Genomic DNA, 143,973 nt, shown 5'->3' with positions numbered 1-143,973 from the left:
CTTTATATTAATACAGCAAATTAAGTGTGAACAGTGGCATGGAGTGTGGTGGCTGCTCCCATGGACAGTTAAAAGGGACACCATGGACCAAAGCTTCTCTCCCTGGGTCATGAGATAGGAGTATCATCGAGGTAGAAGTCTTGGGATTTTATGCCCAATTGGTTTGATGTCCCTGAAAGATATTTTCAGGATTGGCAAGTGAGGAAGCTAGAATATGGAAGTCTTAGCATTTTGACATTCTCTGAAATGGGTTGCATCATTAGACTCTCTAAAAAAGTAAGTTTACCTAAAAAAAAATTGGGGGGGGGGGAGGTTTATGACAACGGAAGCAGCGTGTTAATAACAATGCATGATTTGGTGAATCATTTCAGTGATTACTTACATAACAGGTATTTCCCTCAGGCCAGCTCAGTCATGGGATAGAGCCAGGATGTCCTAGTGTAGCAAATTGATTTTTCTGCTCCTCTTGCCCGTGACCTGTGGGAACTTCTGTCTTGATCCAGTCCTTTCCTCTGCTCAGACACGGGAAGGGAATTCTTGAGGGGTGGGTGCTCCGGAACTGCTGTCTTTCCCACACTCTTCTCTCTGTCTGGCAGTGTTTCCTGACCCCACCTGAGGCTAGAACCATCTGCCAGTCTTGCCTGCTCTCTTTCTCTCTGATGCCTAAATGTTCCACATTCCAAGGCAGAAGGCTTTTTTCTTGCTGATTTCCAGTGGAAGTGGCCATTTATCTACTACAGAAGGCAAGGAGGACAAGCTCTAGACCCAAGTCCCTTTCAGGGTGTTCTCTTCTGGAGCATCCTGTGTCAGCCAGCCCCATCTTGTTCTCCTCTTGAGGGTTGAGGTCCCTGAGTGCTGTTTTGTTTTGTCCTTTTTTTTTTTTTTTCCCTTTATGACACTCTCAGGATTTCCTCCTCCAGCTATTTCTTCCCACTTCCATCACTAGATTCTTCCAATGTAGAACCAGCAAATTTGGGGAGGTGGTAGGGAAAAGGGAGGCAGAAGAGTGAACTCCTGTTAAAATTGCTGGAAAGGGAGGAATCCAGGATACCAGCACCCAAAATAAAGAAGTTACTCAGATCTACCTGTAGCCTTAACTCTGGCTCCCTATGAGACTTTTTGTTGCTGATGTTGTGTTTTGTACTTAGTAGACTTTGTTTTTAGAAGTTTCGTATTTATAGAACATGGGACAGTGCAGAAAGCTCTTTAAACCTTTGCTCCTCCATAGTCCGTGAGGTTTTAAATTACTCAGTGTTAGAATTCAAGACCTCCTGGAAGAATAAATGCAATTTTGTAAATATGTACAACCATTTTAACTTGCTGAACCACGTGCAATGAAATTAATAAAATCAGAATTATAAGTAGATCATTTGTCATATTGGCCCACAGGTTATTTATAAAGGCATATTGCTAAATGTACTAATTGCACAACATTTACAATCATCTCACTAAGAAGCACAAATAGTGAAGAACGCTTATCTTACCGTTCAACATACCTGTTTTTACTATGAAAGAGGTCTAATATAATTGAGTAGCATCCTAACAATAACTAGACTTTTCTAATTGCCGAGCTCCTTTTCCAGTTGCTTGTGTTCTGGGTTCTCATTCCTAGTCCAAACTGTTGGTCCAGAACCACAAATTGATTCTTAAAAGCTGTCCTGTGGTTGAAGTATGGGCACAGAGTGGGAATTCTATTAACTGTGTGTGGTTTCATCTTTTTGCAGCTAAATCCCTAATGCCTTTGAAGAGCCAGAGAGTTTGAGGTCCTAATGATTTAGTAATGGTTGAAATAGCTTGTTGAAAAGGTTGTAAATATTTGTTGATTGATTGTCAACAGAGAAAAAGGCTTTTACTCCTGCATAGTGTCAGGGAGGAACGGAAGGGAGGAAGCTTTTACACACCCATTTCACTTGAGCTTTTTTATTTTTCATGTTTTGGACTCTGGGCATACATTTCAAGCAAAAACCTTTTCTTTCATCTTCAAACAAAGAAAATGAGAATAAAAAGTTTTCTGTTTAAGTTTAATTCTGCAACATAGGAAAATTACAAATAGTCAGTTACCTACTTGGACAAAGCTAAGCACAGCTCTCTATGAATAAGAACTAACTTTTATTTTCAATCCACTGATGGGAGATAGTGTAGGTGGAGCAGGCAGCTGCCGATGTCGTGAGATTTGAACATTACTAAGAGACTTGCCTGCACAAAAATATCTTTTTTCTGGGTCTATCATAGATTCTGAAAGGCAGCCAGCTACTAGAACTGCTCTTCTGTATAAAGACATTATCTCCATTTGGTAACATCTATTCCTTTGGAGAGATAAATGTTAACTTATTAGGCAAGGTTAACGTGTGTGTGTGTGTGTGTGTGTGTGTGTGTGTGTGTGTTATTTTTAGACAACTGTAAATTCACATGCAGTCAGAAGAAATCATAGAGACTCCCTGCACCTTTCACTTAATTTCTCCATCTTGTATAACCATAGTTCAATATCAGACAGCCAGGAAATTGACATTGATACAGTCTGTAGTCCTTATTCAGATTTTCTCAGTTTTACATGTATTTATGGGTGTGTGTGTGTGTGTGTGTGTATTTAGTCATATGTGATTTTATCATATGTACAGGATGATGTGACCACCATCATGGTCAGCATGCATAAGATACAAAATTCAAAACCAATTACAAGACCCCTTACGCTACCTACCCTTTTACAGCTCTTTCTCTGTCTACCCACCACTGTCCCATGGCAACCACTAATTTCTTCTCCATGCGTAAAATTTTGTCATTTTAAGAATATTGTAGATATGGAAGCAATAGAATGTAACGGTTTGAGACTGCCTTTTCTCACTCAGTGTAAACCCTTTGAGATCCATCCAAGTCATCGTGTTTATCAACAGTTTGTTCCTTTTTACTGTTGAGTAATCTTCCATGTTATGGATGCATCGTGTTTAACTATTCACTCACTGAAGGACATTTGGGTGGTTTCTATTTATTACTATTATTGTTTCTTAGTCTTCTGTGTCTCTTTTCTTACCTTCTTGTACATTACTTGAACAATTTTCAGCATTCCAATGTGATTTACTTATAGTCTTATTGAGTACATTGCATAGTATAATGTTCTTAATGTTTGCTTAATGTTACACATATGTATGTTACATGTATGTAACTCATCACAGTCCACCTGTACACCATTTTAGCACTTCTACTGAATCTACTTTGATTCACGATCTTTACCTTCCCATTTAAAAAAATACAATTGTTTTAAGTATTTCCTCCTCATGCATTGCACACTGTATTAGACGATATTATAATTTTTGCTTCAATAATCAAATGGAATTTTAAAAAACTCATGAGAAGGGGTATTTATTATTTTCATCCTCATTTTTACCCATCCTGATGTTTTTCTAGGTAAGATGAATTTAAAATTTACCAATAACAGGGGATTTTTGTTTTTGTTTTTGTATATTGTAAGGATTTGTGACGTTCAAGCAGCAGAATATTTTAAATAAAATTCTTCCTGTAAAATATAGGACAGTAGCTCTTGAGGATGGAGTAATTTGGCCAGAAAGAAGGGAGAAAGTTTGGTTTCACAGAGCGCCTGAAGAATGTAGGTTTTTCCAGTGTTTTGTTGTTGTTGTTGTTGTTGTTTGTTTGTTGTCTTTCAGAGTTAGGGAGCTCTGTTCCCAACCATCTGAAATAATATCTCATCTGTTGTTAAATGGTTGAAAAGAGGCTGTTATCACACATTTTTGTCAGTTTTTCACATTAGTACCACAAATGGGAGGGAAATATAGTAATAGAGATGGTTACAAATAAAGCTACTTTCTTTCAGAAGACAGGAGACCTGGGATTGTTGCAGGGTGGAATTAGAATTCTGGGCCTTGTACCTTGGTTTGTCTAGTGACCTGTAATCCAATGAGTTTTAGGGAGCTCTGACTCAGAATTTCCCACTCAAAAAAGTTTTTAGGAGCCAAAAACATTTTGGTAATCACCCATAGAAATGCTCCAAGAAGTCCTATAGTAAGGAAATTTATTTCACTTACTTATCCCAGTGGGTTAGGGTTAGGGTTAGGGTTAGGGTTAGATAGTAATCTTCTTTCTCTAAACCCTATGTTCCTTTATTTCTTTTAACTTTTCAGTTGGAAATAATTTCCAACACATAGAATAGCACCAACATCTATGTACCCTTTAGCCATGTTCACTGCTGTTAACGTTTTATTCCATTTGCTCTATCTAGACAATATTTTTTTGAAACTATTTGCCATTGAGTTGCATATAACACGGCACTTGAAAACTGGGCGTAACTGTGCTCACTTGTAATCCCAGTTACTGGGAAGGCTGAGGCAGGAGGATTGCAATTTTGAGGTCACCCTCAGCAATTCAGGGAGGTCCTAAGCAATTTAGGACCCAAAATTAATAAAAAATAACAAAAAAATAAATCAATAAATAGGACTGGAGGTGTAGCTCAGTGGTAAAGCACCCATAGGTTCAATCTCCATTACAAAATACAAAACAAAACAAAAAAATGACACTTTCTTCTGGAGTACTTCAGTCTGTTTCCTAAGAATAGGGATCTCTTAGATAACTTTTATCAACTTTTGTCAAAGAAACATTGATGCACTTCTTTGGCATTTAACATTTGTATTTCACCAATTAACTCAGTGATGGTCTTTACAGCTTTTCCTCCCTTCCAGTACAGAGTCAGTCAAATTTTTATGATTCCATGGCCTGCTTTAATCTGAAATATTGCCATAGCGATGTTCATCTGGGTCCTCTGATGCAGATTTCAAGCCAGATTAAAAGCACAAAAATTTATTAGGGGAAAACAAAGGGGAAAGAGAGTACAAGCTCTGAGAGCTCCTCTGACTGTTATGCAGGTCTGACACGAATGAAGGGAGACAAAGAAGGAAGGAAGATTAAATGGGCAGAATGAGTCTGTAGAGCAGTCACAGAATTAATTGTCTCAGCCAGGTCCCTTGGGAGCCTAAAAGCAGATTTCCCATTAGCGAGGTCCTACATTGGCCAGGAGCTGCCCAGCTGCATTTTCCTTTTGTTGTTCAGTCATTGGTTGGGAGCAAATCCTGGGGAATATTATCTCTGTACAAAGGCTGTGGCCAATTTAAAGCTGTGGCAGAGGCTGTTGGCCAACTACATTCCTTGCCGCAGGTTCTTGCTTGACAGGCGATCTGGTGGGCATACTGCCTTTCTTTGTCTTATATGGCACTGACATTTTTGAAGAATATAGTCACCCTTCTCCTTTCTTTTTAATAGATCATCCTTCATTTTGGGTTTGTGTTACATTTAACCTAATGTTTTTCAAACATTTTTTTTACAGGTGTTCTCTCAAAATTCAAATGTTGGAACCGACGATCACTAGCATTGGGAAGTGGGACCTTTTGAGAATGATAGTGGGATTAGTGCCCTTCTAAAAGATGTTGAAAAGAGCTGTCTTTTCTCATATTCCTTCCACCATGGGAGAAGAGGTGCCATTTAGGAGGAACAGGCCCTCACCAGACATGGAATGTTCTGGTGCTTTGATGGACTTCCCATTTCCAGGATTGTGAAAAATAAATTTATGAGTTTATAAATTACTCGGCCTATGTTATTTTTGTTATAGTAGCCTGAATGAATTGAGACACTGATACTTTTCTGTTAGTGTTCCTTTGAATTTGTACTCTATAGCATACATTGGAAAACTACGTACATTGATGTTGCTGCCAGAAATGATATTTGGTTAAACATCCTTTCAACGTTTGTCTGTGAGGGTGTTTCTGGATGAGATTAGCATTAGAATCAGGAGACTAAGGAAAGCAAATTGCCCTCCCCAATGTGGATAGGACTCATCCAATCTGTTAAAACCCTGAATGAAATAAAAGGCTGAGCAAGTGAGAACTCTCTCAGCCTGTTCAGACCTTGATCTTCTCCTGCCTATGGGCTCAGAAGTATTGAACTGGGCCTTAAAGTATTGGCTTTCTTGATTCTCAGGCCTTAGCACTCAGACAGAAACTCTATCATTGGCTCTGGGTTTCCATCTGACTGACTCCAGATCTTAGACTTCTCAGCTTCTGTAATTACAGGAACCAATTGCTTATAGCAAAGTTCTTTCTTTCTCTACAGGTGTAGACATATATACTATTGGTTCTGTTTCTCCGAGAACTCAGAGTAATGCAATCATCAGTAAACTATTGTGCATGACTATGTGCTGAATAAGTTATCCGAGCCAGGAAAGGGTCAGTTCTCAGACAGGAAAATCAGTCAGGGATGTAATTTTGTACTGTCAACAAGGATAACGTCTGAGGGAGAAAAAGAAGCACCAACCAAATGCTGACTATTTACCTATGATTTAAATAGTAATTGGTGATTTGTCTGTCATGGAGATACAACTCTTACTGTTACCCTGGACACCCACTAGAGAGGAGTGCTTGGACTCATGCTCACTATGTCTATGTCTTTTTCATGCCTCCCTTTCTTAATTTGTAAAACAAATGACCTCTAGGTTTCTGGTAATGTATTTAGAAACCTAAGAATAAGAGAACTCCTTACATTTAAAATCCAGAAAAAATTGATGTTATTGCATTAGAACAATAAATCTGCAGCAGATTCTATCTTCCAAAAATGGCCATTGCATTATATCTATTCCTACATGCTTTTTCAGAACCAGGCTACTTTGCATCAAGAAATGGAATTTATTTCCCCTGTCCTTGGTGGGCTCCAATCAGTAGAGAACAGAAGTGAGGCTGTATGACTGCAGTCCAGGTCCCAGAGAGGATGCAGCTTCTGCCTGGCTTTCTTTGGAAATGCAGCCACAATATGTAAAGAAGCCCCAGTCACATGGAGAGGCCACCCACACGGGTTTCAGCTTCTATTAAGTTATGAGCTGCCTGCTGGCATTAACTGTCAGTGAATGAGCCTTCAGGTAATTCCGGCCTCCAGCTCTCAATTCTTTTAGTATCAAATGTCTTGGAGAAGAGACAAGCTATCACCTAAGTGCCCTGTCCAAATTCCTGACCTGCATTATAAGATGGTTTTATACTACTAAATTTTCTGTGCTTTGCTTTATTGAGATGGGGCCTTGCTATATTGCCCAACTGGCCTGGAACTCCTTGGGCTTAAATGGTCCTTATGCCTCAACCTCCCATGTAGCTGTCACCATGCCTGACTTAGTATTCTAGTATTTTCTAACATATGCAGAGTAATAAACAAAAGACTGGTCAAAGTTAATATTAAACTCAATTGATTATTCAGCAGCTAGGTATTGTAAGCCTGCTCTGATCACTTGTGAAATTTGCTTTAAAAACCAACCAAATGCATATTCTTTATCCTTGCTGAGTATAATGATTTAGTAGAAGAAACCAAATATATAAATTTTAAAAATGATGTAAGTGACAAAGGAGGTCGTATACATGTACTGTAAGGGTGTTAGGTGGAGGGAGAGATCACCCTGAAGTGAGCAGAAAGAATGGCTTGATAATGTGGCAATAGAGCTGTTAATTTTACTGGAAAAGGATACAAGATAGGACTTGAAGGTAAGTTGTCAGGTACTTAAAAAGATGAGAGTATTTCAAGCAGATGAGAAAACAAAATGTTGATCTGGAATATGGGGATGTAGTTAATAACAGCACTATGAGTATGTGCTATGTGTACAACAGCCACACTTTACAAAGCACTTTCACAGACACTGTCACCTTTGATCTTCACAATGACCCTTTGAAGTAGGTTATCCTGTCTTCATTTTCTGAATGAGGAAATTTAGACCCAGTGGTTTAAAAATCACTTTGCTTTTAGTATAAGTTTCTGGCAGGGAAGTGATGAAAGCAAAGGGAATGAAAGAGAAATGAGCACAAAAAACTGAGCACTACCAAATGTCAGATATTTTGCTTGGTGATTTTCATAATTTACTTAATAATCTGACATTTAATTTTACAGCAACCCTGGAAGTAACCGCTGTTATTCTGGTTCTGTAGATAGGGAACCTGAGGCTCAGAGACCTCAAGTAACCTGCTTCAGCTCATAGAAATAGTAAGTTTGAACCTGGGAACAGACATTTTCAGATGCCATGGGGAGTTCAGCAAATCTCCCGCATTCCTGTGGGATAGTCTCTCTCTGCTCCCTCCACATAGTTTTAAACAAACCTCCTTTTCACACTTTCACAGAAAGATCTAGATGTTGCAGCCTAAAGGACTGAAAGCATTAATATGGGAATGACCAATGGGTTTAACACTTTCAAAAAAAGTTAGCTGTTAACCGCAAAGAATTTCTAATGGGTAGAATGTGAGAGGGAAATTTTTTTCTCTAATAAGGTGGAGCACTGCTGACATAGTCAATAGTTGAGCAACTAACTAGGACCATGGCCTTCAACTAGCCACTTTGGTCTTTACCTGTAATATGAAGAGAGCGTTAACTGATCATCCAGGTTGCTCTCAGAATGTTTCATGATTCTAGAAACTTAGACCAAGATGCAAAATGGGGAATTCACTTGCAAAAACATTTTGCATCATTCAAACCTTTTCTTTTTCACCTTTGCAAGTGACTGTGTTCCCACTCAATGAGAGTGAAGGGCATTGCTGAGAAGCCTGGAGCTTGATGTGGTGATGTTCTGAAGCACCCACAGGTCCCAGATCCTCTGTCTACCCATGATGCTTTCAGAATTGCCAACAATATTTGGTAGATGATTGTAAGTCTATGGTTCCAAATTACTTAAGTAAAACTGCTCTATGTACTGAGGCAATTTCCCTTATTTTACTATCCTAGGTATTCCTCTGCTAAGCACACACATCCACTTCACTTTTTTAGTTGATGCTTTTGTGATGTTTCTAATAGATGAGATTGCTCTAAGAATAAATTCCAATGCTTTGTTCTCACCAAATGCCAGAAGGTTCTAATTGTATAAAACGAACCACTAAAAAAACCTGTTGCGATTCAGACTTGCATAAAGCAACAGAAATTGTGATGCTAATTGCTTTGTTCCACTTTCTCTCTGTGCTAATTGCCACTGATAATTGTCACTTCCCAGGGAATCACAGAATATGGGGATGTTAGTTAGATTGCCCTCCCTGTCTATATTAAACCATTTGTAGCAACAAATGAACATGCAGGAGTTGGTAGGCAAATAAATTTATGGCCTTAATTTTATTGCTTGGATTGAATTTATGTGTTCCAAAACTGTTCTTTAATTGCTGTGTCCTTGTCTACTGTTGAAAACTTGGGCAGTTATACGTTATTACATAAGATCTATTGATAGGTAAACTCTTATCTCCAGAAGTTGACTTATCATTTATATTCTCTTGCATTTTTACTTAGTAAATATCAAACAACTTGACACCAGTACATTTGTTGGTAATTTTCAATTGCTTATGAAACAGCATGTTAGCACAGAGCTTCAAATAAGCCACGTTGAACAAAAGATTGATAGACAATTCACCAAGATCATGAAACTTACTTTTTGCCTTCTACTTCATGGTTCAGTCTTTGGAAGATGAAAGAGTATTTCAGTTTCTCTGAAGGCTTCAAGGCACAGGCATTGACTGATAGCCTTTGCCCCAAATGAAAGGAAATTTAGCTTCAGATAGAATCATTTCAGAATGATCCTCTAAATAACAGGAATGCCAATTGTTGACCTGCAAAAAGGTAGATTAGTACAAATTTGCCCATCTCACTTTTTCCCCAAATATCCTGAAGATCCTTTTCTAGATCTTTCAGTTTGCTGTGGTTATCTCAACCGTTGACCACATGCTCATTGTGAAAACATTCCAAATGATTGATATCAAGATTAACAAGATTATTATTATTTTATGATGCCCAAATTGGTCCCTTTTCTTCCATGATGATGAGTATTTGACTTCTATTAGTACTTACTTAAAGAAAATCATTTTAAGGTGTAGCAAATGTATTCTAAAAAGCCTAAAGTTGGCCAGTATGTTAATCTTCAACAGGCTTCAGCTCTAGGAGCACACTGGCAAACCACAAATTACAGGGTTAGGGTAATATATTTTCATACTTTTTATTAAAAAATGCAATAATCTATAGGGTATTACTGAGTAGAAATGACGTTTCACAGGTTCCCCAAATTTGGGATTTACTGAACTTCTCCAAGGTATGGTGTCTTTCCAAACTTGCTTTTATTAGTTATCATTACTATTTCTTTTAATGTTTGCTTCTAGCAGTTTAAGTAGAAAAATGCTACACATATTTTCAAAGTGAGAAGCCTTCTTCAGACTTGCATATAAGCACAGGAAGTAGCATTTAAGCTACACAAATGTTTCCCAGTCTTTGCCACTGAGTAGAACCATTGTTCTCTGTTCAGGCTGTATTTCATAATCACCATGGGTTTTAAAAATACTACAGGTTTCAAGGCCCTACCCTGGAGATTCTCATTCCATAGTTCCAAGGTGGGAGGTCCACTCTGGTATATTCAAAAGAGTGCTACACATGGTTCTAATACACAACTGTCACTGAAGTCTTAGGTGTAATAAAGTAATATCAAGAATCTTAATTTCTTACCTGTTAAATAATCTATAAAAGTCAGTGCCTACAAGTTAGGTTTCGGATTAAGGTAGACTTGACTAAAAGTGGAGGCTCTTGGGCAAATCACTCACCTTTTGAGAGTCTTGGTTTTCCACTGAAAAATGGAGGTCAGAGGTTTCTTTATGGAATATTGCAAAGGTCAAATGAGCTTATGTATGTAAAATGCATTGGTAAATGTATATTATGGAAAACTGTGAAGATAAACATACCTATATAGCATAGTTATGATTTTAGTTCTCTTTTGGCAAGTAATCAAGAGACATTTGTACCTGAGAGATTAATTATGAAAGATTGTCTTCTGTGCCAGGAGGACAGGAGAATCTATGAGAACTAAAGATTATAAAATCCGACTCTTGGTACCAAGGCATTTGGAAACCATTGGTCAGTTACTTTTCTGACAGACAGAAATGGAAACATGGAATCAGTCTTCTTCAGTATGAATGGAAAAGCTTGGGAAGAATGGTTCTCTGAAAAACAAGCTGTCCTAGAGAAACTGCTGATCTCTTCTTTCTCTCAGCTCCTACCCTGAGGGATGGGGCAGGTCTCCTGTGTCACCCAATTTTCTGTTACTGTAACAAATACTGAGATAATAAAGGTTCATTTTGGCTCATAGTTTTGGAGGTTTCAGTCCACCATCAAACGTCCCATTGCTTTGGGGCCTGTGGTGAGGTAGTACATCATGGTGACATGATGTGACAGAACTGCTCATCTCATGGCCAAGAAACAAAAAAGGAGAAACAGAAAGAGACTGGAGTCCCTCAATCCCCTTCACTACTGCCCCCAGGGGCCAGAAGTCCTCCCACTAGTCCCTGTCTCTTGAGGTGTCTACCATCTCCAATGGCACCATAGGCTGGGGCCCAGGCCTTTGACACGTGGGACTTTGGGGGACATTCCAGATCTAAACGATAGCATTTCCCTGTTCTCTTTTTCTACCATGGTTATTCCTGTTTCTTTGCCTGAATTTTTCATCTCTTCCCATATCACTTAAGTCCTATATCCTCGTCTCTTTTGATAAGTCCAACCTAAATGAAGTCTTTTCCCCACTCATCTCTTGAATTTCCATGGTCTTATTTAATATTTAAACAATATTTATTTTATTATTTTGTGGGTATTAATTCCTCTTCAAATTTTCTGAGAGAAAAAAAAAGTATTTTCTTAACCTGCATTTGCACCTTTTCCCTCAGCCTAGCGTACAAAGTTCTGGGCATAAAGGACTGCCTCATAAAAGCAGATTGAGGATCAAATAGAGAGTCAGGCAGGCCATGTTTCATAGTTGGTATGCTATCGACTTAAGATTTAATTTTAACAGGTGTTCACTGCTTTCCAACAGAGTCATACAAACCACGCAGATTACTTTAACTTTTCATTGATTTTCCTTGTTGATCCACTTAGGTTCTTTTTTCTCCTTTAAATAGTGGTTCTCAAAAGTTGTTTATATATTAGGATCATCTGGGGAGTTTTAGAAATTCTGCTGGTCCGTACTATAACTTGGTCACTTAAATCAGAATTTTTAGGGATGGGCCATGGTATTGGTATTATTCCTTTTTTTTTTTTTGAACCTCCCCAGTAGATTCCAATGTACAGCCAAGATGGAGAACCACTGTTTCAGAGTAAAGTATGTAAATTCTGATGAAAAGAACCCCAGATTGGAAGCAGACAATAAATAAATAAAGCAAGCCAGGTCTGGAATTTTTAAATAACAATCCAGTCCTGTGGACTCCCTTGTGATTCTGACTGTTCTTTTCTTATCCTGCTTAAGGCACACTGTTCAGGGCACTCAAGAATACAGTTTGAGAAGAAGCAGGTGCAAGAAATGAATCTCCTTGCTGCTGCCCACTCTTCCTAGGGAATCACCTCTAATAGGTACCCATTATTCAATCTCAAATTAAATGTCATCTCTCTGTCATTCCAACTCTCCACTAATATTTAACGAACTAGTTATACCTTCTGAAACACTCTCATTTTCCTTTAGAACACATAGAAATTTGAGTGATTATTTGCTCACCTCACTGCCTCCCCCTCCTCCTACCTCTCAATTTTGAGCTCAGTGATGAAAGAGACCGTGTGTGCTTTATTCACTGTTGCGAAGCTGGCACCCATCACTGCGCATGTGGTAGGAGCTTAGTAAACACCTGGTAAAGGAAGGGAAACCACAGTGCCAGTGCTGGATGGGTGGGATTGGGGTGGGAGAGTGGGAAGAATGCTGGAACTTTTTGTGGAACATTCTGTTAATAGTGAAATCATGTCGAGGTGGTGGGGGGAACCCTCAGTCATCCAGTTTTGATCAGTGATTCCCAAATATGGCCACTCATTAGATCAGTTTTGTTGAAAGTAGGAATGACTGTGTCTGATCTTCAAGAGATCTGACAGCAGAAGCATAGTGTCACCGGCACAATTTTGCTGATTGATTCTCACGCCCTTGGTTAAAGAAGGAAAAAAATAAACTCCATATAGCAAATTGGGCATTGAAAAATGCAAATAGTTAAAAGTAAACTTTTTTTTTTCAAAGGAGGATTTATTTACTCTCAATCTTCTTATTATTACTTTAAACATAGTTTAACTGCTTTGGGGAATCATGACTCACCCATCTATAATAAACGTAAGAACACCTACGTCACAGCTGTGTAACATTTCTTGGGCCCTCCTTTTTAGCGTTTACTTTCTTACACTCATATTCAATGTTAGTTGGTGACATTTACATGTGCTACATAATTTAGTATTTGTTATAAACAAGGAGAGATCTAGAGAAGATAACATTGCCATTTTATAGATGAGGAAACTCTGTGTCAAAAAGGATAAGGAACCTCATGAAGTTTTTCTGATTTCTAATTTAATAATGTCTCTGCTGCCCTATGTCACCTATAAAATACAGAATAATAAAGATAAATACAGAATACAAAATATAAAATACAGAATAATCTTTTATAATCTGAAAGATAATCTACAATCATCAAGCAAAGTTTAAAGTTTGGAACACTTTGTTTTAAAACGTAAAACAATTGATTGCATCTTGCAAACATTTCCATTAAGAATGCTCAGATTAAAATAACAGTGTTAGATTACCTGAATGAGTAAACCTCTGTTAAATGGAAAAAAAAATCACTTAGGTGAAATCTTCAACTAGTAGGAATTCAGATGAAAAGAAGCACACACACACACACACACACACACACACACACACGTTTTAAGAGCTTGTGTGAATGCTATGTGGTGAGGACTATTTATTATTTACATGGTCTACAGACCATTCTTCCGTGCTCAAAAATGGCCCAGGAAAGGAAGGGAAGAAGACAACAGCAATTATAACTAGGTAGGGAATTTTAACAGACAGAGAGCATAGAATCAAACTGGAAGGACGCCAAGACGTTGATATTAACCTCATTAAACACTAAAGGTCTTGTCCTGTGCTAACATTCTCCTTGGCAATATGCATGGTGATACCACTATGAGTGCTTATGTAATTTATGTCTTTTTCAAATTCTTACCTTGTACTTTATCGGATTAATTCTTTAATCCTAGGGTCCGATGTTTGACTGATGTGGATCAGCAGAGAAGAAAATTCCAAATGTTTACCACCCTCACATCTCAATCAATGTGGGGCAGATGGTGACAGCTGAACAGGAAGAAGGTGCTAATATTTTCATCATTTCACTCGTTACCTTATTCACTGATAATATTTTCTGAAGAGCTGTTTCGGACTGTGGGCTTTGATCTTCTAGGATTTGGTATTTTTTTCTAGGATATTCTCTGGTATAAAAATATTTACAGCATTATATCTCTGTATTCATATTGGTATTAAAGAGAAATCTCTCCAGAGATTAACCTATTGTTTGATTCTTTATTATGTTGTTCTTAAACTACTGCAGAGTTATTTTCTTTACCCTACTCTGAAACTAGGAAAATTGATTTTGAGTTACTACATCAAACTCTTCCTCATCTTCTCATTCAGAAACACAGTTTCGTCCTTTGAAGAACTTATGTCCTTACAATAGATCCAAATAGTAAACAAATGATTATATAATTATTTTATTATATTAAGAAGAAGGTAATAGGATTATGAGTTCTTAGGATTCTCAAGCCCAAAAGGTCAGAACAAATTTGCTTGAGGAATTGATGTTTGAGTTAAAACTTTGAATGCATAGGAGTTAGCCAGGTAAAGACGAGGTTGGAAAGGGAAGAACCTTCCAGGCAGAGGGGCAGTATGTGTACAGTGGTCCCAACTAACATTTTTCTGCTAGAAACTATGAGAAGATGGTTTATTCTTTCATTTGACCTTTTCAAATCAGTATTATACGAGTGCCTATTATGTGTCAGGTCCTCATGTAGCTACTTGAACAAAAGATGAGCCTTCTAAAAATGATGTTTTTGTGGTTGAAAAGGACAATAAATAAGAATAATTAATAAAATCTATAAAATGGGCTTCTGATTTTTGGTCCCATAGATAAGCTTGAATGCCATCTCTCTCGTCCATACAATGAGAAAGAATTGAACAAACTGAAAAGCCATAACTCTTTCTGAACCCATCGAAGAACTGAGGTCATGGGGTAAACTTTGCCCCCCAGCTTGGAGAGACAGACAGGTAGATACACTAAATCACAATTGACAGAGCAGAAGCCCAGGGAAACCAACAAACAAACAACAAAAAATGACTCCCTGGGAACTAGTATAGATGGGGTGGGAAAACCTCATCTGTGAGTACAAAATCACTACAGGCTCAATGTGGACAAGTTTGAGAGTTAAAAACCCCAGAGGGGGCCAGTCTTGGGGACATTCCCACACTTTCATGAGCTTTATTACCAAGAGCCCTGTGAGGTTCTCAGAGTGAAGATTGGAGAGAAATCCCTCTGAGCTTCTAGCAATCAGAGCGTTCTTACAAGACCTGACCTCAAGAGAAGCCATTTAGCAGAGACTAACTTACTAGTGCTTTACTAGAGACTGATTGACCTGGGGGAAGTGAAATACTCAACTCCATTCCCCACTAGCCTTCCTGTCTCTTTTAAGGGGGAAACAAAACAAACCAAAGCAAATAGAGAAGGCTTGAGAAGGTCACAGCCCAGGGACAGGCTTGCTGAAGGACTGAGACCTAATCCTAGGACTATAGAATGCTTTCTCCCTGTTCCACGGCCCCCCCCCATTAGTGCCATTACAATGGGGCCCCATATAATAACAACAGAAAGAATGATATTTTAGATGTCCCTAGAGAAACCCAAAGACAAAAGGGAGACAGAAACAAGGACACCAGAATAAAGCTTGACCTCTGTTACTCACAGCTACAGCAAACAGTAAATGCAGACAAACTCCTTAACCAGATAAAGAAAATATATAATATTCCAGAAGGGGATAAGTACTGAGAAGAGAAAGACTTGGGTATTGGGGAAGGGGTGAATTGCAATTTTAAAGAGCATGGTCAGGAAAGGCCTCACTGAGCAGGTGACATCTGTGCAAAGGTCAGAAGGAGGCAAGGTCAGGAGTCATGGAGAAAACCAGGGAGAACAGAGGGGAATTTCAGGTCCTGAGGAAGGAGTGTTTCTGGTGTGTTGGATGAGCCACAGCAAAGTCAGTATGACTGGAGCACAGTGGTGGGCCGGGGGAAAGCTACAGGAAAGGGGAGGGGAGAGATAACTTTGGTGGGGAGGAAGACTGGGCGTGGCCTTGTGGACCATCTTAAAGACTCAGGTCACCCCGGGAATAGTGAGAATAGTCTGTAGGGACCATGGAAGTTCAGGCAGCAGTCTTTGGAATTAATTCAGAAAAGAGATCATGATGACTCTGGCCAGGGAGGAAGCAGTAGAGAAGATGAGAAGTCATCAGATTCTGGATGCATTTTGAAGGTAGAGCTAACAGAGTTTGCTATGAACTAATGTATAAGTCAAAGAGAGGAATCAGGGTTGACTCTAAGCCTTTTGGTCTAAGCAAAATAGGAAGACTAAATGAAAATCAAGTTATTCTTTTGTGGGGGAAGGATCAAGAGTTTAATTAGAGGTGTCTATTAGATATCTAAGAGGAAATACCGAGTAGCAATTGGACATCCGGGACTGGAGTTGGGTGAGAGGTCTGGGCTGGAAACATAAATTTAGGAGTAATCAGTATATAAAATTTTAAGCCATGAGAACAAATTGGATCACCAAGGGAGTGAATATATGTGAAAAAAAAAAAGAAGCAGACCAAGGACTGAATCCTGGGGCACCCAATGTCAAGAGGTTGATGAAATAGGGGAAACGAGCAAAGAATACTGGGAAGCAGAAGAAAAATCAAGAGAGTATGATGTCCTGGAAGATAAGTTAATGTAGTATTTGCAGAAAGAGAGAGTGAACGATGGTGTTCAACATTACTAAGAAGTCCAATGAGGGAACTGACCATTGGCTTTAGCAATGTGACACCATTGGTGGAGAACAGTGTTGGTACAGAGAGGCAAAAATTTGAGTAAAGAGGGCTTTAGAGAGAATGAGGAACAAGGTTTGGGAGATATGAGTGTAGATAACTCCTTAGAGGAATTTCTGTACTGAAGTATGGAAAAATGAACTTTTAGCTGGAGGGCAACATAGATAAGAGAAAGAACATCACATTTGTATGCTGATGGATGATCCAGTCCAGAGGGGGAACATGATGAGGCAGGAGAGGGAAAGGGGAGAAATTTCTGGGGCAGCAATTTTTTTTTTTTTTTCCAGAACTGGAGATTGAACTCAGGGTCGCTGAATCACTGAGTCACATCCCCAGCCCTTTTTACTTTTTATTTTGAGACAGGGTCATGCAAAGTTGCTTAGGGCCTCACTAAGTTGGTGGGGCTGGCTTTGAACTTAGGATCCTCCTGCCTCAGTCTCCTGAGCCACTAGGATTATAGGTGTTCACCACCAGCCCCGGCTTGAAGCACTGTTTTTGAATATTTGAAAGAACTGGATCAAAGGAACAAGTGTGAAGTTTAGACTTAGATGGGAACAGAGGAAGTGCTTTCATGGTGACAGGAGAGAAGGCAGCATAGGTGGGAACTTGTGGAAATTCTCTTCTGATTGTTTCTATTTTCTCAGGGACGTAGCAATCAAGGTCAAGAGCTGAGAGTGAGGATGGGGGAGGAAGTGCTGGAAGTTTTAGGAGGGAGAAGACATGGAATTGTTGTAAAATGGTAAATAGACTAAGGAAATGCACTGTGATTGCTGGGCAGCATGAAGCGAATGCTTGACATTCATTGTCAGAAAGTTATGAATTTGAAGGGAGACCAGTCAGCATGGATGAATGGTTTCTTCTTGTTTCTTTCAGCTGCAGGGGTTTAGGTGAGTAATATTTCTGCAAGGGAGGATAACATAGTTGCATATTCACAGCTAATAACCAGCTACTAAAATAATTAAGACATGATGAATTGGTGTAAAATCTACTTCACTTAGCATTGTTGGAGAATGTGGGAGGGTGTCTTTGGTTAATCCAATATTTTAGATAATTGAGGCCATTATATCACATATGAACTAATTTTTTAAATAGAATTAGAAGATTTAAAACAAAGCTACTCTACATATCAGAGTTCTGAGATAACACTAAGTTTTGAAATATCTCACAGTACTTCAGTGCCATTATTTTGAAAAGTAACTGTTATGGCACATTGTTGGGGGGGAAATCTGTTTATATGAATTTTCTGGTAGTTTGGAATCACATCCAGAATTGTCTAAAAGACATTAAAATGACAAGGGGCATCACTAAATGAAATAAGAATATCCTCATAAAAATCCAGCTATTATGTCTTAGTTGTACCTATGGTAGCATTAAAGTGAGCTTTCCCTGTCTCAATTGTCTTTATCTTGAGTTTTGTGCAGGGTGAGAGATAGGGGTTTAGTTTCATTCTGATGCATATGGATTTCCAGTTTTCCCAGCACCATTTGTTGAAGAGGCTACCTTTTCTCCATTGCATGTTTTTGGCTCCTTTGTGTAGTATGAGAAAACTGTATTTATTTGGGTTTCTGTCTGTGTCCACTATTCTGTATCATTGATCTACCTGTCTATTTTGGTGCCAATATCATGCCATTTTTTGTTACTATTGCTTTGTAGTATACTTGAAGTTGTGATATTGTGATACCCCCTGCTTCACTCTTCTTGCTAAGGATTGCTTTAGCTATTCTGGTTTCTTATTCTTCCAGATTAATTTCATGATTGCTTGCTCTATTTCTGTGAGGTACATCATTGGGATTTTAATTGGGTAGTATGGCCATTTTGACAATATTAATTCTACCTATCCAAGAACATGGGAGATCTTTCCACAAAACTCAATTCAAAACGGATCAAGGACCTTGGAATCAGACCAGAGACCCTACATCTTATAGAAGAAAAAGTAGGTCCAAATCTTCAACATGTCGGCTTAGGATCAGACTTCCTTAACAGGACTCCCATGATACAAGAAATAAATGTAAGAATCAACAACTGGGATAGATTCAAACTAAAAAGCTTTCTCTCAGCAAAGGAAACTATCAGCAATGTGAAGAGAGAGCCTATAGAGTGGGAGAAAATCTTTGCCACTCATACTTCAGATAGAGCACTAATTTCCAGAATATATAAAGAACTCAAAAAACTCTACACGAAGAATACAAATAACCCAATCAACAAATGGGCTAAGGAAATGAACAGACACTTCACAGAAGAAGATCTACAAGCAATCAACAGATATATGAAAAAATGTTCAACATCTCTAGTAATAAGAGAAATGCAAATCAAAACTACCCTAAGATTCCATCTCACCCCAATTAGAATGGCGATTATCAAGAACACAAGCAACAATAGGTGTTGGCGAGGATGTGGGGAAAAAGGTACACTCATACATTGCTGGTGGGGCTGCAAATTAGTGCAGCCACTCTGGAAAGCAGTGTGGAGATTCCTCAGAAAGCTTGGAATGGACCCACGGCTTGACCCAGCTATCCCACTCCTTGGCCTATACCCAAAGGACTTAAAATTAGCATACTACAGAGATACAGCCACATCAATGTTCATAGCTGCTCAATTCACAATAGCCAGACTGTGGAACCAATCTAGATGTCCTTCAATTGATGAATGGATAAAGAAACTGTGGTGTGTATATATATATATATACCATGAAATATTACTCACTCATAAAAAGTAATAAAATTATGGCATTTGCAGGCAAATGGATGAAATTGGAGAATATCACGCTAAGTGAGATAAGCCAATCTCAAAAAAAACAAAGGACGAATGATCTTGCTGATAAGTGGATGAGGATACATAATGGGGGTGTAGGAGGGAGGCAAGAATGGAGGAAGGGGGGACTCTGTAGAGGGAAAAGAGGGGCAGGAGGGGTTGGAGGGAAAGGAAAAATAACAGAATGAATCAAACACCATTACCCTATGTAAATGTATGATTACACAAATGGTATGCCTCTACTTCATGTACAAACAGAGAAACAAGTTGTACCACATTTGTTTACAATAAAAAATTTTTTTAAATATAAAAACTTTTTTTTAAAAACTATCTTTATCTTAGACAGTGAAGCAACAATAGGAACATCCTTAGATTCCACATCTTTGGCCACACTTCACAATGGCAGTGCCAGTGAGGCTGTGACTATCTTGTTTGCTCCATCTTTGATTTCTGGAAGACAGACCTTCCTCTCCTGGATGCTTATGTTTTCTAGGAGTTCAAACTCTTTTTATACTTGCGAATCTGTCTTGCATTATTCACTTATTTTTAAAAATAACTGATTATATAAGCAATACATATTCACTGAATGTAATTTGGAAAATATGGAAGAGTAGAGCAAAGAAAATAAAATTTCCTGTATCTCTCCACTCAGAAATGAACACAATTAACATTTTGGTGAATTTCAATCCAATATTCTAATTCAAGATAACATAGCTTTAGAAAATTTATATCAAACTGTATATCATTTTGTCCTTTTTAGCTTAATATTCTATTGTGAGATTCTTCCATTACGTATCCTTTGAAAACACAATTTTTCATGCCTATTTATTTATTTTTGAGTTGTAGATGGGTACAATACCTCTATTATTTATTTATATATTTATTTATATGTGGTGCTGAGGATTGAACCCAGTGCCTCACACATGCTAGGCAAGCACTCTACCACTGAGCCACAATCCCAGCCCTCATGCCTATTTAGTAGTCTATTGTATAAATGTACTATAGCTTATTTAACAATTTCCCCATTATTGCACATTTAGGATGTTTTTCAATTTTAGAGAACACAATAGTGAGCATCCTTGAACATCAATCTCTCCATAGTACTGATCTTTTTCTCAAGGTAGTTTCCTAGAAATGGAATTCTGGGTTCAAAGGGGGCAAGGTTTTTTGAGCTAATGTGTTCTCCAGCCTCCTTGCATTCTCTCAATCTACTCCACTTTCACTCGTCTGACAAAACTCCTTGCCCTGAGCAGCTAATGGCTTCACCTCCATGTTTCCCCTTTTGTTCTGGCAGTTCCCACAGAACACTACAGCTGTTAGTGTTCGCTGATCCTTTGTACAGGTGGCTGAGAGTTGTCTGAAGAAACACATAAAATTGTGTTGCCTTGATTGCCCTGACTCTGATATGTTTATATATTTTCTATGCTTGTCATTTATTTTTTATTTTATCATTTTTAGATGTGCCCTGTAAGCATCCTGTCCTTGCTGAACCAGGCAGAATGTAAACACACACATAAATCGATGCATTGGTGCATAAACACACGCTGATTTCCATTATCACAGATTGCGAGCTCTGTAGGCCACCCGTTGTTCTTTGCTGCTCACCTTTGAACATACTGGTTTGTCTTTTCAAACAATGCCCAGGGTTGCTGTTCTAACCTTCCCTGCTTTTCTTTCAGTGACTCAGCCTTGAATTTTTCTTTAAAACAAGGGTGATATGAGATTTCCCTTTACTAGCTCTTCTACCTCACCTTCTCTTTCAGGGCCATCCAGTTGGACAGCCTCTAGGTTACTGCTTACAACATGGCTGGTGAGCAGGTTCTTCTGGCTTTGTTCCATGCTTGGTCTCCAGAGCTCCTTCTCCTATGCCTGCAAACCTGCTCCAGGGAATGTTGGATCACAAATTCAGCAAATGACTGCTCTCCCTTCCTTTTTAAAGATGCAATTTAATTTCTGACTTGAAGCCCCATTTTACCAAATGTAGTGAAAAATAATTGATGTCTCTCCTTGTTAGAGTTTACCTTTTCCTCCCAATGGATCTTAACACTGTAGAAAGGCTTGAGAATAAGGAAGGGCAGTAATTGTCTTCCTGATCCAGGTTCTGCCTGGGTCATCCTTGGGAAGTCTGTTTAACCCTCCTTGGCACAGAGGCAGCTCTGCTGTGGGTTCTGCATCCTAGAGGTCACACGGTCCTTGGTCTGCCTTCCTTCTGTGGTGTTGTTCCCTGGTGAGCCTTCCTTCTCTGCTTTTGCAATCCACAGATAGCTTTCTCTCTACTTCCTCTTTCTCACCCGCTGTGGAAATCCCTCTAGAGGGAAATGTCTTCCTTTGATTTTGTTAGTTTTTTGACTAAGTTAGTCAAACCCTAAATTAGAGTTCTTCCTTTAATGTCTCCCAAGGGCTTATGAGTTTGGGAAACAACAAGAAAAATGCCAAAAAGACTTTTTTTAAGTAAGGACAGAGCTGATCGGATGCTTTCAATATTAGAAGGAGAAGACTCAGGATAATATTTTGCATGGTATTCCCATTACGGGAAACACAATAAAACAAGCAAAAACAAAACAAAACAAAAAACAAACAAACAAAACTGTCCCTGGATATTCTGTGCTCACTACAGTCTCTTCACTGTCAACTCTTGGGAAAAAATGTTCTGTCTACACTGTCTTCATTCTCTTAGTCACCACCTTAGCCACTTGGAATCTGGCATTTACTACTATCATGCTATCCAAATACCCTCTCCTGCTAAAAACCCAACTGCTTTTAGTTTTTCTCACTATCCTCCTAATTTCCTTTTTTCCCTTTCAACATCTCTCCTTTCCTCCATGTTATTTGACTATTCTGTGACAGGCTCTGCATTCATTCACAAGATTGAATCAGACTCTTCTAATTTTTAAGGAATTTAGGATCAAGTGAGGCATGAAGGCAAGTTAACAAACAAAGTACTTTACAAAAATTGATGGCTTCTGGATTTGACACTCCAGAGTCTTCTTGTTGATATTCAAGTTTCTAACCTTTCCTACTTACATTCCTGCGATCTTGTCTTCACTGGCTCCTCTTAAATTTTCCGTCCACTAAGCTCCTTGCATGACTTTGCCATGGGATTCTTTTTCCTAAGTTTGCTCCCTCAGAGAAGTCTGCATGTCCATGTGGGTGAACAGCACGCTGCATCTCTGTGCTCCATCTCCAGATCCCTCTGTGACTGATGCTCATTATTATCAGCTGAACAGATTCAGCTAGATGTCCTCTGCCCCCCTTGCCTTGGTCTGTTGACACCACCACTTTTACTACATCATCTTTTCCTCAACCCTCAGCGTCAGCCCTGTCCAAGTGGCTCTTCCTCTCCAGGGTCTGTCTCATTGAGCCTGTCCTTTTCTTGCTCACCCTATTACTTTGGTTTGAGCCTTTATCTCACCAGGAACTTTTTGCTGTTTTCTTCATGCCTGGGACATGAGTGTCCCCCCTAGACAATCCTAACATCCTTGAAACTTGTTTTCCTGTTTCAAACTTCCTACAGTGCAGAATAAGCTTTCAAAAGTACCAGTCCTCTCTTGCCGTTGCTTTGCCTCAAATCCTTCATTGTCTTTTCTTTGTTGACTGGATTGTTTGAATTCTTACTCAGCATTTAGTTTCCCTATGACGCAGACCTACTTCTTGTTTCTGCCTTTCTCTCTCAGTAGACCCTTATGGATATATGATATTCTACAGTGTACATGTTCTGTTTCTCAGATACCAGCTATATCACCTAATTACTTTGCTTGTAGTTTTACAGTCAGAATACACTACAAAATACAGAAAGTGCACATTGTTAATCACTGAAATCTTAGCCATCCTTAAAATTTCTCTAAAGTTTTATTCCAGGAAGCCATTCAGGCCTCTCTAATTAAATGTTGTCCTTTCCTCCTCTGATTTCTCAGAGTACTGTGTTTCAACTTTTCAAGCGGTTATCTTACTTTTTCTTATATAATGATTATTTTATATTTCTCCTTCCCGTTTGTCAAACTTCAGTCTCCTTAGAGATTCTCTTTTTAGATTATAGTGTGGACTTAATAATGCTTGTCATTTTGTCTTTTATACAGAGGGATCCAGTATCTGTTCTCTGTCTTTAATAACCAAACTCCTATTTTCTCTGGGTGATAAAGTGTTCTGCTGAAAATACTTTCTCTCCCAGATCCCTTGCAGTAAGGTGGCCAAATAAGTCAGTTCTACACGTGGGGATGAAAGAGCAGGCTTCTGACCAGCCATAGGCCTCACATTCCTCTCTGCTTTGCTCTTTGTGCCTGGAACGTGGACTTGAGTATAGTCTAGGAGCCACTAGATTCTAACCTTCAGGGTGAAAATCAACACATTGATTCATTCAGCAGATGCTTACTGAACACCTACTGTTGTGCACTGTCATGGACACTTGAAAAAGCAGCAGAGCAGAATGTTAGAAAGAATCTGAATCCCAATGGTATTATTAAATATTGCAACAGTTCAGACTGACTACCCTTAGATTTTATGAACCTCCTTTTCTTCAAGCTACTATTTTTTCAGTTGTTTTAATCATTTTCTATTATTTTTAAGCAGAATGCCTTTTTTATTCATACAACACTGTTTAGTCACTTTTTTTAAAGCCTGAAATTTTAAGTGAGATTGGCTCAGGTTTGTTTTTCTCTTGAAATCATGTCAATTTTCTCCTTTATTTGGCATTCTTATAACAAGCCTTACTTGATTTGGATGTATTTATCATCCTTTTGTGTGTATTAGTGGATTTAATCCACTATTAAGGGCTACACAGATTCATACAGTATTAGTTGTAATGTAAACTGAATACATTATGAAATGATGACATCAAGTAACATATCCATCACTTCACTTACCACTTTTTGTGATGAGAACATGTAAAATCTTCTCTCAATGGTTTTTGAATACATAATATTGTTATTAACTATAGTCACTAGGCTGCAGAACAAATCTCCAGAACTTACTTCTCTTGTCTAACTGAAACTTTGTACTCTTTGACAAGTATCTCCCTATTACCCAACTCACTCCATCTCCTAGTAACCACCATTCTACCATCTGCTTCTATAAGTTCAATTTTTGAAATATTCTTTATAGAAGTGAGATGATATAGTATTTGTTTTTTTGTATTGGTTTATTTCACTAAGCACAAGGTCCTTCAGTTTCATTCATCTGTGCAGTTTCAATGACAGGTTTTCTTCTTTTTTAAGACTGACTAGTATTCCATTGTGAATATGTTCCACATTTTCTTTATCCATTCATCTATTGTCAGACACATATGTTGGCATTGGTTATTGTGAATAGTGCTGCCGTGTGTATGTGAGTGCACTTATTTCTTCAGCATAATTATTTCATTCCTTTGGATATATATCTAAAAATGGGATTGCTGGATCATAATGATAGCTCTATTTTTAGTTTTCTGAGGAAATTTCATGCTGTTATGCACAGTGGCTGTTCTAATTTACATGACAGCTAATAATGGGTAAGGATTCTCTTTTCTCCACATCCTCCACAGCACTTGTTTTTGAGTTTTTTGGGGTGGATACTGAGGATTGAATGCAGGGGCACTCAACCACTGAGCCATATCCCAGCCCTACTTTGTATTTTACTTAGAGACAGGGTCTCACTGAGTTGCTTAGCACTTTGCTTTTGCTGAGGCTAGCTTTGAACTCTCATGATCCTCCTTCCTCAGCCTCCTGAGCCACTGAGATTATAGGCATGCATCACCAAGCTTTTTGATAGTAATCATTCTAGCAGGTATGAGGAGGAATCTCATGGTGGTTTTAATTTACATTTACCTGCTGATTAGTAATGTGGAACATTTTCTCTTATGCCTATTGACCATTTGTGTGTCTTCCTTTGAAAAATGTCTTTTTGGATTTCTTTTCCATTTTAAAATTAGATTATTTACTGTCTTGATATTGAGTTGTCCTGTAAAGGGAGTTGTCCTTATACATTTTGTATATTAAACCCATATCAGATGTATTATTTGCAAATATTCCATAATTCTATAGATTGTCTTATCATTGTGTTGACTGTTTCCTTCAATATGCAGAAGTTTTTTAGTTGGATGCTGTCCATTTGTCTATTTTTGTGTTCATTCTTATGCTTTGGGGGGTCTCAGTTACATGTCATATTTTTGTCATCATTTAATTAAAATATTTTCTAATTTCCATTGTTATTTCTTCTTTGATTTATGAATTATAAAGAAATATGTTGGTTAATTTACAACTATTTGGGGATAGTCTAGTTATTCTTCCGCTACTAATATCCAGGTTAATTTCATTGTGGTCAAAGAATTTATAATTAAAAATTTGAAATTTGTTGAGTCTTTATAACTCAGTATCGAATTTATTTTAGTATGTGTTCCATATGCATTGAAAAGACTGTGTATTTCAAAACTGTGTTGTATGTATTATGTCAAACTTTGAATTACATTAACAGTACAATTTTGTCTCTTATCGGTTTTGTCTCTCTATTCTATTGGGTATTAAAGTTTTAAGTTGTTATTATAAATTTGATGATTTTTGTTTTGTACATTTAGAAGTTATGCTGTTACACGTATAGAAACTTATGATCACTTCCTTTTGAATTGACCTTTCTCCTGTCATAAAATTCACTCCATCTCCAGTTATACCTCTTGCCTTAAAGTCTTCTTAACCTGATGTTGTTATATTTTTACCAATTTTCTTTTAGGTAAAGTTGACATTTTCCCCCATCTTTTTACTTTCAGCTTTTCTGGGGTTTTAAATTAAGGTATGTCTCTTGTCAGAATCAGCCTGAACTTCAGTTCTTCTTCCCTTTGCTAGCTAAAGCCCAGTTGTCTAGACTGTAAAATAGAAACAACTATATCTATATCGATATCTAGATTTATAGATAGATAGATACACATTAGATACACATATTTATTTAAATATATAATATATGAAACTATAGGTATATTTAATTTAGTATTACTAAAAAGTTACTCATACTATTATTTAACCATTATTTAACCAATGCACAACTTATTTTTTTACTTATTCTTTTTAGTTATACATGATAGTAGAATATATTTTGACATATTATAAATATATGGAGTACAACTTCCCTTTCTTCTGGTTGTACATGGTGTGGAATTACGTTGCTCGTGTATTCATATATGAGCATAGGAAAGTAATGTCCATTTCATTCTGCTATCTTTCCTTGTCCCATTCCCTCTCCCTTCCCTTCATATCCTGTTGTCTAATCCAAAGTATTTATATTCCTTGCTACCCTCCCTCCTCTTTTTGTGAGTAGCATCCACATATCAGAGAGAACATTTGGCCTTTGGTTTTTTGGGACTAGTTTGTTTAACTTAGCATGATTGATATTCTTCAGTTCTATTCATTTATCAGCAAATGCCATAATTCCATTTCTTTTTATGGCTGAATAATATTCTGTTTTGTATATGTACCACATTTTCTTTATCCATTCATCTGTTGAAGGGCACCTAGATTGATTCCATAGTTTAGCTATTGCAAATTGAGCTGCTATAAACATTGATGCGGCTGTGTCACTATAGTATGTTGATTTTAAGTCCTTTGGGTATAAACTGAGGAGTGGGATAACTGGGTCAATTGGTGGGTTGATTCCAAGTTTTCTGAGGAATCTCCATACTGCTTTCCACAGTGATTGCACCAGTTTTCATTCCCACCAGCAATGTATGAGTGCACCTCTTTCTCCACCTCCTTGCCAACATTTATTGTTACTTGTATTCTTGATACTTGCCATTCTGACTAGAGTAAGATGAAATCTCAGTATAGTTTTAAGTTGTATTTCTCTAACTGCTAGAGATGCACAAACTATCTTTTTAAGATATAATTTTAGTTTTCTCCTTTTAATTCCAATTAAATACTGTTCCAGTGTAATCTCTATTACATGGTAACACCAATTTATATTATAATTGAGAAACCCTCTCTACCTTTGTTTAAATTTCTGATCCCTCATCATGAAACTAAATCTGGGGAAAATACCTGTGGGATTGGGATGCTTCCCTCTGTGTTACTGCCTCAGGAAGGAAAATTGCCTATGCAGTTATTGGGAAGGCTAGAAGAATGGGCTGGAGCCCTGTGTCCCAGGAATGAGTCACGGAATGCTTTCGGTCATGGGACCTACTATCTGGTCATGTTCAGGAGGTAGAAATCAAGGGATTCACAGGACTTACTAATTCCAAAAAATGTAATTGCTGTGGTTGGGACTCAGGGGTCATAAAACTGCGATTTAGAAAGCTTCTGCAAACTCAACACGTATGAAACTGGAAACTATGCTAGAATGAGTACAGAAATATCCATATCTGCATGATATTCTTTGCTTGCAGGAAAGAAACCGTCGAAAGCAGTTGGAAGACGGCTTCTTCCTCACTTCCACCTTCTGCTTTTTGAGTGATTGTGGCTGACGGATGGAACCTATTTCACACCCAGAATCCTCACTGTCAGGAAGTCTGGGCAGGGTGATTTTTAGCTTTCCAGGCTTTGCTATATATTAGGAAAAGATGGTAATGGATGCAGAATGTAGATTAATCTCCAAACATACCAGGCAAAGATGAAATGGGAGTAGGAGAACCTGATGGAGAGAGGATGGCATTTGAAAGGAGGCAATATAGTAGAGAAATTTTGGGGATGACTGCATAAGGGAAACAAGAGAAAACGAGTATAGGCAGAAATATGTAGATGATGAGCATGGACTGGGGAGAGTGGCAGGGAAGAGGAATATTACACTTAGGCAAAGCAACTAATAGGTTATTACATTAAGGTGAGCGATGGTGGTGCCTTGAACTAAGACAGCAGTGATAGAAATAGAAGAGATAATTTTGAGAGCTGGTTAAAATATCATAAATCATGATAATTTTTATGTCATACCCTTTCTTTCTTTCTTTCTTTCCTTCTTTCTCTCTTTTCTTTTTTTTTTTTTCTTTCTTTCCTTCTTCTTTCTCATGGTGATTCTTCTCTCTGGTATGCCCTTTGTTTTAATTCTTTGTTTTTAATGTGAGTCTTATAGAATGAAATATTCTAGCCAATGGCAATTCTAGAGCATCTGCAGCACTTGTGATCAAGGCTGCTTCTTTCCTTATGTAGTTTTATATCAGTTACTTTCCCAGTCAGAAAGCAAACTTAAAGTGCAGCGATCACGTTTTATACTTATTCAATGTAACATTTGAATTTTTTTTTTGTACTGGGTATTAAACCCAGGGGCACTTACCTTAACTGAGCCACATCCCCACTTCAGTCCTTTTTGTTTTTTATTTTGAGACAGGATCTCATTAAGTTGCTTGGGACCTCATTAAGTTGATGAGGCTGGCTTTGAATTTGCAATCCTTCTGCCTCAGCCTCCCTGGTCTTTGAGATTATAGGCATGCACCACTACACCCAGCTGAAAATTTTCACTTGGGTGTATAGAGTTAATAATACCTTTCCTATAGAGGTTCCAGATCAAAATGTAAGGTTTCAAAGGTTTTGTCCCAAAACCAATAGCATGGCTCTTATAATTCTTTCCTGGAAAGTCTAAGAAAGTGGCTTGGAAGAAGAATTTCAAACTTCGTGGATAGTTGGACTGGGATTTTAACTGTTTAAGAGGGAAAGATGAGGTCCTTGAACCTCATGTCAAGCTTAGTGCAAAGGACTTGCAGGGAGCACTCACTCGATTTGGTATGGAATTAGGACACAGAGTAGAAGAGCTTTTGCCTCACTGACATGAGACAGAATGGCTTGCTCTAGGTGGGTGAACCGGAAGCATGTACATGATTCCCCACATCAAGGGAATCTCAGATGAGAAGTCCTTGGTGATGTAGCTCTTTCTAAGAATCTACAAAGTAGCTCCTTATGGCCAGTGTTACAAGAGTACAGGACTGTTCTGTGGTATTATTAGTTAGGTGAGCATTTTCCCAACACATCCTAACTCTCTTCTCAATATACTTTGATCTTGGAAGTCAGGATCAGAACCAGTTTAGCAAAATGGAGAAGGGGTGGTAAAAGGAAGGATTTTTCACCACCACTTTTTGGTTTTCCTACTGTTAAACTAAATTTGACCCGAGGCTGCTTGTGTACATACATCCTTACATAATGAACTGCAACCTAACTTAGTACCTAAACTAACTGAAAGCCAAATCTAGGAGCATACATTTGTAACAAGTAGCTGAGTCTCAGTCAATTTTAGGAGCTGAGCTCCAGTCAAGCACAGGTGACCAGCTGTTCAAATCATGTTCAGATAAACACGGAGCAATAACCACTCCAGTTGTCTCTGTACCTCATTTCCATCTTCTGTCTATAAATGCTGTCGGACCTTGTGTCAAACTGGAATTCTTTGAACATACTCAGGTTCAGAGGGCTGTCTGATTCTAGAACCATGAGTAAGAGCCAATTAAAATCTTTAAATTTGTTGTAACTTTGTCTTTTGAGATTGCAGAGAGTGGGAAAAGAGAAGGTTTAATTTCCAGTCAGGTTTGAAGTTTTGATTATTGTGTGTAATTGAATACTCTTAATTAGGAATTTGAGACTGTTCTGCAGCTTGCAAAGATGATTGGAGTTTTCATTACCAGAGTGATCAGAAGAATCATGGGACTTTTGAGTTTTCACCTAAGTCAGTAAGAAAAGTTCTTCATTGATTAACTTTTATAAGAAGAGTGGGAAACAATATGAAGTTGGTTGGTGATCATACCCATCGGTCCTGCTTGGTTATGTACTGGTTAAACTTGTGCACTCCCAGAGAGTCAGCTAGTGCACTCCTGGGCAGAGGAGGAAAGGCAACATGGCTTGGGATAAAGAGCCTTCTGTTATATCCCAGCTCTGTGACCTTGTGAAACACACATAATTCCTATAAATCATGGTTTCCTGATCTGCAAATATGGTGAATACATAATGTCTGTGTTTTTTACTTCACACTTTTTGGGAAAGTTCAAATATCAGAGCAAATCTAATGGATACTCAAAATCAATTAAATGCTTTCTTGATTGATATACCTTGACTAGATAGTACTTTGAAAGCTCATACAGTCTCTCCTTCTTGTCCATGGTCTGAGCCATTCTAAACCCATAACCAAATAAGACCAACTAAAGAAAAACACAAAAACAAAAAAAACACCACTCTGAAGGAGAATATTCCACATAATCCCCCAATGGCCCATTTTTGTTCCTAACACTTCCAGGATAATCTGCTCTGCTTATGTATTCTTGTTTTATCACCACTTACAAAAGCCATTGACAACTTAGCACTAATGAAAGTTTTTTTTTTTTTTTTTTCCTCTGCATCATTTTTTCAGTACCTTCTGCAATGTGAGTGTAGAATTACTGACCGGTTACCTGGAAACTGAAGTGAGCCTGAGGGAATCAGTGAATCATTAAGAAAATCATTTATAGAGAGAAGTCATGTGGATGGAAAAGGTTCATTGAAAAAGCATCTTCATTTGTCTCATAAAAGGATTAGGAAATAGTGAGGAGACTGGTGGGCAACTGTTTGGGGGTCAGCAACATGGATAATAATATGACCATCTCACAGATAGCATCTGCCCATGGTTATGGGGTGGGATCTTCATGGCAAAACCTCTAACTGAACGTGATTCTAGCAGTGCTTGATTGAGACAATGTTCCCCTGCATTGTCTAGAAGACCAAAAACCAGAAGCATTTGTGAAGGAAAGTAAACCATGAAATCTAGGGAATGCTTGTATTTCTGCAGGAGGCTATTAACTCTTTCTCCCCAGAGTGTCTCAAATTTAAAATTAAGTTTCTTGAAAGCAATAACAATGGTTTCTAACATCCCTGCCACCACTCCATAGCCATATACTTTTCCCTGTGATTGGTGTGATCTCAAGAATATAAACCACCCTTCTCCATTACCTCAGAGGAACTTATGCACTACAGCAAGCTTTGCAATCACTGACCAGTGAGCGAACAAATACACTAACTACATAACAGAGTAGAGCAAATAAGTGATAGGAAGCCAGGAGTGAGTATCTTGGACTGAGATAGTGCTTGAATCTATCAAATTAATTGCATTAAAAATAACTGTAAAATCCTTACCTAATTTGTACATGACTTTTCCAATGACATTGCTTTAAGGCATAGTGATAAAATGACTTTGTAAGCCAATTGCCGACTGGGTTCTCCTGGTTCTGCAAACTAGATTCTATCTAACTATTCCCAAAGCCCTCAAGGTTCTTGGCAGAAGATGAGTGCAGTAAGAGCAGGCTCCACTCTACTGGGGAGATGCTGTGGACATGCATTTGCTGTCTTCTGAAGGAGTGTCTGTTTTTGCACAGGGTAAGGGATGAGACCACAACTTCTGGTGTGGGTGTTGCTAGGAGCAGTTGCAGTATAAAAAAGGGAATATCGAAATCATAAATACTTTGATTCTTCTCATGTAGGAAAACATATTGCTATACAATGCTGTATACCCCTGACAAGTTTTCTTTTTGCCTCTCTGGACTCTCCTTTATCTATTCATAGGGAAGACATCTGAAGAGTTGGCATCCCATTGTAAAAGGATCCCTGACTGGAGTTCTTAAGATAAGTATCTGCAATGTACCTCTGTTGATCAAATACCAAATATTTACCAGCCCATGAATATATTCCAGAAGATCACTGCCTTTCAAAAAAGGTAAACATAGAGCAAAACAAGATCTTCAATAATTATGGAAAATTACAAACATATACATGTTCCTTTTTTAGTTTTTATTTTAATTTAATTAAAAAATTGTTTTTGGTACCAGGGATTGAACTCAGGGACACTTAACCACTGGACTATATCTTCAGCCCTTTTTATTTTATATTTTCAAGACAGGGTCTTGCTAAATTGCTTGGGGCCTTGCTAAGTTGCTGAGGCTGTCCTTGGACTTGCCATCTCCTGCCTTAGCCTCCCAAATTGCTGAGTGTAAAAGAGTGTACCATCCTGCCTGGCTCCACATTCCTTTTAATTCCTTTAAACCTGATGCTTTTCTAATTTATAGATTTATGAAAGGCTGTAATATTCTGCACTATGATCAATTGTTTAAGCACTATTAAAGAAACATTTTGATTCAACCTTAGAAAAATTTGTTTCCTACTTCTGATTAGGAGAAAGGAAACTCCTTGAATTTCATATTTGTCTGTTATGAGCCAATTTGTACATATTCATTTAAAAGGATTTGCCTCTACCCTACAGGTACATTTTCTTTTTAAATCAATAAGGTCTTCCCCACAACCATTATCATTTTGGCCCAAAAGTGCTGTTGTTCAGCAAAATCTTCAGGAGTATAGATGATGCTGGGGACATGATGCCATTTAATGAATAAGCAATCTGTGAAATTGCAATTTTGAATTATATCACATTTTGTACTTTAATTTCTCACATAGTGCCATCCATGGCTCTTCTCAGAAGGATTTTCATTATTGTCCTTGGGAATAAGAATAGATTAGAATTTGTGGTTATGTAACAATGATCCAGTTATTAGAGAGTGGCTTTCACACACATGAACTTTCTCAGTGGTCTTTCACTGCACAGCTAACAGGAATAATCTGTGACACAGGGTTCTCTCTAGTATTATCCATAGTCAACCTGCCTGAGACTCACCTGGAGTACCTTTTTAAAATGAAGATTTGGGGGTCTACCCTGAATCTACTGAATCACATTCTCACCATTGCGTCTATCTACCACTTTCTCCAGTTTTGGGGGCAGCAGTTTTCTGATTTGATTGTGTACTGAAATCACCTAAGGAGCTTTGAAACATCATGATGTCTGGGTCCATCTCCAGGGATTCTGTATCAATTAGTTTGAATGTGGCTTGCATACGAGGGAATTCAAAAGTTCCCTAAGTGATTGTAAAGCAAGGTTAAGAACCACTGCTCTAGGACTTCTTAGACTGTAGGAGGGAAGTCTGATTATTTCAATACCAACTTCCCCCCTTGCCCTTAGCTATAGGATCTCCTAATAGAATTAGTTCAGGGATATGTTAATGTGCAAACACTATGGGTTGTTCTTCATTTTTAGTGTTAGGAGGAGATCTGTTACCAACTTCTAAAATTTTGTTTTCAGTCTTGAAAATCTTTGCCTATGGCCACTCGACCTCAATTCCCCGAAGTCCTGCAAGTGATGTTAGGAGTAAGTAGTGTAAGTCAATGGCCTATTCATAAGCACACTCCAGGCTTCATGACCTCTGGACTGTAACTGTACCATAAATGATATATTAAGCACAAAGTATAGAGAAATAAGTAGGTGACATTGATATTGTAGACAAAAATTCTCAACTCTTTTGACTCTTGTTGCTTTGACTCCATCTCCCTCAAAAGTTTTAAAAAAATCCCTGGGTTCTGCTCTCAGCTACTTGCCATAGTTTCCTACTTCCTTTCCTTTGCTTTGGCTTTTCGATCTCTGATATGCCTTTCTTCTCATTCCCTCTCCACCTGCAAAGTTTTACTCATTCTGAAAGTTTAGCTCATCTACTATTTCAATGTGTAACTTTCCCAAACCACTTTTGTTCTAAATGGAACCAGTGGATTGTTTTTACATGCCTATATACCATCTTGAACCCATTTTAATGGCAACTCTTAGCCAATTGCTTTATAGCTAGTTGTTTTCACAATTGTGGTCTCTGCTACATCAATTCAACAAACATTTAATGAGTGGCTTTCAGTGCCAGACCCTGGGATAAGCAACACAAAAATGAATCATATTCTCTCTGCCCTCCCTGCCTTCTAGGAGCTCATATTGTAGTGGGGAAGATAAAGAAATCATTACAATATCCCTGGATAGATGTTACAAAATACAGATAGATAATGTGGAGGGAAATTTCAAGTACCTAGGGGTACTGTGTGGGTTTTACAGAACTGAGACTTAAAGGATAAATCACATGAAAACAGTTTTATGTTCACCAGGTAGAGAATTACAGGAAGGGTATTTTAGTCTGAGGAATAGCATGTACAAAAGCTGGATTCTAGAATCATCTTTTGTTCTTAAGGTAAGATGGACCATTTGGGTAAACAGTAACCATTGTCAAAATACTGCCCCCCAAAATCTTACCATGTCAATATAGTTAGAATTGCCTAGGATCAATGACTCATCTCCTGTGGAATAGTTATTGCTATGATGCTATAAGCTGTGTAGAACGCTTTATAATTTGGAAGCTATCTCCAAAAGGCTACATATTTCTATGATTATTTCAGGGTACAAATTTCCAGGTATAGAAGGAAAATATGCTACGTTTGGAATCCATTAGACATGGATTTGAATCTCTACTGTTCATTAATTCAATGGTTAAATAACTTGCTTTCTCTGAGCTTTAATTTCTTTGTGAAATGAGTATAAAAATAGATAACTTGCATAGTTATATGAATGATTAAGACAATGCACGTAAAGATTTTACACAGTGCCTGGGATTTAAAAAGAACTCAGAAAATTTTGGTTTTCTTCCATAGACCTCCAAAAACAAACAAACACCAGAGTAGTTCAGTTAGAAAATGCCAGAAGGAATTCTGGAGCCGATATTAGCGGCTTGCTTCTCTTTTGATTTGGTGAGTATCATTCTTACAGCTTGTCGAGTTTGTCCAAGCAGCTAAAGAACTCATTTTCAACCCCAGTTTCCTCTCTGAGGTTAGCTTCAGGCCACCTCTGTTCAGCATTTCCAATGTTGAAGGTGAACAGATTCAGACACCCCATCCTGCATAACTCCTGGTGTTCGCTGCCAGGAGAGTGCTCACGATTTCTTTCATACAAGGACATTGGGAGAAGAGAAAGAAGATGGTTTCATCTTTATGTCAGTAAATATCTCCAGTGGAGCAGAGAGCAAGGACTTATAAAATGAAAGAGGAAGGGCATTCTGATTCGTGTCTGGCTCTCCTAAACCCTGAGCAATCTGTTCCTGTTTAAAACAAAAAGCAAAACATGTTTCCTCAAACTGGTTTAAGAGGACAGTGATGACTAAGGAAGTATATTTTTTTCAGCTGTCACAGGAGTCATGAATTCCTGGATGAAAAAAAAAAAAAAAAATTCCCCTTCTGTACTTTTGAAAATACTGTGGTTCTCTTCCTAGGGACTCTTGAAAAGAAATTCTTATTTGGACATGAAGATATGAAGGGAACAAGTTCACAATTCTGAAAACTTTTCTTGTTCAAAAAGATTAGAATGTTTTCTTGAGAAGAACAGAGATCTAAAGATGATTGAATGGGGTTAAACCAATCAATAAAGGGACAAATGGAAATTGTGCTCATCCATTTGATAAATAAGCACCTATGTTGTAGCACAGACTATAGATACAATTCTGGGCTAAGAAGGGTGAAGGAGATACGCCTGACATCTTGTGTTTCTTAGCAGTCTCTGATGAGGCTGCAGACAAATAAACACACCATGATAATATAGTTGGTAAAGGCTGTAGTAGTAGAAGTACATGGTGGTATTGGAGAGGACACAGAGATTCCCAGCATGGACAGAATTTAGCTAGATGAAGAGGTTTGTGGGTGGAAAGAGTTTCTAGGTTGAGGGAACAGTACTGTGGATCTCAAGGCTGAGGAATAAGGCTGGAGTGGGTTTGAGCAGCTAGACCCCTTTTCATGTATCTGGATCACAATGTAACAGGAGGAATGGCTGGAGATGAGGCTGGGAAGATACCCATCATCTTCCTTGAGCAGTCTGATGTTGGTGAGGTGTGAGTTTAGGATGGAAGGTGAGGTAAGACTCATGTAGATTTTGGACCCACGCTGTGTAGCTCCAGCAGAAGCTTGCCAGAGAAATGGTTCCTTGTTTTCCTTTTGCTATTGATTCTCATGTAAATAGTTTCCAGAGGAAACTCAAGGGATACCTGATGGAGCTGGATTTAGGTATTTCTCTACCCATTATCTAGATTGCCAGTCTCAGCTCCTAGAATCTTGGCATCCTTGGCAGGTAGAATTCCTATTTGAAGTATCAGATAATAAATGGAAAATGAGAGGGACTATGATGGAATGGGTCCTAGGAATAAGGGCTTCCTGAGCCCTTGTAGATTGATAATTATCAATTATTTTGACTTGTCTTTGTAAAGCAAGAAAATAGCAAAAGAACAGAACTACAGAAGATGAGCTAACTCAAATGCTGATCAGAACCACAGGTGGTGGGGTCATTTTAACAAATGAAGACAAACACATAACTGTATTGTAAAAATAGCTATGTATTTGTCTTCACTAAAAATGTAGTTCTGAACTGAGCATGGTGGTGCATACCTATAATCCCAGCTATTAGGGAAGCTAAGGCAGGAGGATTGCTTGAGCGCAGTGAGATCCCATCTTAAAGATAAATACATTTTAAAAAGTAAAAAATAAAAAAATAAATAAAAATTCACATATTAAGTTTTATATTCTTCCTAGAAGACCCATGAATATTCATAAGTAGGATTGGAAGCAGAGAATTTAAAAGGACTTCAGGGACCATTTGGTCCCAAACCTTTGTTCTCCAGATGAGGCATCTCTTTCAGAAATGTGAAGTGGCATGTCTGGTCTAGCTCCCGCCTCAGGGGTTTTGCACGTTCTGTTCTGTTCCTTCGCTATTTCCTCTGTCAGGAATGTATCACCCACCTCCTCTTTACCTGTCACCTAATCATTCAGGACTCTGCTCACTATCTGTTGAGTTCCCTACTTCACTTCATTTCTTAATACCTTACCTATTTTATTTTCTATATTGCATATACAGTTTTTGGAATATTTTGCTTTCTTGTTTATTATTCTCTTTCACTAGAACTTAAGGAAAGATGTGTCTTAATCTTTGCTCTATCACTAGCATTTACAACAGTATCAGAAACATAATAGGCATTCAATACATTCAATAAACACACACACACACACACACACACACACATATGCTTTTTTTTCTGGTATCGGAAATTGAACCTAGGGGGACTTAACCACTGAGCCACATCCCCAGCCCTTTTTACTTTTTATTTTGAGACAGGATCTCACTAAGTTGCTTAGGGCCTCACTAAAGTTGCCGAGGCTGGCTTTGAACTTGCAATCCTCCTGCTTCAGTCGTCCTAGTTCCTGGGATTACAGGTCTACGTCACTGCACCCCCTGACTCAATAGGTATAGTTTTAAAAATTATGAATGACTGAACAACAGAAAGTGAGTCTGCAGTCCTTGATCCTTATTACCCCAGTGCTATTGTGATTTGAGCTGCTATAAACATTGATGTGGCTGCATTACTGTAGTATGCTGATTTTAAGTCCTTTGGGTATAAACCATGGAGAGGGATAACTGGGTCAAAAGGTGGGTCCATTCCAAGTTTTCTGAATCTCAAATTTTAATGTACAGCCAGGTATGGTGACCCATGCCTGTAATCCCATTGGCTCTGGAGGCTGAAGCAGGAGGATAACAAGTTCAAAGCTAACCTCAGTAACTTAGAGAGGCCTTGTGCAACTCAGCAAGATTCTATCTCTAAATAAAATATAAAAATGTGCTGGGGATGTGGCTCAGTGGTTAAGTGCCCCTGAGTTCAATCTCTAGCACACACAATTTTTTTTTTTTAAATGTGCATATGAATCATTTGGAAATCTCGGTAATAGCAACTTTTGATTGAGAATGTCTTGGCTTCTGAGATTCAGTGTGTCTGATGAGATCTCAGGTGATGGCAATGATTCAGGTCTGTGGACCACATATCTCAACACCATACAGCAACTGTGCTCCTGAAACAACAGGTAACTAAGGTTTACTAGAAACCTTTTTATTGTCTACTTAAATACACATGGTTTAGTTTTGTAATTTTCTTTGTTAAACAAGGAGTGGGGAGTTAGTCTGCATTTTGATCAGTGTTTTACTATAAGACTTTTTGAACATGAAGAAATATTGAGAAATGTTTATAGTGAACCCACTACCTAGACTCCACCATTAACATTGCACTATTCTTACTTTTCACGTTTCCATCCACATATTATTTTATACCCAGCCTCAATCCATATTATATCTTGATGCATTTCAAATTGAGTTGCACATGGCTGTGCACTCCTTCCAAAATACCTTTCTAAGCTTCATTTTTAAAAAGTGACTCTCTCTGGTTGGTGATCACAGTGTAGAGGCTATTTAGGAGGTCTGTCACTTCTACCCACACTCTTGCTCTTGGCCTTTTCCTTCCAAAGTACACTGAAGTTACTGCTCTTGGAAATGTTCGACATATTCTACTGAGGGCATCCCACTGTGATTTTAAGCTCAACCCAAATTTGATTTTTGGAATATCTTGAATTATTCTGCAAAGAATAAGATGAAATAAAACAATAATAATCTTTATGTTTTGGCTTCTGGCATTTTTGATGAACTTTAATGAAGTCGATGAAGTTTGCAATTTTCCTTTTAAACTAAGAGTTTTTTGAGGGCAAGAACCATTTCTTAATCATCATTGTCTCCTCAGTGCCCAATACAGCCTCATGGCCTCTGGTACATAATAAAAGCTCAGTGATTGCTGTAAGGATGAGTGAGTGAATGAAGGAACATCCATAAAATAATAGCAATTATTTTCTCTTGATTATTGGTCCTTGTCTCTTGCAGACCCATTCCTACCTACACAGAATTTTTCAGCCTCCAAATGATTCACATTTGGGGCTGGATCATTCTTCGTTGTGGTAGGCTGGTCTGTGCATTGTAGGCTGTTTAGTGGGATATCTGGTTTCTCTGAGATGTCAGTAGCTCCCCTTATCCAATTCTTAACAATCAAAAATGTCTCTAGACATTGTCAAATATTTCGCAGGAGACAAAAATTGCCTATTTGAGAATCACTGAGCTACAGGTATTGAAGCTCCATAGCTTGAAACCAGATCTTCTTGACTTGAGCTGGTAAGAAAAAAGTCTGGATATATATTAAAGTCAGAAGGAGACTTTCATTCCTTAGGAGTTATTTATTTATTTATTTATTTGGTACCAAGGATTGAACCTAGGGGCACATAACCACTGAGCAACATCCCCACCCCTTTTATGTATTTTATTTTGAGACAGCATCTTGCTGAGTTCTTAGGGCCTCACTAAATTGCCGAGGCTGGCTTTGAACTTGCGATCCTCCTGCCTTGGCTTCCCAAACAACTGGGATTACAGATGTGTGCCACCATGCCTGACTCCTTAGGATTTATGATAGAATTGTGAAAGGGTCTGTGACTCAACATGCCTTGAATGAATCCTGAGTGCCTACCCTCTTGAGCATTTGATCCCAGGCCCCATTGTGGGTACCCTATTTCTGTGGCTGGTTTTCTGATTTGCACTCTATCCTCTTCTGGATTTCAAGCATAGTCCTGATTCATGCACCTCTCCTAGAGGAGTTGATTCCTTATCAGCTTCTTCCCTGTGGGTAGGAACCTGTTCAGCACAACAGGTATTGTTGCCTGCATTGCTACTTAAATCTGGAGGTTCTCACCTCCTTTGGCCTCTGACTATGCTACCTGCTGGGCTATGTGTTCTTGCTGCCTAATGATTCCTGCTGGGGTTCCCTACCTGCAAACAGAGCCTAGATATTGACGCTGCCTTGAATGTGACTCAGTTTTCTAGATCCCTTGGGATAACATAATTGGCAGCACTAGCCACCTTCTGCTTAGTTTCTACTGCTCCAGGACCATCAATTCTGCCCTCTTACCTATTCCTGCCAACCCACTGGAAGTTGTAACTGTCAGTCTTGACAGTTTATTTCCTCTGGCCACATGCATTAGACTCTCTCCTCACCAAGGACTGAATGTTCACTGACTTCAGGGTGATCTTTTCAGTCTGCTTGACTTTTCTGGTCCTATAAATCATATTCTTCAGCCTTCAGCCTTCTTCTTTTGTCTACTGTTCCTAACCACAGAAAGCTGCTAAAGAAAGACTCATAATTAAACCCAAATGACCCACAAAAACTTATATTTCCTCCTTAGTCATTGCACATCAACTCCGTTTCTTGTTCTTCCTTCATTACCTGGTTAATTCCATCCCCTAATGGCTGTTTTAAGAACATTCCTTTCTCTATAAGCCCCAAGCCTTCTTTACCCCAGCAGAGACACTCATCTAATTTTTTTTTTTTTTAAAGCAAGATTAAGGCTGTGTTTCTACTTCACCTTAACACAACCATTTTTGTTTGTTTGTTTGTTTATATTGGATTCATCCTTTCAGGCTCAGTTAAGTGCCCTTTCTCTCCTATTGCTTAGGAAATTTTTTTTTTTTTTTTCCTTTTGGAGCCCTTTAAGCATGTTGAAGATCTGTATTTGTTTGACTTAGAATCACTTCCTTATTTTCTTGTGTGCAAAATCCAGTTACATCCTGCTTTGTCATACCCAGAGGTGACAAAATGGGACCTTCTCCTTTATGCAATCTCTCCTTTTCGTTTTGCTGTACAGGAGGAAAGGAAAAACCATGTACAGTATTTATTAACTCTGCTGATTCTAAAGCTTTTTTGCTGTTTTCCCATGATACCTCTAGTATAGTGGTGTGTATAGCACAAACTGGAATATTGAAATTACCCAACAGTCAATAAAGTAGGACATGACTCTTGCACAGCTCCATTTATCTTTCCTTTCCAAGAATAACTTGTCATGTTCATCTGATCTGATTAATTACTTCCATCCTTCATTTATCTTTTTTTCCTTTTCTTAATCTGTCATCAGTTTCCCCTGGTACTTATGATTAGAAACTCTTTAGCCTATGAAAGGACTCTTCTAATTAAATCAATTTCTACCAATTAGTTCTTAAATATGGTTCTTCAGGAATTGATAGAAACTTCATTTTTGTAACCACCCACAGGTAATTGGTGTGGGTTTGCTATTCAGTTCCTTAACTGAACCTGTCACAGAATTTCGGTTGTTTTTCTTTAATTGCTCTTGTTTGACCTATTGGACCTGGCTCAGTGTTGAAGGACCAATTTATCCTTGTTGCTGGGCGTGTCATAGATCCTTCATTATTCTAGAGGTGTTCAATAGGTCCCCATTGCCCCTGATATTCAAGACCTCCATTGTTGGATGAGAAAATGATCAGAGCACAGATTTTGATGTGCTAGCCAGAATATTTCTAATGGTTTTGGAAGGCAATATGGAAGGGCATTAAGGATACTGTACTGAAATTCAGAAAAGTGTGAGTTTCTTTTGTTGTTGTTTGTTTGTTTTTCAGTTTTAGAATTTTTTTTTTATTACAAGTGCATTATTCCAAAACACCAAAACAAAAAGCTTGAGTAACAGAATTAAATCTAAAGAAATAGGACTGTATATAATCTGCAGTTGACTCTAAATCGAAGGACACAAGTAGACTAAAAGCAAAAAGATATAAGAATGTTACACACAAAAGTCAGCAAAAGAAAGCTGGGGTGGCAAAATTATGGTATGCAAAACATTTTAAAACAAGAAGTTATATGAAATAAAATTTATTTTAAATTAAAAAAAAGACTTTGAATAGAGGAAAAGTAGAATATTACTTTTTTAAGGTAAAAGGGACTTTTCCCTAGGTTACTGCAACAAGAGTATCTTGCAATTCACCTAATACTTACAAAATATAAAAAGATAAGACAGAAAGAATTGAATAAAGAGATAGAAAGCAACACTTTACTACTATAAGAAACCAATCCCCACTTACTATTAAGAAAAATAAAGTCATACTAAATGATAGTCTCAAAACAGAAGACTTTGAAAAAATATTTTATACCAATTAGATTTATATATCAATGATCTGAATTGCAAAGGGAATATTATACTGGATAGACAAACTTGTAGGGAATAAAACAAAGGTTAATAGATATGAAAATTTTAAAATTATTTGATAAACATCATAAAATAAAATTAGAAAGTGAAAGTAGAAGGGAAGTTTGAAAATCCATAAATACATGGCAATTGGTTGGACAGTCTTGAACATGGCCTTTTTCAATAATTGAAACATAAAATTAAAAGATGTTTGGTTTTTTTGTTTCAATTTTATTTATTTCACCTCTGAATTTAATTATTTCCTGTCTTCTACTGCTTTTGGTGTTGGTTTGTTCTTCTTTTTCTAGGTCTTTGAGATATAATATTAGATTATTTATTTGTTGACTTTTTATCCTTTAAATGAATGAACTCAATTTTCCTCTTAGAACTGCCTTCATAGTGTCCCAGAGATATTAATGTGTCATGTCACTATTTTCATTTACCTCCAAGTATTTTTTTTTTAAATTTCATTCCTGATTTCTTCTGCTATCCATTGGTCATTCAGTAGTGTATCATTTTGTCTCCAGATGTGAGAATAGCTTCTAATTTTTATATTATCATTGATTTTTAATGTGATTCCATTTTGATCTCATAGAATGCAAGGTATTATCTCTATTTTTGTATTTGCTTAGAGTTACTTTGTGGCCCAAGATATAGTCTATTTTAGAGAAGGATCCATGTGCTGCTAAGAAAAAAGTGTATTCAGTCATTGATGGATAATTCCCTTAAGCAGTATGAAATGTCCTTCTTTGTTCCTTCTGATTAACTTTGGCTTGAAGTCTACTTTATCTGATAAGAGAATAGAAACACCTGCTTGTTTACAAGATTCATGTAAATGATATGTTTTTTCCTATCCTTTTACTTCAGTCTGTGGATGTCTTTGCCATTGAGATGAGTCTCTTTGAGACAGCATATTGTTGGGTCTTGTTTTTAAATCCAATCTGCAAGTCTGTTTTTTGATTGATGAGTTTTTACATTCAATGTTATTATTGAAAAATTATTTTTATTCTGTCATTTTGGTTTATATCTGGTTTTTAATTTGAATTAGTTTCTCCATTGATTGACTATTCTTCTAATGTATTTATTGAGTATGTTTTTTAGTGCAGGCTTTCTAGTTATCTATTCTTTTAACTGTTGTTTATCATGGAAGGTTTTTATTCCATAGTCAATTCTAAAGTTTAATTTTTCTGGGTATAGTATTCTTGGCTGGCATCCATTTTTTTTCCCCCAAGCTTGATATATACTATTACAAGACCTCCTAGCTTTGAGGGTCTGGATTGAGAAATCTGCTGAGATCCAGATTGGTCTCCCTATAATGTTACCTGTCATTTTTTTCTGACAGCCTTTAAAACTCTATCCTTATTCTATATGTTAAGCATTTTCATAATAATGTGCCTTGGTGTGGATTGTTGTAATTTTGTATATTTAGGGTCCTATATGCCTCCTGTATCTGATTTTTCATTTCATTCTTTAACTTTGGGAAATTTTCTTTTATTATTTCATTAAAAAGATTGTGCATTCCTTTGGTTTGTATCTCTTAGCCTTCATCTATCCAAATATATCTTAAATTTGGTCTTTTCATATTATCCCATCTTTCTTGGAAGTTCAGTTCATGGCTTCTTAACATCTTTTCTCCATGGTCAACTTTATTTTCAAGATCATATATTTTGTCTTCATTGCCTGAAACTTTGTCTTCTAAGTGGACTAGTCTATTGGTGATGCTCTCCATTGGATTTTTAATTTAGTTTATTAATTTATTCATTTCAAGGATTTCTGCTTGATTTTTTTTTCAGAATCTCTATCTCTTTATCGAAGTGATCTTTCACTTCCTGTATTCTCTCTCTGATTTAATTTCTTATACTGTCCTTTACTTTGTACATTAGTTTAACTGTATACATTCTACACTTCTTTTCTGACATTTCTTCCATCTTGGTGTTGATGGATTCTGTTATTAGAGAATCTTGGTTTCTTTGGGATGATTTGTTGCCTTGATTTTTCATGTTGTTTGTGTGTCTATCCACTTAACAGTGTGGATCTGAGGCAGTAGAGTTTCTACCCTGTAGACTTACAGTGTCTCAGAAGGTTTCTAGTACCTCACCATTTTGGGAGAGACAAATAATAACAACCAACAATGCCAGCAATATGCAGCATTAAACCAAATAGTTCCTGCTGTGACACCTACAGTGTTGTCAAAATAAACAGAAATGATATTATCAGTTATTGCCCATGATAAAGACAATAAGTTTGCAATAGGATTTACAATTTTGAATGGTGGACAGGGAGACAACAGAAGTAAGGTAGGATGTGATGAATATGAGGGAAGAGGTGAGAAGATAGATGTAGAAAATTAAAGGGAGAGTTAAAGAAATAACAATAAAGATTAGCTGTTAGCAGAAGAAAAGACAGAAGAATCAAGGGAAACAGATAAGTGAGAGAAAAAATATAGATAAAATAAATTTTTAAAAATAAAAAATAAAAGAATCCAAAACAAAACTGAAATATACTAATCAATCATCCTAGTCCTCAAAAAAAAAAAAAATGATTCATGAAAAATAACTGGTTTCAAAAATTCTAGAAATAAGGGGAAAAATATGAATATGTATAAATGTCCATGAACCATTAAGTTTGCAATTAAACAAAGAAAAGAAAAGAAAAAAAAAAGCTCTCCATGAAAAGTTAAAGAATTGTTTCTGTTGGAGTTCAAAAGATTCTCAGCTTCCCTTCTCAGCAGTGTTAGGTGATGTCATCCACAGAAAGATGCTTGCTCCACTCTCAGGGGACGTTGCTAGAGTGAAGTATCTTTAGATTAAACATTTCATGGTTCTTATGTTTCCAGTATTGCTATGAAAGGGACATTTTAGGAATTTCTCTTTCTCCCCGGTCTTTTCACTATAATGAACCTTGCCATGGATGTTTTGTGAAGTCATTTTTTTTTCTGGGAAATCTACAGGCCTTGTAGACTTGGAGGCACCTGTTAGAAATCTTATGTTATCTGTGTCTTAGAATTTTAAAGGAGTTTAGCCAAAGTTGCACACCCTGAATGAAAGTACAGGGAAGTTAGACTAAGAGAATCCAGTTTGTAGAAACTGAGACTGATTGCAGGCAGTACTGGAGAGGCAATTTTGGAGAGGAAATTGGCCGAGAACCTTCCTGAGTTGAAGAGAGTCCTTAGGTAGAAAGTACATCTCGAGTTTCAAGCCATTTAAATGAAATAAATCTACCTCAAAGGGAAACTGCAGAACATCAAAGATAAAGAGAAAATCTCAATGACTACCTGATGCCACAGCAAAACTGCCTGCAATGAAACTTAGATTGTCACTAGACTTGCCTTCTGTAATTATAGATTTTGGGAGACAATGAAGTAAACATCTTCAAAGTCCAGAGGGAGAGATAACTGACAGCCTACAGTTCTATTCCCAGATAACTAGTTATTTGAAGATGAGGATAAAGACATTTCAGGCTTACATTCCACCCAAGTACCCTTTCTAAAAGAAAAACTATATTATAAAGACAAGTGTACCCAGAGGGGACAGGAGGGATATAATAAATAACAGTTTACACAGAAAAAATGTTGGTAAATTTCAAAGGTTTGGCTATTAAAAATAATAATTCCATCTTGTTTTAAGAAATAAGAAACAGGTCACTTCCTCTCCAGCTCGCCGTTTGTTCGGTGGGTTTTCACGCGCGTTCAACATGCCTATCGAGAAGTGTTATTTCTGTTCCGGGCCCATCTACCCCGGCCACCGCATGATGTTCGTCCGCAACGATTGCAAGGTATTCAGATTTTGTAAATCCAAATGTCATAAGAACTTTAAAAAGAAGCGCAATCCTCGCAAGGGCAGGTGGACTAAAGCATTCCGGAAAGCAGCTGGTAAAGAACTTACAGTGGATAATTCATTTGAATTTGAAAAACATAGAAATGAACCTGTCAAATACCAGCGAGAACTATGGAATAAAACTATTGATGCAATGAAGAGAGTTGAAGAGATCAAACAGAAACGCCAAGCTAAGTTTATAATGAACAGATTGAAGAAAAATAAAGAGCTACAGAAAGTTCAGGATATAAAAGAAGTCAAGCAAAACATCCATCTTATCCGAGCCCCTCTTGCAGGCAAAGGAAAGCAGCTGGAAGAAAAAATGGTACAACAGTTACAAGAGGATGTAGACATGGAGGATGTTTCTTAAAAATCTCAATCTATGTAACCATTTCTATATGTACATTTGAAAATCTCCTTTGGAGACTTAGAACTTAATTCTAAATTATTGATTTTTATATATGGTCACTGAAGTGGAAGGTGAATGACACTAGGCAGCATTTATGTAATAACTAATTACAAAAATTCATGGCCAGTGATATAATAAAATTTTCATTGCCCTAAAATGTTCCCTTTATTATGTTATAGTATACAACAAGGAGCTAAGAATTTGTACGACAATCTCAAAATCACTTATTTTTATTGCAGTATTTTTTGTTTTGATTTATTAGCTTAAAGGAGCATAATGACCTAATATGATGAAGCCTAGTTATGCTGGGCTATTTTGACCTGGGTTACCTGTTGTTGGCAGGTATTTGTGGATATATTCCAGGAGAGCTGAATAATCTTTACTTGAAATGGCACTATATTATTTCTGCTTTAGAGAATACTCAGTTCTAATTTGTGATTCCTGTTAGATCAAGCTCCCTCCCTCTCCCCGCTGCCTAGCAATGATCTAGAAGCAAAGAAATCCCAGTATTTTTTAAATTTTGTTGTGTAGTTTTTCTTTTTTTAAAAAAACAGTTCCTAATTGTTACGGAAAATAGAATTTATGGGTATAACATCTGCCCATTATTTATATATAAAATAAAAACATTTTTCAGTGAGTGCCTACAAAAAAAAAAAAAAAAAGAAATAAGAAACAAAGACTAGTGAGTAACAACTTTATAGGAGTGGAACATATTCAAGTGTATCAGGTTTGTTGTCTTATTTGCTAGAAGGAAACATACAGTAACCAATTAGAACAGATTCATGTGATCCCCATCAAAATGCCAATGACATTCTTCATAGAACTAGAAAACACAGTCCTAAAATTTATTTGGAAGAATAAAAGATCCAAAATAGCTAAAGCAATTCTGAGTCAAAAAAGCAATGCTGGAAGCATCACAATATCTGAACTTTGAATTATACTACAGAGTAACAAAAACTGCATGAAACTGGCATTTAAAACAAATACGCCAATGGAACAGAATAGCAGATACAGAGATAAACTCACACAATCATGGAGAAAAGGCAGCCTATTTAGCAAATGGTGCTGGGGAAAGTGGTTTTACTCATGCGGAAGAATTCAGCTATATTCTTATATCTCACCCTACACAAAAGTCAACTGAAATGGGTCAAAGGCCTAGGAATTAGACTAGAAACTATGCAACTTCTAAAAGAAATGTAAGGTCAACACTCAACATGTTGGCACAGGCAACTTTCTTAATAGGACCTCTAAAGTCCAGGAAATAATTCCAAGGGTTAATAAATGAGATGGACTCAAATTAAAAACCTTCGACAGAGAAAAGGAAACAAGAGAACCCACAGAATGAGAGAAAAATCTTCACAAGCTACTCTCTGACAGAGGATTAATATCCAAAATATATAAAGAACTCAAAAAACTTAATACCAAATAAATAAACAAACTAATCAATAAATGGACAAACTAAATAGACACTTCTCAAAAGAAAAATAGAAATGGCCAACACATATATGAAAAAAATGTTAGCAAATAGGGAAATGCATATTGAAACTATATTGAGGTTTCATTTTTCTCCAGTTAGAATGGCAGCCATCAAGAATACAAGTGATAGACTAGGCAGGATGTCACACACCTGTAATTCCAGCAACTTGGGAGGCAGAGGCAGAAGGATCACAAGGTCAGGACCATGCTCAACAACTTAGTGAGGCCCTAAGCAACTTAGTGAGATCCTATCTCAAGCTAAAATGGACGGGGGTGTAGTTCAGTGGTAAAGCACCTCTGGGTTCAATCCCCAGTAACTCCTAGGCCCTCTCTAATTAAAAACAAAATACAAACAATAATAAATGCTGGAGTGGATGTGGAGAAAAAGAACACTTACGCTGTTAGTGGGACTGTACATTAGTGCAATCACTATGGAAATCAGTGTGGAGTTTCCTCAAAAGACCAGGAATGCAACCACTATCTGACTCAGCTATACCACTTCTTGGTATTTATCCAAAAGAATTAAAGTCATCATTCTATTGCAGCACATGCATACCCATGTTTATAGTAGAACAGTTCACAACAGGCAAGTTATGGAAGCAGCCTGGTTACCCACCAATGGATATATTATATTAAACAAAATAAGCCAAATTCAGAAAGTCAATGGTCATATGTGGAAGTTAGGGAAGAAGAAGAAAAGAAAGGTATAGAGGGGAATTTCATGAAAATTGAAGGGAGATGAGAGGAGTGGTGGAGGGGACTAGGAGGGAGGAGGGAAGGGAAAGGGGAACTACTGGGGAATGATGTTAGTCAAATTATAGTGTTATATCATGTGCATGTAATGATATGTAACAACGAATTCAACCATTGTATATAATTATAATACAACAACATAAATGGGAAAAAAAGACTTGGTGATATTATATTAGACTGAGCATGGTATCTGTATCCCTCATAATCCTATTTTTGATATTTGTGAAACAACAGCTTACATTTTGAATCATTTTAAATATAAATTATTTTGATATAATGCTATGCATTCCTCCACTGTAAAATATCGTTTGAATGATATACCTTTCTTAATACATATCAAACAGAAATTTTCCACCATGAATGACTGCATGTATTCTGCATTTATGAAGCCCTATGTGTTAAAATCTTATTTCCTGGTATACAAAAAAACTTGAAATTTAATGCTTTAACATATTCAAGATCCATGGTTCTTGGTAATGTTAAATAAGTATGCCGCTTTTTTTTTTTTTTTTTTTTTTTTGCAGTGCTGGGGATTGAACCCAGGGTCTTGTGCTTGCAAGGCAAACACTCTACCAACTGAGCTATATCCCCAGCCCTGCTGCTTGTTTTTTAAAAAGAAAAACATTGCCAAATACAGTTGTCCCTCTGTATCAATAGGGGGTTGCTTCTAGGACCTCTCCCAGATACCAAAATGCATGGATGCTCAAGTCCTTTGTATAAAATGGCATAGTATTTGCATATAACCTAGGCACCTCCTCTGAAATACTTGAAATCATCTCTATGTTATTTATGATGCCCAATACAAGGTAAATCCTATGTGAATAGCTATTATACTGCATTATTTAGAGAATGATGATCAAAAAAGTCTGTACATGTTCAGTAAGATACAGATTACTTTGAATATTTTTGATTTTGAATTGGTTGAATCCACAGATGCAGAACTCACAGATTCAGAGGGTAGACTGTGCATATGTTGAATGAAGCCAATAGAAAAATAGAAATATTACCAATGGTTTCCTCAACCACATAGAAAAATTTCATTCTCTTATCCAAATCAGGAAAGAAGACAAAAACAAGAAGAGATGGATGAAATAAGTCTCAATGTAGAAGGAGTAGTGATTGCTGAATAAATAAATATTAAATATTATTTAAATTAATTAAATATTATTTAATATTTAAATATTATTAAATTAAATATTGTATTATATTTAATTATGTGTCCTACATTATAGACTCTTGAATTAGTCTAGATTGTCTTTTCTTCCATGGGATGATGAGGGGGTCTGGAAATCATTCAAGATACCAGAATTTTGAAAGCTGATTTACTCTTATTCAATTGTTAGTTCAACCTTGAAAACTTTCTTCCTTTAATACTAGTTACAATGTAATAGACTGATTTCCAAATTTTTCATATATAAATTAGAAAATGACTCTATTCAAACCATTTTCATTTACTACTGAAAATAAGAAGAGGAAAAGCCTTTCACTCTCTTTCAAACACCTGGAATATTGTGTTTGATTCCACTTCTCAGATGGACTCCTTTAATGTAGCTCTTTATAGACAGCCCATTGGTTGGGAACACCAAAAATTACACTGAAATCATAGCGGAGTCTATGCTGGGTTGGTGCATGCAGGCCTTGGGTACTGGAGCTTTGGAGAATATTAGTCTAGCAAAGCCAAAAAGCCAGGTGGAACATATGGACTGTGAGCTTATAAAAAATAATCTCTACTACTTGCAAACATTAGTAGGAAGGCACATCCACTTAACACAGCAGGATTACCAACCTTCAAAGTTTTGGAGCAAGTAGCTTGGGTTAACTACCCTGTTTGAATCCAAAAACCTATACAGTCACTATTACTTTTCAAGAAAGACTAGTCTAGAGTTAGTTAAGGTAACCTCCATGTGCACATGCACCCAGAAAAATCAACCGTCTTTTCCCGAGATGTTCTCTTTAATTATGAAGTGTATACAAGGAGTAAGGATATTGCAAATCCCTGTTCCAGGTCATCCCTATTTTCCAAAACAAATTAAAACAAAACAAAATGGAAAACAAATTAAAATGAAACAAAGTAAAACAAAAACATACCAAGAACATCCTTGCTACCAAAGCCATTCAATTCTACAAGTGTTTACTGACAGCCTGGTTTGTCAAATGTATTGTGTGTGAACTATCATATGACATAGGAAGATGGATTTCTAAAGACTTTACAATTTAATTATAATGGGGAGCCAATAGAGGCTGGATTTGACATTATTGAAAATGGAGTGCTGTTATTTTAAAGTTCAGTTCAGTTTTGGTTCATAAAGCGAGAGGCAGAAATTAATTCTTAGGGGAAACTTCTTCACCTTGAGAGGTATTATTTTGCTTTCAGTCTTTTTTTTGTTATTATGCATTTTTTAATTATTTTTTTATTTTATTGTAAACAAATGGGATACATGTTGTTTCTCTGTTTGTACATGGCATAAAGGCATACCATTTGTGTAATCATAAATTTACATAGAGTAATGTTGTTTGATTCATTCTGTTATTTTTTCCCTTCCCCCCACCCCTCCCACCCTTCTTTTCCTTCTATACAGAGCTTCCTTCCTTCATACTTGGCCCCTCCCTAACCCTAACTCTAACCCTAACACTAACCCTTCCTTCCCCCCATTATGTGTCATCATCCACTTATTAGCAATATCATTCTTCCTTTGGCTTTTTGAGATTGGCTTATCTCACTTAGTATGATATTCTCCAATTTCATCCATTTGCCTGCAAATGCCATAATTTTATCATTCTTTATGGCTGAGTAATATTCCATTGTATATATATACCACAGTTTCTTTATCCACTCATCAATTGAAGGGCATCTAGGTTGGTTCCACAGTCTGGCTATTGTGAACTGAGCAGCTATGAACATTGATGTGGCTGTATCTCTGTAGTATGCTGATTTTAAGTCCTTTGGGTATAGGCCAAGGAGTGGGATAGCTGGGTCAAATGAAGGGTCCATTCCAAGTTTTCTAAGGAATCTCCACACTGCTTTCCAGAGTGGCTGCACTAATTTGCAGTCCCACCAGCAATGTATGAGTGTACCTTTCTCCCCACATCCTCACCAACACCTATTGTTGCTCGTATTTTTGATAATCGCCATTCTAATTGGGGTGAGATGGAATCTTAGGGTGGTTTTGATTTGCATTTCTCTTATTACTAGAGATGTTGAGCATTTTTCCATATGTTTGTTGATTGCTTGTAGATCTTCTTCTGTGAAGTGTCTATTCATTTCCTTAGCCCATTTGTCGACTGGATTATTTGAATTCTTGGAGTAGAGTTTTTTGAGTTCTTTATAGATTCTGGAGATTAGTGCTCTATCTGAAGTATGATAGGCAAAGATATTCTCCCACTCTGTAGGCTCTTTCTTCGCATTGCTCATAGTTTCCTTTGCTGAGAGAAAGCTTTTTAGTTTGAATCTATCCCAGTTATTGATTGTTGCTTTTATTTCTTGTGCTATGGGAGTCCTGTTAAGGAAGTCTGGTCCTAAGCTGACATGTTGAAGATCTGGACCTACTTTTTCTTCTATAATCTGCAGGGTCTCTGGTCTGATTCCGAGGTCCTTAATCCATTTTGAGTTTAGTTTCGTGCATGGTGAGAGATATGGGTTTAGTTTCATTCTGTTGCATATGGATTTCCAATTCTCCCAGCACCATTTGTTGAAGAGGCTATCTTTTCTCCATTGCATATTTTTGGCCCCTTTGTCTAGTATGAGAAAATTGTATTTATTTGGGTTTGTGTCCGTGTCCTCTATTCTGTACCATTGATCTACCTTTCTATTTTGGTACCAATACCATGCTGTTTTTGTTACTATTGCTTTGTAGTAGACTTGAAGATCTGGTATTGCAACACCCCCTGTTTCACTCTTCCAGCTAAGGATTGCTTTAGCTATTCTGGGTTTCTTATTCTTCCAGATGAATTTCATAATTGCTTGCTCTATTTCTGTAAGGTACGTCATTGGGATTTTAATTGGAATTGCATTGAATTTGTATAGCACTTTAGGTAGTATGGCCATTTTGACAATATTAATTCTTCCTATCCAAGAACATGGAAGATCTTTCCATCTTCTAAGGTGTTCTTTAATTTCTTTCTTTAGTGTTGTATAGTTCTCATTGTAGAGGTCTTTCACCTCTTTTGTGAGATTGATTCCTAAGTATTTTATTTTTTTTGATGCTATTGTGAATGGGATAGTTTTCCTAATTTCTCCTTCTGAAGATTCATCACTTATGTATAAAAATGCATTGGATTTATGAGCATTGATCTTGTAACCTGCTACTTTACTGAATTCACTTATGAGTTCTAAGAGTTTTCTGGTGGAATTTCCAGGTTCCTCTAAATATATAATCATGTCATCAGCGAACAGGAATAGTTTGAGTTCTTCTTTTCCAATTCGTATCCCTTTAATTTCTTTGGTTTGTCTAATTGCTCTGGCTAGAGTCTCAAGAACGATGTTGAATAGAAGTGGTGAAAGAGGGCATCCCTGCCTTGTTCCAGTTTTTAGGGGGAATGCTTTCAGTTTTTCACCATTTAGAATGATACTAGCCATGGGCTTAGCATAAATGGCCTTTACAATGTTAAGGAATGTTCCCACTATCCCTATTTTTTCTAGTGTTTTGAGCATGAAGGGGTGCTGTATTTTATCAAATGCTTTTTCTGCATCTATTGAAATAATCATGTGATTCTTGACTTTAAGTCTATTGATATGGTGAATGACATTTATTGATTTCCTGATGTTGAACCAACCTTGCATCCCTGGGATGAAACCCACTTGATCATGGTGCACTATCTTTTTAATATGTTTTTGTATGCGATTTGCTAAAATTTTGTTGAGAATTTTTGCGTCGATGTTCATTAAGGATATTGGTCTGAAATTTTCTTTCCTTGATGAGTCTCTGTCTGGTTTAGGTATCAGTGTGATTTGGCTTCATAGAATGAGTTTGGGAGGGTTCCCTCCTCTTCTATTTTATGGAATACTTTGAGAAGTATTGGAATGAGCTCTTCTTTAAAGGTTTTGTAGAACTCCGCTGAGAACCCATCTGGTCCCGGACTTTTCTTTGTTGGTAGGCTTTTGATGACTTCTTCTATTTCAGTACTTGAAATTGGTCTATTTAAATTGTGTATGTCCTCCTCGTTCAGTTTAGGCAATTCATATGTCTCTAGAAACCTGTTGATGTCTTCGAGGTTTTCTGTTTTGTTGGAGTATAGATTTTCAAAATAGCTTCTAATTATGTTTTGTATTTCAATCCTGTCTGTTGTGATATTTCCTTGTTCATTCTGAATTTTAGTGATTTGGGTTTTCTCTCGTCTTCTCTTTGTTAGTGTGGCTAAAGGTTTATCAATTTTGTTGATTTTTTCAAAGAACCAGCTATTTATTTTATCAATTTTTTGTATTGTTTCTTTTGTTTCAATTTCATTGATTTCAGCTCTGAGTTTAACTATTTCCTGTCGTCTACTACTTTTGGTGCTGTTCTGTTCTTCTTTTTCTAGGGCTTTGAGCTGTAGTGTTAGGTTGTTTATTTTTTGAGTTTTACTTCTTTTATTAAATGCGCTCCATGAAATAAATTTCTCTCTAAGTACTGCTTTCATAGTGTCCGAGAGATTTTGATATGATGTTTCTTTGTTCTCATTTACCTCTAAGAATTTTTTAATTTCCTTCCTAATATCTTCTGTTATCCATTCATCATATAATAGCATATTGTTTAATCTCCAGATGTTGGAATAGTTTCTGTGTTTTACTCTTTCATTTATTTCTAACTTCAATCCATTATGATCTGATAGAATACATGGTAGTGTCTCTACTTGCATTTGCTAACATTAGCTTTGTGGCATAATATATGGTCTATTTTAGAGAAGGATCCATGTACTGCTGAGAAGAAAGTGTATTCACTCTTGGTTGGATGGTATATTCTATAAATGTCCGTTAAGTCTAAATTATTGATTGTGTTATTGAGATCTATGGTTTCTTTGTTCAATTTTTGTCTGGAAGATCTGTCCAGTGGTGAGAGAGGTGTGTTAAAATCACCTAGTATTATTGTGTTATGGTCTATTTGGTTTCTGAAATTGAGAAGGATTTGTTTGACATACATGGATGAGCCACTGTTTGGGGCATAGATGTTTATGATTGTTATATCTTGCTGATTGATGCTTCCCTTAAGCAGTATAAAATGACTTTCTTTATCCCTTCTGACTAACTTTGGCTTGAAGTCCACATTACTGGAAATGAGGATGGATACTCCAGCTTTTTTGCTGAGTCCACGTGCATGGTATGTTTTTCCCCATCCTTTCACCTTTAGTCTATGGGTATCTTTTTCTATGAGGTGAGTCTCTTGTAGGCAACATATTGTTGGATCTTTCTTTTTAATCCAATCTGCCAGTCTATGTCTTTTGATTGATGAATTCAGGCCATTAACATTCAGGGTTATTATTGAGATATGATTTGGTTTCCCGGTCATTTGGTTCATTTTTTAAATTTTATTTATTTATTTGTTTGACACAACTTGGCTCCTCCTTTATTTGACAATTCCTTTAGGATAATTCCTCCCTTTGCTGATTTGCTTCTTTGTTTTTCATCTCTTCCTCATGGAATATTTTGCTGAGAATGTTCTGTAATGCTGGCTTCCTTTTTGTAAATTCTTTTAGCTTTTGTTTATCATGGAAGGATTTTATTTCATCGTCAAATTTGAAGGTAAGTTTTGCTGGGTATAAGATTCTTGGTTGGCATCCATTTTCTTTCAGGGCTTGAAAAATGTTGTTCCAGGCCCTTCTAGCTTTTAGGGTCTGGATTGAAAAATCTGCTGATATCCGTATTGGTTTCCCCCTGAATGTAATTTGGTTCTTTTCTCTCACAGCCTTTAAAATTCTGTCTTTATTTTGTATGTTAGGCATTTTCATTATAATGTGACTTGGTGTGGGTCTGTTGTAATTTTGTGTATTTGGAGTCCTATAAGCCTCTTGAACTTGATTTTCCATTTCATTCTTCAGATTTGGGAAATTGTCTGATATTATTTCATTGAATCAATTGAATAGATTGTTCATTCCTTTGGTTTGTTTCTCTAAACCTTCCTCAATCCCAATAATTCTTAAATTTGGCCTTTTCATGATATCCCATAGTTCTTGTGGATTGTGTTCATGATTTCTTACCATCTTCTCTGTTTGTTCAACTTTGTTTTCAAGGTTAAATATTTTGTCTTCAATGTCTGAGGTTCTGTCTTCCAGGTGTTCTATCCTACTGGATATGCTTTCTATGGCGTTCTTAATTTGGTTTATTGTTCCCTTCATGTCAAGGATTTCTGTTTTTTTTTTCAATATGTCTAACTCTTTATTGAAATGATCTTTTGCTTCCTGTATTGCTCTTTTAACTGTCGATTGGTGCGATCATTCAATGCCTGCATTTGCTCTTTCATCTCATCGTTTGCTTCCCTGATCATTTTAATTATGTACAATCTGAACTCCTTTTCTGTCATTTCTTCTGCCATGCTGTCATTGGGTTTTATTGATGTAACATCTAGATTTGTTTGCAGCATTTTCTTTCCTTGTTTTCTCATATTGTTCAGGTATCAGTGGACCACTGAGATATTGCAGATTTCCTTTATTGACTTACAGTGCCCCTGAAGATTTCTATATATATCCCCTCTTAGCCTTCAGTAGGCTGAAGTCTTGGAGGAAGTTGATAATGCAGTGCTCCACAAGGAATCTGCCTCTCTAGGAGTGGTGGCCTTCAGGTGGGGTATATTCCCTGCTAGTAGGCAGAGGTGCCTCCACTTGTTGACCAATGGTCGTCCAAAGGGGAACTAGGCTGCGGGCTGAGGCAAGGCCTGTTTGGGTCTGTGTCTCTGGTTTTACCGTCCTTGTGGGGAAACCTCACCCGGCAGGGAAGACTCACCTGGTGGGGAGGTCTCGCTGGTCAGTTCCCTCCTAGAAGTTCCCCTCAATTTATAGCTACTGCGTGGGCTGGGCTGCCTTCCTCTGCAAAGGTCCCAGGGGCCCGGCCCTACCGCCTGAGCCTGGGAGGCTCACCCTTCGCAGATGAATCTCCTTAGGCTGCCCCTCCTCAGAGAATCTGCCCGCAGGCCTGGAACCTTCGCTCCACCCCTAAGCCTGTCTCTGTGCGGCTCTTCCACCAAGAAGCCTCCTAGATCCTGGGACCCTGCTCTGCACCTAATCGCCTGGCTATGTGGCCCCTCCTCTGAGCAGCCACCTGGGGCCCCGCACAATTGCTCTGAGTCCCAGAGACCCACCACACGCCTCTTCCTCCAGACAGCCGCCCAGTATTCCAGTGCAGTCACTAGGAGTCCAAGCAACTCACTGCGTGCCTCCTCCTCCCACCGACCACCCGTAGCCCTGGGCAATCAATCACTCCGAGTCAAAATGACCCTCCCCGTTCCTCCTCCTCCTCCAGGTAACCCCCCGGGTGTTCAGGAGTGGTCGCTCTGAGTGGCTCTGAATCCACGTGACCCGCTGCATGCGTCCTCTGGGCAGCCGCCCGGAACTCTGGTGCGGCCACTGGAGACCAAGCGACCCACTGCGCTTCTCCTCCAGGCAGCCCCCCTGTGTTCAGGAGCGGTCGCTTTAAGTCCAAACAACTCACCACTCGCCTTCTCCTCTGAGCAACCGCCTGGAGCTCTAATGCAGTCACTGCGAGTCCAAACGCCCTGCCGCGCTCCTCCTCCTCCTCCTCCTCCGGGCAGGCCCCGGTGTTCAGAAGTGGTCGCTCTAAGTGCAAACAGCTCGCCGCGCAGCTTCTCCTCTGGCAACTGCCTGTAGCTCTGGTGCAGTCACTCGGAATCCAAGCGGCCACGCTCCTCCTCCTCCTCCTCAGGGCAGGCCCCGGTATTCTGAGTCCACACAGCTCTCCTCGCCATTCCTCCCCTGGGCAGCCAGCAGAGCCCCAGTGGTTGCTCCGAGTCCCAGCTCTGTGCTGAGCGGCCTCCTCTCTGATGCTCCCAGTTGTCCGAGTTCACTGCTCCAACGGGGGGAGGGGCGTCTTGCCGGCAGCTCTACTTCACAAAGTTCCCTGCCTTCCGGGACCACCGTCCCATCCGGGACGCCTCCCCAATGGAAGAGACTCACCCGGCTGCTTTGAGTTGGTCCCAAGTCTCTCAATTTCTCCTCTTTTGAATCCTGAGTCCTGGAGCAACATGAAATCCAGCCACCCTCTAGGCTGCCATCTTGAAAACCTGCTTTCAGTCTTGTATCTACCTACTGTTTAGACACCTCAGAATGCATTGGAAAAAAATGATCCTCCTTCAGACTGTGTTGTAAAACAATTTGTTAAATAAATTCAGCATATTAACACAATTGTGCATTAGCAGAATTAGAAAATTCTTCCCCCAAATTTGAATATATATTACCTTGTTGATAGAAATAGATTTTTCTTTGATTATTTGTATGTGAGGGTATTATGGAAAACTCTTCTAGCTGTTTAAAAATTGTTTCCTTTATTTTTTCTGAGCAGAGTTAGACTTTATTTTCCATCTTTCCTTATGATTGGTTGAGATAATGTGATGGGCTCTTGTCAAACACATTTAGGTGAAAGTCACATGTGTCAGTCACTTCATGCCAAGGATTTTGGGAAGCAGATGCACCTATTCCATGTTGTCCTTCTCTTTTCCTCTCATGGATGCAGCTGACAAAGAGTCCAGAATATACCAGGACCTCAAAGTGAAAGATACATAAGTTTCTGAATTGCCTCACAGAGCAAAATGCTTGCAGATCTGGAACACTACCATTAATCATTAAGTGATAGGAAAAGAAAATTTACTTTTTTGTAGTTGTTTACCTACCCTGACGAAGCACTTTTTCATAACAAACAGGGAAATTGGACTTTAACACAAAAACAGCTTCCCATTTAATATGTGAAAAGAGACAGTGAAAGGAAGTGGAGCAGATTTGATGCAGTAATACACAGAACAAACAATTGTTCTATCAGACAAGGCACTTTGATGATTACGCTATATTCTGACTAAGTTGGTTTTTAGTCTAATACATATTACTTTATAGGTCATTAGACTCCTCCTGTCTCCCCCTGCCCCTGTGCTTTTAAGATTCTTTTTTTGCCTACAGTGTCTTGATAACAGTTTTTTTTTTTTTTTCCTACTTGATATATGCTGGACTTCCTGAGTCTGAGGACTTGTATCTTTCAACAATTCATCAATTCTGGAAAATTCTCAGACTCTCTCTTTCACTTTATTACTCATCCATTCCTTTCTGTATTTCTTTTGCAACTTTAATGAGACATATGTTGGAACTTCCTGTTGTATCTTCAATATCTCTTAACCTTTTCTAATATCTGAGCTGAATTTTGAGTAGTTTCTTTTCCAGATAAGTAAAACTGTCTCTGACAGTACTCAAACCACTGTTTAATTCATCCAGAGATGCTTTGTAAAAGAATTGCTTTTATAACAGTTTTAGATTTACAGAAAAATCAAAAAGGTGTAAGAGAGCTCCCAGGTTCACTGAATGCAGGATGCCACATTAGATATGATTGTCATGCCTTCTTAGGAAACTTTTGACTCACTTATTTGATGATGACCCTGAAAATTTTGAGGAGTTCTTGTCATGTATTTTGTAAAAAATCCCTTCTATTGGAATTTGCTCTATGATTTACTTATGATTAGACTAGGGTTATGGATTTTCAGGAGGAAGATCGTAGAAGTTTCATTTTTATCTTTCTTAGCAAGGGTACATACTACCAACCATGACTTTTCCTTGTTAATGTTTACCTTGATCATGTGGTTGAGGTAATGTCTGTCAGGTTTTTCCACTGTAAAGTTACTCTCCCCACTCCTTTCCATGGTGTGTTCTTTGTAAGGAAGTCACCTTGTGCAGCCCACATGTGGGAGTTGGGAACTACATTTCACCACCTTGATGACTATGTAATGAATTATTAGCAATTTTTCTTCATGGGAGAATTGTATCCTTTCATTTATTTATTCAATCATTTGTCTGTACTAATATAGTCACATGAATATTTATTTTATATCTTGAGTTATAACCCAGTAATTAATTTTTTTTTTGGCTTAAATTCTTTCAGCTTTGGTCATTGAGAAATCTTTTAGGTTTAGTTGTTATAGTAATCCATGTCACCCTGTCTAATACCATTATAATAAATATATTTACATACATAGAACTATATACTTATAATGAAATATCAGAAATTTAGATTGTAGTATATGTATATATGGATTAGTTATTAAGTAAGTTTCACTGTTCTAAGAAATTCACAAAATGAAAAGCAAAGTGCTATTGCCCCTCATGGTATTTTGATATCCAAGTTAATAGCAAACATATTAATCCAATAGTCCAATATTCAAAAATGAAATCAAGAGAACAATTTCAATTATAGTAGCATCTGAAAGAATAAAATACTTGAGAATAAATCTAACAAAAATACTGCAAGACTAACAAAACACTGAAAACTGCAAAACGGTTGAAAGAAATAAAGGATGACCTAATAATTGGAAAGATAGCCCATGTTCACGGATTGGAAGAGTTAATATTGCTAAAATAGCAATACTACTTAAGTGATCTACAGGGTCAATGCAATTCCTTTCAAAACTCAAGAAAGCTTGAATTTCAAACAAACTGATTCTGAAATTCACATAGAAAAGTAAAGAATCTTGAATAGCCAAAATAATGTTGGGAAAGAAGAACACAGCTGCAGGTATTGTACTTTCTGATTTCAAAACTTACAAATCTACACTGATCATAATAGTATGGTACTGGTAGAAAAATAGACATATAGATCAATGGAATTGAATTGACAATTAAGAAATAACTGTCATATTCATGATCAACTAACTTTTGACTGGGTTGTCAAGACATTTTTTGGAGGTAAAGAAAAGTCTTTTCCACAAACGATGCTGGAACAACTGAATATTCATCTGCAAAAGAATATGAACATTCTAACTATATACACAAAAGATAACTCAACTTGGATCAAGGACTAAGTATGAGAAAAAAAAAGAAAGAAAGAAAAGAAAGGCCTAAATGTTAAAAAAACGAGTATAAAATTCTTAGAAGAAAACACAGGCATAAATTGAAATGACTTTGGATTTGGCAAATATTTTTTAGGTCCAAAACCAAAAACACAAACTCCAAGACAGAAAGAATAGACAAATGGGATTTTGGCAAAATTTTTAAAATTTCCATTTTAAAGGATACCATCAGGAAATAAAAATTAAGTTATCCTTTATGTCCCAGTTTTCTCTGTTAGAAAAGGAGTGGAGTGGTTTTCTTCCATTTCTGTTGTTCCACAATTCCAATATTTGTGGTTACCAATAGACTTCAATATTGTCACATGTGGGATTTTTTAATGGTTATTGATTTTTAATAGTTTTAAGATAATTCCATATTATTTTTAGAAGTTTCTAAGATATAAATAACAAATAAGTTATAATTCCCTTTATAAGACAACAGAGTATTGCACATTGCTCTTCTGAACAGATGGAAACGTCACCACTGGACTATGAATTGAACCTTAAAAGCACTAGATTGGTACCCTATCTTGAACAAGGGAAATACTTAATAAACAACTTCCATCAGTTTATATTGTTAAAAGCTGCCTCTTAGTTTCATTGCCTCTACAGGACACCTAATGTCCTGATCAAGCACTAGAGAAGCAAATCAAATCAAGAGTTAATATTCTTGGAGAACAGGCAGACAAAAACTTGACTGATTACCTAAACAAATTGGAGGTCTATGGAACAATGGCAGTGATTCCAACTTAGAGGCTGTGATTTGATCCAGGTATTCATTCTAAGTTCTTGAAAAAATAAAAAGTTTTCTTTTTTACAAACATCTATGACCATTAATTGACAAAACCAGACAATACAAACCAACTTCAAGTTCCAGTTACCAATTTTCAAGGATTGAAATGATGACTTTCATCATGCAGGTTGGTTGTTCTGGCATTTGCTTATGATAACTATAAGATAAACCCAAGTTCCACTGGCTGTTTGGGACTTTAAAAAGGGTCCATGCTACAAACATGGTGGCTGGATGAACTTCCTACAGCACCACTTCAAACAATGTGTCTGCATGTGGACTTTGGGAACCCGTAGATAGACACTGGCTGGTAGGACATAAGCAGGAAGAGTAGCTTTTCAAGCAAAGATAACAAGCTCATAAACCACTGGAACTGGTGACATCAGCACTGAGCAAAGGTCTGCAGAAAGTGTCATCTTTAGCATAAGTGGCCTGAAAGAGCTGATGGTCACCACGGCTATTCAGAAGGGCATCACAAACAGGCAACAACACTAATTGCCATGTTCTCTTTGGATGAAGACACATTCTATGTATTTATCCAGAACTACAGCCATCATTAAAATAAATGGCACTTCTAAAAACAGAGATGGTTGGAAAGGAAAACATAAGCAAATTAGTTCAGAAGGGACTCCTTTGATGTTAAAGGGCCAGAAGAAAGTATATGTTAAACCTGAATAAGAAGAGAAGAGACAAAAGAAGAGAATATAGAATTTTAGAGATAGCTGGAGCCTGCTTATCTCTCTATGCTTAGTAGTAGTCAGGATAAGATAAGCTATACTGCAATAATACTCAGAATCTCTGTGGCTTAGCACAACGAAAGTTTATTTCTTAGTCACGCACGTCCAGTCTGGTTTGGTGGACACTTCCATCCATCCACTTTCATTTCAAGGTCTTTCCACATGATGATAATACCAGAGCTCCTGAAGTTGCTGTGGCAAGAGAATAGAGAGATGGACAATCCACACTAGCTTTTCCCAGGAGTGGCACTTCACTTGTATTCACATTTTTTGGTCAGAGATCAGGTACAGGGTTCTGACTCAACACTGAGGAGGCTGGAAAAATGTAGTATTATTATGAAACACTGGGGTCAAACTTTAAAGATGGTACATAGTGGTGGCCTGGGATCAGCTGCTGTTACGTATCATCTTCCTGGTTTTTGCCATATCCAGTTACTTTCTAAATCTTACTATTTAAATCAAGTCTCTTTAAAATCCAACTAGTTTGTAAAATAATTATATTTCTTCTATTATGCATTAAAATATACAAACTAAATATATGTTATGGACAATTTAAAATCATCTCCCACATCACCAATGGTAGGTCTGTACTTTGGAACTGAATTAATTTAACCGTCTAATTTTAAAATGAAAAAATGGAGGTTCCTAAAAGTGACAGGAGTGCACTGAAGTCACACAGGAGACTGAAATGCGAAGCCAGGCCTGAAGTCTCTGTCTCCTTCCCAGGATACCGGGTTTTCAATCCTCTGAGTTTGTGAGGAAAGGATGTGGGCACTAGAAAAACAAATTGAGTCACTGTAATTAGGGGAATTAAAAAGAACACAGGCACAATGTACAGAAATCTTAGAGGAAAAAGAAACCAGTAGGAAGTTGTTAAGGCTGCAAGGCAGATGGGGTCTCTTGGAAAATATAACTCCCACACAAATCACCAGCTTTGGGAGCACTGCTGTCTCAAGACTGATTTTCTGAATTACTTAGACTCCATGATGGATAATTCTAGGGCCTTGAGAACCACCCTGAGAATGGAAAGAAGCAAATGAAGATGGGGAAGCTGTTGGGACAGCGGCTGAACTCTGTACACAGAAGCATGGGAAGTGCTTTCTGTCTTTCACTGACTGTTCTTTTGTGCATGGGTCGACAAACCCTCAGGAGTGCACTCTTGATAAACACAACATCACTTCAGTTTGGACCAAAATAAAATACCAAAATATTGGGAATAGGAAACTGCTGAGGATAACTGGGAGTTCCTTAATATTCTATAAACCACATTTGCAAACAAATGTTTCCTTATGAAGAATTACAATGGAAACCCAGAAGGCATAATTTCATTACCTATGGTCATAGGATTGGGTAACAGATTTTAGAGGTCATCTACATCAGTAGCAGTAAATTTTCTTTTGAAATCTGTGAAAATCATTTCTTCAAAATAAGTCTTAAAGATAAACTTACCACATAGAATGGATAGAAGCAGAACCACTGTAGTTAGCGGAGTGAAGAAGAGCTTTGGAGTTTTGCCAGCTTGGTTCCTCCTTCTCCCTTTCTCCACCCTCTGAGAACAGTATAGTATGATGCCCCTTCATGAGTCCAATGCTTACATTTTAGGAATGAAGAAACAAGGTTTAAAGGGGAAATGAAGATTTCTGAGGCTACTCAGTTAGGTAACAACAAGTCAGAACTAAAATCAGAGACTTTGTAAGGGCCAAACTTGACCTAAACACAGCCATCTTGAGTTGCAACCACCATGATTGTCCCTGAATCATCCTGAACTGTTTTTCCCCCCATAGTTTCCCCATAGAGTACAGATCAACTAAACCTTTAGTGAGAGCTTTGGGCCAAGCCCTGGTCTGCTCAGTGTTAAGAATATGCCTGATGTCTTTGACATAAGCTTTATGGTAAACCAGGTGCATTCAGCTTGGATGAGAGTCACTTTTGTCCTGATCACTATATAAGCTCCCTTCCTCTGACCCAAATTGCGGGGATACACCAGCCTTGTTTCCACCTTCTACCAGGCCTCTGCTCTATAATTCTGGATCAACCTATGTCATTCTTTTGTCCCAGAGCACCTTCCACCTATGTTGGTCAATTCTTTTGCCTTGGATTTTCCTGGAATAGACTTGACTAATAGTTGGTCTTCCTAGGGAATTATTATGGTAAAAGATCATGATATTGTGATTTACATACTATGTTTGCAATGTAGAAAAATTCTTTACCAGTAGTATCTGGAATTATACACTACTTGAAATGTATCAGAGATTAATGTTCTTTTCTCTCCTGTCCTGGACACTGAAAACACACAAGGTAAGTTCTTTAAGAAAAAAAAAAAATTAAAAAGACAGACATATTGAGCTATAATTGACACAAAATCAACTGGAAAAAAAACAAAATTGATGTAAAATAAACAATAAAACAATTACAACACTTAATGAAATAATTACGACAATAACATTTATTATACCCAAAAGTTTTCTTGTGTCCTCTGTAATTTCCTCTTGACTTTCCCTACATCCTCCCCAATCTAAGATAATGGTTCTGGAGGTTTCAAGATGGCGCCTAGAGGGTGGCTGGATTTCATGTTGCTCCAGGACTCAGGATTCAAAAGAGGAGAAATTGAGAGACTTGGGACCAACTCAAAGCAGCCGGGTGAGTCTCTCCCATTGGGGAGGCGTCCCGGATGGGGCGGTAGTCCCGGAACTCAGGGAACTTTGTGAAGTAGAGCTGCCGGCAAGACGCCCCTCCCCCCGCTGGAGCAGTGAACTCGGACAACTGGGAGCATCGGAGAGGAGGCCGCTCAGCACAGCGCTGGGACTCGGAGCAACCACTGGGGCTCCGGTGGCTGCCCAGGGGAGGAGCGGCGAGGAGAGCTGTTTGGACTCAGACCACTTCTGAACACCGGGGCCTGCCCGGAGGAGTAGGAGGAGGAGGAGGAGTGTGGCAGGGCGTTTGGACTCGCAGTGACTGCATTAGAGCTCCAGGCGGCTGCTCAGAGGAGAAGGCGAGTGGTGAGTTGTTTGGACTTAAAGCGACTGCTCCTGAACACAGGGGGGCTGCCTGGAGGAGAAGCGCAGTGGGTCGCTTGGTCTCCAGTGGCCGCACCAGAGCTCCGGGCGGCTGCCCAGAGGACGCATGCAGCGGGTCACGTGGATTCAGAGCCACTCAGAGCGACCACTCCTGAACACCCGGGGGGTTACCTGGAGGAGGAGGAGGAACGGGGAGGGTCATTTTGACTCGGAGTGATTGATTGCCCAGGGCTACGGGTGGTCGGTGGGAGGAGGAGGCACGCAGTGAGTTGCTTGGACTCCTAGTGACCACACCGGAATACTGGGCGGCTGTCTGGAGGAAGAGGCGTGTGGTGGGTCTCTGGGACTCTGAGCGATTGTACGGGGCCCCAGGTGGCTGCTCAGAGGAGGGGCCACATAGCCAGGCGATTAGGTGCAGAGCAGGGTCCCAGGATCTAGGAGGCTTCTTGGTGGAAGAGCCGCACAGAGACAGGCTTAGGGGTGGAGCGAAGGTTCCAGGCCTGCGGGCAGATTCTCTGAGGAGGGGCAGCCTAAGGAGATTCATCTGCGAAGGGTGAGGCTCCCAGGCCCAGGAGGTAGGGCCGGGCCCCTGGGACCTTTGCAGAGGAAGGCAGCCCAGCCCACGCGGTAGCTGTAAATTGAGGGGAACCTCTAGGAGGGAACTGACCAGCGAGACCTCCCCACCGGGTGAGTCTTCCCTGCCCGGTGAGGTTTCCCCACAAGGACGGTAAAACCAGAGACACAGGCCTAAACAGGCCTTGCCTCAGCCCGCAGCCTAGGTCCCCTTTGGATGACCATTGGTCAACAAGTGGAGGCACCTCTGCCCACTAGCAGGGATTATACCCCACCTGAAGACCACCACTCCTAGAGAGGCAGATTCCTTGTGGAGCACTGCATTATCAACTTCCTCCAAGACTTCAGCCTACTGAAGGCTAAGAGGGGATATATATAGACAATGGTTCTGACTTCTGTTACTAAAGATTAGTCTGTATATTTTGGAATTTTATACAAATGGGAAACATAGAATATATAATGCTTTTCCTCTCTGGCTACTTTCTCAGTATAATAATCCTGAGATTCCCATATATTGTTAGATGTGCAAATAAAAGTTCATTCAGTTTTATTATTAAGAACTATTTCATTATGTGCTATAACATTATGTATTATAACTCATCTGTGGACATTTGAGTTATTTTATTCTTTGACTATTGCAAATAAAGCTATTTTCAATATTTGTGTACAAATCTCCACATAGATATCTGTAGGTTTATATAGTATTTAGAATGGTTGGGTCATATGGTAAATATATGATTGACATTTCTTTTTAATAGTGGTGGGAATTGGACCAAGGGCCTCACCCAGGCTACCACTGAGCCATACCCTCAGCCCCACACAGATGATTGATTTTTAAGAAAATATCAAGTTGTTTTCCAAAGTAGTAGTACTACTTTATATTCCCACTTGAGCTGCATCAGAGTTGTTTTACATCCTACCAACCCTTGGTATATTTATTTTTTTAAAACCATTTTAGCCATGTGATCCTACATCATGTACAACCAGAAGAAAGTTATACTCCATTTATGTATGATGTGTCAAAATGCATTCTATTTTCATGTATAATTTATTAGAACCAATAAAAAACTAAAAATAAACTTTAGGCACTCCAATAGGAAAGCAGAGGTATCTCATTGTGGTTATATTTTAACTTAATTTAGTTTCCTAATGGCTGATGATGTTGAGTAATGATCTTTTTTGTGTGTGTATTTGCCATTTTTGACATCTCTATTATCTTTTTTTATTTGGTGAAGAGCCTATTCATATCTTTTGCCAAATTTTAAAATTGAGCTGTTTGTTGTCATGTCGGATTTTTATTTTTTGGCAGTTTTTTTTTTAATCATGTTGAATTTTAAGGGCTCTTTATATATTCTGGATACAAGTCCTTTATCAGATATGTGGTTTGCTAATATTTTATTCCAGTCTCTGCTCATCTTTCCACTTTCTTAACAAGTGTACTCTCTTTAAATAACAGATTCTCTTAATTTTGTTGAGTCCCAACTTATTTTCTCTTTCTTGGATTGTTCTGTTTTACTTAAGAAATCTTTACCTAGTCCAAGTTTGTGGAGATTTTCCTCTACTCTTTCTTCCCCCACATATTTTATCAGTGCATTATAGTTGTACTTACTGATGAGATTTGTTGTTATATATTTGTACATGCACACAATACACAATATAATTTGGCCAATATCACTCCCCAACACTTCTCCTCTCCTTCCCCACTTTCCACTCCTTGGTCCCTTTCTTCTACTGATCTCCCTTTTGATTTTCATGAGATCTAACTCCATCTTTCTTTTCCTTTTTCCTCTAGTTTCTGCATGTGAGAGAAAACATAAAACCATTAACCTTCAAAGTTTGACTTATTTCACTTAATATATTGGTCTCTAGTTCCATCCATTTTTCTGAAAATGACATAATTTCGTTTTTCTTTATGGTTGAATAAAACTCAATTGTGTACATATAGCACATTTTTGTCATCCATCCATCTGTTGATGAACACCTAGGTGGGATCCATTTTTTGGTTATTGAACTGTGCTGCTACAAACATATCCATGCAATCGCTGTAGTATGATGATTTTAATTCTTTAGGATAAATACCAAGGAATGATATAGCTTGGCCATATGGTGGTTCCATGATTAGTCTTTTGAGTAACCTCCATACTGATTTCCATAGTGGTTATACCAATTTATAATCCCATCAATAGTGTGGAAGTGTTTCTTTTTCTCTTCATCCTATCCAGCATTTATTATTATTTGTATTCTTGATGCCTGCCATTCTGACTGTATGAGATGAAATCTCAGTGTAGTTTTGATTTGCATTTCCCTAATTTCTAATGATGTTGAACATTTTTCTTATATTTATTGACCATGTGTGTTTCTTCTTTTGAGAAATGTCTGTTAAATTAATTTGCACATTTATTAATTGAGTTATTTGATCTTTTTGGTGTAGCTTTTGTGTTCCTTTTATTCTAGATATTAATCCTCTTTCAGAAGACTAGCTGGCAAAGGTTTTCTCCCGTTCTGTAGATTCTCTCTTTACATTCCTAATTGTTTCCTTTGATGTGCAAAAGCTCTTTAATTTGATGCCTCCCATTTGTTAATTCTTGGCATTACTTCTTGAGCTTTAGGGGTCCTATTAGAAAGTCATTGCCTGTGTCTGTATGCTGGAGTGTTGACCCTACATTTTCTTTTAGGAGTTGCATAATTTTGGTCTAATTCTGAGAACTTGGATCCATTTGGAGTTGATTTTTTGTGCAGGTCAGTGAGAGATAAGGGTCTAGTTTTATTCTTTTATGCAGAGATAACCAGTTTCCCCAGACCACTTGTTAGAAAGGCTGTCTTTTCTTTAATGTATGTTTTTGGCAATTTTGTCAAAGATCAGATGACTATAGATCTGTGGGTATGACTCTGTGTCTTTTATTCTGTACTATTGGTCTATGTGTCTGTTTTTAATGCCAGTACCATGCAGTTTTTGTTACTATAGCTCTGGAATATAATTTGAAGTCAGGTATTGGATGCCTCCAGTATTGCTTTTTGGTTTAGAATTGCTTTGGCTATTTTGGATCTTTTATTTTTCCAAAAGAATTTTAGTACTGTTGTTGTTTTAGTTCTGTGAAGAATGTCATTAGTATTTTGATGGGGATTACATTTAATCTGTACATCACTTTTGGTAGTATGGCCATTTTAACAATATTAGTTCTGCCTACCCATGAACACAGAGATTTTTCCATCTCCTGAGATCTTCTTCAATTTCTTTCTTCAGCGTTCTATAGTTTTCATTGTAGAGATCTTTCACCTTCTTAATTAGATTTATTCCTGGGTATTTTATTTTATTTCGAGGCTATTGTGAATGAAGTTTTTTCCTGATTTCTTTCTCAGCAGATTTGTTGTTGGTATATAGGAAAACTATGAATTTTTGTACATTGATTTTTGTAAGTTGTTAATTTGCCAAATTTGTTTATTAACTCTATCAGTCTTTTGGCGAAGTTCTTTGGATCTTCTAGGTATAAGGTCATATAATCTGCAAACACTGATAATTTGACTTCTTCCTTTAGTATTTTTATCATTTTTATTTCCTTTCCTTGCCTAATTGCTCTGGCTAAAATTTCTAGCACTATATTAAATAAGAGTGGTGAGAATGGACATCCTTTTATTCTACTTTTATAGAAGTTTTTTTCACATTTGGGTCTCAGATCTGCTTTTAGCTAATTATTTAGTGGGAAATAGAGATTGAAATTTTTTGTATTTTATTTTGTATGTGAATATCCAGTGTTCAAGCAGGATTTGTCAAAAATGTCAATCTCTGTACGGAGTTGCTTTTACATTTTTTGTCAAAAAGCAGCCATCTATCTATATATGTGTGGGTCTATTTCTGCATTCTCTAATCTGTTTCATTTGATTACATGTAATATATTGATCTCTACATCAACATCACACAATTCTGATTACTGCAGTTTTAAGGTAAATCTTGAAAAGATAATGTAAATATTTGAACTTTGCTCCTTTTAAGAAAAGTTATTTTGACTCCTTTAGGTCCATTTCATTTCCATATGAATTTTAGAATTCATTTACAACTTATCCAAAATTGCCTTTGGGATTTTGATTGAGATCATATTGAAATTATAGATCAATTTTGGGAGAGCTTACATCCTAACAAAAATGAAATTTTTGATTCATGAACATGATATTTTGCTCCATTGATTTATGTCTTCTGTATTTTATTTCAGTAATATTTTGTTTTCAGTATACAGGTAGGTATGTCTTTTATCAAATTTATTCTTGTGTTCTGATGCTATTACAAATCATATGTTTTAAATTTTGATTTCCATTTGTTTATTGTTATTATATAGAAATATAACAGATTTATACAGATTGATGTATGTTGCAGTTTTCTAAAATTAGCTGTTAGTTTTAGTAGCATTTTTATAGATCTTACAAAATTTTTGGTAGATAAGCATATTTCCTATTAATAAAGACATTTTCATTTCTTCTTTTCAAATTTGAATGCTTTCTTTTTCTTGCCTTATTGAACTCACTATAAACTCCAGTATAATATTTAACAGAAATCAAGGAAATGGACATCTTTGCTTTGCTCCTGATTTTAGGGGGAGAATTCATTCTGTAGTATGTATGACATTAGCTATGGAACTTTCATATCTGCCTTTTGAAATTGAAAAACTTTCCTCTATTCTTAGATTTGGAGAGTCTTTGTTAGGTCTGTAAATTTATATGAGTTGTCAAATTCTTCTATACTTACATTCAGATGGTCTTTAAAATTTTTTGTTGATATGGTTAATTATATTAATTGATTTTTAAGCATTAGACCAAGCTTGCATTCCTTACTAACATATTGTTGGACATGATTATTAACAATTTTGCATCAGTCTTTATGGAAAATATTGGAAGTAGTTTTTTTTTTTTTTTTTTTTTTCTTTTCTTTATTCCTTTATTTCATTTTGGTGTTGGGCCAATGTTGGCCTCATAGAATGAACTGAGAAGTCTTCCATTCCTCAATTTTCTGGAAGTGTCTTAGAGTAGAGTCAGTGTTTTTTAAATTATATTTGATAGAATTCTTCAGAGAAAGTATGTTGGCTTAAGATTTTCTTTGTCGAAAGGTTTTTAACTACATTAAGAGCCTTAGTAAATGTAGGGCTATTCAGGTTATCTTTTTTCTTCAGTGAGATTTACCAGTAAGTGTCTTTTAAGAAACATGTCTAGTTCATCTACATGGTCAAATTTATTGGCATAAAGTTATTCTAGCATTTCCTAAATTGTCTTTTAAGATCTATAGAATCTGTAGTAATAACTCTTCTCTCAATTCTAATATTAGTCATTTTGTCTTCTTTCTTCTATCCTAATCACTTTGGCTAAAGGTTAATCAACTTTTATTAATCTCACAGGTGATTATTGCAATATTCAAATGCCTTTCTGATTCCCACATCTGTTTACTGAAATTTTAGTTTCCACAGCTGGGATTTAGGTTTCACAACTTGGATTCCTTCTACAAAGGGATTTTTTTTCTCAAGGATAAAATCTAAACTCACATCACACCTCAGACTTCCTCTAATATCATGCAATTGGGTATGCTCCAGTTATAACAAATTGCTTATATGAATTTTTCTTAGTACACCAAGAATGTAATATCTTGAGTTTTTGCACATGATGTTTTCATTAGGGAAAATATTTTTCTCCTTTCTTTTTCTCTTTCCATAGCTTTTGGTCACTCATAATATACCATGTAAAACTACTTTTTGTAATATGACCTTTTCTGTCACTTCCACCTGGTTGGAGCTTGCCATTCAATGTTTTCTGCATTCCTGTAGGTAGCTTATAAAACTCACCACAACAGTATGATTGATATTCTGTTTGCTTATATGTCTCCTTAATTAGACTGTAAGCTTCTAAGTGCAGAAATAGGTGCCTTCCTTATCTTTGTTATCTCCACTTCTCAGGTCAATGACTATCATAGATTTGGAGATAATGAGTCAATATCAGCCAGTATTGCTTAACCTATTGGTTTCCAAAGTTTGGTCCTAAGATCAACAGCATTCATCACCCATTAGAGAAAGTTTTGTGTTCTATCCAGTTTTATTGAATCAGAAACTCTGGAGGTAAGACCCAGCAATCTATGGTGTAATGCATACATACTCTAGGGGATTCTCTTGAAGTTTGAGAATCATTGATTAACTAGGAAGTTACTATGGTGTCAGCAAGACTTGGTTTGAATCCCTTTCACACTCTTTGACCTAGACTAACTTAATTTTTTTTAGAGCCTCAGTTTCCTTATACATAAAAACAACAGTAGAAGCTTTTTATAGGACTGTTTAAAGTTTAAATGAGATACTTTAGGTAAATCTTAGAGTGTAATGATTGACTTATATGTACTCAATAAATATGGGCTATGAATAACAGATAATAAAAATAGTAAAGTGATAGTAATAATTTCTACCTGAGGAGAAATGAGTACTCTCCTAATGAAGTCTTTCTGGATATTATTTTGCTTATAAATGCAGAGAAAATGGTTAAAAGGATGTACCAAAAAATAATTATTAGAATCAAACTAGCCTAAGAAATGATGAGCAGAATTAATGAGGGAAAGGAAGAAGGAACAAAAGCAAGGGAGATAGATTTATTGTAGGAGGAGAAAAATTCAATGAAATTATTTGAAAATGTGGTACCCATATTTTGTCAAAAAATTTACAATTATGCTTTTTTGCTTGGTTGTGCATAGTCTTGATTCCATTCAAACTTTGATTAGTACTCAGTTTGAAAATTATCATCTTCCAGTTATAACTTCTTTTGGAGTATAAGTCATAAAATAGGCATGGGCCTAGATTCTGAGATACAGACCTAAAGGAAGAGTACTCCCCACCTAAACTGAACTCAGAGTCGAATGGTTCTTACCAGAAACCAAATATCCAAAGTGGGTTAATCAGATAATTTCTTAAGTATTTTAAATAATTTACAATGAGAGAGATGTAAAGGAAAACCTATCTGGAAAACTAAGATAGTCCTCAGTGTTTGGTGTATTCATGAACAAAGAGAAAGAGATTTCCTTCAGCATCAGCATTCCTTAAGTGAGTATTTCTTCTGGAATTTGTACCCCTGATTTTGTTGGCATTTTCATTAATCCAGATCCCATTTTGTGCTTATACACAGAACAACAAGATGGTAGAAGACTCTTTTGGTTTGCCATGGCAGAATTTCAAATTTGATTCAGTGCTCCAAATGTGTTGGTTATCTATACATTCAAAAAAGTAAACCAGGTGCTGGGAATGAAAGACAAACTAAATGTAACCCTTGCCTTGAAAGAGTTCAGTGTCTACTGAGATAAACACATGTATGTTTAACAGCATTGTGTTTTTCATAGCTTTTTATAGTTGATAAACACTTTCATATAAATGATCTTAATTGGTCATCATAGTCACTTAATGAAGTAAGTACAGTGAGTAATATTAGTGAATTCCATAGACAATTAAAGTAAAAACAGTACCTAATGTTTGTCTGGAGACATACCCTGCATTCATTCTATCCTCTTACTGCCTGTATGTAATCAATCACCGATTTTTGTTGTTTCTACCACTTAACTGTCTCTGTAATTTTTGCAGCCCTTATTATTTCTACCACCACTGCTTTAGTTGAAATAAGTTCAGCCTTTTTTGTCTGGGCTATTTCAATAACCTCCTAATTGGTCTCCCTGCCTACAATTTCTGCCCACTCCAATCTGTCAACAGAATTATCTTTCAAAAACAGAAATGATCATGCTACTCAGCTGAAAACCCCTTATTGGCACCTCCATCCATCAAGCTGGGCATGATATAAACACATTTTGCAATCTACCCCTGATAATCCTTTCAAAACCGACATCTTAGAGTCCATCAGCCTGCCCCCCATCCCCAGTTGGATTCACACAGACCAGATACTCCAGAAACAGTGAGTTGACCATATTCTTTCAGGCTTCCACCTCTGTATAATGAACTTCTTGTCTTTTAAGATCAAGCTCAAATGTTATCCTCTCTGTGAACCATTCATGACCACATGGTCTTGTTTGTTTGTCCTTGCCTTCTGATTCTAGACATCTTTACATCTTTTGTTAGGTAACAGGGCTGATGTGTGACAGGCTGCTTCCTCCTCAGGAGCTATGCTGAAAAACCTTCTGGAAGGAAGAGTTGCATTTTGATAATCTTTGTAAGAATCCTGGAGACCCTACTGCTAATGGGGAGGATTTTGGTCAGAGTTGCCAGATTGGTCAATAGGAAGATCAGTTAAATATGAATTTCAGATAAACAATGAGTAATTTGTGTTAAGTGTGTCCCAAATACTGGAAGAGATAAACTAGCTTTTTTGAAATCCAAAATTCAAATTTAACTGACCATACTATTTTTTTCTTTGCTAAATCTGGTAACCCTAGCCCATGCGGACCTAAAATCTAGTTCTATACCCGCTGGTGGTTAAGCATGACCACATTTGCAATGTCTAGTGAAAATTCCTGTCCCACCCTCATGGAACTTCCGGTTGAGCAGAGAAGTCACAGAAACTATTTCTAGAATCAATATTTAACATTCAAAAGCTATGTTTTTCTGATAAACATTGACATAGTAAACTGAAGGTCTAAGGACATGAGTACTCATATGGGAAAAAATATATCTAAAAGTTGTTTCATTTGCCTAATGATGAGAATATATTAATGGAAGCCTGGAAAGCATAGTCAAAATAGCTTGGTTGCAGTTTTAATCAAACAACCACAATATTGAGATCAGTGTAACCTTGGTCAAATTGCTTAACTTCTCTGTACTTCCTTTTAAAAAGTGTGTGTGGGCGGGGCTGGGCTGGGCCTAGAAGAGTAACCAAAATCTGTTGCCTAATGAAGTGACTGTCAAGCTAAATGTGTAACTTCATAATACCCATCCACATTCGGAGGAGGGCAGAGGCAAAAGTCAGGTCAGGAGCATCCATTACCAAGTTTTAAGTTTTTGTTGCAAAATGCACAAACCTGGAATTGGAGCCAGGCAATTGCAAAAATGATTCCAGATCTGCATGGTAACAATTTAGACTGACTTCCACTCCTGCCTGAAATTTAACAGCAGAGGAAGTTCTTTTCCTGGCCTGCTGCCTTCACTTGGCCTCCCCCTTCCTTCAGTACTTCAGACTGCTCACTCCCCACATCTGTTTCCAAGCCATAGAGCACAGGGTCACAGCATGGCGCAATAAGCAGCATTAGCAGGCGGCATGAATCAGTGGTAAACCTTTGATTTTAATTCTTTGCTTCTCCTAGAGAGGAAGTGTGGTCTAGTGGTTAACCCACTAAAAAAAAAGCAGTTAGAAGGCAAAATTCCTGGTCATCTCCATGCCCCTGGTTCCTGGTTTTTTCTTGTTTGAACACCCTGCCCATTTTGTGTGTGTGTGTGTGTGTGTGTGTGTGTGTGTGTGTAGTTTTTCCCTTGGTGTTGCTCTATAATGTTAATTTCTGAATTGGCTTAATCATAAGACTGACTTGGGAAATGGGTTAAACAATTTCTGCGTCCCTTCCCAAAAGTTCCCAAGGAAAAACCTAGACATCTATTTTTAGCAAGCATTATAGACATGCCCTTATAATCAGACTCAGCTCTACTATATGCTGGTGACACATCACACAAATGAGAGAGCTTTACAGGAAACCATAGCAAGGGAATTGAGGGGAAAAGAGTCTATCTCCAATAGAGTTTGCTCAGGTGAAAGAGGAAAAGGGGTAGGAATAAAGAGATCCAAATTCTAGTTTTGGCTTTGTGTATCTAGAGTTGGGTGAGCCTGGGCAGGTCAATGAAATTCTACTGATCTCATTTTTTTATCGTCTTAAAAATAAAAGTGACTAGATCATCTCTTTCAGTTCTGTGAGTCAATGAATTATTTCTGTTATTTCACAGAAATGTCAAGATGGACTCAGAACATCTCTTTTCCTGAAAATGACTCTGGGTGAAGTCACAGAGGTGAGGGCTGGTTCTTTCCGGGCTGTAAGAAGATGGTGGAGACGAGGAGTAGCGGGGAAGTTTGGGGCCAGGGCTGCAGGGAGGTTTCTCCCCACCCTCCTCTCGGGAGCTCTGCAGCTGGCCTACTTATGCAAAGGTTTTGGCTCTTCTTTTCTTTTAAAAAAGCTTTCTGACTTGTACATTCCCCTGAGGAGCACAGATTCATTGTTTTGAGGAGAATTTGCACACTCTTTCCTGAAAGGAAGAAAGGCGGGAGGGATGGGAGGACTTTGGTGGATTAGCGAGTGGGCCAGGGTTGGTTGCCAAAGAAATGAGTCTCTCTATGTGTGATAAACTTATACCTGTCACATCATTGGCCCTGGATATGCCCAGCAAAATCCTCTGTCCCACTTCCACATTGCCTAGAAGTGTGTTCTCGTTCATGGACTGGACATCCGCCTACTCATCCGTCTCTGGAGCATTTGGGCATTCTTCCACCCCAGAACAAGTGGGGGGTGAATTAGGAGAAGGAGGAGTGAGTCATGATTGTAGGAAAAGGATGTCTTATGAAGCCAACGCAGAACTAGCTTCCTAGAAACATCATGACAGGTCCCATAAAGCCCACGTTTGGTTCTAATTATAACATGCCCACATTTGAGCATTTTTAGTTTTCCCATGGTAACAACAGGGTTTCTGAGGAAGAGGACATTGACTCAAATGTGCTCTATATGTCTAAGAGTGGGAACTGCTTGGACTTTTTTTTTTTTTTTTTTTTTTTTAAGAGTAGTTATTTTTGCTGTCTTACAAAGGAGATACCCTGGCTTGTCTGTGCCTATTAACATAACTATAAACTGGGTTTAAGCACATTATATAAAAAGGACAAAATGAGCTCCATAAAATTAAAAAGGTATTTTTAAAGACCAAGATGAGCAACATGAACAAATCAGAAAAAAATTGAAATCTTAAACAAGTGGGATTTGTTTTCCCCTCAACCTGAGACAAACGGCAATCTAAAACAAAACAAAACACCAAATATTTATTTTAAGGGCAATTTTGGAAAGGATACTATGAATGATTTAGTTACAGCTCCATTATCCACCTTTTCTGATCCTATTAAACAATGACTGTTTTTCCTGAGAATAATTAGAAAGCAAGTCACAATCCTGTGAAAACCCCAGTTACATTCAGGTGTGGTTTTTGTATGATGTGTTATTTTGTTTTAAAAATGTGGAAAAGTTGCTAAGTCTGAAAAAAAAATTAATAATAACTTTTAATTATATCCCAGTTTGTCTTTATTTTAGATAAATTTTAAAAAATTATTTTATCCATCCATTCTTCATCAATGTTTCTCATTTAGATACCAGAGATACTGATCAGAACCTGGGAGGTTGGAGAGAAAACCTTTTTCCTAGTATGAAGGATTCCAGGCTAGAATACTAGACCTAGGAGACATCATAAGGGATGAGGGATTTCCCCGACTACCCTGGAGATGAAGTTGAAGAACAGTGTGCTCCAGCTTAGAGTCAGCTTGAGACTGGTTGGAATTTTTAAAAAATTTTTTAACTCTCTAAAGTTGGCATAAGTGGCATTTAAAAAAGGAAGAGAAGTACTGCCTATCTGTTTTGCAAGATTGTCAAATGAGCCTTCACTCTGAAAATCTCAGCAGTTAATGAAAGTTGGCGTGGTTTTTAAACCCCACCACAGGAAGTGGGGATGATCAAAAACATGTTGGCCATGTTTTGAAATTTTCCAGAAGTATAATAGATTTTCTTCCTGTATAAAGAACAATGACCTCAGGTTTAGTAACTTCTTAGAAAATGATTAAGGCAAAATATGCATGCTTTCCTCAAATTTAGTTTCTTCAGATAAATCCTTAGGATTTTGTACAATAAATTCAGGAAGTTCATTGTAGTTTCCTTTCATGACAAATAAAATAATATTAATATGTAATTATTTTCATCACCATTTTAAGCTTATTTGCTTATTTTTACAATAAAATACCCTTTTAGTAAAAACTAGGGCTAAACAAAGAGAGCAGTTATGTTTTGAGGAAGGTCCCTGATATATTGCAGTTATTATAATTACTGATAAAATTATCAATGGCATCTGACAAAGCAAAATATAGTAGCTACTCTTTATATAATTTTTATATCTTACTATGTGTCAGACACCGATTTAAGTACTTAAGAAGATAAGCAGTGTTTACCTGATTCTCACAGTCACCTGTATCCCCATATACAGATGACCGAATGGAGGCACAAATAGATGACATAACTGACCCTCTGTCACTGGACATGAGTAGAGGAGCTTGGCTAACATTCTGAGGGTGTGTCTTTTAGTCTGTGTTCTTAATCCCTGTGCCAGCTATAATACATCTTTGAAAAAATGACCAATGGCCCATTATTGAAAATGAAGTTGAGAAAAATGTATTTGAAAGACTCAAACTCTTGAAATTTAGCCACTGTGCCCGATAAGCACTTTCTACAAAACAGTCAATAAGAGTTCTTTGTTGTGACTGTAGAGTACTTAAGGTCTACAAGATACTACCTGAATAAGTTGTAAGAGGATAAAGGCATCAGGTTAAATGCTCCATCCTTTTTATCAACTGAAATATTATCCCTGAGAACTGTCATAAAGGTAGGTTTCCTGTCTATAAGGAATGTGTGGTTTGATAAATGCAGTTGCTGACATTTGATAGGCCCTTCTTGCAAAACCGTACATATAGGGCATATAATGTGAACAAGCCAACATGCTGGCCTTCCAGGTGGGTTGAAGCCTGGATGGGGAAATGGACCATCACCATGGAGTGTGGGAGAGGATAGGGAAGATGAAAGAGGATGCTTCAAGAGCAGCAGGATGGTCTCCAAACCCCAGCAGAGAATTCCAGGATGGCTTCCAAGGAGGTGGTGCCTGAGTGGAATCCTTTAGAATGGTTTTCTCTCCCCATTTCCACATCTCTGGCATCCTCTTACCCACATCAAAATTTACAATTACTAGTCTTAAAGATACAATCTGTTCTTATTTCCTATTCATATGTCTTCTTTTCCATTTAACTCGAAGGTTAAATGCTAGAATCAGTCTCAACAGAAAATAGCTAAGAAACCTTGGGCCAGGGTGATTGGTTGTCTCAGAAGTGATTTTTTTGCTTTGGAGGCTTCTTTAATGTTTTCAGATTATGCAGGTGGGTCCCCAATACTGATCTTACCTGAGCTTTCTTTGAGCATTGAACTTTCCTCCACTCTTGTCTTCACTAGTTATTGTTTTCCATATACTTACATATGCTAATTTCTGCTTTGCTTATCCCTATCTCTCTATTAACTCTGATCTTTGATTTATGTTTTCTTTTACTTTTTATTTGGGAGGGTGGTTACTGGGATTGAACTCAAGGATACTAGAACCCTGAACCACGTCCCCAGCCCTATTTTGTATTTTATTTAGAGACAGGGCCTCACTGAGTTGCTTAGTGCCTCGCTTTTGCTGAGGCTGGCTTTGAACTCTCAATCCTCCTGCCTCAGCCTCCCAAGCTGCTGAAATTACAGGCATGTACCACTGCACCCAGCTGATTTGTTTTCTTTAGGTCTGGTTGAGCCATGTTTAGTCAAGTCCCTACCCTTAAATATATTTTTGCTTCTTGATTCACACACTATTTCCATGCTTTCTGCTTAATGTGCACTCAGTTTTCCACTATTTCAATTAAAAATTAGAAAGTTGGGAGCAGAGAGAACTTAGTACTAGATGCTCAAGAATAGAATCCAAACTTAAAATCTTACTGCTCTTTCTCAACCAAAGAAAACTTTTGAGAAAAAAGTAATTTCAAAAGTCTTTAACCATTAACTAATATTACATTATGGACACATAGCTTTTTGATGAAAAAAGAATGCTTTAGACTTGGGTAGCCAATTTTATTTAATAGGTATGTGCATTTCCATACTATTAAACAAAATTAACAGTGGCATTTGAAAATACAGGGTGGGATCAGGGCATGAACATTCATGAAGTGACATTGTCAGGTTGCTATCACCAGATGCCCTGAGCTTTCTCACTGCTGTGACCAAAGGACCTGAAAAGAACAATTTTAGAGGAAGAAAAGTTTATTTGGTGCTCATAGTTTCAGAGGTCTCATCTTATAGACAGCTGACTCCATTGCTCTGGACCCAAGGTGAGGCAAAACATCATGGCAGAAGCTTGTGGCAGAGGAAAGTAGTTTAGGACATGGCACCAGAAAGCAGAAAGAGAAAACTCACCAGGGACAAAATATATATCCCAGAGTTATGTTCCCAGTGACCTGCCTCCTCCAACCACACCCTACCTGCCTACAGTTACCACCCAAGTAGTCCATATCAGTGGATTAATCCACCAATTAGGTCACAACTCTCATAATCTAATCATTACCTCTGAACATTCTTGCATTGTCTCATGAGCTTTTGGAAGATACCACACATCCAAACCATAACAGAGGGGATGTTGTCCAAAGCCTCAAGATGCCACATGAAAGATTTGATTTGGAGATTTGAATTAGGCCACGAGGAGTCCAGGTTATGAAACTGAATATTGGTGTAGAAAATTTCAGACACACACCTTTCATATTTCAAATTTGTATTCTGTAAACCTTTTGCAAATGTTAAAAAGAAGGAACTAGTTCTCATTGCATAAACAATCTTCACTCTAAAAGCCTCTCCCTGCTACACATACCATTTATGTCCTCAGAATAGAAATACCAAAGAACCTTTCCTCAGCCCACCAATCATTTTTCTCAAAATACCGGCATTCACGATTGACTTTCCTTCTTTCCCTCCTCTTGAACCGGCCTCTTCCATCTAGAGCCTTTGCCACTGTCACCATCTTCTTGCCAGGCAGTAGTAGCATAGCTGTTATTCCACTCTGTGTATTGAGAAAAGATGGGTTAAAATTGGCTTCACAAGAACATAACTGAGATGCAGCAACAAAAACTAATGTCTGTGCTCCTCCCCAACTTTATTGTTTTATGGAATACATAAACATTTAAGAGGGACATTTTGAAAATGGTGACTGAAGCAGTTTATAAACTGAAACCAGTAGGACACTATTTCTCAGATTCTTTTAATAGATCTCTTGCGTCAGCACAGGACAAAAGTGCTCACTTAAGATGCAAATTTCTGGGCTCCATTACAGATTTACTCAAGTAGAATCAAACCAAGGAAATGTGACCCCTCTTCTTCAGTGCAGGGGATTGAACTCAGGGGTGCTCTTCTTCCACTGAATTACATCCCAGTGTCTCTTTAAGTTGCTAAGCCTGTCCTCAAACTTGTGATCCTCCTTTAGCCTCCTGAGTAGCTGTGATTACAGGCACAGACCACTGTACCCTACTTGGAAATGAGTTTTTAACATGCTTTCTGTATGTGCCTATTGATCTCATGGGGAAAAGTATTCTAGTAGTATGCTTACAATTAGGCAAAAATCATGTAATTGTTGTCAGATAAGATCACACCTGGTGAGTTCAATCTCAGGTACACCCCCCTGCCAAAATTATACCTGGCTCCGAGGAAATTGGTCAAAATTTTTATGATTATTGAATAAGTTATAAGGAGGGGGGTGATATGGCTCTTAAAAAGAATTAAGTCAGAACAAAAAAATCTCTTTGTGACAGGGAATAAGGGCAGGCAGACTTACCTTCTTATGGTTTCAGTGCCATCATAGCACTGGGTAGATTGTCCTTCCTCCTCTGCGTGTGCAGAAAGAGCAAAAGCCATGTGGTCATGACCCAGAAAATTGCCTTCTCCTAAAAGATCAACCCCTTGGTAAGCCAAACTGAAGGCATTTTATTCTTATGCAAAAAAGGATGCAGTGCATGTTGATGACAGTTACCATTTAATGAGTTAGGGGAAACAAAAGTAGATGAAATGGTAGTTCTCAACTTTTTGTGTCCTCTGTGGATTTGAACAGTAGAATTTTTTTTTTTTTTTTTTTTTTTTTTTTTGTACTGGGGATTGAACTGGTAGTGCTTAACCAATAAGCCACCCCCCAGCCCCTTTTAAAAATATTTTATTTAGAGACAGGGTCTTGCTGAGTTACTTTGTACCTCACTCGATTTCTGAGGCTGGCTTTGAACTGGCAATCCTCCTGCTTCAACCCTCGAGCTGCCTGGGATTCCAGGTGTGCACTGAGCCACACTAGAATTTTTGGCAGCCTGCTTGAAGAAAACTAAAGACCTATGTAGAAGCCCTAACGTTCTAAAAGGCTCTCACAATTACTGTTCTCACCTGACTAGCTTTGGCATCCTGTCACCCTGTGAGGAGACCTGATGCCCTTCCTGGGCTCTCTTAGACACTCACTTTGCAAACTATGTGTGCATGGTGTTCTTGGAAACAACTTGACATCGTGCCTTGCCTCCTACTGCTGTACCTTGCTGAGCACTATGTCCCAGGACCGGTTTTGCAAAATGGCATCTGATAGGCATCATTATACAGCTGTATATACTTAGTCATAGCCCAAACAAAATTCCATTTACAATTATGAACGACCATTCACTAAGAATGAAGTGCTGATAGATGCTACTCTATGAGTGAACCTCGAAAACATTTTGCTAAGTACAAGAAACCAGGCCTAAAAGACAACATTGGATGATGCCATTAATTTGAAATGTTCAGAACAGACAAATCACTAGAAAAATAAAACAGATTAGTGGCTGCCAGGAGCTGAAGGAAGGAATTTAAAATAGCTGCTAATGGGTATGAGGTTTCTTTTTGGGGTGATGTCCTAAAATTATGTAGTTGTGACATTTGCACAACCTTGTGATATACTAAAAAAATGGAGTTATATGTTTTAAAATGATGGATTCTATGGGAGGTAAATTATATTGCAATAAAATTGTTCTTAAAAATAATAAAAACTTTTTAAAGAGGTTTCTGGGAAAGTTTTGGTTTATCAGTATGCTGAGATAGGGAGGTTAAAACTGAGCTTTGCAATGATCAAGTGAGGAAGTTAATAAAGAGCTGAAATTTAATTTAAGTCTAGTGTTTGCTTTAAATATTACCATATACTGGATTTCCTTGATTATACCTAGCAGGTATAATAGGTAATTAACACTTTTTAAAAAATCTGTTTTCACATATAATACACAATTTGAGAGTGCTTTGGTGCAAAGCAAGATCAGGCATTGCATGAGACAGATTACAATTCACAGGGGTGATTAAGGACTCATTGAAATTAGTCAGAAGGGGACCCTATTATCACTGGCATTAATTTCTTAAAAAGTTGTTTGAGAAGATGTAATTTACTATGAATAATGGTTAATTGAGTCATATTATTAAAATGAGATTTTCAAAAACGACTAACCTGGAGAAAAAAATGTACTTATCAACAATTCATACAGAGTTATGATTTAAACCAGATTACCAGAACTATATAGCACACGATGTTAGCTTATATCAGAGTCAGTGTTTGGGGAGAGGATAATAAATTCATTTCAAAGATTAGTAAATCTGACTTAGTAAAACCAGGTCATAAGGTTATAGCATGTTACTTAATGTACAATGTTTATGGTCTAGCCTAAATGCTTATAATTTTTAACATTTTTTGTTAGGTATGTACCCTTTTGACAATATGAAAGGAGCTTATGGACCCTCACTGTAAAATGCACATGTGCAGATACCTACATTGTTTTTATACGCAATTTTATAGGAGGTCCACTCTGAAGTTCATTCATGGACTCTTCACCCTATGCTGAGAACTCTATACCTATATGAAGAAAAGTTTAGTCCATGCTAATACTTGATTAGGTCAACTTGAGCTAATGTCAGTAATTCTATATTTGATGAGATGCTAAGCTTTTTCTTAGGGGGGGAAAAGAAGCACTTGCACATATCTTAGGCCATGGGCACTCACCCTAGTACTAACTGTGCCAGTTTTGAGATTGGACTTTAATTATCATGTCCCTTTGAGATACAAGAGGAAGCAGGATTGTGTGGGATTATAAAGTATTCAATCACCACTAAAACAGGAAGCCTCTCTTAATCAGTGGCCTCCCAAGGTCCCTCTGCTTATGCTTTAATAAGCAGCTCTACAAATAATCATTCAAGTAGTATCTGAGAAATTTTCCAAATGTGAGTGCCCTAACCCTTTAGGATACACTCAGTCCCAGCCTACTGCATAGATCCAGAAGATTCAGGCAAGCAGTGCCTTTCAGTCTGAATTCTTCACAAAGAAGTCTCAATGTTTTCTCTTTGTTGACCAGAAGTGATATATTTAGTTAACCAGAAGGGTAGTCAATCTGCCAGGGAAAATATCCTGAAGAAAATGAAGCAGGAGATTATGTTGGGCAGACCTGGGTGTTGGTGTGCCTGGGTCTTGTTTTAAAACAGACTCCTGACTCAGTCACAAAGTCTCATGTCCATGTGTTTTCCTAGGGAGAAACTTCCAAGGCAGCAATGTGAAAGCTAACAGACTTGATGAGGGAGTGTGTAGCCATCTGGTTTGCTCACAAGCAGAATTGCTCTTTTTATCAGAATTATTTTCAGATTTTTGTATGGGGGAGGAGTTGGCCATCTTGAACACCAAGTGAATATTAACCATCTACTTTAATAGTATTAAAAATTCTTCTAATAAGGATATTAGGAAACCTTTTTATTTTTCCCTCAAAGAGAAAAGGGAGGCTTTGTGAAACGAGTGAACAATGTCCAGGGTGGAAGGTGAGTTGCTTATCAGTGGGATTTCCCCAGTAATTCCAAAATTTAAGAACAAAGCATCCCAAGGGCTGGCTGCCCCAGGATGCCCTCCCCTTAGCTGAGCTCTCCATTCAGGTGGACATAAGAGTTGAGATCTAATCAGGTGACTCCCAGTCTCTTTAAAGCTAACTTAGTTTATTGTTGGCACTAAAACCTTTATGTTCTTTCCATCCCTCCAGCTGAAGTAGGTGAAGGAGGCATTTGGACAACATTTGAAATAAGTTTTTGTAGTAAGCTCCTGGTTAGAATGCCCTGTGTCTTGGGAAGGGACCCTTGAAAGTGCTAATGCTTTTTCACGATTAGTGGAGCAAATTAAAGGCAGCAGCTATCAGCAACTATTATAGGCACCAACATTTTTCCTCTTCCTTATATAGGGCAAAATTCAAAGGAAGAATGTGGGGCCTGGGTTGTTGGATGGTTGAAGTCAGAGGAAAAACTACAAGTGCAAAGGGCTGAGAACCAATCTTTCTCTTTTCCTTCTATCTTATTGGTCATTCTTAAGCTGATAATACTAATCAGGTCCTGAAAAAAACAGTGGCTTGGTTACCTTTTAATGGTGGAAGCTTGTTGCTTAAACAGATAAAATAAATTCTGATGCTTCCTTTGAAAGGGAGAATAATAGTTATATAATTTTAAAGGAAATCAACTTATAGTGATATGACCTTGGGTTTCAAGGACAAATGAAGAAAGAAGAACAAAGCATGTATTACTTTTAAAATTTCTAGATTAACTTGAACTCTTTATACATACCCATCTGCCTACCTGAAATGAACTTTGTCTCCAAAATTATTTTCAAGAAAAAAGGAAGTCACCTTTTGGATCCATCCATCCTTATGAAATTATTTTTTTGTGCTCTTTTAATGCCTAAATTTGAATCGACATCAAAAACTTCATTAAAAACAAAAACAAACAATAACAGACTATTGTTAGTAGAAGATGCTTTGGGGTGAAATGATCTTAGTTAATGTCTATTTTGGATACTTATGTAGGTCATCTGCCAGAACTGATAAAAAAAGTTAAAAGAGTAATGTATCATTGATCTACTAGTTAGTCCTGAAGTTAGCCATGAAATGTAGGTATTACATATTTTTACAGATGGGCCTTTTTGACATCACATAAAAAAACGCAATTCAGTAAGTTGTACCTGTTGGAGATGACAAATACAGACTTAGGAAATGAAAAAAAATGACCAAATGTGATAATAATGTATATTTCTAGTGTCACCATTGTACAGGGACCATTGTACAGTTTTGTGTTAACTCTCAAACATCTTAGAAGGAAATGACAATGATGTGCTAGAAAACTGTTGAATTGATCATAATGACAGTGGTAAGGGATAACATTGTTTTATGAAGTGAAAGTAGGAAAAAAAAAAAAACCCAGTATTTTAAAAATCAATGTTTTATAAATTTAATTTATAACTATTTATGAGTAGAAATTTGGTTTATGTGTCTATATCCCTAAAAGATATTATCTTGGTGGCCAAAAGAAAGATTTCTTAGAGTCGTTATATATTTTGGCATTTAGGGAAGGTAGCACTATCATAGAGCCACAAATCTTAGGAGATTGTGTGGTCAAGGGGGATCTTTCCCATTTCATAGATGAAGTACCTAAGGTAAGTTATTAACTCAAGGTCACATGGTTGGTGTGAGAAGGGAATTAGAAATGGGTTTAACATTTTCTTATACTTTATACTGTTCTCTCATTTGAATCTTTCCTTCAAAATATTATAAACCTTGACAAACAGAGAAGAAAAATAAAGACAAATGGTTCTCACTTTGAGGGAGAAACTCACCTGTGAGAAGACGTTGCTTACACACACACACACACACACACACACACATACACACACACACACACACACACACAAACTATGCGCGAGAGCACAGGACAGAGCCCTTCATCCCAGCCAGGTGCTACCTATTACTGACCTCTGTGAGACTCAGTCTTAGGGTTGGAAGCTGACTCTAGTCAGATAGGAAACAAAAAGCTCCATGTTCACAGCAGCTGCCTGCTTCCGGTGGGAGTTTTGAGAAGTGGATCCCTTCGGAATCACAGGTATTATTGAAAGTACTGGCCCTCCCTTCCTCTGCAGGCCAAAGACCAGTGTTGCCTAAAATCACCTGTGGAACAATTCTACAGCAAAGAATAGTCTGAAAATTATGGCATGGGCCTCATGGATTATGAAGTCTGTAACATGTAACTCATAACATGTGTATGCTAAAAGATTTAGCAGCAATGGGGGAGTCCAAAAGAATATGAGAAAAAAATCATCCCCAAAGAAAACCAGTCATTCCTTGGGGCACTGAGTGTGTTGGATTCTGCTCACACTAGCAACTCATATGGGAGATTCAGAGTTCTTTTTTACACAGACTGCTTCTGATTTATTAAAGTACCTAAGTCAAAGGAATACACAGTAAAATTGTTTCTCCTACAGGGCTGGGCTTGGTGGCACAGGTCTATAATCCCAGCGACTTGGGAGGCTGAGGCAGGAGGATCATGAATTCAAAGCCAGTCTCAGCAAAAATGAGGCTCTAAGTAACTCAGTGAGATCCTGTCTCTAAATAAAATACAAAATAGGGCTAGGGTTGTGGCTCAGTGGTAGAGTGCCCCTAAGTTCAATCCCCAGTACCTGCCACCTCAAAAAATATTGTTTCTCTTACCAATAACATCCTGTTGCCACCTGCAAGGGATTGAGAGTGGAAAGTAGTTCGGGGAGTCAGAGTAAGAATTCAGTATTGGATGAATGGGAACAAGCCTGGTATACTGTTGGTGTGAGAATGTACACATAGGCACACACACATACATACACAGGGGCAACGGGTACAAGATAGGTCATCAAGAAAGAGTCCATGCTGGAATCAGGTGGGAGTTTTGAGAAGGGGTAATCATTATTATTGATTTCATACAGAAGAAAGGACTTCACACTCAGTGAAGGCTTCAAGGATTGGGAGTGGTAAAATGGATATTGTCTTTAGCCAGAGGGGTCCATTCTAATTAGCTGGACTCTTAAAAGACAATTTTATCTTTTCCAGAACTTCTTTTGGCATGTTCCTCTTATGTAAAACGTTTTAATCTATCTGGACAAAATTCTCTCTTTTCTCAAAGCATACAATCTCATGAAGTCAGTTTTAATAAACAATTTCATGTTCATTAACTGTGGTTACCTCAAAATGCTAGCTCTCATGATTGACAACCATTCTTGAAGTTAGTACTTCTATAACCTATGTATATTTTATAATTTGACAATCTCTTAACAAGGAGTAGGGTTTTGAGGCAATATATTTGGAATGGGGCATTTCAGGACAGTTACCTGAGTGAGTCATTATTCCCTTCCCATCTTGCCTTCTACAGGTCTTTGACAAACAAACAAACAAACAAACAAAACCAAAAAAACCTATTTATTTATTTATTTATTTATTTATTTGTGTGTGAGGAAGGAGGGTACTGGGAATTTAACCCAGGGGTGCTTTTACCACTGAGCCACATCCCTAGCCTGTTTTATTTTATTTATTTTCATTTTGAGATAGGGCATTCATAAATTAGTTAGGGACTCCCTAAATTGCTGAGGTTGACCTTGAACTTCCAATTCTCCTGTCTCAGCATCCTGAGATGCTGGGATTATAGGCATGCACCAGTACACTCAGCTAGATTTTTGAAATCTTACCCTCTCCCCCAACCCAAAACCCACAAAAAGTTAAGCTTAGGCAAAAACTATGTAAGCATTCATTGTGGTTGATTGTATTTCTAGTGTCTCTTGTTCTAGGTCTATTTCAAGTGGGGGAAAAACAAACAAACAACCTCCCCAAAATAACAACAAACAAAAACAAAAACAAAACACAGTGGTCCCCATTTGTGGATGTGAAGTTTACCTGCTGAGAATGTAGACTCCTTCACTAGGCCTTTATCCTGTACTCAGTAAGTTTCTAGGTATCTTGTTAAACTTTTTTCCCTTAATCTTTGTATAAAAAAGGACTTGTGAAATTGTTCTCTTCTATCACAACTGAAGAATATCAGTGACTATGAAAAACTTCTCTAATTGTATCTTTAGGGAAGAAAAAATACAGTGAAAACTGGTGGGAAGTCTCAATAGCTTTGCTGAGAGTTGGATTTGCATACATCCTGGTGAAGCTTATTTCCATTCCTAAGTGCAGAAATCAAGTAGTCTCTGTTCTGTCTGTGTGGTTCCTTTTCATCTGCTATCTAGTTTGAAAATAAGCTTTTGGGGTCTCTGGATACCTTAAGACTTTGATGAAAAGTTCAAAGCAGGCATTATAGCCTGGGACTAGGTAGGGAAATAGGTTGGGTGTCCTACCTCAAAACTGTCCCTGGTGACTGGCCCAAGGCCCTTGATTCTCAGGAATGAGAACTCGTAGGCAGAACAACCAAGTAGCGGGTGGAGAGAGGCAGGACTAACGCATTCCTCAGTTAATGGTTCTTTATATGCTTCCTGTGCTGGACTTAAAACTAACACCAGCTGTCCCTCCAAAGAGTTTGCATACACTTGTTCATAGCATGTTTATTCATAATAACTCCAAATTGGAAACAACCCATTGGATAAATAACTAGAGGTACATTCATGCAACAGAATGCCACACCAGCCATGAAAATAAATGGACTACGTTCTTTAAACAAAGCAAATTGAAGATCTTTACAAATAGGACTTTTGTATTAGATTTCTGTTGTTGTGTAACAAAATACCATAAACAACAACTCAACCCAATTTGTCCCACCATCCCAGATGTGGAACACCTAAACAAAGTTAAATATGGTATATAATATCTCATATAATTGTATTATAATGATTATAATAATATTGATTAACAATAATTAATATATACAAGTTCTAGATTATGATTTCCAACCCATTTTAAAGCACTTGTGTCAATTTCATTGACCTATTCCAGAACTAAACACTTGGGACTTAATGGGTTAAAAACTCACAATTCTGCCGGTCAAAAGCCCAAGCACAGCATGGATGGGTTCTCTGCTTAGGGTCTCTGAAAGTTGAAATCAAGGTGATGGGCTCCTTTCTGGAGGCTCTGCAGAACTGACTTCCAAGCTCGTTCAGATTGCAGGCCGAATTCAGTTCCTTGCTTAAGGATGGGTCCCTGCTTACCTGCTCACAGTCAGCAGGAGTCTATTTTTAGCTCCTAAAGGTTGCCCGCCTCCACTGCTACCCAAACTCCTCTGTCCTCAAAGACAAAATGGTAAGTCTTGCATTGAATCCTTCTCATGGTTCAAATGTCTTCTTTAGTAAGAATTCTGTCCCATTTAAGGGTAGAACTGGCATAATCAGATGAACGTTTATTATTATATAAATAATCAAGACATGGCAATTGACTATTTTATACCCAACTTATTTGGGATTTTAGTTACAGCTATAAAATTCTTCCTAGCAGCATCTGGATTTGTGTTTGATTGAATACTTGGGAGAAGATATGCATACATCCGGGGCTGGAAATCTTGAGGACCATATTAGAATTCTGCCTGCCACAGTTCTTAACTTCACTCCTTTCTCAACTTTGTCAAAACATTGAGCATATAAGAAAACTATGGTACAGGAATAGACCTGATCCACTGAGCCCAGACCCTCACTTTACCATAGAGCTGGCAGGTGGCAGATGGGAGGATATGATGGTTCATATGGCCTCATCTTTGGTGAACTAAAAAAAATTCCACAAGAAGTAAATTACTAGGAAAAAAAAGGAACCATAGTATTTAAAAATGATGCAGATATAAAAATATTACTTACGTGTCCACCAGTGAGCATGTACTATGCTTGAAATCAGATACAAAATGTTATTTTTTAAAGTGAAGTTAAAATTCTGTATGTGGTTTTTCGTAGTTATCCCTCATGGATTGATCACTCTTGATTTTATCTAGGCTATTGGCCTTAGCCTTCTTTTTTTTCATAAAGATGATTCAGAAAAAGATGTTCATAATTTGAAAATTACGCTTGAAAAATTTAATACTGAAAATTATCACATAAGAAGAATAAATGTATTGGATTAATGATTACATTTTCCTTGAATTAAAAATCTCAATGAGAAAAATTCTACCTCTTTTTTTTTCCCTACTATTAATGTGTTAATAACTGGGCATTTTTGAGAAATGGAAGCACTGAATTCAGTCTTTTTTTTAATCATTCAAACTTTATCTGCAGAATACTTGAACCTTTCCAAATGCATGTACATGTACTATCTCACTGAACTCAACAGTCCCACTTTACCTCTGAGACTCAGAAGTGATGCTACCTGATCAAAGACCCAAAGTGAGACAGGTAGAGAAATGGGGTTGGAACCAATTCTGGTGCTGTGCCATGCTCATCCCTCTCTAGCTCTTCTGAGGACAGAGGGAAAAGAGCCAAAGTTGGAAAACTCAGGCCAAGAACTGCTCTTATTGTGGAAATTCAGCTTTGATAGAGCTGCACAGGTGATAAATGAAAAACTTTACTTCTTTTTCCTATTTCATCTGATACTGGGGACCTCTTACCAAAAGAATGCTAGAAAAGAGCTATTTCATTGTAGTGCTAAATGAATATGTTTGTTTGCAAACATAATGTGCCGATACCGGCAGAAAATTGTGGACCTTCCTTTCTTGTCTTTGGGGGCACCTCATTGCTTGATTTTGGGTGCAGGGGTTAATATATGCTGCTGCCATTTTATCCCAATAATCCTTGGATACCAAGCTTACCACATCTGCTTTGTCTATTTTGGTCTTGATGTCAAGATCCCTAAAATTGCAGGTCTTGATTTGGGGCTGTGCCTGGTGGTGAAATTCTATACAGTTCTATTTCTTTTGTCTGCAGTTTGTTTATGGTCTCTTCTAGGAGAGGTACTAAGGCTAAGGAGGGGAAGTTACCTCAGATCCATGGTTTTCTTGATTAGATCATTATAGACTCTAAAATAAACTCTCTTATGAAATACAGCTAAATAGTGGAAGATAGTAAGTAGTCTTTTTTTCCCCAATCCCATGAAAAGAGATCTGAAATCTTTAGCAACCTTTATTGCCAGAGGGCACACATGGTGGAAATTAAGTTAAGCCATCCTTTAATTTATACAAATAATCAAGAAATGGCAATTGACTTTGTTCAGAGACCAATTTAAGTCTATTAACATATGCAAACTTTGTGCAACATAAGTCCGTCTGCTTCCTGGACATGCTGTCAGCATCTTTCTAATTTCAAACTCATGCAGGATTTGGCTGGAATGTAGTCAAACATGATCAAAAGTAGATGGTCTGGAAGGCTAGGATGATGGGGCAGGTAATGAAGTTTTCCTGAAAATACTCTGTTCAACATGGTTAAGCTCAAGGAAGTAGAAATTACTTTACCTTGTAATAGCTCATTAAATTAATTCTCCAATTATAGAGGCCTCTGCTATGCAATTCTTAATTAAAGCTAGTAATTAATTCATGGTGCTGATAGGAGAATGGTGGCTTTTGTTTTGCTTTTGGCTGAAGTTGCAGACATACGCAATAGTATTGTATATGTCCATCTGGGGAGGATTTCTGGGCAAAGTGGTCACTGTATTTGACAACAAATGAAGTAACTTCTCATTTTGATACTCTGCAAAATCTTAAGGTAACTTTTCTTTTACAAGTCTAGAAGTAGAACACTGATAGAAAATCTAAAGCTATAATTCTCATATCCTGTGTGAAGAAATACATCTGGGGTAAGTCTTACCTGAGCCTGACAACATAATTTTCAGCTATCTTATCTTTAAGATATAATTAAAGTTCATCTTCTAAATTAAACTTTCTTCAGAAGACCAATTGGTTATTTGCTAATAAATATCTATATCATTAGTATGATTACTTTTATTAGCTAATATGAATGAAGAGCTTGCCTTCTACTCTTCTAATAATTTAATTTCATCTAAAATTGTCTCATACAATTGGTATGAGTAACCTCACAGAGATAGGATTCTTCTTATTCCCTATTCGTCCTCACCTCAATTCTATTATGTAGATACTATTGTTATCCTTGTCTTAAACATTGGGCAACACAGGCTTGAATACCTTGCCCAGGGACACATAGTTTATAAAAGGAAGATACAGCTGGTGCTGTGGTGTGCACCTATAATCTCAGCCACCTGGGAGGCTGAGGTAGGAGGATCACAAGTTCAAGGCCAGCCTCAGCAGCTTAATGAGAACTTGTCTTCAAATAAAAAATAAAAAGGGATTGTGATATAGATTAGAGGTAAAGTGCCCCTGGATTCAATGCCCAGTACCAAAAAAAAAAAAAAAAAAAAAAAAAAGAAAGGAAAATACAGAAATTATAGCAAACTTTCTCTAGCTTTGAAGCTGTAGTATATTATTTTTCTCTCTTTTCAAATTATAGACTTTTTAGATAAAATCTTTTATTAAGGATACACTTGTTTCTTCAATGATTACCTGTCAATTTCTAGCAGAAAACAGATGACATACCCAAATTGGGATGATCCCAGGAGAGTTTATTAACAAAGAGGCTGTTTATAAAGCTGTATTGTGGGGTTGGTCAAAGCATGGGGAACGCAGGACATTGTGCAGCAACCTAAGGCTAGGAGAGTGGATGAGGTGTTCCTATAGTGAATTCTGAAAGGATGAGAGGAGAGAGCCGTTACTAGCTCAGGAAAAAGAAAAGGAAAAAGAAAGGTGTACAGAGGTCACCTGGAAGTCACGTTGACCTCAAATGGAAGTATGTGTCCAGTCCAAGGCCACCTCATGGGGAGGAAGCCATGCCTTATCTCACATTGCTCCACCCCTCATTGCCTGTCAAGGGTGTCATTGACCAAACTCGAATGGAAACCAGACATAGAGGAGTCTTGTTGATGTGGTCCTCCTAGGTCAGTCTAGCAAGGACTGGAACAGAGTAGGAAGGACACAAGGAGGTTCTGAGGGGTAAATAGAAGTATCTAGCACAAAGACGTACATGGAAAATGCACTGATATTAATTACAGACCATTGGTTTCTTGGTAAATAAAGATGCAATTTTGAAACATAGTTTCTCTTAGGATGTGAGGAAAATGACTATGGACTTGACTTTCTTGAACATATTTATGGTCGTTGTGTGGTTTGGAGCCTGACTGTAGGCAACTGTATCTGTTATTGCCTGTGAAAGAGCTGTGTCTCTAAGAAGAGTCTCAGCAAGGAGCAGAGAAGTGGGTCATCTCACAGAGTTAGGATTCCTATTGAAAAATGCAACTTCTTTGAGAGGTCACTAGGGAAACACCTAGTTACCCTCAGAATTTCCAGGGAAAAGGCTGGTATCCACCCAATTAGAGAGTTGTCTGGAGAGTTTGACTCCAGGGATTTCTTGGTATCTTCCAAAATGAGATAAACAGAAAAATTTAGAGAAAATTGGAGGCTAGGCATGTTGGCATCCATCTATAATCCCAGCAACTTAGGAGGCTAAGGTAGGAGGATCACAAGTTTGAGGCCAGCCTCAGCAATTGAGTGAGACCCTAAGCAGCTTAGTGAGACCCTGTGTCAAAAACAAAACTTAAAATGACTAGAGTTGTAGCTCAGTGGTCAAGCACCTCTGGGTTCATTCCCTTAGGGTTCAATATGTATATTTTGATCCCTAGATTTAAAAAAGAAAGAAGATGGAAGGAGGACAAATACTAAATTGAGAACATCGAAGGTTCCTGGAGTGGTCCTGGATGGGAAGAAGGACTGCATAGTGTTGCAGGAGGGAGAAGAACAAAGGGGAAATAAGTATTAAAACTTATTTGCGTTTGGATTGATTAATGGTATAGGTTGGATTTTTTTCCCCAGCAATGTAGATTGAACTTGGGGGTCTCTCACACGATAGGCAAGTGCTCTATTACTAAGCTACATTTCCAGCCATATAGCTTGTATCTTGAATGTCCTCTAACGGCCCATGTATTAAAGTCTTGATCCTCAGGATGATTCTGTTGGGACGGGTGGAGTCTTTAGGAGGTGGGGTCTTTTGGGAGGTTCTTGAGTCATTGGGAGCATGCCCTTAAAAGGGATTGTGGGACCCTGGCTCCTTCCTCTTTCTCTTTTGCTTCCTGGACATGAGGAGAGCATATTGCTCCACCATGTACCCCGACCAGAGACCTAAAAGCAATGAATTTACCCAATCATGGACTGGAACTGTGAATGAAAACAAACCTCTTATCTTTAGAAGTTAATCATCCCAGGTATTTGTTACAGGGGCAAAAATTTGACAGATTTTGATTCATTTTGGAAGACATTGACTTGCTGTACATTTATAGTTTTACATATTTAAACTAGTTTTCTGCCACCAAATAGCCATAAACTTTTCTATAAACTTAAATCAATCACAGATTACTTTCTTACAAATGCACAGTATTCCCATTTGAATTGTTTCTTCATGTTTCTCCCTCTTCTTTTGATAGGATGCATTACCCTTTTGCTAAGTTACACTCTGAACAGTTATGCAGTTACTACCCTCAGCAATCTTTTATCCCATATTCACCTTCTATCTTTCTAAAAGTTGACTATTACTTCCCTTGTTGCTGTAGTCCACCTACCCTCCTCCCCTTTAAAAAAAAAAAAAAAAAAAAACTTTCATCAAGTAGATTCAAAAATCTCTGTATAAATAAGATTTAAATAAGATTCAGAAAGCAAGAATGACAGAATCTGCTTCTTCTTCTGCTAATTCCTATGAGAGAGACTAGGTATCATGTCTGGGAGTTACATCATAAAACAGAAAAGGAAGTTTTGTTTGGTATAATTAACAGACTGAATGGAAACCTGGAGATAATGCATTATAATATCTCACCCTACTTATACATCAAGTTCAAGATGCAGCTAAGACTTCAACCCTGGGAGTGTCAGAATAGTGGTTTTTTTTTTTTTATGATTATCTCTATTTTTCTTAGCATATTCTTCACCTTAAGTATAAAATTGGTGATAACCAAGTTTTAGTTTCCTTCTATGAATCTTCTGTTCTTGCAAATTCATTCCCTATACCTTCTCCATTTTGTACTGTTTTTCTTACCTAGAATTTCTTCACCTTCAAAGATTTGCCAAATTCTGTGAAATTCAAGTCCTACTCTCTTAGTGAAACCTGCCCTCACAATCTAGGCCAAGGAGATTGTTCTCATGTCTGAATGCCTGCTGTGGTTAGTTTTATCCCTCCCTTTCCCTTAATCATATATGCTACCATATTATTGAAAGTTTATACTAGTTTATTTTTTAAAAATGTAATATGGAGTTTATCGACTGAGATCTAGAAGTCATCTTGGGACTGCAGAGTGGTGGAGCCTACAGAAACTGAAACCCAGATCTGTGCTGTTAAGATTGATCTCCTCCTTAAAGGCAAGGTACTGGAAACCTTGAGGGACATTGTAAGTCTACAGGGTAGAAACTATACTTACTCAGATCCCCACATCAAGAGGGAAGACACACAAACAACATGAAAAAACAAAACAAGGGAATAAAGCACTCCAAACAAACCAAGATGCCCCAATTACAGAATCCATTGACAACACAGTAGAAGAAATATCAGAGAAAGAGTTCAGAATTTACTTAAGTCTGCTCTGTGACTTAAAGGAAGATATAAGGAGTGAAATCAGATACATGTTTCAGGACGTGAAAGATCACTTTAATAAAGAGATAGAGATCCTGAAAAGAAATCATAGAGAAATCCTTGAAATGAAGGAATCAGTAAACCAAATTAAAAATTCAGTGGAAAGTAGCACCAACAGAGACCACTTAGAAGACAGAACCTCAGGCGATGAAGACAAAATATACAATCTTAAAAATAAAGTTGACCACACAGAGAAGATGATAAATCGAGTGACATTCCCTCACCCAAACACAATGCCTGAACAGCATCTGTCAAAGCCAACTGAGTGGAGCTTCTGTCACTACTCCTGAGTTGTTAAGAAGAACCCCAAGGCAATGGCACCATGGCAGGGTTTGAACTGCTGCTCCAAAAGCAACTGAAAGGCCAATGAATGCAGAAAGAAATGTCTGAATTCGTCCGAGAGAGGATAAAGATTGAAGAAGAAAATGCAAAAAACTTGGCTAAGCTCTCTCAGAACTCCTTAGCTGCACAGGAGGAAGGTTCCCCGGGAGAAGGGTGGGTCCAGGTGAAGAATAGCCTGGAAGGTGAAGCAGAAGTTCATCACAAGCTCTCCATCAAGCTTCACAGAGAGGTAAAGAAGCCCCTAATGAACTTTCATGAGGACTTCAAGAAAGACATGAAAAAGTGCGACCACCATATCACTGACCTCTGCAAGCAACTCTCCAGCCACTATGCGTTGGTAGAGAACCCTGGAAAGCCCTCACAGAGCGGCAGAGAGACCTGGAGATGAAGACCCAGCAGCTGGAGATCAAGCTGAGCAACAAGACAAGGAGGATGTCAAAAAGGCACAGAAAATTGCCACACAGGCTGGCAACGGCCTCTTGGTCTGTGTGGATCTCTACAGCCAGGCCAGTCCAAGTGGTTTGAAGCGATGGTGACCACCACTTTGCAGCGGGAGCAGCTGGAAGTGGAGAGGGTAGAGATGATCCAGCAACATCTCTGCCAGTACACTCAGCTGCAGCATGAGACGAACATGTTCGACCAAAGCACACTTGAACCTATAGATCAACTGCTTCAAAAAGTGGACCCAGTCAAAGACAGAGAAATGTGGGTCAGAGAGCACAAAACAGGCAACATTTGCTCTGTGGACGTGGAGATCTACACATGACTATGCAGCCCCAGAGAGTTCCTGATCAGGAGAGGGGCTGGGTGTCCTGCGGAGAGGAGATGGTGACTCCTGCTGGTTGAAGCTGCCCTCCCACCCATTCTCCTTTATGCTGAGGAGAGAGGAGAGAGCTGGCAGTTCCAGAAGGGTGGGCTCCATGACTCAGTTAGGAGATCCCAAATATTCCCAGGCCAAGAAGACAGACCTGCAACCCTGCCCTCTTCTCCAAACCTCATGCTGTGCTTGTTGCTCTGACGAACTGAGACTGGAAAAAAATTTGTATGTGTGTATTTTGTTCCTTAACACATATAAAACCTCCATTAGAATACATATTATACATTTTTTTTTGTATTTTTTATTATCTACAGGAATATACTCATGTTGAGAAGATATTGGTCCAATAAATTCAAATACCATGGTGGAAGGAGGGACCTATAGTCACCAAGCTAAATGGAAAACATGAGTCATCTCCCCCAAATGACACTAAAATAAAAATAAAGTTCTAAACCCATTCAGTAGAGAAAAGAGATGCAAAAGAGAGATGTCATCAAAATTCTGAAGACAAAATGGGATGCCAAAAAAATTAAATGTACTGATAAGGAAATGGGATAAAAGGAAGCAAGAATCCAGAAATGGGATAAGAGGAAGTAAGTGAATTCTTGCTGATACAGACTCAGGAACTGGAGGAAGCTACTCTGGAAGTGGGCATGAGTGGAGCAGAAAATCAGTTCTGGGAAAGAATCATTAGATTCCTAGATTCCTCCTCAAATCAGTTCAGCTGTGACTACTCCATCTGCTCTGAACCAAGGTTCAAATAAATCTACCTTTTAGAGAAATTCATCAGCAAGCCTTTGAACTATGAAATACAAGGATATCTGAGGATGTGTGTGAAAAGCAGTATTAAAAATCAGAGGATTAATGACAAATTGTGTTGAGGAGAGTGAACTCCAGTTTCCTGCCCTCACATGACATGTAGAACCTTTGCACCCAGGCAGCAGATAGAGGGATTATACCCTGGGAAATCTGACTGACTTAGGAAAGAAGACCTATAGGCACCGACATTTGATTATCTGGTCCTATAGTAAAAGTCACCAGTTTTCAAACTCCAAATTCTTTTGATCAGCTCTCTGGTGCCTTGTTGAAATATGAACAGTGAGTAAAGGATCATGAGGTACTTCTAATGTGGAATAAGAGGCTAAATCCAACAAAGATTTAAAAAGTAAAAAGATAATGTAGCAAATAGAAAATTTCAGAAAAAGAAATTTCTCAGAAAAATGAAAGAACATAATTACACTAGGAAACATGCAAATACCAAGGAAAATTGTTTGCAAATTAAAAATATAAAATCAGGACTAAAAACATTCAAATAAGGATTAGAAGATAAAGTTGAAGAAAAAGAGAAAAAATGGGAAGGCAATGATAACATGATAAGAGGATCCACCCAGAAGAGCCAGCCTCAACCAAAAAAGAAATAATTTTCGTAAGGAGAGAATAGAGAAACTGAAGAGGAAAAGATTATTTATGAAAGTAATATAAGAGAACTTTTCAGAACTGAGAAATATAGGTCTTCCTCTGTCAAGTGCCCACAACTTTGCAAAATTTTTAAAAATGAATGCAAAAATAAATCCTGCACCATTGTTACATTTGCAAACTTCAGGGTTAAAGAGAAAAATCTAGAATTTTCAGTGAAGGGGAGGAAAAATAGTCCCACAAAGAACTGGGAATTAGAATTATTCAAATCTCTCAACAATAATATTGGAAACTAGAAATAAAAATGAAGCAATCCTTTCAAATTGCTGCACTGTATGCAAAAGTTATTTCCAGACTAGATTTCTTTACCCAACCAAACTATCAACCACGTATGTAGATGGGACAAAAACATTTTTCACATGCATGGGACATCTACCTCACAAAGGCAACCTTTCTGAGCTACTAGAAGACACATTCCATCAAGATGTGGGAATAAAAATGATAATAGGAAGATGGATTTAGAAAAAATGGTACTTGCCACAGAAGAAAAGTAAACAGTATTTCCAGCATAATGGCAACCAAAAGTTCCAGGATGACAGTTGTTTAGTAGGTGTAGGAGCAAATGGTCCAAGTTGGAGCAAGACTGGAGGAGGCTTTTTAGGGAGTTGATCTAAGACAGAGAAGGAGAAACTTATTTATGAACTATCTGATATGCTTGATTAATTGAGAATTTTATAACTGTCAGAGAGTTGATTATGGAATAGTGGAAGATAGACAGAAAACCAAAATGGTGACCATTAATAACTCTAGGGAAAACATAATTTTTATAAGAAAGAAAATACAACTAAACTGCATTCATTACACGTCTTATCTGTGGATGATCTTTATACAATTAAAATAATGTGAATACTGAAGGTTGATTTAATCAGAATCCCAATATTGAGAGAATGCGCACACACACACACTCTTGGTGAGGGGTTTATGTAAGAGAGTTAAATTCTATCTTCTCCACTAGGATAATAATAGGTCAAATATGAAAGAGAAAACCAAAAAATGATAAAATAAAATTATCTAGAAACATGAAGCAAGAACTGGGAATGTAACTCAGTTGTAAAGTGCAAGCCTGGCATCTGGGTTCAACCCCTGATGCTGTCCAAATACATAAATGGAAGAAGAGGAGCAACTAGAAATATGAAGTAAAATGCAGGAGAAATAGCTGGAATTGTAGACAATAGTTCTCTGTGGACAGAGAAGTAAGGTAGAGGGCTGATATTTTTTATTTTAAAATTTAGGTGTGAAATGATCTTTTATATGACCTGACCTATGTACATGTGATTTTGGGGGAAAAGAATTTAAATTTTTACTTCCAACCAGACTTTTAGAAAGAAAAATGAAGGTGAATGGCAATATGGGGCACCTTCATACACATAGGTATATGACAGTGGGAAGGAGGCCAGAGGGCAGTCCTGGTGGATAGCTGAATGCCAAGGATCAAGTTCCTCTATTCCCAGTATCTTTTAACAAATGCAAGCTCATAGGTGTGTAACAGTTCTTGGAAGTTCAATAAGTATAGAAAATGGTTGGTTACCTGTGGTCTTAGGTAGATGCTGCTGTGTAGGGCAGTCTGAATGGAAGGGGAGGTTCTCCCTGAAAAGGCTTATCCATTTTCATACCGAGGCTTTGGCTGTAGGTAGGGCTGTGGTTAAATGGCATCTCCTGGGAACATGATGTCAATACTGAATGCTGCTTTGAATAGGATTCCATGTGATGGGTGTGTGGAAAAATTCTAATGATTACAGTAATAGTTGTTACAAATTTTGCAGAGAAAAATCAGTCTCTTGCTCACTGTTCCAGACCTGCTAAGTTCTCAAAAAGACTGCTGAACACAATTAGTAGTTATGATAGTTGTTCATTGTCTCGATATTACTTTACTGCCTTTCAAACTATTAAGATTCTGTATTATCTGCTCAAGTTGAATGATTTCATCAGTGTCTCTTGAGGTTTCCAGTCTTGAGAAGGGGTTGCAATATCATTGGATATCTATAGTAAAATCTTATTTAGTTTTGCATTTTTCAGAACTGGAATTGTTCTCTTAGGTATTTGTGGGATACTATCAGTTCATATATATGTGTATGTGTATATATATGTCCATATGTGTACACACACAATGTGTATATGTAAGAGAGAGATAAGAGAGAAATATGAGAAAGAGAGATTCAAATTGGCTATTTTTTTTTTTTTTTTTTTGGTTTGGTCTGATACTAGTGACCTACCATCTGAATAATATAAAGTCCTTTAAGGAAAACCATACAGCCTATTGCATAGGGGTTATTGGTATAGAATTCCTATTGAGGTATTGCAACTTAGACAATTAGTCAAGAGTCAGAGACTCTGAGTTCAAGTCCTTCAATTAAAATCAGAAAATTTAAAGCTGGGCATGGTGGCACATGCCTGTAATCCCAGTTATTGGGGAGGCTAAGTCAAGAGGACTGCAAGTTCAAGGCCAGTCTTCAGCAACTTAGCAAGACCCTGTCTCAAAATAAAATCAAAAAGATCTGGGTTCCATGGTAGAGTGCTTGCCTAGCATGGGTGAGGTCCTGTGTTCAATCCTTAGCACTTCAAAAATAAAAACAAATGGGTAAATAAAAATTTTAAAAAGTAAGGTCTGAACACTTGGAGAAGTATTTACTTTTTTTCTGGGCTTAATTTTTCTATTAAGGATGGAGTTGAAAATTATTTTAGCACTGTTTTTGTCACATTATAAAAGAGCAATGATAAATGTGAAAGCACTTTGAGACCATGGGGAAAATTAACAATTAAGTTGAGTGCAATATTATAGCCTTGTGAACAAATTCCCAAATATTTCTAGACTTTTCTCTCCTTTTTTCTTGAACATTTAATTCAACTCAGGAAAATAAGGGAACCATGTATTGATCACTTACTCAGTGTATGCCAGGTATTTGTGCTCAATGTACTATGTACATTAAAATTGAATACACACACACACACACACACACACACACACACACGTTTTCGATCACAGTATTTCCTTGGGGGAGAAGCCATTTGTAAAGTAATATTTTGAACTGCAAAATCCTTAATTGATTCTTCTAAGTATCTTCAATAACAAAGTATAATATAAGTAAGAAAAAAATTATGGTTGGCACAGTGGATGTAACACTTTCCTGATTTATTATCAGCCTTTCAAAATAGGACCTACTTTCCTTTTAGAGCGGAAATTTGTGCTAAAGAAGACAAGAAGTATCTTCTTTCATATCTGATTGATCCAGCCTGATTCAAAGGCCATATTAAAGCGGTTCTAATGGGAAAGGATGTGAAGTCTAAGGTGTGGCTGATCTGCTGAGCATCTGCTTTTTGATAGTGCTGGTGGTGGTCAAAAGCTTATTGATTTCCATCAGAGGAAATGAGCCAGCAGGCCTCAAGATGCTCTCTTTCTATGCTTAATGCGCTTTCACTGTCACTCTTGCATGAATCCCCAGAGTAGAGCTTAATAAGGCCTAGTGCATTGTCACTGGGGTTGTTATTTTGAATGCACATTGGAATTTAAGTGACACAAAAAGTGCCCAATTTAGCAGGAGTGTGGTTTGAATGCCCTGGAGGCTAATTTTGTTGTTGAATATCAGGTAAATTAACTCACTTTTGATATTCTAATTCCTTTAGAGACTTCCATAATTGGTACCCAAATAGTTAGAAAGAGTGAAAGCAGCTGCCAATATGCAAGCAATTTCCCCCTGAATCCTGATCTGCAGAGTTCCAAAGAAGTAAGCACAAAGCCAGACATCTAGACCAGCTTGATATTGCCCCTGAGTCAATAGTCCTCCAAAGGCACCCTGCAAATTAGAGGGTCCTTTTCCCCACATAGTTATTATACGAACAGACTTTTTAAAGTCTCAGGAGAAGTAGAATGGCAGACACAAAGGGGGCCTTAGAGACTAGCAAAATGTGAGGTTACTTATTGCTTGCTGTTCTTGGTGGAGTCTGAGCCTCCTCAGCCTCCTTCCCAGTCTACTGACTTCTCTACCACACCAATCTTTTTAGTATGTATGTATTTTTTTCCCCAGAAAAGGACACTAGAAAATATTTTATAAGTTCTCAAGTTAATGGAAACAAATATGGAGAGAAAAAATTCCCAAAGGCAGGCTAATGGTTTTTCCACTCTTCAATTTGTTGACCTTCAGATTCTTAAATGTTTTTTAGTAAGAGGGATAGCTACTCTCTCCCCAGAACAAATGACTCTCTTTCTAGGAGACATGCCCCTGCTCTCAGGGAGTGGAGCCTCAGCAGCTATGCTGTCCTGTGAGACCTGTCTCTCCACGCCTCCCTTGACTCACAGGGCCTCTGCTCACCCATGATGGGCCTTTCTTATCCTTTCTCAGGAGTTTGCAATTGGGCTTTTGGTCAGACTGTGCTTACCAAAATCCCTTTTACAAGTTTATAGCTTGTACATGGAGAAGCAAAGAAGGTGCTTCTGCTGAGAGACAAGATAGAAGCACAGCTTCAGAGAAAGACAGATGGAAACCATGGGGAGGGAAGGAGAGAGAGAAAAGAAAGGGAGGAAAGAGCAAGATAAAGCAAGGTGGGGGGGGGGAGAGAGAGAGAGAGAGAGATATGGTGGGAAAGAGAATCATTGATGTAGATTTTGAGAATTATCTATCGCCAGTGTCTGGTTCTGTCCTTATGAATCCTGTTCTCCCTAAACTTGGGACCCATGTGATAACCTTGTAATAACCCTTCTTTTAATTAAGATCATTTCAGTGGCTTCTATTATTTGTAATCAATGAGACTTACTAAAAGAAAAAATTCTTTAAGATGTGTGTTAAATCCTTGTTAGATGATTCAATTCTAGTTACCAGAATGTCAACCAAGTTCCACTCTGAGGCTTTGGGCTTCCAATAATAAATGACTGTAGCTTTTCTTGGTGAAAGGGCCTCAGCTCCATCTTTTAGATCTTAGACTGGATTTTTAATGGCAGAATCATTAATGTTTAGCTTCTGCAGCAAATTTCAGTTTTTAAAATGTGATTAGAGTTTTAGATGATCACCTTTTCACTCTAGTGAAGATTCTTAGGTTAGTATGATTCTACATGATCCCCGTCCTATTGTTCTAAATCAAAACATTTGTCTGGAAACAATGTCTTCGTAGTTCATTTATAGGAGTAGCATTTGCTTTTGGAACAGCAATGTCATTTCCAGTTCTGGTGGCGATGAAGATGTTTGGTGATTAGGTTAAGTGACAATGAGCTCATCAGTCTTGAGAGCAGAGTTCAATTTTAGGGAGACAAGTTCCAGATATGGGTATTTCTGAAGTGCCCTAAGGAAGGTAAAGTGATGATTCAAAATGAAGGCAAAGGCCTTGTTATATCATGAGCTCTGAAAAAAATACTGGTGGGTGGATATTTCTTTGTTTTATGAGCCCACTGTCATTATATTTTCCACATTAGTTTCCAAAATTTCCAACAGAAGAACAGAGCTGTCTATTGTAGGTCAGGTAAACTGGCCACAAATGTCCTATCCACAAGGGCAAAATGACGGTTGTTAGTTCTTAGCATTCCAGACTTAAAATATCGGTCTGTGGAGAGAAGCTTATGGAAGCTAGCATTCCTCTGGGTTTCAAGAGTCAATACCATTAAGAACCAAGAGGTGATGGATTGCATAGTTTTCCTCTCTTGCCTTACTTTAGCAAGACCAATCTTATAAGTGGAATTTCAAGTGACCTACTGGGAAGGTTCTGTAAGATTATTAGCAAATCTTTAGCAAAGTTTTGAGTGGGAGGGCAAACCTAATGTTCAAGCAAGTTAGTCATTTGCAGGTACTTGGGGGAACCCAGGAAGGATCCTTATCCCAAATATCTTCCCCACCAGCAATCTATATGTAATTTCATAATTAGAGATAATAATAATTCTTTATTAACACATAAATAGCCTTGGGAATTAACTATGAAATTTATGTCAACTCAATCAATTGAAAAGAAGTCACTCAAAGACTATATATCAGAATTGGGGACTCTCTAAAATCACATGATCCACCTTAAAATTCTGATAAGAGTCCACAACTGCTCCCTTTAACCCTTAGTATTTCCATGTGCCATATCTCCCAGGTAGGTGGGGGAATTGGGACAATAAGATTGAGAACTACTGATATAGTCTTCAGGGTGACTTTTTGGAATTGCTTTCTTCAGTTACAACTAAACAAGGTTAAAATATTAAGGGACTATTATGGTTTGGATATGAGGTATTCCCCCAAACTCCTGTGTTAATGCAGGAGGTGAATTGATTAGATTATGAGAACTATAACATAATCAGTGAATTAATCCATTTGCTGGGTTAATAATTTGAATGGACTAATTGACTGGTAACTGTAGGCAGGTGGGCTATGGCCAAAGGAAGGTGTGTTCCTCTGGGGTTTATATTTTATTCCTGGTCATTATGTGTTCTCTTTCTGCTTCCCACCTGCCTTGACCTCAGCAGCTTTCCTCTGACATGCACTTCTGCCATGATGTTCTACCATCACTTTAGGTCCAGTGCAATGGAGTTACCATGATGGACTGAACCTCTGAAACCATGAACCCAAAATGAATTTTTCCTCCTCTAAATTGTTCTTGTTGGGTATGTTGGTCACAATGACAAAATGCTGACAAACACAGGGACTGAACATTTGGATGGGAAGGAAAGAAGAAGGTATAATTGTGATGCTGGGAGGAGCATTCTGAGGGAATAATTTTGAAGATGTTTCATGGTGGGCATGCATGGGTGGGGCTCCAGTCGAATTCCTTAGCTGTCTAGGTCAGTTTTGAGAACTCCAGTTTTGTACAGACATGGGTATTCAGTTTCCACCATAATACCCAGCAGTAGGAGGATGAGAGGGACATAGAAAGTGAAGATTACAAAGACAGGTTTAGGGTACTTAACAATTATGCCTGGAGCTCTTGTGCTAACTGAATGGAAAGAATAGCCTAATAGAGTGCTGACATAGATTTGTTCTGCTTTTGAATATTATCTTCCTTCCTGGATGCTAATGGGTCATGTTGATCTCTGAAGAAGAAGCAGCCTGGACCCCCATAGTAAAATGGTTTTGATATTTGCTAATTGAATTCTGTCATGTAAACTATGTTGAATTTCTCAGCATCTTCTTCATGAATCTGGATATACCCTGCAGATTCTGAGTGAGGGGAACCTTGGGCTTGTTAAAGCAGTGGTTCTGAGAAGCTTTTGTAATACAGGCCTCCAGTGATGGACCTATCTTGAATGTATGTGTTTTCTGGAGCAAGACTTCAAAAAAAGCCACAGGAAAGAGTTTGAGAGAATCCATGGGGTCAAAGGACACATGTTTAAGCAGTCACTTAATGGCTACTAAACTAATAGACACTTACAACCAATTCTCTCCAATGGTTCCTAATTTTGGTTGATTATCAGAATCAACTGTGAAGTTTTAAAACATATGAAGGTGTAAAAGGAAGGACTGCTTATGATAACAAATGTATAAAATGTTTCAAACAGAAAAGGCAAAATTCCCTTTCTCTCTCCTACCCTGAAAGATTTGGATTCATGGAGGTAACTATCAATAATCCCTTTAGAAATTTACTGTTGATAGGTGAACAGGGTAGACAGTTACATTCATACATATACATATCAATAGATACTTTTTACTTTTATAGAAGTGATATGCTCTTCATACTTTCTGATCTTATTTTTCACTTTAGCAATCAGAATGTACACAGTTATTTTATCTCACAAGTCTGAATCAAAGGACTTTCATAGGACTTTGAATATCTTTTCATACTAGAGATGTGGGGGAGACATAAAGGCATACAAGCTAGTGGTTCCTAACTTCCCCTAGAGGACATGTTAAAACAAAGAGTGCTGGTCACACCCACTCGAACCAATGTTTCTGATGTAGAAACTACTCCATGGAGAGGCTCTTAATAAGAAACATAACTTTTTATTTTATACATGTATCCAGGAAGGCATCACTATGATGCTCTGTGAACTAGCTGAAACTACATGGGCCAATTACAGCTATTCATTCCCCCCCCCCCCCCCCCCCCCCCCCGGTGGAATCCAGGACACTTTCTCTGAAATTCGTTCTTTCTTGTATATTCTCTCTCTTACAGTTGATTCTAAGGAAGGACAGATATACTCAATGGTGAGGAAGTGGATGGGAGCCTTACCACTTCCTTCTTGGCAGTACTTCCAATCTTTTTCTTTGTCTTTTTGCAGTCTCTGAAGTAGTTTCTCCACGTGACCAACATTTTACTGTTCACTTTCTTCTTAACCATCCTCTCCCTCACTCTTGATCTCTTCCTTCTTATCATTTTAAGAGTGCATTCTTAAAAAGTTGAGCCCTTTAGTCTACCAAGACATAGCCTGAGAAAGGCTATTGGAGAGGCTGCTTCAAAGGCTGCTTCAGTCCTCAGGGATTAAGCAGGATGACCTCACTGAAAAAGAAACCACACTTAATAGCTTTAATGGGACTGCTCTTAACTGGGTCACTCTGAACCACTGCACATGCTTCTTGTTGCAAGTGAATGTGGTAGTTTGGGCCAGAATGAGTTGTCAGGGAGATAGTTTAAATGCCTCCGTCTTTCAGAGATGAACCAATGCCTTGGAATGTAAGCAAAAGGAAGAAATATGTAATAGGTTGTCTGACATTCAGTCCCCAACCCTGAATCCTATTTCTGGAACATCTGGGGAAATGACCTTCTCTCCTCAATTCTCAATGAGAAATTTGAGGAACACAGTTCTTCAAAATTGAGTCTCCATCTGTGTTTCACCTGCCTTTATCCTAAGTTAGAGATCTCAGATGGAGACAGTTCAAACTAACAATTAAGGAGCACGGCCTCAGAGGTGAAAGGCCATGTCTCCTCTCCAGCTTCATTTGCAAGGTTGTTGGGGTCAAACAACAAATTTACACGAGAGCTTATCATAGTACTTAGAATACAGTAAACACTTAACACATATTAATTTCTTTGTTAGGTTTTTATCTTGAAATGGAAGCTGCCTCCTTTAATAGCCAACGTACAGAATGCTGAGACATGTCCCAAAAAATGTGATCTAAATTTTAACTAAACCAAGACTTCTAGAAGCAGTTTTTTCCCCAAAATCTCCTTGACTTTGTGAGTGATATTAACGTTCAGTAAGTTGCTCTCTTTGTCTTGTAAAGGGGAAATAGATTTTGCCAACATTGGTAAGTCTTCATTATTAATAGTCATTGCTTAGAGATTTTCCTCTGGCTAAATCGCTGACTCAATACTTCTTGTTTTAGAAAAAGGAAGTAGCTGAAAAGCACCTGTTAATGAACAAAGTAACACAGCACGTGTGTGTGTGTGTGTGTGTGTGTGTATGTGTGTGTGTGTGTGTGTGTGTGTGAAAGAGAGACAGAGAGAGAGAGAGAGAGAGAAAATCCCATCAGTTAGTATGTAGAAAAATCATATAATGATGAGATGTGAAGTGTATCCACTTTCCTAAAATGTCTTGAATTTTCTCTTGAATGTGTTTTTTTTTTCTCACTTTTGTCCTTAAGAAACATGCAATGAACAAATGAATTGTTACTGTAGTGAAAAGACTTATTTTGGGCCTGGGATGTAGCTCACTGGTAGAGTGCTTTCCTAGCATGTGCCAGACCCTGGGTTCAATCCCTAATACCACACACACACACACACACAAAATGAACAAAAAATTATTTCCCATAGGTTTCTTGATAATTAAAATCATTTCATTAGGATACTTATTAATGTAGTAATATAGTTATAAAGTTCTGCTGCATTATATCATGTTATATACTGAAGGGATTGAGAGAGGATTTTATAAGATGAGTGAAGGATCTGTTTCATTCCAACTCAAACCTGTGTCCAAGAGTAGCCTTTTCTAATTCAGTATGGCAAGGCCTGTAGTCCTAAAAGGAGATGCCAAACAAGGTAAGTGCTTCACCTTTTTATTCATTTACTCAAACATTTTATCAAAACACACTTATGTGGGTGTGGTGGTGCACATCTGTAATCCCAGCAGCTCCCGAGCCTGAGGCAGGAGAATTCCAAGTTCAAAGTCCTCTCAGCAACTTAGCAAGGCCCTAAGTAACTCAGTGAGACCCTGTCTCTAAATAAAATACAAAATAGGGCTGGGAATGTGGCTCAGTGGCTAAGCGCCCCTGAGTTTACTCCCCAGTACCAAAAATCCCCAACAACAACAACAACAACAACAACAAAAACCCACACATATTTATTAGCTACCTCCTCTGTTCCAGGTTAGGGAGTGGGAATACAATTTAGGGAAAAGCAGACATGTAGAGGCAGGACAGGATAAGTTCTACAGTAAAGGTAAGGACAGAGAACTGCAGGAATGAAGGAAGCAATGACTAATTGTCTGTGGTCAAGGAAGGCTCAACCAGAGGAACTGACTCCATACCATCTCAGAACAACACACTCTGCGGTAAGACTCCAACCAGCTTCCTGTGCTTTGTTTTCTGAGTGGCCCAACTTTTGCTTCTGATCATTTCCTTTGGTTGGTCAGCCCAACAGAAGACCATTTTCACTCTCTATTGGTCTGCACGTTCCTAGAATCTAGACAGGATTAAGTGCCAAGCACACAATGGATGTTAAAATGAAATGACTGTGTCTTATAGCTTCATTAAGTTACCAACCTTTTTGTATTTAATCCCAGATTTATCCTCAATTTTAACAACTATGGTAAATTACTTTTTGAGTTTTCATTTTCCACCTCTAACTAGAGTCCATTACATTAGCAATGATCCTGAGTGACTGATATTCTGTTATCTCCTGATACCTAGCACAGTGCTACAATCCCTTCATTGCTGGGGGTGTGGAGAGTTGTGTATTTGTCCCTTAAAATGTCAAATCAGTCCTTACAATATGTTTATAATTTCCATGAATCCTCAGACTACTTCTGAATCACATAATTTATTGACTTACTCCAGAATAATGGTAAAAAGACATCCCAAATTTTATGACACTGGACTTATATTTCTATACTATGAGAAATTGCCCAGATGGAGTTTTAAGGAATGCTAAAAATAATCACATTACTTTATGAGCTTATCCCTTCAAATACAGGTAAGAACAAGGGTGCTTCTGCTGAACCCCAATTAACCTAATAGCCAGACTTAAAAGCCAGACTCTCCAACTTAAAACTAAATTTGATTGCAGGGTAAAAGGGAGTAAGTTTCCTAAGTCAAATAATTTATACAAATAATTATTAGTAATATACAAATAATTATACAAATAATTTCTTGTATATTGAGAGTTATTTGAATATGCATAACTTGTCATGAAATCTGCTATTTTCTAATATTATTTGCTTTAATCCTGGCAGATTGAGAGTAGGAGTTTCTACAGGACACATCTAATAGAATCTTATTATCTTGGTAGGCCCAAAAAATCAGCATGAAAGGCTCAATATTGTCCATACTTGTCATTCTGTATGAAATCTTCTTTCCTAACCACTAGAACATGAGTTCTTTGAGTGACATCTTATTCACACACTGCTATTAGTATTCAGCATCTAGGAAAGAACTAGGTACATACAGGTGTTCAGTAAATACTTATAATGTATCTGCCTGCCAAGTTGCTGAATTTGGAAATCTGAAACTCTTAATTTCTTCCTTCAAAGATAATCAACTCAATTCAGCTTCAGATGTCCTAAATAGTTGATGAGGAAGATAGCTAGCATTTCCTACGTTAAAATAGTTTGTAAACTTACTGCAGCAGTAAAAAAAAAATAGCTCTTAATGAGTCGTGAGCTCTGGTATCCTCAAGTTGTACAATATATTCCTACAATGACTCAGAGCTTGACCATGTGACTTGCTTTGCCCATAGGTCATCAGCAAACATGACGCCAGCAGAGGCTTGATAAAGCACTTGTGCATTGAGCCTATTCCTCTTGGAATGCTGTTCCTGGTGAACAAGTCCAGGTGTGTCCCCTTTAGAATGAGATGGAGAGAAAGCATTTGGAAAAATAAAGGAGGCCACTCCTGCCATTCTAGCCTTTCCAACTATCCCACCTCATCTCCAGACATGTGAGTGAGGACATCCAGGACTGGCCTTCCCCAGCCAACATGTCAACAGACTATAAACGCATCATTGTGTCGAGCAGTTACTATGTGGAAAGAAAAAGAACTGCCTAGATGAACCCAGCCCTAATTACCACTTCACAGAATCATGAGCAAATAACTTGTTGATGCTTCATGCCATTATGTTTTTGTTGATTTGCAAAGCAACAATAAGTAATGGATTCAGTTATTGTGTGTAAGGCACTGTGATAATGTACTGTTTTGCTTACAATCTGGATGACTCTGTAAGATATATATTATTACTGTCTCTATCTTGAGGTTAAATAACTTGTCCAAGTTGACAAAGCTGGTTATGATACAGCAAGGATACCAACCCAGGACTGCCTGATTCTAGAGTCTGGTTCTCAGTCAGGGTTCTATATTGTTTTGTGATAGTCTTTGCCAATCTGATCATGTCTGGGGTTTTTCACCCTCTGCTTCCTTATACGAACCTATCCTACACTTGGATTTTTATGCGACTTCTGCTTGCTGCAACAAAAAATTTTCAATCTTTGATACTTGGGTTATTTTTGTATATACATAAAACTGAGATAAAGTTGATGACTTATTTTACAGGTGATTTCAGGATCTTGTCAGAGAGGGTATAAAGTGCTTAGTCTTATCGTCTTCACAATAGTTTTTATTTTATTATTTTTAGTAGTTGTAGAGTATTATTAAATACCAGAGGCAAACAGAATATTACAAAGTACATTGAATCATGCCAATGCAAATAACAGATTCTACCACTTAGTAAAACACTGAATATTTCTATCAATGCTTTCAATGCACCTACTAGTAACATAAATTATGGTCTAAAAAGGTCAAGCAGTCTTGCAACATTTGTTTGCTATCAGCATCTTAGAGGAAGTAAGGAAGCTGGGATTGTTTATCTTTCTGAAATGCATTGGGGGTAGGTTGATATTCTATCAGCACAAGAATTTTTATTTTGAAAACCAGGAAGTTGTTTCAAGGACTATGTGGGGGCATTTAATAGGCTTCCTTATCAGGAAGGCACACAAATTTTTTTCTAAGACTCTTACTAATCTTTGAAATACAAACTTCATTGCCTAAGAGATTTTAGCAAATAAGTAGAATATTTAATTTCAAATTACGGGATCTGTCAGGGATAAAAACAAAATCATCACTCCTAAATCGGTGGGCATGATAGAAATCTTTGTAAAACTCTCTCTCTCTGGGGACTTACAGATCAATAGAAGCAGTCTAGTCCTTGAAAGCTGCTCTAAGTGTGGGAAAGGCGAGGTTTCTGGACGTCTCTGAGAGAGCTGTTGGCTTTGGCAATGATTGTTAAGAAGAAATAATCATACTTGTACTTGTTTTCATCCAGCACAGTACCTTACAAGGCTATAGGGAATGAGTTTTGACAACCTTGAAAATGATAACATGTGCCATGAGTATTGTTAGATCTGTTTCATTCTTATAATCTCAGAATTGTAGGGACATTCAAAGTTATCTCCCACAGCCTTGTTCCTAGGGCTTTAGTTTTTCCCCTGGATATCTGATCACCTCGTTACTCTGAGCGCTTCCGCTGGTTGAAAAGGCACTTGATAAGACCGTCCATTCCATTTTTGAGAATTTTTGTTTTTGCAAACCTGGTCTATCTAATAAATTCAGACCTTCACTTATATCTGCCCTTCATTTAATCTCTTTTTTTAAGGAGATCAATTTTCACCCACGTGAAAGCCCTTTTTCATTATCATTTTAGGCATGGGTTTAGAACATGGAAACATAATGCAACAGAAATGGTCTAAACTGTGCTAATAAAAAAATAGGCACCGTTATGACTCTACATAACAAACAACTCAAAATCTCAATGCCTCATACCATATGGTCATTCTATATGGCTGGGAGCTCCTTATTGTCACTGTTGTCCCTGCTTTGGCACCCAGGTAGATAGGAAAGCTATCATGCACACATCGCTAGTCACCATGGCAGAAGAAAACAACACATGGCCAAGTTCATCCTAGATCTTCTTCTTGAGGCCTGCTCTCTTCGAATAAGAGAGGGACACACCTTACTTCTTCTCACATTCTTTTGCCCAAAGCAAATCACATGACCAAGACTGAATTTAATAGGACAGAGAGATACATTTCTTCCTGGTATGTGTGTGTGTAGTGGTAATGGGGGGCAGCATTTGTGCAAAGCTCTATCGTAGACTACCTCTAATTTTAATAGGAACATCAGAGTAGCCTTCTTTTCTTGAAGGCCATTACTAGAAATTTTGGCTTATATGCTTGCATTGTTATGAGACATTTGTTGTGAGATATGTACCAACAAAATTGACTGATGGTACACTAAACGATTCTTTAAAACTTAAAAATCAAATTTTATATTTATTGTTGTTAATATCACCTTTCTTATTTCAGAATGGTGTACATTTCCCTATTAGGTATCCCTTTCAATTACCCATCAGGATACCTTTGATTTTGGAGCCTTGTATCATTCCAAGCAATGACACCCTTAGAATAGGTTGATCAATATTCTCTTGGCATAATTGTTCAGCTGCTTGTGAATGTATTTTAGAGGACCATAATCCAGTCCACATTGTCCATCTTAAAGAAGAGGTGGTAATTTCATTTTGATTTTGCATATAATGGCATTTAATGTAAAGTGGGCTTGCTGCTTTTCTTTCATTCTGTGGTATTTTTGCTATAGCATCACATACCTATATATATTTCAAAAAATGCACAAGAAAAGTAATCTAGTTAGATGTTTAATAAAACCTGTAGCTTGAGTCCAGTTGGAAAGAAACTTCAATAAGAAGGCAGATTTTTCAAGGGAAATGACAGCAGTGGAAATTATCTTAAAAGAAGCAAAGATTCATGTGATGCTTTAACAACCCATGTGAGAAGTAGAATTGACATGCTCTACCTTGCATTTGGGGTGTCAAGGAGTCAGTAGCACCTTAAAAATAACTGCAACCGGATAAAGGATGGGAGGAAAAAATAAACGCTGTTAACAAAATAGTTTATTAAGGAAGGAAGTAAAATGAAGCACACAGAACCAGTGCAGAATAAATATAGAAAAGCACATTTCCAGAGACACACTAGGAAAAACCCCAACCCAAATATACTGAAAGGAGTCCAAGGATAGAAACAATAGCTAAGTGAGCTGAGATGTTATCTTTCCTTCAGAGGGAAGGAGCTCACATAGAAGGATAAATGTTGAAAAATATAACCAAACACTAAGAGGAAAAAGAAACTACCTAGACCAGGGGGAGGTGGGGAAGTGCTGCAATTTGAAAGCAAGGGCCTCTGGAGACTGGGCAAGTGTTCTTCCACTTCCCAGCCCCTAACCATGCTTTTAAAAGAGTGAGTTGGAGAAATGTTTGGAGTGTATCAGAAAAGGAGTTACCACTTCTTATTGCAGCTGACATAAACAGACAGTTTTAAAGTTTTAGAAATAACTGTTTATTTAACTAAGTCCTAAATTGCTCTTTTTTGAGGAGCAGGGGGACAAGTCACAGATTTGAAAGATTGTGTCATTGTTTATGTAATATTTCAAAAGATCTCAGCCCTCACAGTCCTTTAAACCAGGGTCAGCAAACTTTTTTGTGTAAAGGACCAGATAGTAAATATTTTAGGTTTTGTGGACCATATGGTCTCTGTTGTAGCTACTTACATTTGCCATTGTAGCATGAAAACAGTTATAGATGGTACATAAATTAATGAGGATGTGAGGGTTCCCATAAAATTTTACTTGCAAAAACAGGTGAGAATCTGCTTTTGGCCCATGGGTTATATTGCACCAACCTCTCAGCTCTAGACCACAGATTGCTTCTAGGTGGTAAAGTCGTTGATACCTGCTTTTTATCCTGTTCATCCTCACCATCAATCCCTATAACTTTATACTATTGATTGGTATAAAGGTGCTTTTCAGATAGTAAAATACCTCTTCTGAGATATGCTGGGGTTTTTCAGAGAGGGCTTCAATGTCCTAGATGCATCCACTAACAGTACATGTATTATAGATTTAGAAACCCAACCTTATCTGTATTCCCATAAAAGGTATATAATTAAGGCTTCTAAACCTCACACTTTTGTAACTTAATTCAGAGAAAACCACATCCCCAAATCATCACAACTTGATCTTCAGAGTGTAGCTTCAATGGGAAAAACCGCATTAGTCCAGTAGCTCTGCCTGGCTCTACATAGACTTCAGGGCATGGTGTTCTCCCAGAGAGTTTGTAGAACTACAGTTATGGTATGGTTAACTTTTGGTATTTCAGAAGAGCTTAGAGTAGAATTTTGTGATCAACAGAGCTGAACGAAATTGAGGTGCTGTTGTTACTTTTATGAAATGTCAGGGGCTTAAAATGTCACTTAATCTTGGCAGCTAAACAGCATCCCTTCTTTTAGGATTGTAGTATGCTTGGATTTATGAGTAGAGCCATTCATTCAGTCTTGTCAAATTTTAATGTTTATCTCTCTAGAATATCCTTATTCATCAAGCTATTCCGTGGTAATGTCTTCTTTTCTGTTTACATGTCTACATTCAGTGTTCATTTACATTAGCAAATTAGATTTGTCCCCACCAATTCCTCTCTTTATTCTTTTTTTTTTTTTTGAAAAAAAGATCTTTCTCCTGCTTTTTTTTTTTTTAATGTTTTTTAATTGTTGATGGACCTTTATTTTATTTATTTATCTATTTATTTATTTATCTGTGGTGCTGAGACTCAGACTGAGCACCTCACACATGCCAGGCAAGCACTCCACCACTGAGCCACAACCCCAGCCCCCTTTTTCCTGTTTTTGCTTTTGGATTATCCCCCACTGCCCGCTCCACTTTTTTTTTTTTTTTTTTTTTTTAAGTCTAGGTTGTTGAGGGCAAGAGTGGTTGGAAAATGCTACTGGTGCTTTCTTGGTCTTTGAATCCTGTATGGCATCTAGAACTATGCCTTGTATGGGATGAGTGGTCTCTAAATGCTTCTTTAGAGCTTCCTTGGACCCTTATGTCTTTTAACTTCATGTGTGATCCATTTGTTTGGAAGCAAGTGATCACCTAGCATTGAGCAGCATGCTCACAGTTCTGTAGCTATCCCCCAGTGGAATTCCTATATTGCCACCTGCCTAGGTGCCTCTCACTGCATTTGATGCACACTGACAAGAATTGGTAGGAGAGGACCTCTTGTCTTTTCCTCAAGTTTGCTTTAAGTATTGCTTTCCTAAACCTCTTCTTGCAATCTTTAAGCAATAGTACAGTGTTTGTTACAAAAATACTTAGAAGCCTGAGTGCCATTTCTTAACAAAAGAATAAACTCTTGTCAAATTTGAGTATCAAATGAGGAAAAGGTCAAGAAATGGACTTTTGTGAACACCTGAAATCTGGTGAAGAGAGATATGTCTAGAAATACCTCCATTTTCTTTCTTATATTGACTATTTTGATTCAATTTGACTAGATCACTTACCCTATACTGATATAAGTCGCATTTTGGTTTTTATGTTTTTGGAAGTGGCAGCACTGAAAGTTTTACTGGTAGGCCTTCTATTCAGGAATGTTCTGTTTTTAAGAAAATGAAAAAAAAGAAAAAAGAAAAAGAAAATGCAATATAGAAAACCCAAACTTACGACATAGTAAACAAAGGGGATCGTTATTCAGTTAACATGAGCATTCTTGCTTTGCAAAAAAGTTGCCTGAAGGGTTTCTCTCAACTACTATCCTTCTCCTGCCCTTCCCTGGCACCACACATTTGTTTGCAATTTCTTACTAAATGATAGAGGAGGAAGCTGGAAGAGAAAATTTGGCTAAATTATTTTAAAAGTCTGTTAATTGAAGATCAGCCTAATAAGATGTCTTTAAAGCAACAATGCAATTACAGAAAAAAATAAATATTTTTTCTTGTACCTTTCACCAAAACAATATTTATCACAATTACAGTATAAATAGAGACATTAAAATTTTCAGCTCTCTGCTTCCACTCCAGTTTCCACGGTCCCTTAGTTTATCTGTGCTAGTTTGTATTTGGTCCTGTATGAAAGTGAAATAATAAAGATCTCATGTGTTCGTTCTACCGGGCAATCTACTGCTCAGCAACAGGATGTGTTCATTATTAGACTCTAAAAGATGAGAAGTGGACAAAATAAGATTTGCTATTCAAATTGACAAGACCTTGTGTCCTAAAATTTCCTTTGACCTCTAGAAATCTGTAGAAAGTTTCATGTTGGAAAGACTGAAAAAAAATTGATTGTAAAGGATTATCTCATTTCGTTTTTGTCTATATTCTATATATGTGTGTGTGTGTGTGTTTGTGTGTGTATATATATAAAATAAGATGTATATATATATATATATATTTTTTTTTTTTTTTTTCTTTTTTCAACCGGCATTAGTTTTTTGTTTGTTTTTGTTTTTGTGGTAATGCGGATTTAACCCACGGATACTCTACCCCTGAGCTAATCACCAGCCCTTTTTAAATTTTTATTTTAAGGCAGGGTCTTGCTAAGCTGCCCTGGTTTGCTTTGAACTTGCCATCCTCTTACCTCAGCTTCCTGAATAGCTGGTTTTACAGATGCCCAGCTGGTGGAAATCAGACTTAGTTTTGATTAACTGCAGAAAATAAATAAATAAACTCAGAAACTAATTAATGGAAAATATTATTTCTAGTAAGAAATATTTTTCTCCTTTTAATTTTACCTGTATTTTGTGACCAGATGCATATCAGGGATAAACCCATTTTGAAAACTTAATTCTAAATGAGGTAAAAGGAACTGTAACTAAAAACTAAAACACTTCAAAAAGAAAAGAAAAATAAAATGTTTTTTCAGGTAACTGCTTCCCTCTTCTTCTAACTCATGGATAACTAGGTTTCTCTGAATGTAGTGATCTGCAGGGCATCTTTTTCTTAGATCTTGCATCCTGTTTAAAACCACACTGGGAGAAAAGCTGGAAGAGCACTTTAAATTCCAAGAGGAAGAGATAGTACTAGTCAAACGTGAGCTGAATGCAGTCCCCTGCCCGCCTTCTTCTACTTCTTCTGTGCTGAATTCTTCCTCTCAATCTACAAACATATGCAGGCCTCTCCCTCCTGGCAAAATACCCTCCCTTAATCCTGAATTCCAAAGTAGCCTAACCTACTACTCTTGTCTCTCCTCTTCTCTCAGCTGAGCTTCTTGAGAGAATAGTCTTTATCTTTAGTATCTACCACCTTATCTTAACTCATTGCATTTGTCTTTCAAGCCTCGCCCAGAGATTTTTCCTGTAACTGCCAAATCGAATGGTCCTTTGAGTTTCCGCTTCTGCTCACATAGAGGCAGATATTGCCTTTTTTTTTTTTTTGGTGGTGCTGGAGCTTGAACCCAGGGTCTTGTGCGTGCTAGGCAAGCACTCTACCAACTGAGCTACATCCCCAGCCCGGAGACATTGCCTTTTTTTATCAAATTTATCACATTGCCAGGCTTTGTTATTTGCATGTCTACCTCTTTCAATAGAATGTGCATCCCAGGAGGGCTGAGATGGTATTTAATTGAAAACCTGAAGATGACCACAATGTCTGTCCTATGTGGGTTCTCAAGAAATGTTTGTTAAATAAATAGATTACTCCCCATTGGACTGTAATGATTTTCAGGAATGTGGGAGTAACAGGGCATTTATATAGACTTGTATTATGTTGGTTTGTTTAACTGATGTGGCCTGTCTTTCCACATGGTTTGGCTTCGAGGGACTCATTTCCTGTTTCTTTTGAATGGTTTCTTGCTCTGAAATCATTTTGCTCTGAAGCCCCCCTGCAAGCCTCTCTCTCTGAGGAGGTCTCAGCCTTCAGGGGGCCTCCCAGTCAGGTCTGGTGGTGATGGCTGCCTCTCATTGTTTGCTTAGCAGCCTGGGTGGTTCCCCCTTTGTGGCAGAGGAAGCTTCTACAGGAAAACCCTGGGGAACCCAAATGTGGCCTCCACATCCAGGCAGCTGGAGCTGGCTTACATGCTGTGCTGGCCAAAGCCTGCTGCTTGCTCGGGCAGCTGCTCTGCAGCTTCCCAGCCAGCATCCTCAGATGCATCCTTCTACTTAATATTTGTTTGTATTATTATAATCCAATATAACCACATTCTTGTCCTGGGTGGGGGGAGGACCAGGGGTTGAACTCAGGGGCACTAGACCACTGAGCCACATCCCCAGCTCTGTTTTGTATTTTATTTAGAGACAGGGTCTCACTGCGTTTCTTAGTGTCTTGCTTTTGCTGAGGCTGTTTTTGAACTTGTGATCCTCCTGCCTCAGCCTCCCTTCCAAGCCACTGGGATTACAGGCATGCACATTCCTAAATTTTGCAAGATTACAAGGGAAAAAAAAAAAATTCCTATCATCTCCACACATTTGTACTTTTAAGGCAGTTATTCAAAGTCCTTTTTGTAAGAATTTTTTAAAAAATTTGTCATTGTAGTATATGCTTTTTTTTTACTTACTCAATCATAAGCTCCCTTTTGCTACATAGTCCTACAATCGTCACTTTAAATCAGATCACTTTTACATGACATTGTCTAAATGGGGAGTTCTTGAAGTGTATATACCATTCTGAGAAAGAAGATTCTTAAAGAACCTTGTATGGTTGCATTGTTGTCCAAGAAGCATGGGGGTCAGGAGGTTATTGTGATGTCAGGTAATTTTAGGCTGTTACTCTGCAGCAGCTACATCCTGAATTGGGTCTTTCTACAAACAGAGGAAAAGGCTACCACATGAGCAGATTGCTTTTCTGGAACAAAAGTCATACCATTTTATTCAGTGATTCTAACCTTGAGAGACAAGTAGAAATGCAGATACACAGTTTATGCTCCAGATTATTGATTTTAGTGCTTTGAAAAATATTTATGATACTAAGATATTACAATCTAAAATGCCCCAGCTGTCTTAGTCTGTTTTGTATTGCGAGAACAAAATACCTGAGGCTGATAACCTTATAAATAAAAAGGTTTATTTGGCTCATGAATCTGATAGCTGGAAGGTGCAAACATCATGTCACCAACATTCTATGGAGGACTCCCTTGGCTGTGGTCAGAACATGGCAGAGAAGGGGGAAGGGAAATGGTCATGTGTAAGAACACAGGGGTGGCCTTGCTTTGTATCACCTTGCTGTCCTGGGGAATTAATTACTTCTTTGACCAGCATTAATTCATTAGGGTGGAAGCCCTGTGACCTAATTACCTCTCACTAGGCCCTACCTCTTAAAGGTCCTACCACCTTAACACTGCCACCCTGGGCACCTGGTTTCTAGCACATGATATGTTTGGGAGGCAAACCACATCCAACCATAGCACCAACAATAGGGGTATAGGCAAATAATAGGAAAGGATAATTTGAGATTAAAGATACGCAGAAGTCAAGACAGGGAAGTAGATCAACATTTCCATGTAGGTCAGTCAATGAGGAAAGTATGTGTCAAATTAACTCCAGATGAGGTTTGAATTATTCAGAAAACACCCAAACAAAGGCAAGTTCATTTAAAGCGACTTGGGAAATATTGAGAAGTTAAGAACCCCTTCTGTAAGTCACAGCTGGGCAGATCTGACATGGGAAAGAATGGGAATGCCAGTGGTGTTCCTTGTCATTACATCTTTCCTAGATACTTTCTTAGTTCCATGGCCAAAAATTACTTTTGCTCTTATTTACATATTTTATGCTCCTTCCCACATGACCTTAATCTTGAGTATACCAAAGGGAAACATTTTGTTTAGGTGCTTATTTTTGGGTTTTTATCTCTTATGGGAAGGTGGAGTTCCTGAGAAGCAGGAGAATAATCCTGGTGCAGCCAGAAGCTATTGTTAAATTTTATCACAACATGACTCCTGAGATTACAGAACCTTCTGCACTGAAGCCACTGTGAAATCTCATGAACTAGCTGTAAATTTGGAAGTCACAAAAAAGGACTGGTTATAGCTGTTCTGCATCTGCAGTGTTTGCTGAGTGCGATGGTCATCATCAGAGCTGGTTGCCTGAGTTTTTAGTCCTTCCGATGTCCCCCATCCTAGGCATGAAGCAGAATTACACAGATCCTGGTCTTATTGTAGTTGGAGTATTGGTTGGGGGTGGTGAATTCATCCTGGCTGATGAGCTACAAGGGAAAGCATTGCGTTTCATTTCCAGGCTCAACATTCCATTATCTCTTTTTTTTTTTTTTTTTTTTTTTTTTTTTTTTGTGGTGCTGGGGATTGAACCCAGGGCCTTGTGCTTGCGAAGCTACTAGCACTCTACCAACTGAGCTATCTCCGCAGCCCTCCATTATCTTTTAATCATTCTCCCAGGCTCTCTTGTCCCTTTTGCCATGGTAAATGCAAGGTTTAAGACCAACAACCACTCCCCTGGTGAAGAGACATGGAACAGAACTTCCAGTACCTTGGGATGGACATATACAAGAAGTGAGCAATAAATCTTTGTTGTTATAATGAAGATTTTGTTTTCAACCAACAGCATAATGAAGTCTGTATGGTTCTATATGAATGACTAGCAAGTAAATACGATGTTCAACATTTACATGGAACATCTCATTCATCCTCACAAGAACCCAATTAGGTAGATGCTGCTCTTATTTTCTCACATTAATATTTAAGGAAACTGATATTTATAGTGTTTCAATAAATTTTCCAGAGTCTCATATCTTGGAGATGGCAGATCTGAACTTGAACTCATGTTTTGCTAAACACAAAAAAACCAAGACACTGTTATGGTTTACAAAGCATTGCTTACAAGATAAAATCAAAAGGCAGCTCAGAATGGATAGTGACTATTAACTTCACATTCTGAAAGGAGAATTTCAGTGTGAAATTAGTAAATCCTCAGAATGTCCTCTTTTCTCCAGGTGGGGAAGGAGGAGGCAGCTTCTCCCTCCTGGTAGCCTTCAGGCTTGCCAGCTGGACTCCTTTCTGACAAAGACCTATGTCCTATGTCCGACTGGAGCCTCCCTCTTGTTTGTGCATGAAGTTTCAGTAAAGCCTAGAGAGGAAGGAAAAGCTTCGATTGCCTGCTTTGGCCACTTAACATCTGTGTGATCTTGATAAAGTTAGTGTCAACCTGTCAGCTTTGGCTTCTTTTTCTGTAAAATGGGAATAATAATAGTATCCACCTCAGAGGCTATTTTGAGTATTGAAAGAGATAATGCAGGTAAAGCATTGAGAATACTACCTGCATGTGGCAAGCACTCTTGCTCACTCTCTCTAGACTGATTTCAGCTTATGTCCTCAGAAATAATCAGTGCAAAGGAACCCTATCTGCATTTGAGGATTCTGAAGTTTTTTTTCTGCAGGAGGAAAGGAGTTTTCAAGTGGAGAGTTACCAGCTTTTATTTTGCTGTGTTTTTAACCACATCAAGGATGCAATTCTTTATTTTGAGGAGAGAGGTCAGCAATGTTCAAAACGCAGGAAGTGAATTCAGGAAACACAGGGAGCATTCTTTGGAAAGACACATGAAGATTCTCCTCTAACCCTCATGTCAAACCTGGTTCCCAACCCCCTTTCCACCCACTTAAAGGGAGGCCTCTTTTGTCACACAGGGAGAAAAGGAAACATACTTTTTGAACAATATTTTTTCTTTTTGAAAATTATGGGTTTTGTTTGAAGGCCATTTTTGCCAAGAGGAATCAGCTTCCCTCTGAGGGTGGACGAGTCATTTCCCCTTAGATCTTATCTGCTTCTTATCTATAAAACGAATAGATTAGGGCTAAGTCTCCCTGGGTCTGGGCTCTTTGATTCTGCCAGTCCCTGTTTAATCCACACGGGAGGAATGTGGAGCTGGAGGCTGTTCATGTTTTAGATTGTGGATTCGGCATCAAGGCCCCTTCTCCCCGCCACCCCGGGGTAGGGGTTCTTGGCAGTGAAGGAAAAGTGACACTGCAGTTCTTCTGCTTGACATTAGAGCTCCCTGTGGTATAACCTGTTGTGGATCTAACTTGTGGGGAAAGAGGAACTGTGCTTGAAGTCTGCCAAGACGGCGGCCGAACGAACGCTTTTTTCTGCCTTTTCCTCAGGAGTGAAGTGGGGGAGGAAAAAAACCGGTCTTTTTGTGAGGCCACAGTCTCAAACTTTTAGCTAGAGGAATGTTTAAATTCTGGAAAACGTTATGGATAAGCCTGGTAATTATGTACTTAGTCACAAGAAGAGGGTACGAACTCTGCAGGCACTGGACTGAAGAGACACAAAAGTCAGGAAGTGACCCTTCCGTGGGGCTTTCAGGGACCGCAGAGGAGAAACAAAGTCCTCTCACAACTCGGGAAACTTCGGACCGTACCATCGGCGGGGGCAGGGGCGGGGGAGAGGGCAGTGGAAATCGACATCCTCGCTCTTAACGAGCCGTGAGTAAACTGAGGATTTCCCCGCTCAAAAGACTCAGTGTCTGCGTGTCCCCAGCGCAGGAATGAAAGCGGGCTTCAGCCGCTCCTCATTGTGGAGCCCGCTGAGAAAGCGGCCCGGGTCGCCCCGGCCAGACCCGGCGTCCTGAATCGGAGCCCTGTGCGCGCCGGGCCGGGCCGCGCGCCCGGGGCTGCAGGATGGCGTGCCGAGGCCAGCCCATCTGCGGCCGCGGGCGGCCGGGAAGGAAGCCGTCCCTGGGGATGAATGGGGCTTTGTTCGCCGCCAGCCGCGGCTCCCCTCGGCAGGCCCGGCCCGCACAACAGAGGCTGTATGCGAGAGGAATGGAAATGAGCCTCCGGCTCTCCCCGAGGAGCCCCATCCCTTCCCTGCGCAGCGCTGAGGAATGCTGGCCAGCCGGAAAGGAGCCCTCGCCGGGAACGCCGCGCTCGCGCCTCTGAAACCCCATTGAGAAGAGCCCTTTGAAGCAATTAAAGCGCGTTTCATGGCAGGCCTGGGAGGAGCGAAGGCCCGGCCAGCTTTTTTTCCGTCTCGGAGCGTGTTTGTGCACCTTTGTGGGGCGGATTACTTAGAGACCAGGCGGGGAACTTGAGCTCCCTCTCTCGCAGACGTTCTGTAACATCAGAAAAGCGTCCCCATAAACAGATTGGTTTTCACGGTGGGTGGAACCCACTTTGGACACCATCCAGGCTGACCTGCGGGCCGCTGAAAGGCCCTTTGGTGCGCCTTCCACCCACCTGCCCCGCCGCAAAGGTTTAAGCGGGCAAGAAATTGCGTTTCGCCGAGGACGTTGTTTCTGAGGCTACTGCCCAGCATTTTCCATTTTCTCAGAGGTGGGGTGGGCCATGTCGCAGGTCCAGAAGTGATGTCAGCCAGACCTGCAAAGTGATGTCACTTCACATGGTGAAGGACTACCATGGGACATCTATTTTGAGATTCGAATAAGTCTCTAAGATTTCCTTACTTTCTCCATTTCAACTGTGTAATCCTAGAGAACACACACAGTCTTTGTGAGTTCAGTTGTTTTCATCAGCGCTTGTGAACTTCTTTCTGAGTTGGAGGTGGGCACTTTCTATATGTGCATATGTGGACGATGTGTTGGACTGGAATCCCAGTGAAGATCCCATTGGGTCCTCCGTTTTGTTGACTTCGAACCACTTATTACTAGGACTGATTGTCTAATGTCTTGAGAACTTGATCCTTTCTTTTTTTTAAATTCCTGTTTTCCCTGTGGTTAGAGCAGTCTCTGATAGTCATTAAGTGCTCAAGAAATATGTCGAATGAATGAGTGAAAAGTTCAATTATGCTTGTTTTCTGTCCTTTATAAATTTAAACAAGGAGTAGGGATATAAGGCAGGCACTGGGGATTCTTGGCTGGGCAGAAGTTCAGAAGTTTGAAGGAAAGGGTAGGAAAACATTTTTGAGAGCACAAACATGCTGCAAATTTCCTGAAATGATCCAAGAGAGAGTGGAGCTCTCAGGTGGAATCGTCATGTTTTCCAAGCAAGTGGATAGTCAGTACAGGCAAACGTGATTCATGTCTTACCTTAGTAGAGGGTACATCTAGTCCATTATTTATTCTTTGAACATCCCAAGAAAATAAAACAGTAAAAGTTATCCATGTGAGTATCATTGTTTCTTATGTTACTCTAAATATGTCTCCATGGTGCTTGTTATTTTGGCCTGGTTTAGTCTTGCATTTAGTTTGTTTTTCTTCTAAAGCTTGGAATATATGAATATTTTCCTATTCAAAACCACAAACAAACAAACAAAAAACCCAGTTTATAGGTCTGGGGATATAGCTCAGTTTGTAGAGTGCTTGCCTGTCAAGCACAAGGCCCTGGGGTTCAATCCCCAGCACTGCAAACAAACAAACAAACAAACAAACAAACAAAAAACCAGCTCATATCCTAAACCAGGAAGCTCATAAATAAGAAATAGAAGTGGATATGTTACTTCCAGTTATCTTCAGGAAATAGCACTCAGATTACACTGAGGTAAGGAAATGTATTTTCCTTTCCTCTACCCTCTCTTATTGAGGACACACACACACACACACACACACACACACTAGGCAGTGAATAATGCAAAAGCCAGTTTAAAGATGGCACACCAGTGATTCCTTGCTTATGCTGAGCACATGGTGGCCTTCTACTTTGTTGATTATCATGTGGCTACATTTGGCTGTAATTCTGCTCACCATTTTGTCTTGATATGATCATCATTCCTGAGAGCTGAGACTCTTTTTCAGTCTGTTCCATTCCTGTCTATTTAATCATCTGGACACAACCAGCATAAAATCTCACAGGTGAAGTGATTCTTGGATAGAGCAAATGTTATACAAGAGCACAGAGCAGTACCCCTCACTTTACAGAGCAGGTGGGTTTTCTATAAATCATTGACTATTTGTTTCCTTCTGATTTGTGTTTTTACAGAGCAGCACTATCCTCATTTCAGATTAGTCATTAATAGGCAGTGGCTTGGGTCAATTTATCTGACTCTAGCAAATAATAAATGATTCAAAAGAGATCGATACAGGCAAGAATGGAAAGTTCTTGAATAATTACACATATAAAGTAAAACACCCCAAGTGAACAATGATGTTTTATAAGTTTAGATTTACTTTTTTTTTTTTTTTAAAGGACTTTATTCATCTGAATATATTCATGATTTGGTAGTACCTTTTATCTAAAAAGCCTGGAATTCCATATATCTTGGAATTGTTGGTAATGATGAAGTTTACAGAGACAGGTATCTTAATAGAAAAAAAAAAAAGGACTGTTATTCTGCAGATGAAAAATTACTTCAGAAAGGCACAACGGCTTGTCCATGATCAGAAACTCTGGAGTTAGAATTGGATCTCTGATCTCTTGATTCCCAAGATTGCCCTTAAGACCTTTAGTGTTCTAATGCCAGGAGAGCCTGCAGAGTAGAGACCAGACTAGATCCCAAGAGATATATGAAAGCTGATTCTTCTGATCTGATAAGTTTGGAATAACCGCATCACATACTGTTTTACCGTTTTTAGAAAACATAAATTATTGGCTTGACTTCCCCTTTTATTCTGCCTTGTAATTTGTTCATTAGCCAGAAAAAATGCCAAGAAGTCCTCTCCTTTATTGACTGGATGACCTATGGCCTTCTTAGTCAGGGTTCTCTGGAAGTTAGGGTGGAGACTTTTATTTCTCCTGTGTTTTGGGTAATAAAAGGGGAGGGGTTGCCTCAAATAGTCTTTGGCTCCTAAAAACCAAAAAAGCAATGCTATTTACATAGTCTCTGGGCTACTAAGTGCTGAGGGGGCCCCTGTTGACTTAAATGAGTCCTTGCAGTTAGGTGGGGCTCAATGGAGTTGTTGGTCATGTGAGGTTGCCAGGGCAACTTAATGTCTTATGAGCTGGAATGCTTCAAGAAGTACAAAGAGGAGACTACAAGAACGCATTACAACTTACAGTCATGTGTTCAATAACATGTCATCTTTCTGTAATGGGGCTTTTATTTTTATTTTATTTTGTGGGATTGAAAGATCAGAAGCCGGAAATTAGCTGGAGAGAATAAAGAAAAGGAAAAATTAAAGGCGGGGGGGGGGGGGGGGGGGGGGGGGATGGAGGGGAGACTATTTCTGTTCCTTCTGTGGGTAATGGTTAAACAAGGAGAACATCTGGTCCTGGAGCGGGTCTCTGCAGCCCTGCTTTTAATTACTCCGTCATTTGGTCTCAGGCTAAATTAGTGACTGTGGGAGCAGCTCAGATCTCTAAACTGACGGGCCCGGAGAGCTTGACTTAGCCTGCCACATAGTCAGAGGGGAAACGCGGAGCTTCCGGTTTCATATTTAAACCAGGGATTGACTCATAATTGTAGCTGTCAGGAGGGTGATGGAGACATTATGTAATCTGGTTCTTATGGCGATATGTGTTTAAGGTTTCTGCTCCATAAATTCCAGAGGAAATTTTGTGCCCATTGAGGGAGAGAGCTTGCTGGTTGCTCTGTGGTATGCCCCGCAGGGTAATGACAGTGCTATTAAAGGTTCTTAAGTCTGCCTGAATCCAAACCTGAATGAATTTCCCCCTGAAAGGCCTCCTGTTTTTCCATAGGCTTTTAAGTGCGGATGAGGTTAGGCAAAATCTGGCAAACTAGGAAGAGCAGTATGCTGGCACAGTAGGGAAATTTAATAATTGCAAGACTTTCAGGTCCACAACCTTTTTTTTTTTTTTCCCCTTGGGCCACATAGTTCTCTTTACTATTTCCCAGCATCGAAAATTCTGGAGGTCGCCAACTGTGGCCTCTGGAAACAAAGCATTGGGGCTGAGGCTCATTTGTTCCATTTTCATTCCTCTTGCTTCTTGCCTCTCAGAGGTGTGGGGGCCTCTGTGGATGGGTATAAATTTGCAGGGAGGCAGGGAAGACTCGAGATAAACTCAACGTTTTGCTGCCACCAAAAAACTTAAAAGTAAAAATAAAAATAAATAGGGTCAAATAAGGCTGTTTAATTTTAACCTTGAAGGAATGTGCTTCCAGCAGTTTTACCGGAGGGAGACTTGTGTTTTGATTTGATTGGTCTCTGTACCAAAGTAGTGTAAGTTTTACCTCCCTGATCAGAAGGATTTGTTGATAGAGAATAGTGTTCATATAGGAAGAATAATAGTAAAAATGATACTGAATTTTAAAAGATGAATAGGGTGGAATTATTTGTTGGTGGGGAATAAAGAGATCTGAAAGCCTCTGACATCTGCTGATGGCTAGTTTGGCTGGTCCGGAGTTGTTACCTCTGTTTCTGCACGTTTCCTCCCTCTTTTGGGGAGTTCCCCTGTTGACCAGTAAATTTGGGTCCTGCTTCTTCTTTTTTATGCCCATCAAAGAAGACAGTGATATATATGTATATTTTTTTTTCAGTCAAAAATGATAACTTAAATGTGAAAATACATAATTAAAATGGTACTATCAACATTATCTTTGTCATCATTATTATCAGTATTGTTATTTATTGGGTTGAGTTGTCTCTGTTATAATTTCTATTTTTCTATAAAAATGAACAGTTAGGGTATTTGGCCATTGACTTTAGAACATGGTTCTGGGAGTGGTTAGTGTTCACCTTGCAAGATGCAAAGATTAGCCCTTGCTCATCCTACCAACCCTGAGAAAGGGATGGATTGTCTTATGGAGTGGACCACCTTTACCTTCAGCTTAGGTTACCCAGCTCCAAATATCCAACTGATCAGAGAAAATACTTCAATAAAAATAATATGATACTTGTGTATATGTATGTGTAAAATTTGTATTTCAAGAAAAAAATTTAAAATTTCTCATTTTTTTACAATCTCAGACTGAGAAATCTTCATTAGGAAATAGCACCAGTATGAAAACTCAATTTCTTCTCCCACGAGACTGAAGTTTTACATGAGTAGTATAAGTCACTGTAAGTTGGGACGTTATTATGTGACTGATGGATGATGCAGGGATGGATAATTTCATGAGCTTTCTAGGCTGAGTTTACTCCTTTTGTAGTCATTGAAATGAAAAGACTTGATGTGACTCCTGTTGAGATACTTCCAGAGTCAACCATCCTTGTAATGGATTTTCTCTGTCAGAAAATGAGATACAGATTTGCCTGTTTTTATTTTCCTTGCACTAGAACTTACAGATGGACTAAAGATCCCTCTTCTGATCAAGGGCCATCAGCTTTAGAAAAGAAAAATTGAGACAACAAAAACTTACTATTCTGGAGGCTTGACGAAATTAAGCTGAGAATCAGGTCTGTTTACCAATAGGACATTTCCTTTTATCACCTTTCTGACTTCTGTTTCCAAATCCAAGTTTCCATATTTGAGACAGAGAAACAAGCCAGAAGGGAGGTTTACTGGAGCTAATAAATTACTTTCGATTTAAAAAGATAAATAATAAATCTTTTTTCCATGATATTCAATTAGGATTGAAAATTTAGCTGAGATTTGCTTTTCTCCTCACTATCATTAATCTAAATGCCCCAAGTTGCCACGCAAATTCTTTAAACTCCTCAGTTGCCTACAAATAATTTCAACTTCCTTTCAAGGACCACAATAATCTGGTTCCTAATTAACTGACTTTATTTTCTTTCACTCCCCATCTACCCTTCTAACCATATTTCCCACTTTTCTACCTTAAATATCCTATGCTGTAATCAATTTAAATGGCTCTGTGTTTTCAGAATTTCTTTTTCTTTAGACACTGTCTTCAATTCTGGCTCCATAAAGCCTTCCTTTTTACCCTATACAGAAGAAATGACCTTTAACTGAAATCTCATGGCACTCTACCTATAATTCCTCCAGGACATTTAACACTCTATTTCGAGTACATAGATTTCTGTTCACGCCTTATTCATTTATTTCCTTTAAGTTCTTTGAGGGCACATTGTGTGATTCCACATAGTATTTACAGAGCTTTTGCCCATGATAGAAATTTCACAAATGTTTGAAGAAGTAATGAAAGCCACAATATTCAAAAGAGTTAAATTTCGCTTTTTTTATTTTAATTTTTTACAGACTACATTTCGATTCATTGTACACAAATGGGGTACATGATTTCATTTCTATGGTTGTACACGATGTAGATTCATATTCATGTACTCATACATGTACATAGGGTAATGATGTCTGTCTCATTCCACCATTTTTCATACCTCTCCCTCTCATTTCCTTCTACATAATCTAAAGTTCTACCATTCTTCTCTCACTCCCCACCCCTATTATATATCATTCTCCAATTATCAGGAAAAACATTCAGTCTTTGGTTTTTTGGGATGGGCTTATTTCACTTAGCATGATATTCTCCAATTCTACCTATTTATTTGCAAATGCCATAATATTATTCTTCTTAAAGGCTGAATAGTACTCCTTTGTGTATATATACCACAGTTTCTTTATCCATTCATCTGTTGAAGGGCATCTACATTGGTTCCACAATCTAGCTTTTGTGAACTGAGTTGCTATAAACATTGATGTGGCTGTGTTACTGTAGTATGCGAATTTTAAGTCCTTTGGGTATAAACCAAGGAGTGGGAAACTGGGTCAAAAGGTGGGTCCATTCCAAGTTTTCTGAGGATTCTCTACACTGCTTTCCAGTGGCTGCACCAATTTTCAACTCCACCAGCAATATAAAAGTGCCTTTTCCCCCACATCCATGTCAACATCTATTATTGTGTTCTTGATAATAGCCATTCTAATTGGAGTAAGATGAAATCTTAGAGTTGTTTTGATTTGCATTTCTCTAATTACTAGAGATGTTGAACACTTTTTCATATATTTATTAATTGCCTGTATGTCTTCTTCTGTAAAGTGTCTGTTCAGTTCCTTGGAGCATTTATTGATTGGGTTATTTGTATTTTTGGTGTAAAGTTTTGTAAGTTCTTTATAAATTTTGGAGATAAATGCTCTATCTGAATTGCATGTGGAAAATATTTTCTCCCACTCTGTAGGCTCTCTCTTCACATTCTTGATTGTACCCTTTGCTGGGAAAAAGCTTTTTCATTTGAGTCCATTCCATTTATTGATTCTTGCTGTGATTTCTTGTGCTTTGGGGGTCTTGTTGAGGAAGTCTAATCCTAAGCCAACATGATGAAGATTCCGGCCTACTTTGTCTTCTATTAGGTGCAGGGTCTCTGGTCTAATTCCTATGTCCTTGATCCATTTTGAGTTGAGTTTTGTGCAGGGTGAGAGATAGAGGTTTAATTTCATTTTACTGCATATGGATTTCCAGTTTTGCCAGCATATTTTGTTGAACAGGCTATCTTTTCTCCATCGTATGTTTTTGGCTCCTTTGCCTAGTATGAGATGACTGTATTTATGTGGTTTTGTCTCTGTGTCTTCTATTCTGTACCATTGGTCTGCCTGTCTATTTTGGTGCCAATACCATGCTGTTTTTTTACTATTGCTCTGTAGTATAGTTTAATGTCTGGTATTGTGATACCTCCTGTTTCACTTTTTTTACTCAGGATTGTTTTGGCCGTTTGAGGTCTCTTGTTCTTCCAGATGAAGTTCATGATTGCTTTCTCTATTTCTATGAGGAATGTCATTGGGATTTTAATTGGAATTGCATTGAATCTGTATAGCACCTTTGGTAGAGCGGCCATTTGACAATGTTAATTCTGCCTATCCAAGAACATGGGAGATCTTTCCATCTTCAAAGGTTTTCTTCAATTTCTTTCTTTAATGTTCTGTAGTTCTCATTCTAGAGGTCTTTCACCTCTTTTGTTAGATTAATTCCCAAGTATTTTATTTTATTTTTTTGAGGCTATTGTGAATGGAGTGGTTTTCTTAATTTCTCTTTCAGAGGATTCATCACTTATGAATAGAAATGCATTAGATTTATGCATATTGATTTTATATCCTGCTACTTTGCTAAATCCATTTAGTAGTTCTAGAAGTTTTCTAGTGGAGTTTTTTGGATCTTCTATTTATAGGATCATGTCAGCAAATAGTGACAGCTTTAGTTCTTCTTTTCCTATTTGTATCCTTTTAATTTCTTTGGTCTGTCTAATTGCTCTGGCAAGTGTTTCAAGAATGATGTTGAATAGAAGTGGTGAAAGAGGGCATCTCTGTCTTGTTCCAGTTTTTAAAGGGAATGCTTTCAATTTTTCTCCATTAAGAATGATGTTGGCCATGGACTTAGCATAGATAGCCTTTACAATGTTGAGGTATGTTCCTACTATTCCTATTTTTTCTAGTGTTTTAAGCATGAAGGGGTGCTGTATTTTATCAAATGCTTTCTCAGCATCTATTGAAATAATCATGTGATTCTTAACTTTAAGCCTATTGATGTGATGACTTACATTTATTGATTTCTGGATGTTGAACCAAACTTGCATCCCTGGGATAAACCCCACTTGATCATGGTGCACTATCTTTTTAATATATTTTTTTATGCGATTTGCCAGTGTTTTGTTAAGAATTTTTGCATCTATGTTCATCAGGGATATTAATCAAAAGTTTTCTTTCCTTAATGTATCTTTGCCTGGTTTTGGTATCAGAGTGATACTAGCCTCTTAGAGTGAATTTGGAACGGTTCCCTCCTTTTCTATTTCCTGGAATACTTTGAGGAGTATTGGTATCAGTTCTTCTTTAAAGGTCTTGTAGAATTTGGCTGAGAATCCATCTGGTCCTGGGCTTTTCTTGGTTGGTAGGCTTTTGATGGCTTCTTCTATTTCAGTGCTTGAAATTGATCTGTTTAGATGTGTCTCTTGAAGGCAGCATATTGTTGGGTCTTTCTTTTTAATCCAATTTGCCAGGCTATACCTTTTGATTATTGAGTTTAGGCCATTGACATTCAGGGTTATTATTGTGATATGATTTGTATTCCTGGTCATTTTGGCTTATTGGTTTTTAACTTGACTTGGTTTCTCCTTTGATTGGCTTTTCCTTTAGGTTAGTTCCTCTCTATGCTGACTTGTATCGTTGTTTTTCACTTCCTCCTCATGAAATATTTTGCTGAGAATGCTCTGTAGGGCAGGCTTTCTATTTGTAAATTCTTTTAACTTTTGTTTATCATGGAAAGATTTTATTTCATTGTCAAATCTGAAGGTTAGTTTTCCTGGTATAGGATTCTTGGTTGGCATCTGTGTTCTTTCAGAGCTTGAAATATATTGTTCCAGGCTCTTCTTGCTTTTAGAGTCTGGGCTGAGAAATCTGCTGATATTCGTATTGGTTTCCCCTTATATGTAATCTGACACTTTTCTCTCGTAGTTTTTAAAATCCTATCTTATTTTGTATGTGTTGTATTTTCATTATAATGGATCTTGGTGTGTAATTTTGTGTACCTGGTGTTCTGTAAGCCTCTTGTATTTGATTTTTCACTTCATTTTTCAGGTTTGGGAAATTTTCTGATATTATTTCATTGAACAGGTTGTTCATGCCTTTGGTTTGTATCTCTGTGCCTTCCTCAATCCAAATAATTCTTAAATTCGGTGTTTTCATGATATCTCATAGGTTCTGTTCATGACTTCTTAACATCTTCTCAGTTTGTTCAACTTTATTTTCAAGATTAAATATTTTGTCTTCATTGTCTGAGATTCTGTCTTCCACAAGATCTATTCCGTTGGTGATGCTTTCTATTGAGTTTTTAATTTGGTTTATTGTTTCTTTCATTTCAAGTATTTCTGTTTTTTTTTTTTTTTTTTTTTTTTTTTTTTCAGAATCTCTATCTCTTTATTGAAGTGTTCTTTTGCTTCTTATTTACTGGAATGGTCATGCCTTGCCTGCATTTGCTCTCTTATTTCATCTTTTGCTTCATCGATCATTTTAATTATGCAGATTCTAAACTCTTTTTCTGTCATTTGTACTGCTGTGCTGTCACTGAATTCTAACACAATAGCATTTTGGTTTGTTAGGGACAGCTTCTTCCCCTGTTTTTTTCATATTGTTTCTATTTATTCCCCTCTAGCAGTGAAGATCAGATGTACTGAAGATCCCTCCCCTGCAGGCTTTTATGACCCTGTACTTTTCCACTACCTCTCCTTTGAAGGGGAGATCAATACCAGTAGCACCCAATACAGAGAAAATGTAGACCTGAACCAGATAGCCCCTATAAAGTCTTTAACATTATTGTAATGAACAGGAAGAGTTCGATTACTATTTACAGTGTTTCTAGTTGTGAACAAGAGGATGGGGAAGGGTGTAGGAGGTAAGTGAGTAAACAGAGGTACCTGTCAAAGGGCCTCCAGGCTCCTACAGGTGTCTCAGGAAGGGAACCGCCCTTCCAATGACGATGGTCACAGCCTCAGGAATAATTCAAAATGCCTTCACCAGCTTCCAAAGAAGCTGGGGAGCCCTAGCAAGGGTGTGCTGAGTCAGCACAGAGGCAGGCACAGTGTCCCTCAGCAGTAGGAGGGCAGGCGGGCAGGCTCAGCTACTGGTCTGCAGCCTCTCTGTTGGGGGTGGGTGGGCTCAGCAAAGGTGTCCGACCTTGATGTGGTCTTAAATTTCTCTTGAAATGGAGAAAAGAGAAATTTCAGGATTTTTTTTTTTTTTTTTTTTTTTTGGTACAGTCAAAATGAGATCCTGACTACTTTATTTGATAGCATGGTTGTTTCTCCCTAACATGGTTGAATGGTTGACCCATAGCTAACTTCCCATTCCCGGAACCCAGAAGGACTCACAACCTGGTGCTGGCATGAGGCCATCTATGTCAGAGAATGGGGAGTTACTTCTGTTCCCACTATTACTGGGATAGGGATAATGGTGAAGACTGGTTGGATAAATCCATTTGCTAGGCTGGGTGAGGTCTGTGGCATTGTGTTCATAAATTTTTAACAGAATTGCCACTAGATCTATATGTTGTTTGTAGTCTCTGCCATCTCTTCTCTCCTTTCTGACTGATTTGTCCACTGTGATCAGCTTTGATTTGAATGGACTCTGGAATAATGGACTAAACTGGGAGGCATGGATTCCAGTGTTGGCTCTACCAGTGGCTGTGGTGTGATTTTAGGACAGTATAGATAATAATCTCCTTGTCTGTAAAAAGCAGACAGTAAATGCCTCTGCCTTCTTTTTCACAATATTGTTCTGAGGATCTAGCAAAGAAATTTACAAGAAATATTATTGAAAAAGTGTTTTATAGTTGAGGGGTTATTGTCATAAAAATTAATACTACTGGAGGCTTCCTCCTGGGTGTCAATGTAAAAAGAAAATAATGATCCAAGAGAGAAAGAGAGAGAAAGAGAGGGAGAGAAAGAAAGAGAGAGAATCTCCAAAGGATCATGGCAAATGTCATTGTACAAGTACTTTCTGTATAAGGTCATGGCAAGCTTGTGGTTCTGGCCATCTTTCACGATAGTTATCATCAAACAATCAAGTGGAAGAACTCTTCCTTCATAACTTCCAATCTTCATTTGCTTTTTTATTGGTAGGGTTGACACAAGAGACTCCATTTTAATTCTGACAACTTTCACATTTCTTTCTTAAATCCTATTGGACTGTTGTTGCTTAATATATTTAATCAGGCAAAATAGAGATATTTAGATTTTGGCTCTGCCATTTACTAGCTCTGTGATTCCTGACAAGTAAACTACCCTTACTCAAACCTCAGTTATTTCAAATGAAAGACATGTTTGCAATAGATTTGGAAGTTGAAAGCAAAAAAGCAACAATCTTGTATTTTGCACTTGGGAAGTCAGGATGGGTGCTTTTTGTATTTGTGTGTGTTAATTCTTTTACATTACAAAAGAGTTTATTATAGGCAACTTTACAGATAAGTTTTGCTCTTTTATACAATTGAAATTCTCTGGCTTTTACGGCATTTAGATTACTTTAATGTGATTATTGATATGATCAAATTTAAAATTTAAATGCTATTTTGCCATTTGTTTTCTGTGTTCCATCTGTTCTTTGTTCTTTACCGCTTTTTCTGATTATCTTTATTTTATTTTATTAATATTCCATTTTATCTCTGTTGTTAACTTTTAACCACACTTCAATTTTCTAGTTTTTGTTTTATATTTTATTCCTTCTTTCTTTGTGTGTGTTTTTGCTCTAGGATTTGTAGTATTCATTTTTATTGTAGCACTGTCTATTTTAAAAAATCACTCATTGGTTAGTATAAGAAACTCATAGCTAGGCATGACGGAACACGCCTATAATCCAAACCTCCTGGGACCCTGAGGCAGGAGGATCGCAAATTCAAGGCCAGCCTCAGCAACCTAGCAAGTCCATGTCTCAAAAGGGACCAGGTGCTCTTAAAGCTCATACTGACATATATTGTCAATATCCTCCTGGCCTGAAACTGCTCCACCTTCCTTGGGATCCTCCTTTACATTCTCTGGCTCTTGGGCCACATGTGCACTTGGTTCTGTGATAAGGAGTCTTGTTTTCCTCAGCAGGATGTCCACATCATCAAGGTTAGAGGCAGGGAATTGACCCTGTCCTTGTGAGTTCTAGATCCTACTTGCTCACCCCAGCTTTGTATCTTATCTTTTCTTCCTGGTGACCTACGTTGTGGACCTCAGGCTCCAGCATTAGGCACAAAGACAGCAGTCTGTAGAGACTGCTGAACCATAAGCCCATTCCACTCCCCTGCACGCTCATACACACACACACACACACACACACACACACACACACACACACACACACACAATTGTTCTGCTTCTCTGATTAAACTTAGACTGATGAAGTTAGAAAAGTAGGTAAGACATCTCAAACTCTATCCATTTCCTGGAGAAGTCCAAAGTCCTCCCTAAGATTTTTCCAAATTCCTGCTGAATTTATATTTTCATGGTCACTTCTGTCTTATTGAATACTTTTCAATTTGCACAAAAGACTCATAGTAGAATTGTCTTTACCAAAGATTTTGTGACATGGACAGACAGAAGAGGGACATATTGCAACAAAACAAATACTTTCAAGTTTAATTTCACACATCCCTATTTGTAAAATGTTTCTCCACCATCTCATCCTTAGAGAATATCCATAATTCCCTCTGTAAAATCCCCAGCTTTACAGCACCTTCTTGACACCTCTCTCCTATCTTTGTTCTTCTGCTTCCTTTTTTTCCTCAAACCCTATGCTCTTGTTGGCAAGTGCAGAGTGCAGAGAACCTTAACTATTCCTCCTTTTTTTTTTTTTTTTTAATGCTAAGATTATTGTAGGCATACTCCATGCCCCCACATCTTACCTTCTCTTCCCAATGGCTATTTTTCTAAGCAGAAAGCTATCGCCATTGCTAAGAAAATTAAAATGTTACCTTGTAACAATGATAGCAATCCAGTAGGGTGATCTGGCATTATTTATCTCACTTTAATAATGTTAATATCAAATAGTAAAAGGAAAGACAATTACAAAATTAATATTTATTGAGTCCTTGGATGTCAGGCAATGTTTTAAGCATGTGGTGTGTTTTACTTTTGCATAGATTCTTTGTAACTCGTGGTCTTCCCTCTGTGCTTGTCTGTGTCCTTCTTTTTATAAGGACACCAGTCATGTTGGATTAGTGCCCACTCCAGTGATCTAATTTAAACTTCAACACCTTTCTACAGACCCTCTCGCCAGACCCAGTCACATTCTGAGAGATTGGGGCTTAGGTCTTCAACATGTGAGCTTCTGTAGGGACACAGTTCAGCCACAGAAACATTCGTTTTAAAGTATTGCTGAGCTGATTGGGTCTAAGTTTGCTTAAAATGAATAATAATGCTGCTTGGCGCACCTGTTATAAACATACTACTTGGTGATTTCTTTCTTTTAGATACTATAGCCAGGTAGGAATAGGTCTAGTTTTACAATGATAATTATTCCATCAAAGGTTGTAGATGAACCAAGCTTTGCCCAGAGATCTACAAAAGCAGCCAAGTGAACCAAGTAACTGTTTCTGAAGATTTAAGTTTTTAGGAAAATAAGTATCACACAGCTGAGCTTTTCCTAAAGGAACTACAAAAATCATTAGATCAGACTAAATTTAAACTGGACAGAATTAAAAGTTAATTGTCTTCTGACTCACCAATGTCTAGAAAGTTGGAAGAGAAGACACAGATGAATATAGAGTTAACCCCCATCACCATTTTATCAAAACATTGTTGTCATGATTTTTACCATGTCGCAGTGGACGTTCTTACTCTTATCCTCTAACTGATCTTTCCCCCAGAAAGCTTGTGAGCCCCTGATGAATCGAAAGTCTGCCTGAGACCATTGTCTTTGTCCCTTTGTGCTTTGCATGGTGCAGGGCACCAAGCTGGGGCTTGGTAAGCCAACTGCAGGCTGGTTGCTGAGTTTGTCAGTCAGAGAAGAAGGTAAGAGATGAAGAATAGTTTCCTGGCTGGCATGGCACAACCATAAGTCAGTACCCAGGCAGGGGTGGCACTCCTGACCTTGGTCAGACTGATACTGGAAGTCGCTGTGGTTGTGATGAGGAATTCAAGAGAGAGGGGACTTTGCAACTGTGAAAGATGGACTTCAGTGCAGGAGTCACACAGATTATGAAATGCAGTCTTGTGATGATTTGCAAAAATGTTGCATTATTAGTTTCTTCTTAGTCTTAATCTAGATTGCACCATAGAAAATGCAAATGATTTACTGGTGGGGCGTGGATAGGGTGAGGGGTGGGGTCATAAAAAGTGTTCTACTGACTTCCTTTAATAATGGTTATAGTAAAACATTCCAACTAGGAAAAGATTAATTTCTGTTTGCAAAATTAAGAAAGAAAAACAAAACCATAGCATGTGGAAAATATTATATTGATGCATGTTTTGCTGAACAGATGGTGACAATCCACAAACTTCTCAAGGATTTTTCCTTAAAGGGTGAGGGGGGAGCATTTAAATTTGGCCAAGTGACTGAGAATCTCAGAATATCTGTGATCTTGTCTGTCTCTTATAGGAATTCCTCTGTTTTCATCACCAAACCAGATTTTTCTCCCCAATAATTGTAATAAATTAATCTGGAACACACAATTAGCATACAAATGTGAATGTTTGTTTTTCTGCTGGTTCTCAGGAGGGAACCCTTCATCTTTGTATTAATACATGTTCACAGTTTCATTCTGGGTCCTTGAAAGTACATCAGAGGTGATGTGGGTTGGCCGCTTACTCAAATCTTCATTTTACAGTTGGGGACACCAAGGACTAGCAGTTTCAGTGACCCTCTTTAGCATTTCCCAATAAGTTGCGATGAGTCATAGCTAAAGTAAACATTAGAAATGGGTTTCTTCTCTCTCAAATCATCTACCTTTCACCAGCCTTTCAGAAACTGTGATTCTTGATTTCCTTGAACCTGTTTTATTCATATATTTCTTTTTTTTTTTTAAAAAAAACGATATATTGACAAAATCATAAAAGTTCTGGAATTCTCTGGGAATCCAGAGTCCTTCTTCCCCATCTAAATAATCAAGTATACAAATGAGAAAAAAAAAAAAATCAGGCCAATACCATTCTGATTTACTGTTAGTAATGCCGAATGAGAGAAGAAAATGGAACAACGTCTCTAATGTTCTGAAGGAAAAAAACGTCATACCCAGCTAAAGGATGACAAGAGGATAAAAGCAAGTACTTCCATGTTTTAGAACATGCAGGCCACAGCACACTTCCCAACAGTCCACCAATATCAAGGGGCCTCAATAAAAGGAATCTATGATCATTTAAATGAAGAATTATGGCTTAAATAATCAAAAGGATTATGACTACAAAACAAAAAGGCATATTTGTAAACTCTGACCAAATCAAAATAAGTCTATAGATGGGATGAAGAGGTGAGAAGAATAAGAGAGCTCATTTCTTCATCTTTCATAGAAAGTAGTTAATTCATCTTGGGTAATAACATAACATAAAGGCAAAAATATGACTGACTCCCACCCCTTAGAGGTTATTACTTTGGCTACCCGACCATTCAGTTATTCATCCTTTCATCACTTCATCCTCTTACATATATGCACATAGACATATTTTAAGTAATGGTGTTCATCAAATATTAACATTACTTATTTCTGGATGATAAAATTTTAAGTGATTTATAGCTTTCTTTTTTATTTTAATTTATTTTTGTTGTAAACAAATGGGATACATGTTGTTTCTGTTTGTACATGGAGTAACAGCATACCATTTGCATAATCATACATTTACATAGGGTAATAGTGTTTGATTCATTCTGTTATTTTTTCCTTCCCCCCCAACCCCTCCCACCCCTCTTTTCCTTCTATACAGTCCCTCCTTCCTCCATTCTTGCATCCCCCATTATGTGTCATCCCGCACTATGTGTCATCATCCACTTATCAGTGAGATCATTCGCCCTTTGGATTTTTGAGATTGGCTTATCTCACTTAGCATGATATTCTCCAATTTCATCCATTTGCCTGCAAATGCCATAATTTTATCATTCTTTATGGCTGAGTAATATTCCATTGTATATATATATACCACAGTTTCTTTATCCATTCATCAATTGAAGGACATCTAGGTTGGTTCCACAGTCTGGCTATTGTGAATTGAGCAGCTATGAACATTGATGTGGCTGTATCTCTGTAGTATGCTGATTTTAAGTCCTTTGGGTATAGGCCAAGGAGTGGGATAGCTGGGTCAAGCCGTGGGTCCATTCCAAGTTCTCTAAGGAATCTCCACACTGCTTTCCAGAGTAGCTGCACTAATTTGCAGTCCCACCAGCAATGTATGAGTGTACCTTTTTCCCCACATCCTCACCAACACCTATTGTTGCTTGTATTCTTGATAATCGCCATTCTAATTGGGGTGAGATGGAATCTTAGTGTAGTTTTGATTTGCATATCTCTTATTACTAAAGATGGTGAACATTTTTTCATATGTTTGTTGATTGCATGTAGATCTTCTTCTGTGAAACATCTGTTCATTTCCTTAGCCCATTTGTTGATTGGGTTATTTTTATTCTTGGTGTAGAGGTTTTTGAGTTCTTTATATATTCTGGAAATTAGTGCTCTATCTGAAGTATGAGTGGCAAAGATATTCTCCCACTCTGTAGGCTCTTTCTTCGCATTGCTGATAGTTTCCTTTGCTGAGAGAAAGCTATTTAGTTTGAAGCTATCCCAGTTGTTGATTCTTGCTTTTATTTCTTGTGCTATGGGAGTCCTGTTAAGGAAGTCTGATCCTAAGCTAACAAGTTGAAGATTTGGACCTACTTTTTCTTCTATAAGATGCAGGGTCTCTGGTCTGATATCAAGGTCCTTGATCCATTGTGAGTTGATTTTTGTGCAGGGTGAGAGATAGGGGTTTAGATTCATTCTGTTGCATATGGATTTCCAGTTTTCCCAGCATCAATTGTTGAAGAGGCTATCTTTTCTCCATTGCATATTTTTGGCACCTTTGTCTAGTATGAGAAAATTGTATTTATTTTGGTTTGTGTCCATGTCCTCTATTCTGTACCATTGATCTACCTGTCTATTTTGGTGCCAATACCATGCCGTTTTTGTTACTATTGCTTTGTAGTATAGTTGAAGTTCTGGTATTGCAATACCCCCTGTTTCATTCTCCCTGCTAAGGATTGCTTTAGCTATCCTGGGTTTCTTATTCTTCCAGATGAATTTCATGATTGCTTGCTCTATTTCTGTAAGGTACATCATTGAGATTTTAATTGGAATTGCATTGAATCTGTATAGCACTTTTGGTAGTATGGCCATTTTGACAATATTAATTCTGCCTATCCAAGAACATGGGAATCTCTCTATCTTCTAAGGTCTTCCTCAATTTCTTTCTTCAATGTTTTGTAGTTTTCATTGTAGAGATCTTTTACCTCTTTGGTTAGATTGATTCCCAAGTATTTTATTTTTTTGAGACTATTGCAAATGGAGTTGTTTTCCTCATTTTCCTTTCAGCTGTTTTGTTGCTTGCATATAAAAATGCTTTAGATTTATGCATGTTGATTTTATAGCCTGCTATTTTGCTGAATTCATTGATGAGGTCTAGAAGTTTTCTGGAGGAGGTTTTTGGTCTAAATATAGAATCATGTCATCCTCAAATAGTGACAGCTTAAGTTCCTCTTTTCCTATTCGTATCCCTTTAATTTCTTTGGTCTGCCTAATTGCTCTGGCTAGAGTTTCGACGACAATGTTGAATAGAAGTGGTGAAAGAGGACATCCCTGTCTTGTTCCCATTTCTAAAGGGAATGCTTTCAGTTTTTCTCCATTAAGAATGATGTTGGCCATGGGCTTAGCATAAATAGACTTTACAATGTTCAGGTATATTCCTACTATCCCTATTTTTTCTAGTGTTTTGAGCATGAAGGGGTAATGTATTTTGTTGAATGCTTTTTCTGCATCAATTGAAATAACCATATGATTCTTATCCTTAAGTCTATTGACATGATGGATTACGGTTATTGATGTACACATGTTAAACCATCCTTGCATTCCAGGGATGAACCCCACTTGATCATGGTGCACAATTTTCTTAATATGTTTTTAGATATGGTTTGCCAATATTTTGTTAAGGATCTTTGCATCTATATTCATTAAGGATATTGGTCTAAAATTTTCTTTCCTTGATGTGTCTTTGCCTGGTTTGGGTATGAGGGTGATATTAGCTTCATAGAATGAGTTTGGTAGGGTACCCTCCTTTTCTATTTCCTGGAATACTTGGAGAAGTATTGGAATGAGTTCTTCTTTGAAGGTCTTGTAAAACTCAGCCGAGAATCCGTCTGGTCCTGGGCTTTTCTTGAATGGTAGGTTTTTAATGGCTTCTTCTATTTCATTGCTTGATATTGATCTGCTTAAATTGTGTATGTCCTCCTGGTTCAGTTTGGGAGGAGCATATGTCTCTAGAAATTTGTCAATGTCTTTGGTAGTTTCTATTTTGTTGGAATACAGATTTTCAAAGTAGCTTCTCATTATGTTATGTATCTCAGTGGTGTCTGTCGTGATATTTCCTTTTTCATCACAAATTTTAGTAATTTGAGTTTTCTCTCTCTTTCTCTTTGTTAGTGTGGCTAAGGGTTTGTCTATTTTGTTTACTTTCTCAAAGAACCAACTTTTTGTTTTGTCAATTTTTTGAATTGTTTCTTTTGTTTCAATTTCATTGATTTCAGCTCTGATTTTAATTATTTCCTGTCTTCTACTACTTTTGCTGTTATTCTGTTCTTCTTTTTCTAGGGCTTTGAGCTATAATGTTAGATCATTTAGTTGTTGACTTTTCATTCTTTTCTGGAATGTGCTCCATGCAATGAATTTTACTCTTAGTACCGCTTTCATCGTGTCCCAGGGATTTTGATATGTTGTATTGTCATTCTCATTGACCTCTAAGAATTTTTTTAACTCCTCCCTGATGTTTTTTGTTATCCATGTTTCATTCAATAGCATATTATTTAGTCTCCAGGTGTTGGAGTAATTTCTGTTTTTTCTTTTGTCATTGATTTCTATTCTCAGTCCATTATGATCTGATAGAACACAAGGCAGTATCTCTATTTTTTTGCATTTCCTAAGGACTGCTTTGTGGCATAACATATGGTCTATTTTCGAGAAGGTTCCATGTGCTGCTGAGAAGAAAGTGAATCTGCTTGTTGATGGATGGAATATTCTATATATGTCTATTAAGTCTAGGTTATTGATTGTGTTATTGAGGTCTATGGTTTCTTTGGTTGGTTTTTGTTTGGAAGATCTATCTAGTGGTGACGGTGGTGCATTAAATAAAGTCATCCAGAATTATTGTGTTGTGGTCTATGTGATTCCTGAAATTGAGAAGGATTTCTTTGATGTACAGGGATGCACGATTGTTTGGGGCATAAATATTTATTATCATTATGTCTTCCTGATTTATGGTTCCCTTAAGCAGTATGAAATGTCCTTCTTTATCCCTTCTGACTAACTTTGGCTTGAAGTCCACTTTATCTGATATAAGGATGGAAACCACCGCTTTTTTACTGAGTCCATGTGCGTGGTAGATTTTTTCCCATCCTTTCACCTTTAGTCTGTGGATGTCTTTTTCTATGAGATGAGTCTCTTGCAGGCAGCATATTGTTGGGTCTTTCTTTTTAATCCAGTCTGCCAGTCTATGTCTTTTGATTGAGAGTTTAGGCCATTAATGTTCACGGTTATTATTGAGATATGATTTGTATTCCCAGTCATTTGGCTTATTTTTGGTTTTTAAGTCAGCTTGGTTTCTCCTTTGAGTGGTTTTTCTCTAAGGTAATTCCTCCCTTTGCTGACCTACATTGTTGTTTTTCATTTCCTCCTCATGAAATATTTTGAGAACATTCTGTAGCTCAGGCTTTCTATTTGTAATTTCTTTTAACTTTTGTTTATCATGGAAGAATTTTATTTCATCTTCAAATCTGAAGGTTAGTTTTGCTGGGTATAGGATTCTTGGTTGGCAACCATGTTCTTTTAGAGCTTGAAATACGTTGTCCCAGGTCCTTCTAGCTTTTAGAGTCTGGGTTGAGAAGTCTGCTGCTATCTGTATCGGTCTCCCCCTATGTGTAATCTGATGCTTTTCTCTTGCGGCCTTCAAAATCCTATCTTTATTTTGAATGTTAGGCATTTTCATTATAATGTGCCTTGGTGTGGATCTGTTGTGAT

At 37.9% G+C, this 143,973-nt stretch overlaps 1 protein-coding gene and 1 long non-coding RNA gene across 4 annotated transcripts; both read left to right on the top strand.

Annotated features, from left to right (window-relative positions):
* The first annotated feature begins 27,641 nt into the window (after positions 1-27,641).
* Positions 27,642-75,792, top strand: LOC306655084. 3 transcript variants are annotated; one of them, XR_013762190.1, is made up of 5 exons: positions 27,642-28,120; positions 30,153-30,250; positions 32,109-33,738; positions 35,052-35,147; positions 75,729-75,792. It is a non-coding gene; the product is annotated as an uncharacterized lncRNA (long non-coding RNA). The 3 variants fall into 3 exon arrangements; XR_013762192.1 differs by lacking the exon at positions 75,729-75,792 and adding an exon at positions 30,925-31,106 and having other exon boundaries at positions 34,512-35,148; XR_013762191.1 differs by lacking the exon at positions 75,729-75,792 and having other exon boundaries at positions 35,052-35,148.
* Positions 45,915-46,562, top strand: LOC306653475 (putative ribosome biogenesis protein RLP24). The gene has a single exon (XM_079126498.1). It carries the CDS (start codon positions 45,963-45,965, stop codon positions 46,452-46,454), a length of 492 nt encoding a protein of 163 aa, XP_078982624.1. The 5' UTR covers positions 45,915-45,962; the 3' UTR covers positions 46,455-46,562.
* Positions 75,793-143,973: the final 68,181 nt, after the last annotated feature.

Source organism: Sciurus vulgaris (genome assembly GCF_902686455.1).
Source record: "Sciurus vulgaris genome assembly, chromosome: 2".
Lineage (NCBI taxonomy): Eukaryota > Metazoa > Chordata > Mammalia > Rodentia > Sciuridae > Sciurus > Sciurus vulgaris.
Note: the sequence above shows the minus strand (reverse complement) of the source record. Positions and strands in the feature narration are given on the sequence as shown.

What these genes read in the sequence shown, in the direction of transcription:
- LOC306653475 (XM_079126498.1), top strand. Translation starts at nt 45,963, where the DNA reads ATGCCTATCGAGAAGTGTTATTTCTGTTCCGGGCCCATCTACCCCGGC.